The 131,194-nt window shown below is 42.5% G+C and overlaps 1 protein-coding gene, 2 long non-coding RNA genes and 2 pseudogenes across 3 annotated transcripts; 2 read left to right on the top strand and 3 right to left on the bottom strand.

Annotated features, from left to right (window-relative positions):
* Positions 1–15,108: 15,108 nt before the first annotated feature.
* CCND2 (cyclin D2) lies at positions 15,109–40,522 on the bottom strand. The gene is made up of 5 exons (XM_016150142.2): positions 40,047–40,522; positions 38,087–38,302; positions 35,363–35,522; positions 26,108–26,256; positions 15,109–16,729 (listed from the first exon to the last, which is right to left on the bottom strand). Exons 1-5 carry the CDS (start codon positions 40,239–40,241, stop codon positions 16,580–16,582), a joined length of 870 nt encoding a protein of 289 aa, XP_016005628.1. The 5' UTR covers positions 40,242–40,522; the 3' UTR covers positions 15,109–16,579.
* LOC107513451 lies at positions 38,856–68,117 on the top strand. Its single transcript, XR_004955586.1, has 3 exons — positions 38,856–39,279; positions 58,234–58,417; positions 64,424–68,117. It is a non-coding gene; the product is annotated as an uncharacterized LOC107513451 (long non-coding RNA).
* Positions 51,502–51,620, bottom strand: LOC118614600 (annotated as a pseudogene).
* On the bottom strand, positions 55,519–55,636 carry LOC118614237 (annotated as a pseudogene).
* A 56,691-nt stretch (positions 68,118–124,808) lies between the features above and the next one.
* Positions 124,809–126,085, top strand: LOC118613779. The gene is made up of 2 exons (XR_004955849.1): positions 124,809–124,972; positions 125,796–126,085. It is a non-coding gene; the product is annotated as an uncharacterized LOC118613779 (long non-coding RNA).
* Positions 126,086–131,194: the final 5,109 nt, after the last annotated feature.

Raw genomic sequence — 131,194 nt, 5'->3', positions numbered from 1 at the left:
ATTAGGGTAGAAGAGTCATTCAGAGGGCTCTAGTGGAGCCCTGATTACCACAGGAGTACACTGCTTGTACATAGTAAATGCTCCATATATATGTTCTGAATGATTGAATGAATAAACCAGTCCAACAGATTCTCCTGGAAATTTGACCTAGAAAAAAGAAAATAAAGTAGTTAGCTGTAAGGACTAAAGCAGAAAGAAATCCTAGAGAAAAACCACAACATAGAGCTATGAGGGAGCATGTAGACTGAAGCAATGAAGAAACAGAAACCACAAATAATACAAGCTTGAGAACAGATTTGTAGATAAGGACTGGCAAAGGTAATGGAAAAATGTATAGACACACAGGAGCAGATCCAAGTGAGTAATGCAGAGACCACCTGATCCCTAGTCCCTTAAGATGCCATAGCACCAGATATCTTGTAGGTTCTAGTTTTTACAATAAAACTTTCGATTTAAGGGGTCTGAGTGAATTTCTAAAGCCTAATTAAAAACAGCCTTCTACTTTGTCTTATTTGGTACAATAACTGTAAGTTATGAGCTATTTCATGACTCATGTAGGGATGTATTTCATAACTCATAAGGCATGTAGAGGTTAACTAATTTCCCATCTCTCAAGATCTCAGAACTGAGTTTGACCCCAGGTGAGTATGCTCCAAGTAGTATCAAAACTACAACAATGAGGGTAAATACTGGCTCCATTTCATTATTTCCCTGGCTCCTATCAAAATGTTTGAAACAAAATTTGTTAAATGAATGAATAAAGAATTTCTCTTTTGATCAATTTGTCAAATGAATCAGACATCTAAAACTAGCTGATAAAATGGGAGATGGTTGCTTTAGGAGAAATTTAGGAAATTATAAAATATGAATATTCATTTTAAAAATTATCCAAGAAATATGTATAAAAACAATGTCATTATAAACTTTAAAAATCTGGAGAAGGTTAAAAATCTTTAAATAAAGGTTGTTGATCTTTGAAAGAGTGAACATTATCCTGGATTTTTCACAATGGTTCAGGAATTGTCATTCAATTTATAAAATGAACAGGGAATTGGTTTAAACTTTGTTTGGATAGCAGCTAGAAGTTACCACTGATATACTTTTGTTGACAAGCTATCAAATCACATCTGCCCTTTTTAAAAATGAAAAACAGTGCTTCGTTGTGGTACTTCATATGATGAAAATCTGAATTACTCAGGATAGGCCAAATTACGCTGAGGTAACAAGTTAACCCTGAAATTTCTGTGACTTAACCATTAATTTTTGTTTCTCATGCTACATGTCTGACATGGATCAAAAGGAGGCTTGATATAGTCACTTAGGACTAGGGTTGACAGACACATTGACATCAACACAGGGATTCATAAATTACTAGGGCAGATGTTGAGAATGACTGAGTGTCTTGAATGAGTTCTTAGATGCTTTCTCTATTCATTGTTCAGAGCTACTTATATGGCCCTTTCTAACTGCAAAAGTGATGGGAAATGTGGAGGAATGCATGAGTGTTCAATGAGTAGATGACGCCATAAGCACTGTGCGTGTTGGAGTATCCCAAGTTTCTGCCCTTGGCCCACTTCTCTTCTCAATTATGCAGTCTCCTAGGTGATCTCATCCACCGTGTAGATCTTATTTATATCTCCTGCCTATAATTTTCCCTGATCTCTTCATTTATTTATTCAGCTACCTACTCAGTATCTTCACTTGGATCTCTAGCGAGCATCTCAGTGTAACTTTGTCTACACACACACTTTGATTTTTACCTCCAAAGACTTCTTACTCCTCTTCAAGTCTTTCTTATCTCAGTAAATGGTGAAATCATCTACTATTTTGCTCATGTAATCTTTGATCTTTCACCTTAACCTAATGCTCCTCATCAAATTCATGACAAATTTTTGTAGGCTCAATAATTCAGTGAGTGCTGGACTTTTACTCATGTTTTCAAATAAATATTTAATTACAATCTTCACTGAAGATGAGCCAAGTGTGATAATACCTGATTTACTTGGAATGCAGGACTAGGGAGGAAAGTGGGGGTTGACATCAGTTCTCCAGGCATTTAAATACTTTCAACAATAGCATTAAGAATTAAATTAATTATGTTAGACCAAATGCTGGCCTATTGGTTAATTAGAGTCAGTGAATTTCTATTCTTGTTATAATTTTTTTAACTGAGGGTTTTCTTCTTATTCTCGTCATAAGACTAAGTTATAGACTTAAATCTTCAGGACTTCAAAGATCTTTAAAGATATACATCTTTGAAATGTGTGGAGACTTCTTTTGTGAACTAGTCTATGTCATTTTGTATAAATGCTTCATGTGTGAGTGGGAAGAATGTGATTCACTCATTATTGGTTGCAGAGTTCAATATATGTCTGAATCCAAGCTCATTTATTGTGCTTTTCAAATCTTCATAAATAAATAAATAAGTGAATACATCTAAAATCTCTTTAAAAAGTTTATGTGGGCTCTATCACCAAATTATGTCTTGAGTCCACTACTCTTCCTATGACCTTACTACAATCTATGCTAAGCCTCCATCATCTCTTGTCTGGATGACTGTGAGAGCCTGTTAACACAATTCATACCTTATAAACTATCCCCTACTCAGCTGCCAAAGTGATGTCTCCATGATCATATCACTTGCTGGAAAATTCTCTAATGATTCTTATTGCAACTAGAATAAGTCTCAACTCTTTATGCAACTCCTACAAGGCCTAATTGACTTGGCCCCTCTCTAGGTCTCTGGTACTATTTCCCTTTTCACATCCTCTCTTCACCAAGCCACAATGCTTCTTTCTGTTCCTAGACATATCATGATCATTCCTATCTCAAAGACTTTGAATTTTCTGTTCCTTCTGTTTACAAAGCTCTTCCTAAGATATTTGGCATGGTGATCTCCTGCTCAGCCTTCAGATCTTAACTCAAAAGTCACTTCCTTAGGAGGCCTTTCCTCAAGCAAAATAGCCTGCACAGTCAGTATCATCCTATATTATAGTACTTGGATCTTAAATTATATCATTTATTTACTGTTTTTACAGGTTCATTGCCTATTTCTCTTTGCAAAAATGTAAGTTCCTTCAGTGCCTAGAATAGTGCCAGAAACATTGTAAGAGCCCAATCAATATTTGCCATCATTAGAAATCATGTTCCTAAATAATATTTAATTATATAATAGCATTCCCCCAATATGTGTTAAATGAAAAAAATTAAAAATAAGATAGAAACCTATTCATTATGAGACTGATTTTATAAGAAAAAAAATACATACATTGGAAAAAAAGACAAGAAGAAACGTCATTCGCATCAACAGTTTCTCTAGATAATATTTATAATGTTTACAATACTTGTGCTGTATTATTACTAAAGGGTTTTTTCTAGTGATATATGCATATAATTAAGCAAAATGTCTTTCACAAAGAAAACTATCCAGAGGGTGGATAGGGGAGAATGTATATACCGTTCAATGTATGTGGCCACTTATATATTCTAAGGCAAGCCAACTTACTATTATTACTATTTAGTAGAGTACAACTCTGAATAGTCAAAACAAACCTTAGTTGATGGGTATGTGTGTTCTTGGTATTTGTTTACTTATAATTATGTCATTTTATGATTCAAAGATAAAGCTCTAAAAGCCTCGCAAGAATAGAAACAAAAAGATTTTAAGTTTAAGACTAAAGATGGACAGACAAAACTGACATCAGATGTTAGTATAAGCTGAGAATCTTTGGGACCAACTGAGAATTGTGGTTTTGAAATTACCCAAGTTATTTCTAACACCACTACTTTGTTTTTTTCTTCTATTGCTTTTAAGTTGGATATTGTAGTGGTTTATGCAAATTTAATAAAAGAGAAAGTCTCGGACTTTTATTGGCAGGGATTTTCTTGCACCACCCACTGTCATAATTGATTACATGCTGTACCCTGACGGAGGAACAGAATTTCTTGGCTAACAGAAAATCACAAATACATGGTAAACCATCTGTTTTGTCCAGCGACTGAGAAATAATAATGTGACCAGTGATCCAAGCAAGAAGGGGCTGCCAGTCCAACTGTGCCCAGTCCTGCATCAGCTCGATGTCTGAAGGTGGAGGGAGATTTGTTTTGGCAGCCATGCTGCCAACATCTGACATCTGTCGCCCATAGTTCCCCATTATTGCTAGTTCCAAAAAATTATATCTGCCAGTCAAACAGCTTTTCTGCTGATGGACAGTCGAAGGATGCCTTCTCGGCCTGACATGCTTCTGGGAAACTCCCCTTTATTTGAATACATGCATCCACTAATCCCTTTTCATGCCTTGCCTTTTAGCCTGTCACTTAATGGGAAAAAGATCCCTCCCCAAGCCCAAGTTCATTGCTCTTTGGAAGAATGGCCAAAGCACAAAGGGGATACTAGGAAAGTTGTAAATGCTTATGGTTTTTCTCTCATGGGATCAAGAGTAGTCTCCATTGGGATCCACAAGAAAACAATATCACCCCACCCCCAAACCTGCCTATTGGGAAAGTTAACATTTGCATATATAACTCCTTTAAAAATAATTAACATGGTACTTGATGTGTGTGAGTGTATTCTTGTTGAAACTTCCTATGTATTAGGCACTTCACATAGACTACCTCATTTAATCCTCTTAATAATGCAGCGAAGTTTTGTATTTTACAAAAGAACAAGCAGAGGCTCAGAGCTCTTATAGCAAGTAGGTGGCAGCTCTGGGATTCAAACCCGGATCTTCTTACTTAAGTGAAACTCTCCCTGTCAGATATTTATGACAACTGGTATATAATATATAAATGTCTGATAGAGTCAACAATACTCCAGGCAAATAGCAAGCACTGGGGGGTATTTCTTGGGAAGGCCAATGCTCTTGCTTTTGCCACAACCCTGACAGGCATGCTAAGAAAATGAGAAGACCTTTAGAGCCCTAAAATGCTGATCCTCTGGCCTTGGATCCTAGAATGATTTAGAGTATACAGCAAGTAAGGTGGTAGGAAATGCTGCATTGGTGCTTCCAGTCTTTTCATTTTGATTTTACAGAGACATATGGAAAATATAGTCGAATGATTGCTTTTAAAATATCTGAGGCATCGAGACTTTCCAGGATAGTATTGACCGAGATGTCCAGAGGCTCAGTGAACTGAACCGTGGAAATCTGAGTCAGCCAAGAGTTCTCTAACCACTTTAATGCTGGGCTATCCTAAACTAGGAGTGGCATGAGCCCTTGCATAACCTCAGGATACTGCATTTGCTGCTAGACCATATTTTTAAAAATAATAATCAGTGTTCTTCTTCTGGTATTTTTTCCCTGCATTTTTGCCCCTGGAGGTGGCGAAACCCCAGAAAAGTGACTGTGCAGCTTTTTAGATAGCGCCTTGGATCATCTTTTGGCTCCACCCCCCAGCATGGTGTGGGAACAGCAGAATATGTCTTTTACATCCAAGAGATTAAAAATGTCAAGTCAACAGTTACCGTGTTTGCATTAAAAAAAAAAAAAAGTTCAGAATGTGCAACCTATGTGGGTGATTTCCGTAAGCTATACCCCAGATGCTATCTATAAGCATTCTGTCTTAGCTCAGGCTGCAATAACAAAATACCATAGACTGGAGAACTTAAACAACAAACATTTATTTCTCAACAGTTATGGAGGCTGGAGGTAATGATCAGGTTGCCAGCACAGTCACGTTCTGGTTAGACTTCTCCTCTGGGTTGCAAATTGCCAACTTCTGCTTGCATCTTCACATGACAGAAAGAATGTGAGCTAGCTCTTGGACTTCTTAGAAGGACGTTAAGCCCATTCATGAGGGGTTTACTCTCATAACCTAATCACCTCCCAAAGGCCCCATTTCCAAATAATATTCTATTGGGATTAAATTTCAACATATGAATTTCCGGCGGCACAAACGTTCAGTCCATAACATATTCTAATTGAGAATGTACAGTCTAAGGATGGTCCACTGGTGTGCTAAACAGGAGAACCATAGTCCACAAGAACTTGTGTTATCTGTATCCTGATTAATAATACATGCTTTACTAATTAGCATCTGAATTTCGGAAATGAGATTTTTTGGTGAAAACAGCATTCTGTCAACTATCATGATGCAAGTTAGAAATGGGCCTCACTGAAATTGAGACAGGTGTATTGGCTTACTTTGACATTGTAAAGACACTCCTCACCTCTGAAGAGACATGAAGAATCTAGGGAGACTAGCCCACAGCCTCAGGGTCCTGCTGAACCTCTCTCTTTAACAGCTCTCTGTCCAGTCACAGGATCAGGAGGCTTTCTGGTTGCTTGTTTCTGACTCTAAAAGTAAGAGACATCTACTTTTGAAATATTTGCCTAGAGGAGTGACTCTTTCATGCAAGGTGGTGGTTGGGACAGAGCCCTGGGGTGTCACAGCATTAGGGGACAGAAGGAGTGAACCGTTTAGGGCCTGCGGTTGGTCTGCTAAAAGTCTGTATGGATGTTTTGCAAATTTTAGTCTCAGCTTTCCTTTCATTATAAGTTGATAGCAAAGTTGTAAAGGAGTGGCCAACACTCACCCACTTTACATTTTTTAGTCACTACAAATATAGACGAAAAGAATTTAAGAATTTACTTACATTAGTATGCAAAAGTTTGTTGATCCTGAAGGGGTTCTGCAGGCTTGAACTGGAAGCCCATCCCAATCCCTCCATCTCACCCTGAGTGCCGCCGAGGCAAACCCACACTAGAACGCAAACCTAGGAGCAGGGGGAACTATGAATGGCCCCACAAGCAGATACTTCCAGTCAAAATGAACTTTAGAGGAAAAGATTTACATTCCAGTACATGTGATTCTGGGCTGAAAAATCAATGTAGCTACACATTTTTAAGCCACATGTCTTCATAGAAACCTGAACAGAATTACTGTGAATAATAACCAAGAAGTAAGGCAAAAATGCCGCGAAAGAAAATCTTACTTCCAGACTATAAATGCACTAAACAACTTTAGATTATGAGGCTTTTCTTTCTTTTAGGACTTTGTCTAATCTGAAGATGACATTCCATCTTCCGATGATTTCAACAGCAGTATCATCATCCAATTCACGCCACCTTGGCTGAACGTCTCACTCCGTTCAATTCTTGGTAAACAAAATACAAATAAATCGAACATCCCTGTTTGGTGGAAGATGTGTGATATTTGAAGCCACCTCTGGGTTCCAGTCCCAGCCTGACCCCTTACTGCGAGCTGCATGACCCTCAATTTACTCAGCTACAAAATGAGGTATCAAATTTAATAATGCTTGTGAAACGCTCTTTTAACATACAAAATGTACTTAGCTAATTAAAAATTCTCCCTCATCTCAGTGCCTAAATTGGCAGTACTGAGTAGCTGAAAGATTGGTATGTGTCTATAAAATTAACTTTAAAAAGACTGAATCAGGTGCCTTTAGCCTCGATGACAGATAACATTCATCAAGCTCTGGCTCTGTCTAAGTATTGTGGAAGCACTAAAATGAATGAGCCCAGGAGATAGTTACTACTTAACCCCATTTCACAGATAAAGAAACCTGGTCACTGAAAGGCCAGTAAGGTGCCTAGGATTCCAGAGCAGGCAGTCTCCTGAAGCCCTTGGTTTTTTTACCACCAGATAAAGTAGTAGTTTGCCCTGTGATTTCTTGTATGTTTCTGCCATTAGTCATTGAGATCAAAGAGTGCCTTGAAAGCACAGGCCAAAGAAACATTTATTGAACAAGGTATCTGGTACAAAGTGCCCAGCATGTAACCAAGCCTTCCTGTTGAATGAACGAACAGAGCCCAGAAGCCCCACTTGGGGAAGATGTTGAAAAGTCGTTGTTATTGTCTGAGGGGATGATTGATGCATAGCCATGGGATTTGTACATTTTTCAATAGATTAAAAAATCTCACAAATTTGTCTTATGGGCTCATTAAGGTGCCGTAAGAACTAAAAGTGACTGCAAAAACAAATGAACAGACAGCAGAGAAAAAACCTGATCTTTAACCCAGCCCACCTGGTGATCTCAGTGTGGGCTGACAACAAGGTCTAAAAGGAATTTCAAAAAGCTGGCCCAGGCCCCGTTTATCTGATAACTAAAAACTCATAAAGAGATAAAGGAGATTACAAAGCCTAATGGGGAATGCAGGGCTAGAAAAGTGAATGGTTGGAAATGTAAAAGCACTCACTAGAGCACAAACAAAAGACCTAGCATTTCTAAGTCTACTCCATGACTTCCACTTTCGGAAGGGGCATTGTTGTCTCAAATTTGAGATTTTTATTTGGGCTACAAAAGTGAAGGGAGGGTCTCAGGCCTTTGTGCTCCACCCAGGGCTTGCAGGAATCCTATTTCATAGCCAGAGAGGTAAGACAGACACATCTTAGGCTGCAGAGCTACAAACTCAGAGGACAGGCAAGCAAGGTCATTGAGTAAAGCAGGTTTGGTGGGTGTTGAGGAGTGGTGGGGAGCAGAAAAGAGGGCCAGAATGTCCTCAGCTGCAGCCCCTACTGCCTCTTGAACTTGTTGCGAGCATGCAGATTTCCCAAGTAGTTAAAATCCTGAAAGCTATCACTGTAGCAAGAAATTCCAAGGCAATTTAAATCATGGTGGAAGTCAAACTAAATACATCTGCAGGCTGGATTTGGTCTGTAAGTAAGCTGCTGGTTTGCCATCTTCGCATTAGACACTAAAAAGAATCGAAAGAAGTCATGAATCGCACTAGCTACTCCCAGATGGAGTCAGAAAGTGCTAGTACCGAGGAGGAAGCAGGTGAGAGCGAACTGCTGGTCCTGCTGGTCTGCTGGTCTGCTGGAGAGGTGTTCTCTTCTGGGCAACCCTACACCTGGCTGGCTGCAGTTTTCTTCTGTCATTCCCGTCTGTGGCATTGGTGCCACCTGGTGGACTTCTCAGGGAGCGCCCTACGTTTAGACCATGATGATTGAGTCCTACAAAGGCCAGAGGTAGTGGGGGACCAGGGCAGCAAAAGCCAGAGCCAAAGCAAATCACCGCAAATGAAATGGAAGCTGTGTTTGGATAAACATAAACTCAGAGCTGAGGTGGGATACCGAGGTAGGGTCAGAGGGAAATCAGTGGGGCTCTTGCTGTTTTCTTAGTGGGCTCACTCTTGCCTGGCTGAGCCTGCAGTGAGAGCTGATGGATTCTGCCCCTCTATTGTAGGGGAGGCCCCCAAATCCCAGAGCCTGACGAGGGGAAATATGGAAGTCATGATTGACGTCATCGTCTTGAAACTGTCAGCCTTATTTCTTGAAGCCTCAGGAGAAATTAGGCAGGCAGGAATCCCAAATCAACGCTTGTGGCTGAGTCTATCCTCTTTCATGGTTCCATGAGGACAACATCTGTGTTTATAGTGTTTAAAATCCATTATATCATGTGTGCTCGTCAAGCTATTTGAATATTTTCTCTTCATTTTAAAGATCACTTCCCAGCTTTTTATTTTGGGGAAAGGTCAAACTTTGTGTCTACTATTTACAAGCTATACTGCACCTCACCAAGAGTGTTTTCCTAAATCTCACTTACTTGAGGAAACCTGACTCGGCTCCTCAGAAACCACGCCCTCCCACACTTCAGCATCAATGTGCTCTGCAGGCATCGGCAATTGCCTTTATTCTTCTAGGTACTCTTGTGGGCTTGTGCGTTGTGTCTTCCCATGGACAGTTTCTTAAACCATGGGTTTTGTTTTCTCTGCTTTTCCTTGAAGGTCCGATGCAGGCCCTGTACACATGAGTTGGCTATGGACACTCAGCTTTTTTTTCCTTGACACGTGAATCTTCATGCCCATAGTCACAAGCATTTTTGCTCTTTTATTGCTATAAGAGCAGGGGAGAAATAATCTGGCGTAATAGTCAGCTTTGAACACTTGTTTCATGACAGTATGTTGAGAATATTACGAAGCCAAATGGAACATTTTAGTTTGGTGTTACCTCTGTGTACTGAATGAAAGTTCCAGATCTCTGAAAAATGGTTGGAAATACAAAAGCACTCACTAGAGCACAAACAAAAGACCTAGCATTTCTAAGTCTTTACTCCATGACTTCCACTTTTGGAAGGGGCGTTGTTGTCTCAAATTTGAGATTTTCCAATTTTAAGATCAAATGGGTCTGAAAGAGCATGGAAAGGGGCCATTAGATGTCAATAGTAGCCGCTGTGTGGAATACATGCTTTGTCTTCTCCCTTCCCACCCTTAAACATCCATAGCTCTCAATGAGAAATGTCCCTGGCGTTACCAGATGGCGCTTGGAAGGAGTGGAGTTGTAGTGTTAAGAGAGAGCCCCAATTTTGCAAGGCAAGCAGATAGGGCAGGGGAGGGGAGTGGGAGGGATCTAGCTGTACTTTGGATTGTACAGAGGGTGGGTGATGGGTGAGAGTGGCAACCAGAGACCTGGGATACTCCCCAGAGGCCCAGCAGACTCCAGGAGGAAGAAAGCCAAGGAAAAAGGTATCTCTGCTTATCTGTCACAACAGGGATGTCAGTGTGGGATGGAGACAAAGGGGAATTTCTAGAGTCCTTGCAGGACTAAAAATCCCATTAGGCAGAGTTAGTTACTTGAGATTAAAAGGGAATGTCTTAATCTGGACATTTCAAATGAGCAGCATTAATCTTACTGCTGACAACTCAGGTCATAATTCAACTGGAAAACAGCCTTCAGTGACTTTGAAAGAGAACTAGAGAGAAAATACATTTTTATAGTAACACTACAATGGCTATTAAGCCACTGCCTTCTGCATTACCCATCACTTGCAGAAAGGATGCTGGTCTCAGGAACTGAGGTCCAGAAACAGCTGGGACCAGGGCCTGGCAATTCACTTAAGTATTCACTCTCCCACCCCTTTCCCAGGCTCTGCCTCACCATTCCTCCACCAAGAGCAGTTGTGTCCCGGTCCTCATTGGTCCCACAGAGTCAGGGATCCAGAGGGATAGAGAGCCAGGAATCTGATGGGATCCAGGAAAGCTGCGGAGTTCGGGCACTTAGAGACCACCTCCCACAGAATGTGGAGATGGCACTGAGGGCTTCTGGCATCTCCCAGGAGATGCTCACTCACAGCCAAGAGCGAGTAGCTGGCAATAATCAAGGGCCAGAATCTGAGGCCTCGTCATGAGAGCAGTGACTTAACCTATCATCTAAAGGTGGGCTAAGGCTTCTAGTTTGTAAGACTGCTGCATAGGGGACTCAAAAGGGAAAAAGTGTCAGCTATTTGTGTTGCCGTAACATGGATGCACAGGTAGATTACCTTCCAGGTTAGGATTTGTATTTTATACCATTACCGATTATTGCCAACAGACTTCTGACATGAGAAAGATGTATTCCATTCTGAGGGCTTCTGGTCTATAAATAAGTCAAAACAGCCAGAGAATTTAGGTCAAGGTGAGTTTATTGTCCAAATAGCACAACCTAATTGCATCCAAACCATTTTCAATTCCATCTTTAAGCTAGTCAGAATAACAGGTTATACTTCAGATCACTTAACACTGAACAGATAGGCCCTCTTAAAAGGCAGCTGACTATCCCATGTCACCATCATAACCAATACAACATTTTCCATACTTCCCAAAAACCTTTCATTTATACTGATCATGCTACTTTAGCACTTGCTAGCATCCCGACCAAATAAACACCCACACCTCTTATAGAGTATATTGTGAGAGAATTACATTGACTTGATATGGCATCACACTCGTTTAAAGCAAAAAAAAAAAAAAATTATAATAATAAAAGAAGTCCAAGACAAGAAACTGTAACTGAGAGAGATCTGAGGTACATGGTACAAGAGTAATGAACATAATGGAAAAAATCCAATGGCCCGGTGATTTGCTGAGGATTTAAGAGTTGGCCAGCAATAAGAATTAAATCCATTAAAAAAAAAAACTTTTTTTTTTTTTTTTTTTTTTTTTTTTTAGGACAGGAGCCTGTCAGAATATATTGGATACTGTAATGGCTACAGTCAGTAAGGCACTTTTTTCCCCAAAGTAGGCTGCAGGCAAAGAATAAATGTTGCAGCATGCATGGATACATTTGCTGATGGCTTCTTGAAACCTGAGCCAAGAATCATGTCTGATAGCCCAGCCATGTCTAAAAGCAGAGACACACAAATATAGGAGAATAATTTTGTCTGAAACGGCTCTTCTGGGTTTAGAATCCAGAATCATGAAAAGCCATGTGGTGTGAGGAAGTCATAAACATCCTCTTGAGTCTTCCTGCCCTATTTTGTACAAATGGGCAGCATGAGCAGCTCTTGAAAACTGCTCCAAGCCCACACCAGTGGAAGCCTGCACTCACTCATTCTACAGCTAGAGTTTGTTGGCTTAAGGGGACTTCACTGTCTCAGCATTAATTTCCCTTTTAAAGCTATTCTCAGGGTTAGACTGTCTCGAAGATAAACAAAAAGGAATCCTTTTGGCTTAGGAGCCAATTGGCCTACTCAGACTTCCTCCCCATTCCTACCGCCCATTCCCACACTACCAATATCTTCTTGAACTAGAAAATCATTATTTACATGACATAAGGTGCAAGTCTTTCTTCTCCCAGCCCTGCCCCCAGTGGCCCATGGAGAGAAAATCCCCCTGCCCTCTTTGAGAAAAGTCATCGGTCCTGCCTAATGTTCTTAACCTGTCTGTCTCAGAACTCCCAGAGCAGTGTGGAGAGACCCTAAGGCATCTGGATCTCAGGAGAGCTACAGCTCCGCTCATTGAAGAGAAGCCCACCCTGCTAGCAAAAGGATGCTGTGTGATGCAGTCAGGTCTGTTTCCTCCTCCAGCCTCATCACTTAAGCGCCTGCCAGTCTTTGAGCTATGAGTGCCCGACTTGGCTGAGAAGACAGAACAGAGCCTCTTGTACGAAACAGAGACCAAAGGGGACCTGGCTGTAAGACATGCTGAGCTCTTCAAGGGGACTGGGGCAGGTCCAGAACAAAGCCTCCTGTAAAGATCAGCCCCTTCTCTGAGGAGCTGTCCCATCAGCACATGGAAGATATTCTGCTATGGGATCTGTCCCCTGCTTTTACCTCCAAGCTTCTTGGCTGTCATGAACCCGCATGGAATTGAATTATGCTTAGCATATATTTTTGGCATACTAGGATTCTCCCCTCTAGGATCTGGCCAAAATAGGGGAAGGAAATTTGTCAGGCTTGGGGAACAACTTAGCCCCCACTGATGGAGAAAAACAAAAACAAACACAGAAGAGACTTAAAAAAAAAAAAAGGTAGAAAAAGACAGGAATAGGTGTGGAACCCCTTTAGTAGGTGAGAGAAAAAAATTCACAGGGAGAACTGACTCCTCTGGGACAGAATCCCCTACCAAGGAAACCAAGCTCTAAGGAGAAGGTATTAGTCTCTTAAGCAATCCAGAGTTCCTTCTTATATGGAGAAAACAGGCAGAAAAATCCAGACAACCTAGCACCTTCCCCACCAGCAACCCCACACCTCCCACCACACCAGGCCCCGAGGATAGGAAGGAGAAAAGGCTAGTGGCACCTGGAGCGCTAGGAAATGTGGAAAGTTAGACTGCAGGGAGAGTCTGTCGGCCTGTTCCCTTCCTTGACGGGTTCTCTCTTTTGCTGCTGCTCTTTGAGCTTAAGGACTGGTCACTATGGAATGAGTTTGTATTTCATTTTGTCTGTAGGCTCCGAGACAACCCCCACCCACCCACCCACCACCCCCCCCCCCGCCGCCAAACTCCAGGGACAATGCTGTCTTCCATTCTATGGAACGCCTCAGGGCCCAGAAGAGTGTCCTGTGCAAAGTGAGCACTTGATAAAATACCACCCGCTTACCTTTCCTCTCCAAAACTTCAGAATTCACCACCTACTACCCCACCAGAAACTCCCTAGAATTTAGGGTCACGTTAACTCGCCAAGTCCTGAACCTTCTCTAAACACCCTGCAAGAGACCGACTCATCTGGATTTGCATCTATGTAAAGAAGCAGCCTTGCCACCTCCCTTCAACTACCATCCATTAATCATCTGATCTATTTTACCAATCACGCCAATTCAATGCGATTTAAACCTAAAAACCATTTAGTGTCGCTCAGCAAAGGACCTGGCCTTGCACAGCACTTGCTGCCAGTCAGACAGGTGAGGGAAGGAACCTCCACAACACTGAAGGCTGCAGATTCAGACCAAAAAACCTCTGAGATTATCCTGAACTGGGGATGCCTATGTCAGGGAAGGGGAAAGACAGAGGGTAAAGGTCCTTCAAGATGAGAGGACCCCAAGTGACGAAAGCCCTGCTTTAGAAAGGGCTGCAAGACGAGGGTCTCCAAGTAGCCTGTTGGAATTCTTTAGTCTGTCTCCTGATACCTAAGTGCAAATTATGACTTCCTTGTATACTGTGTAAATGTCTATGCTGAACATGTGCCTTGGGCGGAGGGGAAATCCCTTGGTTCAATTGTATTTTTTCCATCATGATGAGGATACCGGAGTCAAAATGGGAGCCTGATGACCTTCACAACTAACAAGGTCCCTAGGTGTGAAACCCTGGGCCAAACCCACCCCACCTTCCACCTGAGGGCACGCGGCCTCTTCCCCGCTGTCTCCTTTCCCCACATTCATGGGCTCCCGAGCATAAACTGTATGATTGTGAGGTATTATGAAAACAAAAATGTGAATTATTCTTTTGTAGCTATTGATTTTATCCAGTAAACGTGAGGTAAAGAGTACTCTGTCTTTGAAGAATGTGATCAGAGGGGAAAAACCCAAAAAGAAAAAAAAATCAATCATGAATATGCTACCAGAGGAAAACAAACTATGGAAAGGCTTTTCCAGTATGAAGAACTCATATGTCAACCACCTACTTCGGGACTTGGTATTTAAGCAGTAAAATAATATATTATAAAAATGTTTATAAAATAGCAGCACACTCTGTGAAAAACATTACAGCTAGGTACTGTTAACGTGAATAAGGATGAATGATCTTAGCTTCTTAGCAGCGCAAAAAAAAAAATAATAAAAAAACTGAACACAATAAAAGGAAAAATAAGAGACCCTTTGATTTTTCTCCATCTTCAACCCTCAAACTATGAAACAAGGCAGAATATGTGTATAAAATTCTTCCAATAGCCCTGTTCTGATTTTTCTTTTTCACTTAAAAAGGCAAATATTTTAACAAATAGCTTCATTACCTGTCAATTATAATTGTGCAAAAAAAAAAAAAAAAAGTTGTTGCTCCAACCTCTTTGTTAACTGCATGTGTCTAAGAAGTGGAGAGGAAAAAAATTCAAGTACACTGAATACAACTTTGCAATGAAATTAACAAAACGGAAAAGGGAACAAAATGCCACACTGATGTTCGGCTGTCTGTCTTTGCACCAGCAATAACTTTTCTTTCCATGTCCAAAGGAGAAGTATATAGGTGGGAATTAAGGTCCTTCTATGCCATCGAAATGATAACAGATATCTGTTTTTAGGCTTTTCTGAGGAATGTCGTGATGGGAATGTCAGCTGAAAAGGGTTTCTCTTGAGTCCTCACAGGGACACCAGAACTATGTACCAGAGTATGTCAGATACCAAAAGTGAATAGTACCTGGCCTGAGTGTATGTGGGGAAGGGGCACCAGAGAAAAAGGGAGGAGTCTATTCAGCATGATTTGCATAAACCATCCCATCTACCCCTCGGGAACAATTTTTCAAAGTGCTTTTCGAATGGAATGGTTTATAACAATGCTAAACTGTGGACCAGACATGCCAATCAGCACCAAAAATTAGTTGTCTCCTAATAAGGGATGCCAAGGTCACATTATTCTCTTTAATACAGTAAGAGAAAAGATTCCATTCCAGATCCCACCCTTGGTCTCCATCTGCCTCTGTTTCATATGAGTTTGGTAATGGCCTGGAGCTAGATTGCCCCTTTAGATAAAAACGTGGTGGTGTCTACAATGAACCATGTTTGGAAGAAGAAGCAAGATATCAAAAAACATGGATCCCAGGATCCAATCACCTGCGTCCAACTGGAAAATAAAACATCTTTTTTAGGTAGCAGCTACTGTAGACAGCAAGAGTTCATAATGAGAAATCCAGCAACAGGTGGCTGATTTAATAATAGGTGGTTGAGAGCAAAGGTGCTTCTATATCCAAAATGGTTCAGTCATGTTGAGAGCTTGCTCTGTACTCCCTCCCCATCATGTCCCTCCTTATTTCTAATTCCTTCTTGAGTTCATTGCTTTGCAATCTAATCATGCCATAAATAGCATACACAGTTCCTTGAAATTATCCTAAAGGGGGTGTATATATGCTAGTTAACATGAATAAAAAGTCTCCTCTAATTTGTTCCCATATTGCAGGCGTACATTTTCTCTAGCTACTCTGCAGGTATTTCTGTAAGCATTTTACTATTACTTTTAACATAATCAAATAATAACTGTCCGCATACACAAGGGATTCCCTCCTGTTGTACTTTGAATAAGCACCAAATGCTTTTAATCATTCTGTTTTTATAGGACCTTTGTCTCTCATTTCTAAAAGACCTTCCAATATGAGCTAGGTGGGGGCAGAATTTTTTTTTTAAGTTTTATCCTAAAACATAAAGAACGAAACACAACCATAAAGAAGGAGAGAGCAGATTTGAACATGTCTCTCCCATTCGGCCTGACTGACATCCTCACAGGTCAATATCCCGCACATCTGTAGGGGTGCTGGCTTGGTCCAGTTCATCCTCCGACTTGGATCCATCCCCCTGGTCCTGACGGAACTGCTGCAGGCTATTGAGCAGCACCACCTCAATCTGCTCCTGGCAGGCTTTGAGGCAATCCTAGAAGGAGAATGGTCCAGACCAGAGAGAACTGTTAGCAACATCAACAGGGCAAGGAGCATTTTACGAAGAAAACACACACAGTTCAAGCCTCGCATAATTCCATGCTAGTTTTCCAGTAGAAATAAATGCGAAGGAAAGGAGATGTGTTCTTAAGTGTCACAGAACCTCACTACTCCAAGTCCATGCTCCAGCGTCGTCACCTGGGAACTTGTTAGAAATGTAGAAGGGCGATTCGTAAACACCGGAGCATCTGAGAAGCACTGGCATAGATTATGAGCCACGGATGGACATGCAGTGCCTAGTAATCTAGGGGCCATAAGATGCTTTCTGCTTGGGGAAGTTGGGAGGTGACAGAGAAAAGGGGAAGGCCAGTACTAGACAGTGCTATAGTACTAGACAAACAGCACCTGAACCATAATTAAGAAAGAAGAGAGCGGACTTAACTATACTGACCATCACATGAACTATATAAATGCTTGAAAACAAAAACAATCTGTTTTTCTGCTTAGTCATCATTCCCTTAACTCTCACAACGCAGAATGTTTACAAAATTCTTGACACTTGAGGTGTCTAATTTGGGTTTAAGAAAGAAGTTGCGGTATTGCCCTGATATTAGTCTATGTTTGGTAGAGAAAATTCAGAATGTGTTTGCCCCAGGCAGAAGCTTCAGTTAGCTGGTGGACCTGGAATGCAGTGGCAAGTCATGGTGTCTGTCACTAAGGAGAGACTATGGTTCCCATTAGGAAATTGCTCTTAGTGGATGTTTTCCAACCTCTCTCCACTGCAAGGCTGGTTTTCTGCACTCTCTTCAGCAGCATATATATATGGAAAATAAGTGAAATGGAATCTGCCTGGGTCTTTCCACGGGTTAATATATGCTTCCCATTTGTTTCACTGTGCAATTTTCCCTGCCCAGAGGTTACTGTTTGCCAAGCGCAAAAGCATTATCTTTACTTTCCAAAGAACTAAAATAGAATTGGAATTAACCCCTCAAGAACGCCAAAATTTTCCTTTCCCCCATCTCGTCCACTCCACATTTCAAACTATAGCTTTCCATTGAAATTAAACTAGGAACAACAGCAGACATATGCTGAGGGGAGAGAGGAAATCTCGCCCAGTATGTAAAAATGAAAAGAGCAAGGGTGGGTATTCGCTGTCCTCCCACCACACTTAGGGCAGCAGCTAAGTTATTTAACTTCTCTGGTCTCAGTTTCTGCACTTGTAAAATAAAGATAATGAAATGCTCATAGAGTAAAGACTGACTGAGATAATATGTATGAAGTGCTATACGTGTCAGTTCAATAATTTTTGATTATTACTTATGGATAACAATAAATCACTCCAAGAATCGGAAAGAATTCTCTAGACGTCTTCAAGGCGAGGTACGCATAAGCATATGCTCAAGATTGGTGAAGGGGTATTGTGTGACTGGCACTGGGGATTGAATGCTGAACGAGAGAGACATAATCCAGCCGCAGAGGTCCTTGTGCCACCTTGAACAAGGGACTGGCAACCAAGGACCCATGGACAATTCTCAACTTTCCCGTGGCTTCTCCTGGTCATACTATCTACACTGTCTGACCCTACACTAAGTAATGGTTAGGAAGCCGATGGGTCTCTCCCGCCTTCCTGCCTCCTTGCTTAGGTCTTCCCTGTGCCCCACCTCCAAGGCCATACTACAGCACCGGTGCTTCTAGGTCACTCACCACTTGCCAAAGGTCTAGGTGGTGAAGGATAAAGGAATAATGTTTCTAAGGGCACCTGCATTGTAGTAGAAGATATTTAAAAACATTAAAGCCTTAGAATCTAAAAAAAAAAAAAAATTAAAAGTCAAAGCTAAGGTTAAGGCAAGTCCTGCATCAGAGCTGGACAGTAAGTCCAACTCCATCAGTTTTCCTTCTAAAGCTGAGATAGCTTGTTCTCTACTTGAGCCCCAAATGAAGGAGCTGCTTTGCTCTTAGGGGCCATGTAGTCAGCATTATATCCATTTTCAAATGCTAGAATCCTCCATGAGAAGTGAGAGGAGCAAAGCACCCTCCCTTAGTCCCCTCCATTCCTCACTGAGAAATGTGAGCCACGGAACAGAAGTTAATATTGTCTTTCTCTTTCTCTCTTTTTTAAAGCAGAGAATGAGTTGAATATGGGCAGTTACTGTGTGATGCCACCTCCCTGCAGAGGTACTTCAAGAGCTTGAAGGGTATGTTTACGATTTTGTTTCTAGGAGGCAGGGGAAATGAATTAGAACCTTTCCAAACCACAGACAGTAACTGTGGCCTCCACGGAAGGCAAATCCTACCCAAAGCACATGGCAAGAAAGAGCTTTTGTAACGTAAAAAGGATGGCAGAATTCTCAGCTGATTGAGGGACCACGTGTACACGTGCGCACACATGTGTGTTGGGTGTATGGACATAAGCATAAGCATTAGAGTCCAGAAGAAATGCCTGTTAGGTGTCAGCAATGAGCTCTCTCTAAAGAGGGCTTGACATGGCACTGCCTCTCGGTGAGGACTTCCTGCCGTGACGTTCGTGTGGAACACCTTGTCCCCTAACAAGAAACCTAGTGCCTCCCAACCAATCCTGTCCAGCTGTCCTTCCTCAGAGGCCCTGTCTTGCCCCCATGGAAAGATAATCAGGTCAGCACATACCTTACCCCAATAATATGACCATCACCACGTCAGCCACACCAGCATCCTTGAGATACATGGTGTTCCAATGAGAAGACAGGGCTCCAGAAATATAAAAAACTTGATTTTAGGCCATGTAGAGTCTTTTGGGTCGCCAATGTCCCTACTTTTCCTGGTATTAGCTTTTCCTTCTGGCAGCCTGAGATCTTAAAGAAACATTTCTGAGAATCCTACAGGGAAGGCTAGGACATTTGGCAGTCACTTCTACTGGATTTTCAGAGCCATAGGACTTCAACTTATCACATACATTCAGTGTCATATTGATGTAAGTCCCGCCAAGAACATGTAAACAGGTTTTTCTGAATAAAATGAAGGAAGATTTCACACAAAATATATACTCTTCCCTTTTCTTCAGCCCCATTTCAGTCTCAATCTAAATCATGACTGATTCTAGCCCATTCTTGATCTTTGATCATTTTACCTGAAGAGAAAAATGACAAAAGCAGTTATCCCGGAAATGAGTGACCCTGAGCACTATTCCCTGCCCTCCTCTAGGCTCCCCTACGAGCAGGAAGCTAACCGCTCTGGAAAGCTCTCAGGGGTCTCTGCCTGACCCTCCTTCAGGGTCCACCTCTTCACAACTTGGCCATTATCAGCTCGAGTTGCAACTACACAAATCTCTTGATCTCGCTAGATGAGAAGCTTAAGGGCAAAAGCCTGTCTTGTATATAAATGATGTCCAACATTTTACTCTCTGATGGAGAGAGACCAGCATTCCTCCCTGCTTGAGACAGAGTTCACTCCCTGCGCTTCCAAAGAGGATGTGACTTTCCTGTGAGCTGGTGGAAATGAAGGAAGAGGAGAATGAGGGGTGGTGCCATGGCCTGCAGCCATCATGCCAACTCCACGCAGTCCCCCACTTCCGACCTGAGGAGCTCCCAATTCTCCCAAAAGCAGCACAAGAGTGCCTGGGACCGGAGTGTGGGGACGTGACCTGGAGGGAAGAGGAGCGCGCCCTGCCTCCAATCCAGCAAAGCTTGTGTTAGCAGGTCAAGCTGAGAGAGGGAACAGAAAGCAAGGCCAGCTGAAGAGCCTGACTGGGAAAGGAGGCAAAGCTGGAGAACCGTGAATAAAGTATGCCCAAAGGGAAGAATTATAAGACAACATCATAGATTATTGCAGAATCTGAGAATTTGGGGGTCTGGAGGGCTTCTGGAGCTCAAACAGCCAAGTGCCCTCATTTTACAGCTAGAAACTGAAGCCTGGCTTGCCCCTCAGTTATATCTAGTGAAAAGCTAAGAATGGCCCTAAAAAAAGGCAAGCCTCCAATTTCAGAACTCTTTTCCCTAGGCACCTCTTTTTTATCTAGCTCCAAGTAAAGACACGTAGGTCCAAGAAATCTCCAAGGAAAGGAGACATAACCCAAGTGGCTGGAAAAAACTGAGTGCCTCCAGCGAAAAGCTGCTACGTGCATGTAAAGCGAAGCGGCTCTAGGACCTTTGCTTTCCGGCAGCCTCCGAAAGCACCAGCCATTCTGTTACGATGCCCCAAATTAAGCTGATTAAAAGGAGAGCCATAATGCTCGTCTGTCAGCCTGGACAGGTGGCACTCCACAGCGCTGGAGGTCGGGCAAGCCTCCAACTTCGATGATGATAGGCCCCCTCCCTCGCCCACGCCCCCAGCCTCGGAACCCTGACAGCAGTGTTTGTGATCTCCAGCTCGTTACACGGGCCTCCGACTTCCTCTGCTCGCTGGCTCGAGCTCCGCGCCCTGCACCCTCCTCTGCCTCCATGAATGGGCTGACGGAACTCCTACCATTAGCCCTCAGTGTAACTGCATCACTCCATTGTCACCACACACGCACTGCACTCAACAGGGAGACAAAGGGCTGAATGAGCCCCAGACCCGCAGCCAACTCAGGCAGAGACAACTTAGGAAACTATCTCATTCTTCCTTTCTTCACAGGCTGTTTGGCTTATTTCCTTGCATACCAAATGAGGCCCACAGAAAAAATAAGGCAAGAGAGGGAAGCATCAGCCTTCAATTCTATTCGTTCTACCTCCCCACCCCCAGCCTCCCTTCCTGCAACTCTTCACAAGGTTCTTGACCACAGACCCTGTAAAGTCCACAAAGGACAGTCTCAGTAAGATTGGCCTTTAGGATGAGGTGTGCTGTGAGGGGTCCGTGCTTCTAGCTAAGGAGGACCAAGATACAATGCCAGGGAATCTATGAATAATGTAGTCAACATCGAGACTTCTCTTACTTCACTGCTGTTTCTTAATAGTTCGCTAGCAATCAGGATCTGAACGTGCAGAGCTGACCCTAAGGAAGGGATATTTCGAAATCTTCTCTGGGTGATATTTTAGAATGTGACAGAGAGTTTTGATGTGACCTGGGTAGACGAGGAGAAATATAATGACCAAATGACTACATTCTATGTCTGTTCTCTTAAGTGTCTTCCAATAACCTCACAACATCTTTATGGCCTATGAGCCTCAATGCTACTTTTTGATTAGTGAATTAGTAAAATCGCGTCATGTGAAAATAAAGTGACCTGCTCTAAGATAAAGTCAGGTAAAACTCTGAGGGCCTTGACATATAATTAACGTTAAATATGTAGCTTTTCGAAAAGACCTGGAGAAACCAAAGGATTAGAAACACACTTGAACCCATCTGCCCACCCTTTGTCCTCCATCCCTTCCTTCCTCCTTCCCTCCCCCGTCTTCAGCATCATTCCACAATGACTCTGCCAGGGGCTCTGAAGAAAGAGCTGAGGAAACTTGGGTCCTGTTCAAGAGGTTCTATAGACAAGTGAACAGTGAGATAAACGCTGGCACATGGCACGAGCAGAGTGCCCAGGGGACGGAAGAGGAACCCCAGTTCTGCCTGGGGAAAGGTTCACTGGGGAACCAGGACAGCCGATCCCTCCTCTCCAGCTTACCCTTGGCAACGGAAACCCGGTAGAGGTTCCCCCAAAAGCCAGAGCTGCCTCTCTGGCTGGCGTCTGTTTTTAGCAACACTTATGAGTGGAAGGAAAAAGTACTTAAAATATACCACCCTCTGAGACTTTTATTCCCTGTAAAACTGTCAGGCTTCTCACTCAGCTTTCTCTTTGGAATGAAGCGTTCCGGTTTATTTTGGCAACCAGAGGGAGCAACAAAGACCAACTTTCTCAGAGATGCATGGCTCCCTCCTATCAAAGCTATCTGCCGCTGGCCAGGGAAGCAGAAAAAGTCATCCGGCTGTCTCAAACCAATCAAGGGGACCCTGTTTCAAGAGTCTGATCCCTGACCATCACTGCATAGTGAACACCATAAGCTTAAAGAGCCCGCAAATAACAAGGAGCGTGGGGCAGGCAGGGCTGCAGGACTCCTGATTCCCATTCAGAGTACTAGAGCCGGGGAGGGGGAGAGGGGCAAAATGCAGTCCTGTGTGCCTGCCTTCCCCATGGAAATGCTCAACGCAAACCTATGGGCATTTCGCAGCGTGGCCTGAGGACAGTACGTATATGTGTATGTGTGCATACATATGTTTCATTGTGACAGAAGATGCATAACATAAAATTTACCTTCTTGATCGTTTCTTACTTTTTAGTTTCATTTTTTTTTTTATTTTGTTAATGCCTACAGCACTTGGTGGTCTCCCATCTGAGTACAACCAGGCCTGACCCTGCTTAGCTTCCGAGATCAGATGAGATCGGGCACATCCAGGGTGGCATGGCTGTAGACTCTTTCTTGATTTTTTTTAAGTATACAATGGCGCCAAGTATATTTAATTCATCATGCCACCATCGCCACTCTTCTACCTCTGGAATTTTTTCATCAGCCCAAACTGAAAGGCCATACTCATTTGAACAATAACTCCCCATGCCCCCCACTCCCTAGGCCCTGGTACCTTCCATTCCACTTTCTGTCTCTATGCATTTGAGTATTCTAGGTACCACATGTTAAGTGGAATTCTATATTTGTCGTTTTGTATCCGGCATATTTCACTTAGCATGTTTTTCAGGCTCATCCATGTTATAGCATGTATCAGAACTCCACTTCTTAAGGTTGAATAACATTCCACTGCACGTACCTACCTCATTTGGCTTCACCATTCCAAGGACATTCTCTAGCATCAACTTTACTCTGCTGGGAGGCCTCCATTTTGTTACGCCTGGTAAGCACCTCCCTGAAGTGATTTCCTGCTGCATTTATGGTTCCTAACGCATTATTTAGCATTCATTCGTTTATGATCTTCAGTTACTAGGGTTTTATGTAGTTTATTCTTGATTCTTCATACAGTTGCTAAATTCCTTACAAGGCAGAAAACCCCTATTTTATTTTCCATGCACTACCCACCCACCTCAACTCCCACCACAGAGCTTTGAGTCCATGCCTTGCTCATCTCTTACATTCGTTTGTAATGCAACAGTCTGCAATAAGTGGGCCTTCAACAAATACTTCTAGAAATGAATGTAGAGTAACTGCTTGAAAGTCACCATTTCTTGACTCATGAAATGGTAAACAGAGCTCAGGAAGCAAAACTCACTTCCGTCCAAAAGCTAATGCATTCTAAATTCTAATCCTTACATTTTCCTTTACTCTTTGAGCTTCAGCTCTTCGGAGAACATAGGCTGATGATCAATGGGAAGACATTTAGCAACGGGAAGTCAGGCACACGCACATAGCCAGGCCCAGTGCTGCTCAAGGCTTTCCACTAAGAACATTCCTAGTGAGAGAGTGAGCAAGCCTCTGGGGCCCAAAGGTAGGCCTGGAACTTACTGAGATCTCAAACCACTATCTGAAAAAGTGGTATGAATTTTATATTCTACTGTGTTCATGCTTGGTGTTTAATACTAAAATGTTTAACCCTGGACCCACCAGTGAGAAAGAGGCATATCTATGCATCTCCAGTTTAATGGCTGGGATTTAGAGGAGAACTCTGAGCTGGTTTTGTATCCGTTTAACACAGTCTGACAAGTGACTTGAATGGACCAGCTACATAGTATCTAAAAAGAGCAAGCAGTCAATGATATGAGAGGTCGGTTTGTAGTCTTGCTGTGCCAAGAGCCTTGGTGGTATCCTAGGAGTGACCTCCGTTCATTTGAAATCAATAAGGGGTGACAAACAGATATGGAAGAAGGCTGGAGACTGACCCAGTGGGGCAATCAGCCAGTCAGAGTGGGTCTATAAATGTCTGAAAGAGGTTACAATGCCTGGGGCTCAAACTCTCCTCACTGACATTTTTGTCTCTGGGGTGGAGGAAGGGGTTTGTCTTAAGCTGACTGGGAGTCCATGTTGCAAGGCAGTCTTAATAGGATATACTCAGAAAAGGAAGGAAATATATCTTTTCTATAAATGTTAAGTTCTGTCCAAGATCTACCTCTAGAAGATTCAAAAAGCATTCTTCACCTGAAGCTGCACTGGAGGGGTCTCTTCAGTCTGTATGTTTGGAAACCATGTTTTAGAAGCCTATGTTTTAGAGCCAGCACGTTAACATAACAGCAGACATAAACCTGTTTCAGAGGAGGACCCGGTTTGTTCCATCATACCCTTCAACACTTCCCTGCACCATTTCCTGCAGACAGTCATAAATGCCAAGGCAAGGTGGGTGGGTGAGAAAGGCAGGAAGCTGCAGCCTTAGGCTCTCTGAGGTTCAACCTTCTGCTCAGCGTCAGGGGTGGAGGCATTAGCCACAGGCTTGTCAACCACATTATCCCTTAACTCAATATATTCCCACGGCAGGGCATTCAGAATCCCCCTGGAACACCCAGAGGGGCCATCATGAAGTTCCCCTGCATTCCTGAGCCTCTCCATGGTGACTCACGAAGGCCTCAGTGCTGACACCCCTTTCTCAAGTTGCCTTTAAACCAAAGGGCTTTTTCAAACAAAAAGATCCCACAACTGCAGCAAGGGTGGAGTGCAAAGTTCCCAGACCGGGCCTTAGAGCTTCCAGGTTCTAGTCCCAGCTCTGCCTCTGCTGCCGCTGCTGCCCCCTCCCCCGGGCTGGCTCCCTCAGCCCTCTGCACCTTTCCTTGACCTCTCAGAACCACCCTGGCTCAGACCTTCTAAGGACTGCAATTTCCTACCAGCTAAATGAGAGCCTCACTTGACCCTGGTCTGTCTCAAATCCTTTCTTCTAAGGAGCTTCAAATTCTGGCAACCAGAATTACAGCCTCTGGGCCTTCCACAGGGCACTCGGCATGGAAAAATCTACAGCTAATAATAGTTCCTTGAATTTGTGTGGCACTTTATTCTTTTCTAAGTGCTTATTAATTCATTACCACACTGAACAAAAGGAACATGAGGGACAGGCAGGTTTGAACAGTTTGTCACGGCTGGACCTATTCTCAAGGTAGGGTGCCTCTCGGTGTCTCCACTCCCTCCCTCTGTGCCTTCCAGCTTCAGTGTGATAAGACATGAAGGCTCGAGGCTCTGGAGGAGAGGCAGCCTAACGTGTACAGAAATGGAAATGAAAAGATACTACAGACCCAGCGAGAAGCCCACGTCGTACAGGAAAGTTATCTACCAGCCTTCCCCTCCCCACTTTTATCTGCTTGCTAAGTTTTCTCTATTTTATGGCACGCAGGCTTTTGAAAGCTTAGGAGGAAGCCTCACCTGCTGGATTTTGTGCCACCTCGATGTTGATCTTAGAAAACAGAAACCGACAACAAAAATACCTCTGACACATCATCAAACCAATGGTCTCTCCTGGAGCTGAGAAAAGAGATGTCTGGTGTTTAACCAAGAGGCTGGCCGCCACCTACCACATCTGTGTTAGTGATCTTGGCCAGCAGTTCCACCAGGGCATCACTAGTGAGAGAGCTCACATCCTCATCCTGCTGGAGCCCACAGATGGCAGCTCCCACGCTTCCAGTTGCAATCATCGATGGTGGGTACATGGCGAACTTAAAGTCTGCGAAAACAAGAGGAAGAAGGTCAGGGCACAGGAAGGACTGGGATCCAGTCTGAAGATACCCAGAAATAAGATGGCAATGGGTCAGCTGCACTAGTGGCCCTGACTCTACAGGAACAACCAGCTCTGAGTCTTTTTTTCATAGGACACCCTTTCTTTAAAAATGAAGAGACTGAGGCAGAGAAGGTACAGTGCACACCGTGAATTCACAGAGAACTCAGGTCCTCAAACCCTCAGTCCCACAATCCTATGAGGGGTTTTTGGCTCTGGTGGGGCAGAATGGTGAAATGAGACAGAGTCCCCTCTGGGGTTGATGACAAAAGCAGAGTGGGTTTTAGACCAGTACAGATAGCCCTTGTGCCAGCCAAGTGAGAAAAGCCGAGGGTTCTAGATGTTGGAAGGAGAGATAAGTACAAGCTGGTAAAATGTTATGAAAATGATAACCCTGATGTGACCTTGCCATGTTTTCTGGACAGGGAGCAAGGACTACTATGGCCTCAAACAACACAAGACAAATTTTATTTTAATAAAGGTAATGAAGTGAGACAGGCAGCTATGGAGGGGATGGGGTGATGAAGGCCAAGTTTCAAACAATCCCCAACTTCTAGCCCCATGCCGAGGACCATTTGGGCACCTGGAGAACACACAGGAATCTAGCCAAGAGCCCAAGGTCAGCCACTGCACCCTAATCAGATGGATGAGTTGGTTTAGATTTTATGGCTCTTGGGCCTGAAAAAAAAAAAAAATCCCATTTTCTTGCTGGAAAGAAATAGTGGTTTGCTAGGGAGAATAAAAAAGCGTAAAATGAGGGTAAATGTGAGGGGCCCAAACTCCCTCCACTTGTACTTCTCCAAGAGCAAATACAGAGGATGTCTCTGTGCACTAGAGGGCTCTGCTGGGAGCCCGGGCACCTCGGTTTCCTCTGAGCACTCCCCCAAAGGGGCTGGGCGGCCAAGATCAGCCATTGCTCTGTCCATCAGGGGGACATAAGGACACCCACACCTCACTCTTGCTAACAGTTACCACCTACCGACATGTACAGTACCTTCCACGTTATATCCATTTTAATCCATACATCAGCCATATACGGGACATACAGTTATTACCCTAACGTGTGGAGAAGAAACCTGAGACTTCTGAGCCTTCCCTGACTTGTGTCGCTATGTTACAGAGGTTACAGCTTCATCACCCACCCTAACAGTCCTGGGGCGTGCTACCTCTGGTGTTAGCATTATTCTAGTAAATCTGCCATACGTACAAGTGGAAGGAGAGGTACAAGGGGGAGACATGGGATGTATTCCAACTTATAGCATAAACATCAGGCCGAACCTACAAAAACAGTTCAACCTATTATTTCCCCTTCTTCCTATACAACGCCTTATTAGAACATAGTCCACGGAAACACTTATCAGGGACCCCACTGTCCAGCATCAAGTCAGTGGTGTTGGAAACACCGCCGAATCACTGACCCACGCACCTACTCACTCCCATCTCAGCTGAATCCCATGAACAGAGCAGGCCTGGCCGTCTGACGGTCTGTTTGTCTCCTTGGTTCATTCCATTTCTACCAGTTGAGGGACATGTATTATGTTCTGCCCAAAGCCTGCTGTCCACTAACTCCTCCAGTGCCTTCTCCATCCCCATGGACAGTGACAAAGCTAGCCTCCTTGCCTCTTGCTCTGCTGTAGGTCTCTTCCACAGGGGGTCACAGGAGTGTTTCCCTGCCCAATAACCTCATTAGCTTCCCTCTGTGACATTCATAATGCAGAGGAGGCAGCCAGCCCCTGGCCCTGGGCCCGCCAGGCCTGGGTGGGGAGCATCTGGCAGGGAAGGGCAGGAGGGTACCGCTGGCTTCCCTTCCCTCTGCCCAGACCTCAGACCAGGAAGCACACCGCACACATGCCTATCTTCGTCGTCCCACTGCGTGTAAAACCAACTCCTATTTTTAGGAAATTAATTAACTTCTGGAAGTTAGTGGGTACATATGGGTGGTCCTGTGGTATACAGAGGTAGGCACTAGAGTTGTCCAGAGGATTATACGTCCCTTCTTGTTTTGACTGGAAAACCCTGAGGGGAGTGTTCCTAGGACACTGTTTCCTGTCCCCCAGAATTGGGGAGCACTGCGTGCATAAACATGGCTGCCTCTCGGCACCTCAGAGTAGCACCAACTGGGCAGAGTGCTCCCGTGGCGAGGATCAGCCATTGCACCGCTCCTCTGCCACTCTGTATGGCAGCAGACTAGTGGCCTCCTCTGGAACCCTGAGCAACTGCCCAGCTCTGCTTAGTCAGGCAGGAGGCAAGCTCATCACCAAAATGCCAGGTCCAGACTGTGGGACTTTGGGCAAGATACCTCCTCCCTCTGAGCACCTGCAATCCTATTTGTCTAATAAGGGGTAGGGTTAGAGCAGCCTATTTCTAACTTCCAGTTGCAACTCATTGATGGGTCACGACCAACATTTTGTGGTGTTTAATGGAACAGAACAGGATAGAAAGTATCAGGAAGTACTGCATGTAGTAAGAGTAAATATCATTTTGAGAAACTTTTGTATCAGTTTGGTGTACCTGTATGTGTGTATCCTGAGTCGTGATATAAAATGTATTTCTTCACGGTTGAGGTAAAAAAAAATTAAAGACATTAGGTTGGCTAATCTCCCAGGTGCCGTCCAGCTCTAATTTGCTTTTAATCAAGGATCTGGAAGAAGACTGACTCCCAAGGAGAAAAAAAAAAAAAAAAAAAAACCAAGGAATTGACAATAGAATACAGCACGGCTTCCATCAGCCAGCAGAGTCACAGTTCATCTCTGCCCAGAGAGCATTGCTCCTTTCACATGGTACCAGGGGCTACTCAGGACAACTGCAGAGACACCTCCTTCTCTGCCGGTCAGGGAAACAGAGGAGAGAAACACTAGAATGAAACATCTGAAGGGCGGTGTCCTTGCACTAGATCTAGTCAGCCAACCCCCACACTTACTCATGGAAAGTTCCACCCAACCTATGCCGCCATTCCTGGAAACCTTAAAACTTCGGCGATGTAACTGGATTGAGAAAAGCCGACCACATCCACTGGGATGAGGGAGAGCAGAAAACCATGCATGGATACTCTAATCAATATCACAACTTTTCACAAATATGTAAATACATGTATACACATGCAGAGGGATGAACTGGGAGGATACCCAGAAAAGGTGCATAAATTTTCTACTGTTAGATGGGGGAAATAAAATTTTGTAAATTTTCTTTTAATACTATTTTTACTTTAGTAAATAAAAAATGAGTGAAACTCTCTCAGAAATTTGAGTCTCTTGGTCAAAAAGTGCCAAGAAGCTGTATCTTAGTACAGAAGGCACACTCAGGGTGAGGTTCTGTCCTCACCCTCGGTTGCCCACATGGAAAGGTAAGACGTTTTAACTTCCTAAGACCCCATCCTTCTCCTGAAGCAGGGTGAGAAGCAATTAACTGGCCAGTGATCCAATCTGATCAAGTTATTATGACATGTTCCTCCCTGTTTTAGACAACATGGATGGCTCCCTCAAGATGTGAAACACAGTAACGCGGCTTAACATGGTACACTCTGAATAGCTAGGCACAAACTACATGGGTAACTTCTAAAGAAACTTCTCAAAGAAAGGAAATGCTCGAGTGGATCAGAGCAGTGAAGGAGATATTTAGGAGGGCTCCTCAAGATGGGTAGGATTTGAATAGTAAGGCCAAGAAGCTCTAAGCCTCAGAAGGTGGAGGACGTGGAGCTGATGTCCCCCCACCTACAGCTGTGTGAAGATGCGCATGTTCCTGACCTCTCTCTACCCGTTTTCTGCCCTGCAAATAAGGATGATAATCATACCTACCTCATGAGGTTGTTCTGAAGATTAAGTAAAATAATCCAAGAGAAAGCAGTGCCTGGCCCAGGGTAAGCAACCTGTCAGCTGCCACCACCACCACCATCCTCACCAACACTGCTACCACTGGGAAATCCTGTGGAATTGCGACTCTGATTGCTGGAGAGTCTGCTCAGCAGGGGCAAGGAGAAAGGGGCCCAGTGTCCCCGGGCAGCAGGCTGGTGCCGAGAGCAGGCTGAGAGTGCTGAGGCCAGAGCGCAAGAGTGCTCTCTGTCACCTGGAGAATATTTCACTACCGGTTGTGGACGTGTCTCAGAAATGACCTCATCAAGTCCCTTAAGCTTCCTTCTGGTTTGTCAAGAGTGGCAGAAACTGAGGTCCCACAGAGGAACAGAAAGAGGTCATAAACATAAATTGAATGAAAGACAGATGGTGGCAATCCTCTTCCCAGTGTTGCCCACATTCAGGTGTGGTTTACCCAAAGCTAAGGAATAATGCCCATTCACTAGAAGCCTCTGGCATGACCTCCTGCTCCTGGCTAGGTGGTGGGGGCAAGGGGCACACTTGAGGGGGGTTATCTTGCTCTACGATGAGCAGAGGCAGCTCTGGGGCTGTCTGTCTACTCATCTATGTAGTAGTGATGGTGAAGTATTAATAATAATTTTAAAAAATCTAAAATTTATCTATTTCAAAACACTGTCTTTTCTAGATGAATCAATGAAATCTTGAAATGCTAAGTGACTTTTTAATGTTTAATGCTAAGCCTGGGGTTAAGACTGAAGCTTTGGGACTCTGGAGCCAGTGCTCTTTATAACTTACCAGGAGGCGAATACTCTCCAGGGCCATTTCCCACACCCCACTGAGGAATACAGGGCCCTCTTTCCTATCAGAAGCGGAAGAAAAGCCCCCGAACAGCCCTGGCTCAGAGATCGAAGAGATGGGTGCTAGTTCCAGCCACGGTCCCAGCAAGCTGTGTGCCCTGCACAAGCCGCCTTGCTTCTCAGGGACACCACGGCACTTCCTTGGGCCCCACTGGGCTCCCTTGTCTGGGCAATGGCAGTGAGAAATGCTCCATATTCATCAGCTTTGTATCTGCACTTCTTGGTAAGACTTCACTGAAGAAAGAGATCTGAGCTACACAGGTCTAAAACTACAGACTCTGTAGCCCTGCAGGTTCAGTTTAGCAGATGGTGGGGCTCTGGTGGCCCGAGGCCTTTAAGGACAAGAGCGCTTGCGTTGCTTCTATTCACCACTAGGGTTAGACAGACACTTGTCCTGAGGCTGGAGAAGCAGAATGTCCCAATGGGGTACTTTCCAGTTTCTCCCCCTTCTCCAACCTGCAGTCAGGTGGAAGTTTAAAAGGCCAGAACCCAGGGTGCTCATTGGCCAACGAAGGAGTCTGAGGCCGCGGCACACACCTGCCACCCCCAGAATAGGTTCAGCACACCCTGTCCTTGTGGCTCAGGACTGCCATGACAGACTAATGTCATTTTAACTCGAAAGGCCTGGGAGGAAGGAGGTGGGAGGTAGCTAGAGAAAGGCAAGCAGCCTACTCCTCATTCATCTTACAGGCAGATGGGAAGTGAGACGGCCCGTCACACTGCTTGTCCCCACAGGCACACTTAACAGAAGAACTGAGACTCCGGGTTCTTCCCGGTTCAACACACCACTTCCCCTCGGCCCCATGACCTCTGAGCTGTGGAGGGAGCTAGAGACTCACAGACAGAAAAGTGGTTTCAATTCTTCCTTCCTGGAAACCTCCCCTTCTGGATCAAGGGCCAAGCCACCTACCCTATCTGGGCCTCCACCGTTTTGCTGTAATTATTATACCTGGTGATAGAAAGTCATGAGACCCCTTTCCATAAAGCCAGGAGGGCTGGGGCCGGAAGCGGGGCTCTCCTGTGCGCGGTGCCAACAGCTAAGGGCAGCATCTTGAGGTGGAGCTTCTAGGCAAAAAGAGCTTGGAAATGTGGGGTGCCATGGGTAAGGAGGTGAAGTACCTGCTCCCTCACCCCCACCCAAAGTTCAAACTCGATGCCATCGGCTCTTCTAGACTAACTGGAATCATCCGCTGAGCATGGTATGCGTCAAACACCAAAGTGAGACACTGAGTAATCTCAAATGGTCTACTTGTCTCATTTGCAGACCTGAGGTGGGCTCTGCCAGGGGAGGTACAACCAGGGGCATGGTGAGGCTCAGCTCTGCTGCCCCAGGATCGAAGCGCTAGGAAAAGGAATGCTGGTGGCTATGAATACCTCACCTTCACCCCAACTGACCAGGGCAGCTCAGAAAGGAACACCAGGCACTTTCAGGCATTCTCTCTTACAGACGCCAAGTTGGGCTGAGCAGGGAAGGGAAAGAGGACGCCTCTCTGTCTTGCCACCATCTTACCTTCCAGCCCTGAAAAGTGAGGTTGCCCTTCTTTCAGGCCCCTCTGTGCTCTCCAACTCTCTGCCTTCCCCTTTCACACACACATATGCTCTCCACAGACTGCACAGCCGCTGCCAGCTCTTTCACAACCAGCTTTTCCTAAAGACAAGCCACACGGCCTGAGGACTGGCTACCACCCCCTCTGGAACCCTGTGGGCCTCCAGACCTTGGCTGCAGGGGCTTCTTCAGCTCCAGCACAGAAGATCCAGGATTGGAGGGAGAGAGAGCTGTGTCGTGTAAGGAACAGGCTGGAGGGACTTGGTGTCACCTACCTGTGGTTCTGTGACCTCGTGCTTGCGACTTGCCGGACAGTCTTAGGCACTCATCCATGGTCCCAAAATATGGAATCTCATCTAACTGGAGGGGGTTTCCTCCAAGAAAGGGAGCCCACAGCTTTTACACTGACAGGCCGACTGCGTAAACATCCACGCAGTGGGGATTCTTTATGATACGACGCTCACACCAATTCAAGGGCAGATCAGGGAAAGAAATGTGTCACAAGACAGGCACATCCTTTCTAGACCCAGGACACTTCTAAGAACCTCCTTCTGCTGTGACCAGTCCACACCTGAGGCTTAGTACTTGGCGCATGGTTTTTATTTGGTGAGAAGCAATTCTTCCTCCTATCCGTCCCCACTCCCTGCCAGAAGCCAGCTCAAGTCTCCCAAAAGGCAGTCTTTATGACTTCCTCTGCCCACCCCCCACCCCAGACCTCTGTCCTCAGTTCCTTAATTCCAGGCTCCCACTTTGGCCCCAAAGTTGGCAGCCGCCCCAAGGATCTGGGCAAGAAGACCAGAAGTGGGGGATGGAATCCCCAATATTAGGGACTGATCCTTTACAGAATCTGAAGAACTGCCCATGACTGCCTAATTCCACCCACCAGCCCTACCCCATTCGCAGATCAGAGAGGAAGAATGGGTGGACAGATCCCAAAAGATGTGGCCGTCAAGAGACAAAGTCAAAGCAGGACTCTGGTTATCAACAGCTGGGCAATGGGGGAGCTTGGGAGAGGGTCAGCTGTCCTAGGGCCAAAGAAAAAAGGACTGGTTGACTCCCTCCCCTCCACAGTAAATCATGACAAGGGAGGGGAAACGGACAGCAGGGCCTGGGAGACAAAATGACAGGTCAATTGAGACCTGACCTCTAGGGCCCAGGCCAGACAGACAGCAGGAGATGGGAGGAAGCAAAAGAATGGCTACTGTGAAAGACAGCAAGGATCCACAGGGGCTGTGAAGAATGGCCCCCAGGGCTGCAAGAAGGGCAGCTAACTCGCCCACAAAGGGGCATAGGGCATGCACACACAAATCGAGGTCGGTCTGGACCTGGAAGGGAAGGACTAAAGAAAACCAGTGAGAAGAATCTCGAGCCCTGAAACCAAATGTGGGTGGCATGGAATCCTCCATTCAAACCAGCGAAGGCAGAGCACAGAGGTCCTGCAGGAATTGGATGAGGGTAGCTGGAAAAGTAACCATATCCATCTCCGTTGGAATGCTTAAAATTGGAGATAGTGGCATTTTCAGTGTTAGTACCGCAGTACTATACATTTCTTGGTTTATGAAGTACTTCCTTGTATATCCTCTTTCAGATACTCCTTTTTCCTAACCACCCTGAAAAGGCTGTAGGATTGATTCAATGGGCATGTTTTGCACATGAAGAAACTGAGGTTCAGAGAGGTTAAGCAGCCTGTCCAAGGTTGCCCAATGCTAAGTAGCAAAGCCTGACCTTTTGACTGTAAGCACCAAACATATACACTATAGCACATTATAAGATCATCAGTACATACTCACAAATAACATGTAACAAGTTATTGACAGACTTAACCCCCAGTTCCACCTATGGAAGTCATACTTTGCATACTGAGCTGAACTCCCTGCCCCATTTACTCCCCTCCCCCACCCCACAAAAGGTCTGTCAGATCTTTACCTAACATTTCTGAGTGTGAAAATATGAACTCCTAACATCTCTCCCTGGAGGATTAAGGTTCCAGGTTCTTTCCCATGGCCACTACCTCTGAGAAGATAGAAAGTGGTCAAGGTTCAGTTTAATGAAGACAGTATTAAACCACACTGCCCTTAGTTCATTTGGAAAACCCAGAGCGAATGGGCCAATAAGAACTATATCAATTGCGGGATCCACACAGTGAGTAGAAAGGTGTTAATGGGAAAAAGCCAGTTGCCACTGCTCTGTTAAAGCTGCGACAGAAGTCAAAACAGCAGAACTTGGAGGGCATTAGAATCTAGCACTCAGAAAGTGAGTCCTTGCTGAAAAGCAAACCAGGGTCACTCCCCCACCCAGCAGAGAGAACAGCTAGGAGGCAATAAATGCCCTAAAGTGAAAAATTCCTTTGGCCTCCCTCAGCGCTTATCACAGCAGGCGGCATATTTATCCTGACAGTGCTCCTTTCACCTGTGTTCGCCCCCACCCCCCAAATTTCCTCTTGGGCTTACCTCCAAGCCATCCTTTTCCTCAAAAGATTAAAGATTTAAACACAACCAGAGAGCGGTGCATATAATCTTCAAAGAGCACTTTAGCATCATAAAGAATACTTAAACAGGCACTACTTTTTTCCCCTTACACACCTGTCCTCATAAACCATTTATGAGTTTAGCAGAGAAAGAATATGCCAGCTCAGATAAAGAAAATACAGCCCAGGAATGAAACCTTGGACTCTAGCTTACTCAGGGCCACTCCTCCCTTAAACCCCAGTCTGCCTAGTGTCCCAGTCTGCCTCCCCTTGCCCACCCCACAAAGGGCTTCCGGGGCTCTTCAGCTCCCACCCTCACCCCTACCCCCACCCCCACCCCCACTCCCACCCCCACCCCGCTCCAGCCTGCTCCTACCAGTGGCACACAGAGCAATGAAGGTCTGCGCATGCTTGCGGATCAAAGGCAACTTCTCATTGGGCTGCGGCAGCTTGCGCAGGATGTGCTCGATGAAGTCGTGAGGGGTGACAGCAGCCAGGTTCCACTTCAACTTCCCCAGCACCACCAGCTCCCACTCCTGATGGGGAAGGGAGAAGAGTATAAAACCCACGGGTTGATCTGGTGTTGAAGGGACTGGGGGATGGGAGGGGTGGGATTCAGACCAGTTTTAATGATGCTCATTAGGACGCCGGTAGATTGTAAGGCGGCCCATTTGTCAAAGTGCCCCTAAAGCTTTGAAGTTGCTGACGTCTCTTATGCTTCAAATGTCAGGCTCCACTGAAAATAATGAGAGCCCAGGTAGCAGTTGCCAAGATTCTATTTTTTTCTATTTCTTTTCCTCTCCAGCTCCCCCACCCCCAACCAACCCTGACTTCCATGCAATGGTATTACCCGCCCACCCAGTAAGTTGAACCTACAGTAAGATACTGCCAAGGTCATTGTGGCCCTTTGGGAGGAATTTATTGTATATGTCTCCATCACTAGTTAATAGTCTTTTTAATCCTCGTGGAAAAATGATGCACACAGATAATGCTCAAAATTAGGTTCCTTGTCCTAAATCCTTGGCAACCAATTAGCTTGCTTGTAGTAGGTGCCAAAAAGTACCATTTTTCTTTCTGCTGTTAAAACTCTCTCCTAGACACATAAAGCAGAAATCTTGGGGCAATGGTACTCCACCACAGAGCACCCTTTCACCTAAAAATTTCACAGGCCTTTGCCAACACCAGGAAGGTCATTGGCAACCCCACTGCACAGCATTAGTGAGGTAATCTGGGGAAAGGTAAAGGTGCTTCCCCAGGGTCACAGATCCCTTAGTAAAAAGGCAGGGAGGAGTAGGGGAATCAATATAACCCCATCTTCTCTTTAGGGACTTTCACTAGCAGCCCAAAAAGAAAAAAAACCTTGCTTCTCTCCCTTATTGAGATACTTCTGGGGAATCGTGTCCAAAGGGAAACAAGCTCAAGGGGGGGGGGGGCGCTTAAATATGCGTAATCTGAGGAAAAATGGGCCTATCGCATGATCACCTTCAGAAGCATGAGGCACATCCCAGTTCGTCAGTGTGCCATTCCCTAAACACACTGACTCTTTTCCACTTGCTAGGGTGGCAGCCGGAGCCCCAGCCTTCCTCCTACGCCACTGACTGTATGGTCTGAGCTAATTAGCTTCCCTGGGCCTCAGCTTTCTCACTTGCAAAACGGGAGGACTCCTCAAGACCCCAACTTCTAGGGCCAAGAGATGGAGAATGGAACATAAACTAGCCTGGCTGGTCCTGGAAAAACCAGGGTGTCCCAGAAGAACGTCTCAGTCGCCCATCACATTGCAACAAATGAACCACATGAAGATTCATTTTCCTGGTCTCCCATGAGAAATACTGACTGGTTGCCAATTCCAACAATTTTTAAAAATAAGTTTAAAGACTGCCTTGGCTTTTTACAGCGGGTTGGAGCAACAAAACAAAACAAAACAAAAAATCCCTGATAGACTACTAAACTTGTGTCTCCTAAGATGTCTTGAAATTCCAGCCCTTCCCTCTCACAGGGGAATGTGAGTATAAACCACTTGTACCATTATTAAAGGAAGCAGATCTCCCAGAAGAAAGCACCTTTCTGGGCCTCTCAAAGCAAACCAGAAGCAGCTGAAATCTGGCAGCGGTTCAAAGGTGAAGTCATTCATGCCCCTCTACATTCTAGGCAATTCCTCCCCCCATCCTTGCACATGTCTGCCACTAGATGGCAGCACAGCTCCAGAAAGGGAAGGCCTCTCACAAAAAGCAGTCTAGCAGCCAATCAGCTCTGCAGACTTTGCCCAGGCCTTGCCAGTAAGGAGGGGGAAAGGGTGTTTAAGAGGGGTCCCCTTTTCTAAACATTGCAAAGAAAGGTGTGCAGATCACTGAAGGTGCGCCTCCGAGCCGCTCTACCATTCCACTGCTGCAATATGGACGTCTTAAGTGTGAAGCTGCAGGGGAAAAGAGTTAGATCGGGTGGGAAAAAGGTCTGCTGGCAGAAAATCAGTCAAGACGGGACCCCTGTGGTTGTAGAGAGGTCACAGCCCCAATGAAGGGAGGAACCCATGCCTCAGATTCCTCCAATGAGGGCCACATTTTGACTTTGCTCAAAAGTCAGTGAGCTGATATTTAGTGAACAGCTACTAAGTGTAGGTATCATGAGACTTTAGACACAGAACATATTACCTTTGAACTCCGGGTTCTTAGGGGACACACCACAACACATTCCTATCATGTGAGAAGTGGAACTACTGTCTCAGAATTCAGTGATTGAAAATTTGGAATTTTATTAAAATATTATCATAGTGTTCTGTGTGTGCCTCCCTAACATTCACTCACACACAGGCAGGCACTCACGCACACCCAACTGCAAATAAATTTCACCAATACAAATTTCCTTGAAGATCTTATTCATGGATGTAGCCTCAGTGCTTCTTAGCAGTGTTCCACGCGCGCACACAGTAGGAACACAAAAGATCTCATTTTAAGAGGTATCTTCCACAAGTTATGAAAATTCCAGTGGTGGGCAATTTTGCCTCCTAAGAATTTGTTTGGAGCAGTGAGTAGAAGCATAAGAGTCCAGGAGAGAGCTTGAAGAGGGACAAGATGAAAGGAAGGGAGAAAGGGACAGTCGTTACCAGCAGCTCCTGAGGCTTGATGGAGTTGTCGGTGTAAATGCACAACTTTTCGGCCGTCAGCGGGATGGTCTCCTTGAGTTTGGAGGCCAGGAACATGCAGACAGCACCCAGGAGCTGCAGGTGGGTCTTAGGAGTGGGAACCCCAGCCAAGAAGCGGTCCAGGTAATTCATGGCCAAAGGGAAGACCTCCTCTTCACACTTCTGTTCTTCACAGACCTAAAATGTGGGGAAGGGTGGTGGGGGGTGGGGTGGGGAGGGGTTTGAAAATACTATCAGGAAAAGAGAAAAAAAATAAAAAAGCATAATCTATGGAAATAAAAATATTTATTTATTTTTTGCGCGGAGTAGAATACGTGATAAGAAGAGGAAAGTGGGGTAAATATAAATAGCTCATCGATACTGGGGTATTCATTCCCCCAGGAGCCTAAAAAGAAAAAAAGGTGAATTAAAGATCCAAAACGGGGAGGCAAAGAAATGCGCAGTAGCCGCCCGCAGCTCGACGCCGCTCCCTTTGGCTACTCACTCCTTCGCTCGCTCTAACTCACTCACTCTTTTTTGGATTTCGTCATCTTTTCAAAAAATCAATAAAAATATTCTGGAGGCTCCGAGGGTCTCTTTCTTGGTCCCATTCGAACCCTCAGACCCTGCTCTATCAATCCCGACAATTGAAAAAAATATCCAGGGTGGTCTCCGCGGCCCAGGCGCCGTTATTGGGGGGGTGGGTGGGGAGAGGTGGGGAAGGGAGGGGGAGGGCGCAGAGGAAGGGCGCCGTAGTCGCGGCGGCTGGAGTCGGAGCGAGGGGGGACGGTTTCAAAAAATAATTAAAAATCGAGGAAATATCCTAGAAAAGCCCTTTTGGCGTGAAAACCCCAAAGAGGATCCAGGCTTCCCGAAACGGAGTTTTCGGGTGCCGGAAAGGTCTGTATCTCGACCCTTGGGGCTCTGGATCCCGAGGGGAAACTTGGAGGGGTGAGCGCAGCGGCGGGAGTGTCCGGCTGCGGCCCACAAGGGCAGAAACTAGGGGACGTGGTGACGAGCTGGGGGGAAGAGGAGGACCGGGGAGCCGCCGGAGAGAGGCGCAGGAACTCTGATCTCCCCTTTAGGGGTACCCCGATATCCCCCCTACACACACCTCCTCCCCCACTTCCCACCCCACCCAAATCTCCGCACCGAAGATACAGGAAAGCCAAACTGTAAGTAACCATTGTGAAGTGGGGGTTGGGGGAAAGAGCGCTATTAGAAAAGGGGTGGCCGGGATAACGGGGTGCGAGGGGGAGCGGGCGACGTTTTCCAGGCTTTCCAACCAGAGTTTGCAAAGCAACATGGCGAAACCACGGCAGGTCCAGAGCTGTGCATACGTGGGCACACGGCTTGCTCTCGGCAGAGACTCGGAGCAAGGGGGAAAAAGTGGTTCTTTTGGGTTCCCCTAAAACACACGTTCCTTCAATGTGACTTCCGGGGCTCCTGAATTCCCCGTTTTTCTCCTCCTCCCTCCTCCTTCTTCCTCCCCCTCCCCCCTCAAGTGCCAACGCGGAGTCGCGACCACATGCGGGGACCTGAGACTAGGAGGAATTTGCTCTGGCCTTTTGGGGGGCTGCTTTTTATTTTGGGGCCCCAGTTTTACTGTCCTGTTCCCTTCTTCACTGCACCGAAAGCAGCCGCGGTTTCGCGAAGAACAGGGCGGGATGGGGGGGTAGGAAGAAGAGGCAGCCACATGCGGGCACACGCGCGCGGGATGCCCCCACCCCCGCCCCAGGAGAGCCTCGTTTCTCCCAGATTTTCCTCCTCCCTCTTCTCTCCCTCCCCCAGTTAATCTTGCATCCTGCAAGGAACAGAAAAGAAGCCACGCGTCTCGCCAAAGGGAGGCGGGCGCGGAGGGTGTTCTCTCCCAGTTTCAGGGTCCCTGCGAGAGTAGGGGCGAAAATGAGGGTGGGGACAGACAGTCTGTCTGCAGACCTACCTCCAGCATCCAGGTGGCCACCATCCTGCGCATGTAGGGCTGGATGTCCTTCTGCACGCATTTGAAGTAGGAGCACTGGGGAAGGTAGCGCTCCTCGATGGTGAGCAAGTTCTGCAAAATGCGGTCGTCGTAGAGCAGGTTGGCGTCCGGCACGGCCCTGCGGACTCGATCCATCTCGCAGCACAGCAGCTCCATGGCCAGGCGGGTGCCCACTCGGTCCCCTGTTCTCTCCGGAATGGAAAAGTTTTTTGGACGGGGGAGGGGAAAGGGTTCCCCTTACCTCCTTCCTTTGGCTAAGTGGGGTTTTCGGGGGAAAGTTAGAGGCAGAGAGAGGAGCTGGGGAAGAAGAGAGGAGAAGGATGGGCAATGGGAGAGGAGAGCCTCGGGGGCCGCTGGCTCTGCCTGCCCTCCCCTCCAAATTTGTCTCGCTCTCCCCAGCTCACTCTCCTCTTCTGCTCTCCGAAGCAGTGACGCAAACTGGCTAGGCAGTTCTCCTCCCTCTCGCCTCGCTCCCCTCTCTGGTTCCTCCTCCCCTTTCCTCCCCTCCCGTCCCTCCCCTCCTTTCAATCTCTCCCTCCCTCCCTCCCTCCTTTCTCTTCTTGTTATTAAGGAGAACAGCAGCTGGCCCAACCTAACTTCAAACGCGGTCCCCCGCACCCCCCCCCACCCCTCTCCTTAGCTCTCCGAGGCCCTCTCCCTCCACCCGGCTCTGCATGCCAGGGGCCCTGGATAGGGGAACCCACAAAAAGCCGATTCCTATGTATTCCTTCTAATTTCGCACCCTGTAATGTATCATGCCAAAATACGACATTCCAATTTCGGCTTCTTCAAAACTCATCCTATCATTCCTGCCCATGTATTGAATGTAGATCCAGGACTCACGGGTAGATTGCTTGAAGATGGGGTGGGCTCAGACAATTTAGAAATAGACCCCTTAAGTGAAAAATGAGGGCGATTTTAGAAAATTGCAACCTCGCATATCCAGAGATAAAGGTTATGTCCCTGAAAGTTATGTTCCCGATCATTCCGAACCTGTTTCAAAAGCCCAAATAAAGGGACCAGAGCAACGTCCCCCCTGCACAACCCCTCTCCGTGTGTGGCGTGAGAGGAGAGGAAAGGAGGATGTTCGGAGGGAGGGGGCGGCTTCTCCGACGTGGTAGAATGTGACCCTACGCAGAAACTCTCCTGTTCTTGGGGGTGCCTCGGGCGCCATTGAGAGGCACGCCGAGGCGCCCAGGGCTGCGGCAGGCCGGGGGCAGGGCTGCAAAGTGGTTCCTCCGCGGCCAGCAGCCACGCAGGAAAAACCCGCTTCCTCGCCCCTGCATCTGCTGACAAGCCGCGCGAGGTGTCTGCGCCGAGCGTGGCCACACTGATACAGCTTTCTAGGAAATAGCCGGGGAGGGGGAAGGGAGGGGAGGGGGGCGAAGGAGGGATTAGGTTTGCCCCCCCTTCTGCGCAAACACCACCCCTTTCTTTCCTTGGAGGCCCCTAACTTCCACCCCTGGTCTTCGCCTGCATCCTCGCCGATCCCTCTGGATTCATGCCTCGCTTGCCAGCCCAGGCTTTCACCCCGGGAGTGGGGCTGCAGTGGAGACGCTGCCCGCGCAGTCGGCTATGACACGTGCTCAAACGCATCCTTGGTTCAAGGCTGCATTCACAGGGGATATGGTAGCGCTTCCTCACCTCCGTCCTCCCGCCTCCCTCCCCCCCCCCACCACCGTCTTTCAATATTATTTCACTTTGAGAGGAAGGGTAGTGAGCCCAGCGCCCAGCGTGTTGGCCGAGCTGGCACGTGCAGCGAGCATGGCGTGGGTCTGGGCTCTGGACATACCAAGATCCTTCCAGCGCCTCCCTCACCGAAAAAAGGGGCCCGAACCGGGGGGTGGAGAGCAAGCGAGGTGTGTGTGTGGGGGGGGGGCTGAGTGAGCTGCTCACGCGGTTCCCTGAAAGGAGGGGGGAGGTGGAATAGAGAAGGCAGGGAGTGAGTAAACCAGAGGTGCTAGCGATTAACTCAGGCCCCCGGGCCAGCCCCTTCAAACGAGGGTGGGGTTGGAGGGGTTGGTGGGGGGGAGAGGATATAGCTTTAAAAGGATAAGAGTTTGGGGCGCCGTCTCCCCTCCCTCTATTTGCATAGCCAATGGCTCTGGGGCTCCTGCTACTGCGCGCTGATTGTTACCGGGCAGATTACTTTTTTTTCTTTTCTATTTTTTTTTTCTTTTTCTTTCTCTCTGTCTGTCTGTCTCTCTCTCTCTCTCTCTCTCTTTTTTTTTTTTTTTTTGTGGGACGAGTTCCCCACTACATCAAAAGGAAGCCTAGGCAGGGCGGAGGGAGAGCGGGGACCGGCGGGCGAGGCTGGGGAGCAGCCGGGCGCCTCCGACCTTATCAATAGCCGCGGGAATTAGTGTCCAATGTGCTGTATAGAAAGGGGAGGGTAGGGGCAGGCGAGGAAGGCATCTAATTGCTGTGGAAGCCATTAGCTTTCAGGAAGAAAAAAAGCTCACTGAAAAACCCAAGTTGCAAACTCAAAGTGAAACACTCGGCGATGACAAACTCAAAGTGATGAGACTCGGGCTGAGTACAGTGTTCCTCGGAACAGAGTCGGTCCCTAACAATCACCTATTGATTTTACTCACTTGGACTTCCCGACTCAAGCTTTTGAATCACTCCGGGTAAATACATTAACTTACATTTTTAGACCCCCATAAAGGAATCACTCCAACTTCGCCTCAGCCACCTTTGAGTGGATCAAAGAAAACTGCACGCGGGGAGGGGGTGGGGGGAAAGGGGGAGGATGAGAGGTATTTTTAAAGTATAAATCTACCCCGACAGGCAAGGACAGAAGCCGGAGAGGGCTTCCAATCCCTTGACACCACTTGATAACTAACCAGGCGCAGTCCTCCCTCTACCTCCCTGCGGGGAAAGTATCCCCCGCCCAGGGTCTCCGGTAGAAGGAAAGGGGGCGGGGAAGAGGCGGGTGGTCGTCCTCTGGGCCTTGTTAACCCAGGGGAGAAAGCCTGGGTGGCGAATCCTGAGGTCTGGCCGTCTCGCCCCTTCCCTGCACCCCTCCTCTGGCTTTGCAGGGAAATTCGGGCGGGGAGCAGGACGGGGGCAGAGATGCTTGCGAAGGGGAGGGGCGTCGGCGGATGCCCAGGTCTCGAGTGACCCAGACCCGCAAGTTCGGACGCTTCCCGCGTGGCAGGCTCGCCAATGCAAGTTCCCCCATCCACTTCCCCTTCCTATTACGGACCGCTCCCGAACTTCAATTTCGTGACGAATCCGTCCCCCTGTTATGTTTCAGTCTCCAACACGTGGGGTGGGGCGCGAGAGGGTGCGGAGGTTGGCAAGAATGTCTCTGGGAGGCTTGGACTGCAAACTGAGTTTTCCCTTTTGGTCGCTACCCCGACCATGTGTTAAAACCTTAATTTTGCTGGGTAAAAAGCACTCCGCTTAGCATGCGGGGAAACGCACGTTGCCTTCTAGGCAAAAGTGCGCGTTTTCTTTGACTGTAGACTTAGGTTTAGAGAAAAACCAAGAGTCGGTGTTTTCTGGCTTTAAAGTCAAAACTGGTCACTGGTGTGGGGGGGGCAGGGGAGAGAAAAATAGAGAATGTTGATTCTTCCTCATCCCTTATTCACCCTTCAAGGAAAAGAAATATCCTGTCCTTGTGGAATCAGTGATAAACTTGAGCGAACGCAAGTTTTATTGGATTTTTATTCCCTCCCTTGCTGGTTCCCCACCCCCTTCTCCTCGAGTTTTTGAGTTTCGGTTGGAAAGTGTACAAAACCCTGTAGGTGCAGGGTGCAGCCGGGTGTTGGGTGTTTATAGGCACATTTTTGCAGGAACTGGCAATCCTAAGCACACATTCTCCTAAGTTCATCTAGCAGATGCCCACCAACCAGGTGATCCCGCCGTCGGCTCTAAGCCTCGGAGCCGCACGAGTTCGAGCCCCGCTGCCTCCGCGTCCCGGCACTCACGCCAGGTTGGGGGAGGGGGAGTGGGTGCAGGCTCAGGAATGGGGGCTATGCCCTCCCCCTAACTCCCCCAAAGAGTAGAATTGTGTGTGTTTCTCCACTGAGCGATGAATGGCCAGACAACCGAAAACCCGACGGCTACTTAAAAGTAGATGGTGAAGTGTCCCAGTTTTTGGCTCCGAGCTCCCGGAATACCGGGAAGGAACGGCAGGAGGTACAGCAAGAGGAATGGGGAGGAGGACAATGGGGAGGGAGTAAGAGCAAACTAGAAAAATGTGCGAAAGGAAGAGGGAAAGGTCGGCAACTGGAGAACATAAGGGGAGGTGGGCGGGTAGGAGCAAGATGACGGCAATCTCCACGAAGCTCGGGCAGTGCGATTCCAGGTGTGAATACGCTTCCGGGGCCCTCTCGCCGCCCCCCCCCCCCGCGCGTCATGTCCCCGGGACGCTGGGGATCCAGAGGGGGGCACAGTCGGGCCCGGCCTGAGCAAACTGCCCTTGCGGAGCGCTGCAGCTTGCACCGGGGCTGCGTGCCTGGGGCAGCAGATGCGATAGGCGTGGGTTAGGAAGAATTGCGCCTGCCGTCTGTTCGCCCACCTAGCATCTTATGCCCCTCCCTTGGAAAAAAAATAAAAAGTAAAAAGACCCGAACTTCCCCCTCTTCCTGTCTGATTCAGCTGCAGGACACGCCTCACACGGCCGAAAATAGCTCTGGAAATGCATTAGCTTTATAAAAGTTAATTTTCCAATGCAATTTGGGGCGGGGGGCGTCTGGCTCGCGGCGCCGGCGGGGCCCTGCCTCCTAGGAGAAAAAGGAATGAGCCTTCTCGGTCCCTCGCCCTCCCCCAGGCGCCCCTGGAGGGGGCCGCTGGGCGGCGGAATCGCGCCTCCGCTCGGGGAGCCACCACGCGGCTTTTTCGCGGAATTTTGACGTCATCCACACGTGGGGGAAGGGGCTGGGAGAGCGAGAGGAAGCGGCGGGGGAGGGGGCCGGCGGGCGGGGAGCGGCGCAGGGCGGTGGCCGCGTGTCCGGCCCCGCGCGGTGGGCGCACGAGCTGCGGCCACGGCGGTACCGCTGGCCCCGCGGGCTTGCGGCTGGAGGAGGATGTGCTCACTCGCCCAGGAGTTAGAGTGGCGACCCTGCCCCCGCCCCGCACCCCTCGCCCCCTCTGTCTTCCACCCCTAAAGAGGTTGTTTTTTTTTTTTGTTTTTTGTTTTTTGCTTTGAAATCGTGAGCAGGTCTTGACTCCGGAAAAGGCTTATTTCTTTGGGTTGTGGTCCAGTTCCGCTCGTTAGGGACGTTGGCCTGAATATCGCGATTGTAGGTCGCGACGCCGCGTCCTTTAGCTTTCTCCTGCCTCTCTCCAGTGAGGGAGACGTGAATGTGTTTTTCTGTTCCTCGGGTCACGAGTTCTGCATTTACTTTTACATCGGGAGTGTTTCACGCGCGACCCATTCCTCCCTGCTCCCCGCCCCCATTCACTATTTAAATACCAGCCGGATTGGTTGATACTATGATAATTAATGTAAGCTCTATCTTCCGAAGATGGATGTGAGCAAAATTGAACCAACTTTGTTGTGTTAGGAGCAAATTCGTCTAGAAGTAATGCTTGTCAAAAGAGTTCCACAAATAGATGGGCAGAAGTGCAGGGCGACTTCCTTTCCCCTCGCTGGATCCCCTGATACCCTGTGCTGTCCGCACTCATGGAGAACCTTCTGGACTGCAGGGCTGAAAACTGTAACTTTAGAGTGAGCCCACGCACCTTCATTTTCCCTAAAGATGCTCAAAGCCTTTTTAATCTTTTAGTCTGTGAGACGATGGCTGAAATATGTCATTTCTAAACCCACGGTGACAATTCTGAGATTATATTGAAATTTACGAGGAGCTTCAGTGAGTGTGGGAGAAAAAAAGTATTATGTGAATTGGCTTTTACCTCAATGAAGTAGAGAAACTGTTGCAAGAATCAGAAGCAGAAAGCTAGGAACTTCTTTGAAAATGGATTTGAGGTGGGATTTTGTTGTTTCAAATGTAAAGGAGAAGCTTTCTGTTTGAATCAGATACCAAGTGTGGAACTGTTTCTTTTTAAGATGACAGTTTGGTTATGAGCAGTATTTTCTCTCTTCGTTTTAACACAGTCTCTCTATTTTTAACTTATCTATTTCTTTTTCGTTTAATGGTTACTGATCTGACCCAAGTGTCTTTGTTTTGTTTCTTCTGAAAAAAAAAAGTTAAAATTAATAAAAATGTCAATATTTGATGTGGTTTCTTAGCCAGAATGAACTTGAAGAGTGCTTGCTTTCGGTGCCTGATTTGATGGACACTTGGTTTGTATGTACAAAGGTAGAAAAATAGGATAAATTATTGGAAAAGAAATAGGGAAGGAGCTAAAAGAAGTGTTTAAAAAACCAAAAAGACAAATGTTCTTTAAATTTTGCTCCATCTTAATTTCAGGCATTTAAGTTGTGGGAGGTTAAGTTAAGCAGTTTGTAGATCTAAATTCTTAGTAAAATGTCAAGACTACCCCCACCAGAATTTTTTTTGAGCAATAGTCATTTTTATTTGTTTTCTAAACACTTTAATTTTGTCAAAGTTCAAACATTCATTTTCTTAAAAATGACCTCTTTTTCAGTAAGATTGCATAGTCTTTTGATTTCATGGTTTTATTTAGCTGTGTGTCAGTTACAACCAAATTGAAGAAAATATTTCTAATAAATATTCCTCATTTCATATTTTATTTCTCATTTCATATTTCAATTTCTAAAGACAAGGATTACTAGCATCTGTTAGTACAATTTATAACAATTCTAGAACATGCTGAATTTATAGTCCCCAAACTTTTAAAAACTAATTAATAAGAACCAGAGAAAAATTGTTTTCTTGTTGAGGATTTTTTTTTTCTCACAGAAAATATCAGGAGTCAGTTTGAAATTTTTTCTAAAATTATTTTCTCAGTAGTCTTTTGTTGGCATTAAAAGGAATGAGTTTTGAAATTTGAAACAGGTTGTTTTTAAAGTTTTATAATCTTTGAAATGTGCACCTCTGGAGAGGGATGTTCTTTCTATTTTAAGATTGACCTGAAAGCAAGCATTTTGTCTAAGTATGCTAGACAATCAAAGCTAGGTTGGATTTAGACTCTTAAAGAGAAATGCATTTGTTCTTTGCTCAGCCTAAAGTAAGGGCATCTGCTCTTACATGAACTTGAAACAAAGTGTGCACCTATGCATTTTGTAAACAATTTAGAAAAGCACAAATCCAAAGCAGATGAAATTAGAGCAAAAAAATTCTAATTTATTTCTGCTGTTAGCCATCACAAATCACAATTTCATTGTTGTCCCATCAGCTATAAACCAAATAATTTTCTTTGTGATGTATAGAGAAGTAAGTTCCTTCAAGTCTATTTAGTAATGATGGTGATGAGGATGATGATATTCCTCGGTGTCTTCCTTTCAATGAATGTGTGTGAGCCTTCACTTAGTTTTTCTTTAAAAATTGTCATCAAATGGTAAAAAAAATTACGGATGCTAAAGTTAGGTTTTTATCCTGGGAAACAACCCAGAAGCACTCAATTTTGCGCTTTTGAAAATAAAAAACTCACCAAAATTTAGTATAATTATTGCTTAGCTGAAGAAAAAACACAGGATTAAGAAAGAACAAGAAAATTTTTTTGCCTAACTTTTAAATTCTTTTCCTTCATCATGCCCACGTATGTTTCCATATTTGAGAGCAGCTAGTCAGTACATCAGGCAAATGCAAACCCAGGACCAAAACTCTCTCCTAGTGTCAAGATGTTCTGAAGCAAATGGTTCGGGTTAGTGTACATAAGGTTTCAGATGAAACGTCTTCCATCTGGCATCCTGTGAACACTCATTTTTTCAGGAACGTGAAACATTATTTTTAAAAAACTTTTGAGTGAGGGGACTCTAGATCATGGATTAGATGTGTGCAGGCCGTTTTTTGTGTGGGTCTTCCTGAAATCGTTTAAACTCAGGAAATTTAGTTATATCAAGCACATGTGATCTCTACTGTGTGATTCCAATTAATTGGTAAACAGCAAGTTTTTCTAACCCCTATTCTGAATATATATTCTTCTAATATTTCCCTTTTTAAATAAAATTGCGTATCTAATGTAAAATTTCCCTGACACAATATTGAATAAGACTTAAATTTACTTACCTTTCTACAAGAAAAGTTCATATAATTACTCTTTGTAGTGTAATTACCAGCAATTTTGTGTCATCTAGCAAGTGATTTAAGTAAGTCGGTAATGGAACTCCAGTGAAATTTGCTACACTTGGGATGAAAACCATACTTACCTCAAGAAATCAAAGTCTGACCTTCTGTTTAGACACTTAAGACTTCACCTAGGCTGCCTGTAAGTTTCACTGAGTAGAAATCTTTCAGATTTAGGAAAGCCTTGTTCTCTACCATAGATTGGATGCAGTCTTGTTTGGAAACGGGAATAGCCTGGAGAACCTCATGACATTTTGGCAAGTCAGAGAATATGCCTTTTGTGTCTGGGAGTCTGCAATTGAAATTCTATATAGTATTCATTAAGGTTATTCATGCTGAGTGACCACGTATGTGTTAAACTGATAGCATCACAGGTCTGCACAAATACATCAGAGCATGCTGGGGGCACACTTCAGGTTTGTAAGGTAGAAATTAAATGATTTTGATGGAGTTGTCAAAGATGCTGAGATCATGTGCCTTGGAATTGCCTTTGGCTTTTGTGATGTATTTATTCATTTATGTGTGAAAAACTGAGTCCTTACCATGTGCCAAACAATGTGCTAGGTGTTGAGAATGTAGTGGACATATAGTTAGGTACTCAATGAATATGTCGAAAGGCAGGAAGGAAAAATAGTTGCATAATACAGTCCCTGTCTCCAAGAAGCACATTGTCTAGTGATTAAGCATGGGAAACAATTAATATACCATAAGTGAATGCTTTTAAAAAATAAATTAAAAAAAAAAAAAACAAGGAACAAAGGCCATAGAATGAGATGCCCAATATTTTATCCATCTTACACAACCTCTGTTAAAACAGGGACGTGGAAATTTACCTTCTCTTTAAAATTCAGTCTAAGCAGGTAATTGTTACTTAAATTGCACAGTATTTTTTTTACGTTCTTAAATTATGTTCTTAACTTGTTAATAATCTATTAGAACTACTAATTGGTTGGATATCTGGGTCACATGTTTGGGATTTAGCTATTAGTTCTTTTAAAGTAGCCAAAGATAGAGCAGCTTCTTGATCCATCATTCTGAGAGCATTTCTTTCTTTGAGTAGCTATATTTCCCAGAGCATCTGTTTTTTGTCTGAATGAACCCACCCTGAATCTGACAGGGTATTGATTAGTGCTTCACTCCTTTGGTTGGAGAAGCTGATGTCAGAGAAGCTCATTTCCATTCCTGGGTCACCTACACATTGACAGAGCAGAATATAGACCTCTGATTATGAGCTGAGAAGTCTTAAAGCTGAGCAGAAAGTATTGTCCTTGTCATTGGCATCACATTGGTGAAATGGCATTAGGCTGGAAGTTAGAATACTCACATTCTGGTTTCCAGTCTGTTATCAACCAGCACTGTGATAGCTTAAATGTCTCCATTTCTGAAGTTCCTAATCTACAAAATTAGCTAGGTGTTGTAAATGACATTAAATTCCCTTTCAGCTCTAGATTTGTAAAGTTCCAATGGGTTTATCATCATCATCATCATCATCATCATCATCATCATCATCAAAATAGGAGTCGTATCTTATAGTGCCTTTTATATATTTTATGTTTTACATAATGATTCTTAAATTATGGATTTAGGTATGTTCTCATTCTAGGTATCTGGGAGATATTAACTCATTATGGACTGAAACCTTGTAAGTTCATTTCCTCTGTTGGTGGGCACTTGATGCCTGTTGTCGGCTGATGGAGACTGCTGTTTTCCTTATCCTATCACAAAAGAATAGGATGGCAGTCTTCAAAAATACTTGGAATGTAAAAACATATGGAATATAGCACTGTTCCTGGGTGCTTAAGGCAATCCCAGCACATAGGTTAAGCTAACCCAATGTTTATTCCTACGACTCAAACACAGCCCCCATTAGAGCACATACAGGTTTGAATGAACCTTAATTGGCAGATCCTTCTTTAAGTGACTAAGTAACAGCTCAGAGCCATTGTGGGACTCTAAATGAGGCTCATTTTGAGCTCTATGGAACTCATGGAGCATTAGGTGGCTTTTTTGGTGAAAAGGGAGTAAAGCAGATTTCCAGAGTTTCACCTTTAAATAAGACATCCCTCCTTGCTTTCTGACATGTCCTAATAACTAGGAACAAGCAAGTAATGGTTTCTGTTGTGCCCTACTTTTCTTCCTCACGTTTCACTGCTTTGAACATGTGAGAAACTTCATGCATCAGGATTCTTTGTACTCCAAGAAAATCCACTTAGATATAAGTTATTTACCTTACAAATATATGTGTTTGTAGACATGTTTCTTTCTATAAGAGTGACTACTGAGAAAGAGAAAATTGTTGTAGTAATTAATAAATAATTACATTTGGGATTGGTTCTGGACAGTGTTCTATACAATTTTTTAAAATGCATAGTGTATGGTGTCCTGGAGAGAGCCCTGGACTTAGGATTGGGGGAGGTGGGTTCTAGTCCCCACTATGCCACACGCTGTGTAACCTGGGAGAAGACTTGTATGAGAGTACAATATTTTAGCGTTGAAAGGGTCTCCCAACCCACTCCCCTGTCTATCACAGAAGAACCCCTTTTAAACATCCCAGACAGATAAGAGGATGCCGTTACTCAAACATTTCTACTAATAAAGAACTTGTGTCCTGTAAGGTAACCCTATTGTTTATCAATTGTAAGTTTATATGTTGTTTTCTTAGGTTAAAGGATGCTTTATTAACATCTAAGCTTAGTAACACTGGTGTCTACTTAATGATGGTGGGCCCGAGCCAGATCCTTTGTCTTAGACTCAGAGGACCTTCCCAAGAACCATGTGCTGTTAAGATCCTGAAAGACAGATGGTCAAATAACTTATTGAACATCACTCAGCTAGTAGGGGTCCCAAACTTTCTGCTTCCTGGTAATTTCTTCCCACAAATGCTGTCTCTGGCCACTGAAATAAAGCAGAATTAGCCATCTCCCTCACTTATGCAGATATTCGAGGATCCCATCCCCTTTATTGTCCTCCCGGCTGGACTATCCTTTCTCTTTGGCTACTCCATTGGAAACTAGCCCCTCACTAGTAGGCTGTCCTCCTCTGGATCCTGACTAATTCACTGATACCCATCTTAGAGTGTGGTCTTCTTCTCTTCCTCCTCCTCCTCCTCCTCCTCCTCCTCCTCCTCCTCCTCCTCCTCTCCCTTCTCCTTTCCCACTTCTCCTTTCTTTCTTCTTTCTTTTCTTCTTTCTCCTTTCTCCTTTCTTCTTCCTCCTCCTCCTCCTTCTCCTCCTCCTCTTCTTTTTTTTTTTAAACACCTATAGCACCTGGTCTTCTTAAGTGGTCTCGCATCCAAGTACTAACCAAGCCCAACCCTGTTTAGCTTCCAAGATCAGATGGGATTGGGCTTGTTCAGGGTGGCACGGCCATAGACTGGTATCCTTCTTAATGAGAAAGCAACGTGGAGCAACTTCACGACCTGCAGACAATCAAGGTCATTACAGCAAAACACACTAGGCCCATGGGCTGCCATTTGACTCCCCTTAACCCATTTTCCTGGAGCAAGCATCCCCCAGTACCTTTAAGGATGTACTTGCCTAGATAGGAAAAAAAATGGTTATTCTATCTTCTGGAGTCTTCTTTTATGTATAAAACCCTAACTTACATTCCATTTTCTCATTTTATAAATTGAGTGAATTAAATTTATAAGTTAGATTAATTAAACTATGAATGATCTTACTTCATCTGTGTACTGGGGCCCCAAGAAACAAAATTAGTGTCTCTAATAAAACATTAGGAAGAAACATATTTCTGCTCATATAATGAACTTCTTCTGCAATCCATCCCAACATGGTAAGAGCTACCTTCAGTGATCAAGTAAAGGACCATGGTTAATTCATTAGGGATGTTATGAGGGGATTGATGAGTCATTTCTTTTCTCTGAGCCTTGGTTTCCTCACCTGTAAGATAGGAATAATATTTACCTAGCAGAGTGGTTGTAAGGAGCAAAGGTTTGTAGTGGGCTTAGCACAGTGCCCTAGCATATATAGTAAGCACTGAAAGCCAAGTGGAGTTTATTTTTATTTTTGAACTCTATTCTTTTCTCTCAGAATGAGTTCAGCTCTAGGACTTGATGGAATTATTAATGTATTTCATATACTTTATGAAAGTATTGACATTTCTGTGCCAGATCTCAACTGTGGGATGTCCTTACCCACTGTTTACCACCGCCATGGGTCAGTTACTTAGTGGCTGCTGGCTTAATCTCAGACCAGTTCATTCTAAACTCCAAATTACCTTGTCCTCAGAGAGACATATACTGTAAGAGGCAATATGAGTAGAAGGAACAAGGGAAAACCCATTTACCCAGTTCCAGAAGTGGAAGAAACATTACACATTGAATCCATTGTCTACCAAAGTGAGGTAGTTGGTACATGGAGGAATATTTTGTATTTTAATGGCTTGAGCTTTCTTTTAATGAGTATTAGAAAAAAATGTAACATAACAAACATAATTTTACAAATATAATGTATTTGTTTTAAAAAGGAATCCTTTTTTAAATAAGTTGGGGAAGTGATATATAGATATGGTTTTTAAACATCAGGAAGGTTGTATGCAAATAATTAAGATTTGGGAAGTAAACTCCATTTCTTCCTGTAAAAACTAAAGGGCAGCAGCTCACGCGTACCTGCAATCACACGGCCTGGCAGGGGCAGTGCTGGAATGAAAACAGTATTCCTTCACTCCTGAAACTAAAGAAGTCAAGACCAGGCATGGGTTCTTTTCGTTTACATTGTATCATTACATTTTTCCCATTCGTCCTGTTGCTGTTTTTCTGTCAATATTATATTCTGTTTCACAAATATGTTCTATTCACTAAATGGCTTTAGCTACTACTTATTGCTCATTTCTGTTTTAATGATTTTCCCTAAATTGGACTTTTAGACTGGGTGCCCTGCTTTTTACCAGACTACCACTGCCTATAACTTGCCTATCCAAATATGTTTTCCTTTTGTCCCATCACCTTTCCAAACTTCTGTGCCTTTCTAAAAGGCAGAGAAATGTCCTTATTTGACTTAATTAGCAGTTCTCTGGAAAGGCTCCATTCTCAGGGCTTGTCATTATTTGACCTGACTCAGAGCTTGCTCTCTGAGAACAGTCCTATCTCCAGCATGTTTGTCCAAAACAATCATCAGCAATTGTTTAACATTTCAACTGCATGAGATGGCAAAATTGGGATTAACAAAAGGCTATCTAAAAATATTAAGATGAAACATTGTGAAATGTGCTGTCCATAAGAGCTTTAAAAAGCTACAACATATTTTTGGGAATTTAGAAGGTCACATGCATGTGCACGTGCCCAGGAAAGATCTGAGAATGCCCTACTTACTCACTGCTACTGTACCTTGAGCCCCTATGCAAACAGAAAGTGATAGTCAAGGCAGAGTTGTAAACTGCCTACCAGATTGCTAAAGGCATACACATGTATGCACGCGTTCATAGAATCCCCTGGCAAAAGTTAGGAAGTGTATTGGTTGAAGGCATTTAAGGAAATCTCTGTCTAATCATTAGCTGACCATGAAACAAACTTCACAGAGACTTCAGTGGTTGCACATGACCAAGAATGAAGACTTTATGGAATTAGTACATAAAAGTCATTTTGTAAACAAACAGCAACAACACAGTAATAACAAACCTGGCAGTGTATAGGGGGACCTGATTTGAAGAATTAGTACCTTATATTATTTAAGATGTTGAGTTTTCAATAAAACTATGAAACATATAAATATGAAAGTATGGCCTATACATAGGGAAAAAAAGTGACCAACAGAAACATTCCTGAGGCAGCCCAGATATTACAGATAAAGTCTTACTAAACAAAGACTTTAAATCAGTTATTTAAAATACAAAGATGTTCAAAACACTAAAGGAAATCATGTCTAAATAATTAAAGTATAAGAAATAGAGAATATCAATAAAGAGACAAATTATTTAAAAGATCCAAATATAAATTCTGGAGTAGAAAAGTATAACTAAAATGAAAAATTCACTGGAGTGGGAGGAGTCTCAATAGCAGATTTGAATTAGCAGAAGAAAGAATCAACTAACTTTAAGATAAATCAATTGAGATTATCCAGTCTGAGAGACAGAAAGAAAAAAGAGTGAAGAAAAATGAACAGTCTTGGAGACCTGTAGAACAGCATCAAACATAGCAACATACACATAATGGGAATCTCAGAGGGAGAGGAGAGAGAGCAAGAGGCAGAAAGAATATTTGAAGAAGTAATGGCTGAAAGCTTTCCAAATTTATTTTAGTACATTAATCTACACATTCAAGAAACTCAACAAACTCAAGGTAGAATAAACTCAAGGACAGTCACACCTATACACATCATAGGCAAACTTTCAGAAGACAAAGAATCTTGAGAACAGCAAGAAAAAAGGCAAACTCATCATGTATAAAGAATCTTCAATAAGTTTAATAAGTTAGCTGACTTCTCATCAGAAACCATGGAGATCAGAAGGCAGTGGTCAAAGGCTGAAAGAGAAAGACTGTCAACTAAGAATTCTGTATCTGTCAAAGTTATTTTTCAGAAATGAAGGAGCAATTCAGACATTTTCAAATAAAAACAGTTTGTTGCTAGCAGACCTTCTCTGTAAAAAAAATACTAAAGGAAGTTCTTATTGTTTAAATGAAAGGACATGGGACAGTAATTCAAATCCACACAAATAAATAAAAAGCACTGATAAATGTAACTACATAGGTAAATATAAAAGACAATATAGATGTCGTTTTTTGATAACAATTTTCTTCTAATTTAAAAGCCAACAACATAAATTATTAATTATAAAACTGTGTCGATAGACTTATAATGCATAAAGAAGTAATTTGTATGACAATAATAGCACAAACAGTGCTGTACAGGAGAACAGTGCTGTAGTGGACTAAAATTTTATACATTATTGAAATTAATTTGTTAATAATCCAGACTAGATTGTTTTAAGTTAAGATATTAATCGTAATCTCCAAGACTCCCACTAAGAAAATAAGATTTTTTTTTTTAAAAAAGGAAATGAAACAAGAGAATTTAAATAGCACACTAGATGATACTATTTAACACAAAGGCAAATATTAATGAAAAAAATTTAAAAGACATAATACATAGAAAAAACAAATAGCGAAATCACAGATGTGAATCCTACCTTATCCGCAATATATTAAATATTAATAGACTAAACACTACAAAGAGAAGTGATTGGCAGATAGATTTTTAAAACATTATTCAACTATATCTGTCTATAAGAGACAAACTTTATTCATTGTTTTTTAACACCTACAGCACCTGGTCTTCCTAGGTGCTCTCCCATTCAAGTACTAACCAGGCCAGACCCTGCTTAGCTTCCAAGATCAGAGGAGATCGGGCTCTTTCAGGTGGCATGGCTATAGACAAGAGACAAACTTTAGATTCAAAGACACAAATAAGTTTAAAGTAAAAGGATGAAAAATATATATCACACAATTACTAACTAAAGAGAGCTAAAGTAGCTATACTAATACCATACAAAATAGACTTTAAGACAAAAATTGTTACTAGGGTGAAAAAGAACACTTTTTAATCATCAAAGAGTCAATTCATCTGGAAGACAGTTATAAACATATCTATATCTAATAAAAGAGCCCCCAATATGCATGAAAAAAAAATGTTTTGTGTTGAACAGAAACCTACCTCTGTCACTTTTATTCCTTGGTCATATTTCTGCCAACTAGAGCCTCACACAAAGTAAGTCTAACCGCTGTGTGAATAGAGTGTTTTTCAGATATTTGAAGCCAACTCTCATGTTTTCTCGCTTTCGATTTTTTTACGTGACCTTTGCCCTATAAAATTTTTCCTAGAATTCAATTATGTTTTCCTATAAAGAAACCTACTGTGATGTTAAGAGCAGAAGCTACTTTCATAGAATTTCAGGGTTGGAATGAAACAGATTGCTTTTTCCAAATCTCTAATTGTATAAATGAGTAAACGGGGGCCCACGCTGGTTAGATGATTGAACTGGTTAATGGCAGACCACCATCCATAATTTTGGTTTCCAAATGCCTTGTTTAGTGCTTATTCCAACATTTTTATTCTATCACAGTTTCCCCTACTTTGGGTACTAAGGAGAGTTGCTGACTATGGGTGAGAGAGAAACTAAATAACTCTTCTTTCTTCCTCCTTTCAGTGGTGTTTGGCATTCTCCTTCTCAAATTTGCCATAGAAGAAAAAAGCTAAGAGGGAAAAAAGCTACTCTGGGCATTAAAATGTTTTTTGTTCACTAACCAACTTCTGAGAACTTAGGTGAATAAGTCACTTCAAAAAATAATAAGAACTACAATCTGCTGAGCACCTACTATTTTCCAGGCACTGTGCTAGACACTTTACCTACAAGCCTCTCTATATAATGTGTCAAATGTGCCTCTATATCAAATGTGTTCTTTCTTATCTGTAAATAAGCAGGTTGTACTATATGTTGTCCACTGTCCCATCTAGCTGTAGAATTGGGTGATTGTAAGGAGCTATCTTTTTATTATTATTATTATTTTAAAATTTCTTATGCCTACAGCACCTGGTTTTCCTTGGTGGTCTCCCATCTAAGTACTAACCAGGCCCGACCCTGCTTAACTTCTGAGAGCAGATGGGATCAGGCTTGTTCCGTGGAGCATGGAGCTGTCTTTATTAAGATATTCTTATAGTTCCCAAGGCTTCATCTTTATCCGCTTCTTTCCTACTTCCTAGCTGGTAGTGGTACGGATGCTATAGAATTGCTCTAGACTTGTCGATACACTGAGGCCATGGGTTGTGGGCTTCCTGCTTTCTACCTTCCTTCCCAAAGGACCTTACATTTTTCATAGGATTTGGCTTGACTCTTCCTGGTCTGTTTCAGGGTTTCCAGGTTTGCGTTCTCTGCCATATTCTCTCTTTACCATCTCCCCGTGGGCTTTGATTCACTCTGATGGCTTCTTATTTCACCTGTGGGCTCAGCGAAGTCAAATAACTTGGAAAAGATCACTCAGCTTATATGTAAGTGGCAGACTTGGTAGCTATCTGACCCCACTGCCTTCGTTTCTGCTGTAACGTGATTCCTGTGTCTGAAAGTTCACTAGATCTAATTTTTCCATACTTGCTTAAGACCTACCACAAGCCCTGCTTTCTCCATCATCACATCAGCCTGGCCAAGTTTTCTTCCCTCTCAATGTATCCAGCAAGTATCATCTGTAGTATACATCAAGAAGTACCCTCCCACCCCCCCACCCCCCCATTTAGGACTGATGTTGTGGGAGACTATGGTTTAGTGGTTATGAATGAAGGGTCTAGAGTCAGAGAGCCAAAGTATGAATCTGACTCTAATACATATTAGCTGTGCAACCTTGGGAAAATTACTTGACCTCTCTGGATCTCAATTCTCTCAACTACAAACTAGAGATGCTAGCAGCACTTACCTCTTAGGGCTGTTGTGAGGATAAATGTGTAAAGGCAAGTGGAACAGCGCCTGGTACATGAAAGAAACACTCAATAAATTGACTCCATTGCCATCTCTAGGGGTAAGCCCTGACTGGCCCAACCTGATCAACTTAATTCCATTCATCTTTCCAGAGTGACTGAGTTAGAGATATAGGTACATGAATTTGACTAGTCCAGAAGGACTTTCAGGACTGAAGTTCGATGATATGGTCTTAGATGTGAAGCCTGGAATTGCTAGAGCCATTTTTTTTTTTTTTTTTTTTTTTTTTTACTAGCAGGAAGCCAGAGTGAGAACAAAGCTGACATATGTAGTAAGGCAGAGCTGAGAAAATCAAAGAGGACTAGAACCAGAAGGCTGATCAAGTATCTCTTGAAGTTCCCTCAACTTCTGGAATTGTCCATGGCTGAGCTAATTTTAAAAATATAGTATTTAAGCTACTTTGTTGGGTTTTTTTTTTTCATTTGCAGCTGAAAATATACTAATCAATACTATATATTATTATTATTATTATTACTTTCCCATGTATTTCAATCTTTCGTCATTAGATTGTAATGTCCTTTGGAAAAGGACAGTACTAACGTACCGAGCTCCATGTTGCCATGCCACCTGTTCCTGTCACACAGCAGGTTCTCATTCACCTGCTTTTCAGGCCATGATATTCATTTCTTCCTGGGATCTACGGACTTTGAGCATCTTTGAGGAAGGAAGAGAAGGTGGCCAGAGTGCCAGGTAAGGTGGTCTTATGCTGCTTCTTCACCTTCTTACTGTGCTATAATAATAGGAAAGTAAAATGCTTCATTGATTAGGTAATCCTTCTTGAGCACTAGGCACTGTACATGCAGAATTATCTTTTTTTCCTCTCAGTTACCTATGGCTACAATTATTATCCTCTGAGTTATAGATGAGAAACTGATGCTTAGAAAGATTATTTAAGTTGTGTAAGTTGCACTGTTGCTACATATCATAATTCAGAATCTTGAACTCAAATTATTGTATCACCATCTTTAAATTCTCACTGCACTTTACAGAAAATAAAAATAGAACTCTTAAACAATGCATTATGGATGAGGCTTACATGGAAAAGATGATGTAAAACTCTATCAGACCCATGCTAAAAAATAGGCTTGGGACCAATGTTGAGAAATTGATAAATAAATGTATGTTAACTTCAAAGAAGTATTTAAAGTATGTATGATTGGTTTAATGATTTCTCACTATCCAACATTTTCAGATAACCCACCGCCTTCTCATCACATCAGAGAGAGCTTTACTTTGGGGCTTTTTTCTTTTTTTGGAATAAGAGTTTAAAAACCTGAACAGGATCATGTCAAACATACTGTTCTGTAACTTGATTTTTTTCAGTTAACACTAATCTCTAGGAGTCTTTTTATCTCAGCACACATAGATCTATTTCATTCATTGTAAGTGCAGGATGTTTTTTCTTTTTCTCTTTTTCTTTTACTTTCTTTCTTTCTTTCTTTCTTTCTTTCTTTCTTTCTTTCTTTCTTTCTTTCTTTCCTTCCTTTTCTTTCTTTCTTTTTTTGCCAATCAAACCACAAGTTTATTTTGGGTCTTTAAGAATTCAAATTGATTTTTTAACCTTTTTTTTTTATTAAAAATCATGGGGGTGAGAAGACTGTTCTTCAGTAAAATTATATATCATAATTTAACCACTTCCTATAATTAATAGGCATTTGGATACCTTTCCTCACCAATTTTTTTGCTTTTATAAATACTGTTCCATCAAGCATCATTGTATTTTGCTCCCCTGTGCATTCGAATGTGCAGAGGAAGAGAAAAATATTGAGGTCTTGATTCTATAAATTAAGTGGTCCAAGATAGAAAATTAACATTTTGAAGTCCCTGTCTTCAACAACCTTATGGTCTATAGGGGAACGGACATATGCACACATAGCTTTCACTTTAATATAAGAGGGAGGAAGAAAGGAGTCACCTCAATGTTTTGGGAGTGCAGGAAGAGGGAGACTGAGGGATTGAGACTGAGAAGTCTGCATGGAGGATGTAGGTGGCACTTGAGTCCGAGGTTGAAGAATGGGAAGGCTCCGATGCTTGGTCTGCTCATCTTTCTACCATTGCCTGGCAACGTGCTAGTTATTCAGGTGGATTAAGTCAGCCCATTTGGTTGGATGAGTAGTAACAGAGGTAGAAAGGAAGGGTGCTCTGGGCAAAGGAGACAAAGCCTACAAACAAAAGTGGAAAGCGCCCAGTCTGCTCAGAGGTCCAGGAGCTGGTGGTGTGGCTGGAGTATCTGGAGTATTGGTTGCCTCAAGGGAGCAGGGAAGGAGGAGAGAGGCGGAGAGATGCCAGGGGCATGGACTAAAAAGCACCCAGGAAGGATTCAGATTTGCGTGGAAAAGAATTTTTCTTCAGGGTGTGTGATCAAGTTTCGGCACAGAATTTAAGAACAGAGGAGATAGCTCTCTGATTGAGATGATATGAGCAAAGTAGATAGATTCATGTTCTTTATAAGTGATCCAGTAGCCCCCCAGGTTTTACTGAATCGGTTCCTATTGCAGTCTCTATGCTTCACTTTTGGGGGTTGTTTATGCCTTGAATCCAAGGGAAATAGTTATGTGGAAGAAAAACTACAAAGTTTTAGGGGAAAAAAATAACCTACTTTTAGTTGCCACAGTGTCTACATCCATAAAAATTCTTTTCATGCCCCATGAATTTCAACATGTAGTTTATCTTGTTTGTTCCATAAAACATCAGATGCGACTTTAATGGCTTAACCCCAAAAAGATAACTTGACAGACATCAAACATTCAGCAGCATTCCAAATAACCTTTCGCTGGAGCCTGCCTTCTACGGGGCCATGTGGATGTCAGCCTCACACAGCTTGAGTCACGCTGACATAGTTGGCATGCCTGGATTGCAGTGGAATCTCAGGGGTACCAATCACAGGCCAGAGGGAAACCATTGGTTGGAAGAAACAATGCAAGTGTTCACATCTCTGAAGAAGGAGGGGTGTTCATGGTGACGGGAATGACAATTGCAGCCAGAGGAGGACGCTGACCCCAAAGCAGGATGGGCACATGTCAGTGATGCTGAGCCACTGAGCAGGAGCATTCCAGGGCTCAGGCCATGGCCACACCCTTCTCCAGAAAAATTAATCAGATACTAGGTTTTCCCAAAAACTACTTCCCTAACAGAATGCCCTGCTCTTTTCAGGAGTTTGAGAAATCCAGGGTTGGTAATAGTGACCGAAATTTGTTAAGCACTAAAACCTACCAGATGCTGTCCTAGGTGTCTTACAAAGAATTCTTTCAATGCTCACAACTCCATGGTGAGGTAATTTTCACAATCCCCATTTTATGAAGGAAGAAATTGAGTCCAGGAAGGAGTCAGAAACTTACCTGAATCCCACGGCCAACCAGTGGCAGAAATGGGACTTGAACTGCTGTCTTTCAAAAGCCAAAGCCTGGGCTCCTGACCACTGCATTCAAAGTCATGTGGCTGATTCATACTAACTGTGCCACCCACAGCAGCCCCCCTCCCAGATGGTGGAACTCTGTGGGTGAGCAAGTAGAGAAAAATTCTATGAGATTCTTTTTACTCTCCTGGTTTCCTGGGGGTCGGGTAGACATGTTTAAACATGGTATTTATTCAGCTCTGATTTACCTCAGTGATTGTGCTGTGCAAGACTCCTGGCTAGGCATGGTGAGGGAAAGCAAGCCTGTCCCCCATTCTCTGGAGGGGCTGCGGACTGCAGGCAGTGTTGCAGCTGCCTGCATTTGGGAGGCTGGTTTGCAGGTCTTAGATCTCTAATGCATTTAGTCATTACTTTGCAAGCCAGATTTTTTCTACCGTTCTCCTTCCTTCCTTCCTTCCTTCCTTCCTTCCTTCCTTCCTTCCTTCCTTCCTTCTTTCTTTCTTTCTTTCTTTCTTTCTTTCTTTTTTCTTTCTTCTTTCTTTCTTCTCTTTCTTTCCTTTCTTCCCTTCCTGTCCTTCCTTTCTGTCTTTCAAAATTTTTTTTATGCAAACCTTTTTCTGATTTACTATAAGTATGGTGCTAAATCATTAACAGGAAACTGTGAGCTTGGGGCATCTCTTTGATCCTCCCACAATTGAATGAAGTAGGTACTGTTTCTATTTCCATTTCAAGAAGATGAAGATTGAAGCTCAGAGAGGTTAAGTGGTATCTCCTGTGTCCGTGTCCTGCCCTTTTAACCATGATGACAGTGACAACATAATACTACTGATGCCCTCATTCTGTACTACACTGTCTACACTGTCTCAAATACTTCTTTTACAGTAACTCATTCGGTCCTCAGAACAGCGTTGTGATAGGATAACTGTTATTCCTGTTTAACAGATGCCTATGCTGAGGCACAGGAAAAGTTATATAATTTGCCTAAGTTCTCGCAGCTGGGAAGTGCAGAGCTGGGATTATATAATCTTTTACTGCTTATATTTTGTGATAAAATAGGAAGACCTTTTTCAGTTTGGGTCTTATTTTTCACTTGAAACCTCCTGTGATGGCCCAGAGTGGGATGCCAGGGTACTGAGAAGGGAGTCTGAGCTGAGCTAGGAAAGGGTGCCAGTGACCACGTCCCTGCAGCCCTGGAGATGGAGGGAGGTGGAGAGGGTGATGAGACGGCAGCCACAAGCCTGGGCTTTGGCCAGGGAAGGCCTCAAAGCCTGCTCGTGGGTTGGCACCCGCATGCTGGGCAGCATACGAAGACGAGTCGCGGCTTCTATGAGACCAGCAGAACATGGTCCTTGGGAGAGAGAAAGCCAGAGGGAAGGGCTGGCATGGCCTCAGGCTTCAGATCTGAGAAGGGCTGTTCTGTGGGATAGGGGGTGTAGGCAGCAGCTCTCCCAAGAGCCAGGCAAGAAAAAGTAGGTTTCTGTTTGGGCAGCAACAAGGGATTTCAGGGAGAAGGAGGGACACACATTCCCAACAGCGTCCAGTGTTCAGCCCACAGAGAGGTGGCCATGGGCCTGTGCCTCTAGAGAGAAGAGACAGGCCATCCTTAAGCTGACCTCTTTATCATCTCTGCCCCCTAACCTTCTGAAACCCTATCCATCTTTAAAGCCCTGGCTCCAGTGCCACCTCCTTCGCGCAGCCCTTTCTGACCTACCATCCCCACATACCCATAGAACTCACAGTTCTATTCAGGGAACAGAAAGCCTAGGTACTCTGAGGTCCAAGCCAGTCCATGTTCATTCAGCGTAGGGGACCCCAGTGGACTGAGGCTCAGACCAGTCACTCGGGTGATATTAGCCTCAGACACTCTGAAAGCCAGCCCAGTCGGTCCCTGGAACTCTCCCCATAATAACCCCATTCTGCCATTCATTTGGTCTTGGATGCTGGATGTCTTGCCAGCTGTCTGGGTATGGTGTCTCTCGGCGTTAGCAGATTCTTGCATGAATACATCTCTCAGATGCTCAGATAACACTTACTGAGCACTTACTGTGTAACAAGCACTATTGTAACTGCTGTTCTGGGATTATCTCATTTAATCCTCCCAACGACCCTGCAAATCCATGTTGTTATTATCAACATGTCACAGAGAAGGAAAGAGAGGCAGCTAAGGAGCAAGATGAGACTTGAACACAAATGTCGAAACCCCAGGCATCAAAGCGGGGGACAAGTCAGAGATAAACTAATAAATACTGGCTTATTGAATGTCCGAAGATGTTTATGGTCTGTGTTTTCAATGATCAGTGAGCTGGGGTGCTTTCAAGAGGACAAAATAGTATTGAATTCTTGCCAGACAGAATCGTGTACTTCTTAGAAGTGAGATTTGTAGGCAGTGTCCTATAAAATTTTATTCCAAGACTTTAGGGTAGTTGTGAATTTAAAAAAATGGATAGATAGATAGATAGATAGATAGATAGATAGATAGATAGATATAGCTTTCATCCCTGTTCCTGACACAGTTCCTAAATCCTTTGGAATTTTTTGGATGATAGAAGTGCTAGGAGGGTCTTTTTTTGTAATGAGGCCACTCTTGGTGGGCCCCTAGAAAGTCTGAGGATTGAGGCTGGTGACCAGAAAGACCACAACATGATTAAAGAGATGGAACTGTGAGCTCCACCCCCAGCCTCTGGGGAGGGGTGAGAGGCCGGGGAGTGAGTTAATAACCAGTGGCCAATGATGTAATGGACCATGCCTGCCTGGGAGGGTACATGCCACTCCACAGGGACAGAAGCGCCTGCACTCAGGATCCTTCCAGACCTCATTCTATGTACCTCTTCATCTGTTAATTTCTATCTTTTCTAATATCCTTTAAAATAAACTGGTGATAGTAAGTAAACTGTTCCTGAGTTCTGTGAGCCACCCTAACAAATTATCAGACCTGAGGAGGGTGTTGTGAGAACCGCTGAATTTTTAGCTAGTCAGTCAGGAGTATAGGTGACAACATGGGGCTTGTGGGTGGCATCCAAAGTGGGGATGGCCTCGGGGCCTGAGCCTTTAACCTGTGGGGCTTTGTTAATTCCACGTAGTTAGTGTCAGAGTTGAGTTGAATTGTAGGACACGCAGTTGGTACCCAGAGAGTTGGAGAATTGGTTGGTGTGGAGAAAAAGTCCATACATTTGGTGTCGGAAGTGAGTAAACAGCTCATAGTAGAAAAGAGAAACATGAGAAATAGGTGGGAATGAGGGGTTCGGGGCACCAACCCGTTTCACTAAAACCTAGATTAATTGACTTGGCCGATCAGAAACACTTCGTTAACTGCTCTGCTTTCTTCTGTCTTCTACTTGTAGGAGACTATAAGGTTAAAACTGACTCTTACAAGGATCAATGTTGAAAATGTACCTTCCAGAAGATGCCATGGCATCAGTCTAGGCTCGACTTGATGTCTGCTCTCTCTGTCTACATCTCCAGTCCTGGACAGTAAGACTTGATGCCCAGTGGTGATCTCAAGCCAGAAGAAACCCTGACTCAGATCACCAAGAAGGTGGTGTCCATTTCTTTGTGCTTGCTAAGAAGGGAAAGTAGACTCATGTTTGTGAGAGATTCCTTTGTATAGAGAATTGAAACATAGAGGATTTTTTTCAAGTTAACATTCAGCTCATAAAAAGTGGACTTTGGAAAAACATCTCCAAACTCTGTATGTTTTCATCAATTAACCTTTTACTATCACAAAGAAGCCACAAATAAATTGGGGAAGAAGGTATAGACTTCACCAAAAGATTTGTTGCCAAAGCGAGATGCTCTCTCACAGTGCTCCTTTAAATCGAGAGCACGTCTGGTACATTTTAAATGGTTTCATTCACTTGAGAGTGAGATTTATATATTCCATTCAGAAAATAGGCAAAGCATACTTGATTTTGAAGTCCTTAAAAATCATATGCGAAGACTGAGAAAAGCATTCGAGTCTCACCTCCTTTACAGGGAGGAAACAGCAGCCTGGAGAAACTTGGTCACTTCACAAGGCTTTATCTGTGGCGAGCTGTCCAGTTTCCAGCTTTCTCTCACAACCGTGCATCTCCTTGTATCTGAAATATCTGACTCTACCTGGTCCTCAGCTGCCATCACAGATAGTTAATCATTGATCCCCCTCTTGGATTTTTTTGTATTATTTTTTCCTTTTATTATGGAAAATGTTCAAACATAAAGGCAGAGGATATAATATAAATAGTTCCCATGTGCTCCTCACTCAGCTTCTACAATTATTAACATATGGCCAATCTTCTTTTATCTATACCTATCCCTAGTTCCCCCCTACACAGATGATTTTAAAGTAAATCCAAACATCATGTAACTTCCTCTATAAATACTCCATGTGGAACCATGTAAGAATCCTCATATGTATTTAATATGATTATCACGACTAACAAAAATTAATAATTCCTTAATATCATCAAATTTCTCTGAGTGTCTGCTTCTCTGTCTCTCTCTCACAATTGATTTGTTAGAATCACAATCCAAACAAAGTGGGAGATCTGGTCTGGTATCAGCTAGAATGACAAGCTGATCATTCAAAGTTCTTGCATTAGAATGTTAGCTGACTGGGGAAATAACACTGCGAAGAAGGGTACTTTATAATAATCATAGATCACATTTATGTACAACTTTATGATTCATATGATTCTTTGACCCACAACATTCATGTCAGATAGGGTACACAGGTATAACTTGCCTCAGATAGAGGAAAGTGAGGCCTAGAAGTGTTACAGGATCCAATGAGTGGTCAAGCTAAGACAACCCCAGGGTCCTTTTTATTGCCACAAAATATCATTATAACCCCCCCTCATTACAGTCATAGCTTTTACTTCTGTGGGGGCTCAATAGGTTCCCAGCCTTTTCTGAACACTTTTGTGTAGTAGCTCACATAACTCCAAAGCAACTCTGTGAGGTAGGTTCCTTTACTCTCATTTTGCCGATGAGGAAACCCAGAAATGAGGATGTTGAAACGTTTTTCTCGGTCATCCAGCACCATCATTTAAATCCAGGTCTTTCTGATTCCAGAGCGCATGCTCATAACTTCTATAATATACCAGTGTCTAAGTCCAGGTAGCTATAATTTTCAGTGTTGAAAATTTACCTTGATTGACTTATCTTTTTTCCCTTTTAAATATGAAATGAAATTACATTTAACAATTTCTACTCTTCAGACATTTCGTAAACGTGGATGTGGTTTCTCCCCCTATTCAGACCGCTCATAAACATCGACGCGATTATCCTTTATATGAATTCATGAAGTTCGGTACAGATCCCGACTAAATAATTAAGAGCTGCAAATAAATCGTAGACTCCGGACCTGTCTGCCCCAACCTCACACAGCCAATGGCTAGCGTCACACAGTCCCCGGCTTGGCCTGGCCCTGCTCAGTCTGTCTTGTGCTTTCAGGAGCAATCAAAGCCCTTTTAGAAAATATTTCCTGGTCTTCTGTGGCCTTGGGTGGACAGAGTTTTCCACTAGACTTTTTTTTCCCAGCCACACTGGCCCTTAAGAAGATATTACTCAGGGCTCCACACCTACTTCAAACATTTTTAAGGGCCCTGGTGGGGCCTCCTGCTCGATTGCCAGGAACCCTACAGAGAGGAGGAGCCCAGCTCTGGGGCTTGCCTTGGTCACAGTGTTTACTGAGAGCTCGGAGGCCCACTGTCAGTGTGGTGATGCTTTTTCTCACACTTCCCGAACAGCATATTCTTGTTAGGCAGCTGTTGCTCGGGAGGCCGTCCTCCTGCCCCCGGTCGCTTTTCCCATGTTTGTAACCCTGGTGGGATTTCCCCCCTTCCTTGTTTTAAGGGCTTTCTCCCTAAGTCTCTCTGTCGCGGAACAGCTGTGCTCTGATATTAGATAGAATGTTTTCTGTGCTCACCACAAGTTTATGAACAAAAGGGTTTTAAGAACCCTGATAAATGAACAAGGTCTCTGGGAAGATGAAATGTTACCAACATTTCAAACAATCACAATCCTTGTGCATCTTGGAGACTTTGCCCTTTCACAGCCGTGCAGGGCGGGTAGTTGGTCGTGGAGCCTTGGCGACTGGGATTTTTTTTTTTCAGCCTCCCTATCGACATGACATGGGAAAGTTGGTCAGAAGATGGCCTTCGCTGGCATCAACGCCCCAGCTTGCTTTCCCATGGGCTGTTTGTCCTGGGGTGAGGCGCCTTTGGAGAGTTTCGGGGAGTTTGACGGGCAGGAGAGGCCAAGGAGGGCTTTCTGGTTCCTGTTATCTTCCAGGTGGTGTTGAGGTCCTCTTCTCATCTGAAAGTGCCGGTAGCCACCGCTGAGTCCGTGCTACCTGTTTGCAGGTACAATGCTGAGCACTAGTGCCCTGTGCCATCCGTGGAGCAATCCTGTGAAGTCTGCATTACTACTCCTAACTTTCAAATGAGGAGACTGGGGCTTAAGGAGGTTAAGCGGCTGGCCCAAAGTCATAACGAGCAAGTGGGTAGAACTATTTTTAAACCCAAATTTTGGGGAATCTAAAGCCTCTACTTTCTTTGGTAAAAATGACACTCCTGAGTGTCTGGTGAGGGATGACTAGACAGGGAACTCCTAGGAGGTTCTGCGTCCTACTTGTATGTGGGAACTTATTCTAATGGGAGGCCCTCTCCTTTCTTTAAACTCTTCTTACTTCCACCCTGCTCTCACCCGCACCCCCTGCGGTGTGCGCTGTGGTCCTTCACTCCCCACTTAAAGTCATCCAGACCCCTGGCTTCCATTCACTCATGGCCCCGGTCCACCATCTCAACCCAGACATTCACTTCACAGCCCCGGCTTCTTCCTGATCCCGCCTTACATGGGAACAGAAAGGTCAAAGCTTGAAGTAAAATGACAGATGGAAAGAAAAGCCTCTCCTGGCCTTTGGAGCTCCGTGAAATCCTTCATTACGGGATTTCCCTTGTCAGGGCTGCAAGGAGAAGCCTGAAGGCTTATGGCAAAAATCTATAACACATAAAGGCACTGTACACACAGGCTTTGCTCATCACAGCGGAAACATCTGACAAGCAGCCCCAAGGAGGGAAGGGCGGTAGGGGGATGGGAGGAGGAGGGAGGAAAGGAGAGGAAAGGAGAGGGGGAAATAACCAGCAGCCGTGATTTCATTTCCTGCCTGTTGGCACCATGCCTGCTCTTCTCCACAGAGAGCAGAAGAAGAGGCCTTTTAAAAACGCAGCAGGAATGGTTGAGGCTAGACCCAAGGAAGCACATCAAAACCACAAGATCCTAGATACCTAGGAAAAGATCGTTAAGGCATCTCCAGGCCCGGAAATGTTTAACACTAGGATTCAGACTCATCACTGGGGGGCAGGGGGCGGCGGTAGGGATGGGCCAGCACAGAAGCAGAGGCTTGGATCCAGTGATTTTGGTCCTGCGGATTTAGGTGTGAGTAGTCACAGGTTGCCCTTGGAGGCATTCTCTTCTCAAGCCAGACTGGGGTCAAGTCAGTAAGTCCACACAAGAGACTGCCCAGAGGTCGGCATGTATGAGCTAGCTCCAGAAATTCTTGCCTGCAGCCCATACACATGGTGTACACCTTTTCCTCTTCTGCCCCCATGCTTCCCAATCTTTTCTAATTTCCTTTCCCCTTTGAAATTTCCTGTTACCCCTATGGAAAAGCACAAAGTCATAAAGAAAAAGACTTGCCCAGAACACAGTTGATCACAAAGCGCGTGTTTCCAGAAGGTCTAGGTGGGGCTTCATTCTTCGGCGGAGAAGGGAAGGCAGATGTGGTGAGGCTGCCCATGTGCTTCCTACATGGGGTACCTCTAGGTTCTTATATGCAAAGGGATATAAGAAAAGTGCAGAGACCTCTGGGGATATGTTGTGCCACCTGAAGAGTGTGTGGGTGGCGATACGGCATGAGGAAGGTTCCTCAGGTTCCATGCCAATTAACTAGTCGTGGGAACTTGGGCAAGTCATTTCACTCCCTCTGGGCTCTGTTCTTCCTTTGGCCAAAGGGATTAATCCTAATTATACTGCTTGCTTTACAGAGAAATCATGAAGATTGAGTCAAATGAAATAAAATTTGGAAAGTTCTTTGAAAGGTTAAAAGCGACATTTAAGTGTGATTGTTGTTATTCCGGATTTCAGGAAGTAGAGGAATAGGAACCACCCATAGCGTACCCCACCCTCTTCTTCCAGAATTTGCCAAGCCTCTATAGTGGCGGTGACCATACCCTGCCAGAAGCCGTGGGAGGGGAGGGGCTCCTGAAGCCAACAGCCATCGGAAATGTGGCCAGCCGAAACCACCCGGCCTCCCTCCTTGCCTGGCCTTCTCCAAACCCCAGAAAAGTCAGAGTTTCTGTGGAAACTTAAGCTGTGCCTGCTGGACCAGACTGCATTGGGGGTGGGGGCCGCACGCTGCCAAATGGCGGGCATGGAGGGGAAGCGACAGCTGGAGGGTATCAAACTGGAGGGAGTCAAAAGCCTTCTCCTGCCAGCCTGTGCTAGGCTTGGGGACTGCCGCCTGCAATCAGATAGGCCAAGTGTGGGTGGCTCTGGCAGGGCGAGGCTTGGGGAGCCTGTGTGTGGGATGCTGGAGAGGTACGGGGCCAGCAGGCAGAGCCTGATGGTGCACACCGCCCGTTGAAACCAGAGGGGATATTGGGTCCAGCCTGGCAGGCCCTAGCTGGCTCTTTCGCCAGTGAAGGAGGCTTCTTGCTTAGCTAGAATCAAGTGAAAGACAGTGAACTCACCTGCTGCACCTGGTGTACAAAGACCCCTATATTCCTTCCCAGCACTCCTACTCCTTCCTCCCCAACACACGGCCCCTAACACCACACACACGCACTCACGTGTGCGCGCGCGCACACGCGCACACACACACACACACACACACACACACACAGTTCCAGCCTCTGGAGAGCACCCAAATAGAGACGGCTTTCCATTTTGCTCCCGTGGGCACATATGTGTGCCTGCTCTTTCTCAGTTATCCCATCTGCCTGGCCACCTAGCTGAGCAGGATGGCTCTCAGTTCTGAGACTGGTAGCATGGAGTTGACAGAAAAGTCTGCGTGAAGCATGACTGCTGCCACTCAGTGCTCTGGACTTTCAAGGTCAGCCCCTCCAGAGGCAGTTGTAGCCTCCTAGACACTCAGTAGCAGTTGTTGTAGCCTGGCCCCTGATGCCACCTGGCCTCTCATACAGGAGTTCATGTACCGTATTGCAGGACATGACATTTTAAAACTAATTGAAATAGCACATAACATGGTTTTAAAAACTAAACTGTACAGTTATTCATACATGAGGCTATTGAACCAATGTCATTGGCTCCGTGGCCCAAGGAATCCCTAATATTTGTTTCTTCTCCCACCCCCGTCCCTAGTGCCACCCATAGTCTTGGTGACTTTGCCTCTTTGAGACTCAGCTTTTCATTTTGGAAAGGAGGGGGGATGGGCTAGGTTTTCCTCCAGAAAGAAAACTCAGTAATAATGAGTATTCATTGTATGCTTACTCTGTACCCTCCATTTCCCCCCTTTAATCCATACCAAAACGAACAAACAAAAAACGTAACAAAGAAAACTGTATAATTGTAGTTGGTAAAGGCTTCTCCCTCAGTTTCCCTTTTCTATCCCTCACCTCATTTAAATTTCACCAAATGACTGTTGATTTTGCCTCCAAGCCCACCGAATCTCTTGACTTGATCCTTTCACTGGAGTCCCCACAACTGCAAACAGTGGTTCAGCCCCTCACCCTTGTCTCCCGGGAATACCGAAACAGTCAAAGGATGCCAGCTTTGACTGCTCTGACCTCCACCCAAATGGTTCTTTCTGAGACCCACGTTCATCCAGCCCGAAACCCCACAACCTTCCAGACAAAGCCTGGCCCACTTGGTGAAGCCTGCGAAGCCCACTGTGAGACGTTATGCAGGGGCTACCGCTTCTGTGCCACCCACTAAGCAGCAGCTGTTTGTTCTTGGTAGTACAGTAGCTCCCTTTATCCACGGTTTTGCTTTCTACTGTTTCAGTTACCTGCGATCAACCTAGGTTCAAAAATATTAAATGGAAAATTCCAAAAGTAAACAATTTATAACTTTTAAATCATTCTGTGTAGTATAAAATCTCTCACTGTCCTGCTCCATTACGCCCAGGACATGGATCATCCCTTTGGCCAGTGTCTCCAATGCTGTAGATGCTCTGCACCCACTAATCACTAAGTGTCCATCTCTCTTGGTTATCAGATTGACCATCATGGCCGTGTTTGACTAACCCTTATTTTACTTAATAATGGCTCCAAAGTGCAAGAGTAGTGATACTGCACATTCAGATATACCAAAGAGAATCCACAAAGTATATACTTTAAGTGAAAAGGTGACCATTTCAACTTCATAAGGAAAGAAAAGAAATTGTATCTGAGGTTGCTGAGATCAACGGTAAGACCAAATCTTCTATTTGCGAAATTGTGAAGAAGAAAAAAGGAATTCATGCTAGTTTTGATGTCACACCTCAAACTGCAAAGGTTACAGCCACTGTGCATGACAAGTGCTTAGTTAACATGGAAAAGACATTAAATTTATGGGTGGAAGACACGACATCATAATGTCTTGATGATCCTCCTTCTGATGTATAGTTAGAAGGTCAGTGGTGGCCTAATGCTATGTCACAATGCCTATGTCACTCACCTCACCTCATTTTATCACAAAGGCATTGTATCATCTCATATCATCATAAAAAGAAGGGTGAGTACAGTGCAATAAGATATTTTGAGAGAGAGATCACATTCCCATAACTTTTATTACTGTACTTTGTTATAATTGTTCTATATTATTATTATTTATTATTGTTTATCTCTTACCATGCCTAATTTATAAATTAAACTTTATTATAGGTATGCATAGGAAAAGCCTAGTATATATAGGGTTCTGCACTATCTGTGGTTTCAAGCATCCACTGGGGATCTTTGAACATATGCTCCATGGAAAAGAGGGGACTATTGTTGTGTTATTTTGCCCTTTTTGCAGATGCAAAGTCTGAGGCTCATAGAGATAAAGAAATCTGCTCTTATAGCTGGTCAGCGATGGAGTCATGAGTGGGATCCAAGTCTTGTTGACTCAAAGCGCATGCCCTTTCTTTCATTCCACACTGTCTCTTTCTCCAGCCACTTTGCCTACTACTTTTCTTACCTTCTCATGAACCTTGATGGTGCTATGATGTTTAAAGCCTCAGGTTTTTTTAATAGACTATTCTGTCTGGCTAGCGTAATACATGCCCGCCCAGGACACTCTTATTCATGCTCTAGATTCTTGCTCAAGCATTGCATCCTCTGTGAAATCTTCCCAGACCACCTTAAACAGCTTGAGACAGTTGTTCCCTCCTGCAGTTAACACTGTCTTTTTCATTCTGCTATATTACTCGATCTATCGTAGCATACAGTCTTTACCGAATGACTTGTCTGTCTCCTCTATGGATCTGTGAGTATTTTGGGTAGGGTCCATGTTTTATTTGTCATTGATTCCCTAAACCCAGTTCCAGTACCTGGACCTAACATGTGTTAGACAGTTTTTCGAAGTGCTAAGTACTTTACTTAGATATCTTATTTAACTTTCCTAATAACCCTATTGGTATTATTTTCTCCCTTCCTGATGAGAAAATTGAGAGGGAGGGAGCAATGGCAGCTCCAGAATTTTGGTCAATTTAATTTATAATCAGGTTGCAGGGGTACCAAGAGATTTGTCCTGAAGCTAGATTTTGGTATGCGCTGTTTTCACTTGACACATTGTGTGTTTTGGGGGTGTCTATGGCAATTATGAGGACTAAAGCCTTCCCTTGGGACCACTTCTACAGGGACGCTAAGTCATTTGCCCAAGATCACATAGCTGGAAAGTAGCAGAGTCAGGACTTGAACCACGGACGGTTGCTGCAGAACACCTGAGATGGCTGCTGGCAGGTTAGTTAGCAGTCATTAGACAATGAGCCATTAACATGGAGTTTACAAGAAGAAACCCAAAGGACTCAATTTTTTCTAGCTTATGGGCTAATAGGGGAAATAAGTCATTAAAATGTATAGGACACATACAAACAGATACACCCAGCAATTGGCCAGAAGTTTCTACTTAGAGTTGAAAAGTTGTTGGGTGAAGGGAGCTGGTTAAGTAGGTGGGTTTCTGGTAAAAGGGAACATGAGTTTTGATAAAGAGGAGGAAATGGGCTGCCATATTAAGCTGCAGCTTACCTACCGTGTGAGTTCCAGTATCCTCATCTACATAAAGTGGGGGTTAGACTCAGTAGTCTCAAAGTGATGCTCTATGACTCGGACTTTCTTTTCAAAGTAGAGATAAGATTGAACATATTCAGCACTCAGACTCTTCATTTCCTGTGACTTATAAAAAACTTCTCAGAGAACAGCCTCTCAGACATTTCCATGCACATTGTCTCTTTTGAGACCTGTCTGTGGCCAGGTCTCATTAAGAATCACCTTTCCCCAATCTTTGTCCAGGGAATGCATGAATTTTAACATTCAATAGAGAAAGAAAAGTCAGATGCAGGGGAAGAAAAAAAATAAAGTTCTTCAAAGCGAATTAGTTTGAGGTTCCTTATGATTTTGAACCTTATGAACCAATTCTTCCTTAGAATAGTATGGATGATCCCATAATTTTATCTGGGAGAGTGGGTGAACTGACAGATGATAGAGGAAAAGCTGGTTGTATTTCATGGGAAGGTGAGCTGGCCCTCCTCAGGGAAGCATGGAGAGCTTAATTCCAGCTGTTTTCTTTCTCTTGCCCAGAGTCAGAACTTGTGCATTGCACAGGGTGGTGGGGAGTTCGGTTGCTTCCCAGAAGCCAGCCCCCCGCCCCCACTCTTTGGAGAGTAAGAGAGAGATGAATTTAATGAATCTGGTTCCAAGCCCAAGGGTCAGAGCTGCATCGGGGCGAAGGTTACCAGCACTTGGAGTCTAGGGGAGTAGCAGCTGCCTGGGAAAGCCATGGAGCTGCCAAGCGCCTTTATCCAAGGATCCCAGCAGCATTTGGAGGGAAAAGGCACAGAGGGCATGGGGGAGGGGTGGCATGGAGGATGCTGGGAAAAGGCTACTGATCTGATGGGAACTAGCTCTGCTGAAGCCCTGGGCTAGTGAATTTCCGAGGCTACTGGGTGTTTGTCTGGAGACCTTCTGAGGAGATAAGAGGTAAACAGGTGATGACTATGGACTGTGCCCCTGAACGCTGCTTGATAAAATGGCTGACCTGACAAGAATCCTCATGGCCTTCTACTGTATAGATCCTGCCATAGAGAAAACAGTGCTAAACATTCATTTAACAAATCATTAGTTTATGCCAAGCAGAGATGGTTTACAAAGAATACTAACTTTATATGTTTCATTCTGAGTTAAAAATAAAATTTCTGGTAGTAAGTTTGGCGATCATCTTGACAAGGGTATTGAAAAAAGAGTCCAAAAAAGGGAAGACCCTCCTGCCCATGGTTTCTTCCTCCTCCTGTCACTGCTGTCTCCTTCTCTTCTTCCTAGAGGCAAGGAAAGCAAAACAATGGGATATGAGAGGAGAAGGGAGCAGAAAAAGGAGCTGGATGGGTTCACAATCACATCCAGACTTGCTCCCTCTTCTCTTCTGGATCCACTGAGCCTCCTGGGAATCCAAAACCCAGTGCTCCTGCCCATTTTGGGATCTGCATGACCTTTCCCAAGGACTGGGCCAGCCAGTTTCTCCTAGCCCAGGCTTCTCCTCCTGCTATCAGACAGGCTAATTCATATGATCCCTGGTTGATCTCATGGTTCCCAAGATCCAAAACTACTTCCTCTCACACTAATGGTGTCACTCAGCTTAAGGAAGTATGGTCCGTTTGGGATGTTCTGCTTCAGAGTATGGACAAATATGAAAGCTCTGCTCTTCCAATTAGAGGACACGCTACTGACCTCTCTCCCCACCCTCAGTGCAGGAGCTACCAAGAGTCTCTCCTGGGTTCAGTGCTAAAGATGAGGGTGAGAGAAACCAAAAACAAAGGTGCCAGCATCCATGCTCTGCACAGCCAGATGCAGAAGTATGTCAAACGAACTGTAATACTAGAAAGAAAATGTGGCTCTGAGAGTATAGGGGATGGGACATTTTCATCAAATCCCAACAAGTGACCAGGAGAACAAGAAGTTTAGAGGAGGTGGGATTTGATTTAGATTTTGGAGAATAGCAGAGTTTGGGTAGAGAGAGAAGGGGGCAGGGGTGGTACTACCAGGAATAGGAATATTTGAGCAAAGTTTGGGAACAAGAAATGTTGGGCGTAAGGAATGTTAAATATTAAATTTGACTAAACCATCCATGTTTGGAAGAAGTATGTGATTAGAATTAGGATTTAAGTGAGTGTGAAAGATGTTGAAGATACAGGATTTTCTAGCCAAAGTATGGAGGACCCTAATTTGACTCTCAAGACTTTTGGATTTTATTCTCTAAGCACTATGGATCCATTAAGGGTTATGGATTTGAACAAAACTTTCTGTACTTATTTGTACCTTCTCATCTACAAAGAGACTGCCAGGACCCCAAAATTCAGCTTGGTCAAGGTTAACCAGCCCAGATAAGCAATGACCTTGTGACTACAAATGTCTGCATTAGCCTGATGCTCTAATTAGCCTCGTTGAGGAGCAGAAGTGGACATACTTGGGATAGAGTAGCAAGAAGGTGGGCAGAACCAAAAAGTGGCCTGAACTTCTGCTTCACCAGACTGAGGTCCACAAGCAATTTGGTGATATGGTGTACAGAAAAGAACAGTAGGACCCAAGGCTCAGGATACCCAGGATCTTATTGGTTCTGTCAGAAATGAGGTAAGTATAGGTAGACAAACAACTCGTTCAACGTACATTTATTGAACACATATTTGCAGACGAGGCACTGAGCAAGACATGGAAATCCAAAAATACCAGTCCTCTCCCCATACCCAGGGATGCTCATTAGTTAGATATCTAAACAGATTGTTTCAATATCATTTCATAAGCATCCTTACATCCCTTCCACCCATGACTGTTTGTGATCTCCTTGGTCTGTGCCTTTGTTTCTACAAGCCAGACCTACATTATGGCCAGGGTACCAGGACATTGGGCATAGCTCCCTGGGCTCACTTCTCTCCAAATGAGAAAAAAATGCAGGTGACTTCAGGTGCCCTGTTTCCTGAACTCTTTCAATCCACAGACATCTTCCCCTGCACAGCCAAATACAACCTGGTTCTTGCTCCTCACTGGGAATCAGAATTGTAACAGAAGGTCAATAAGGGGTGTGCCGTGTACACAGAGGGTGCATTCCATATAGATGACAGAAAAGGCCTTGATTCTCATGATAGCTCTTATCTCCTCATCTGTCCTGAAAGGGGAAGTCTTGCTGCGAATTTTCTCCAAGATTATGGCTGCCCTCCAGATACATGGGCTCCCAAGGGTCAAGGAAACTCCCATTGTTTTAATGAGGAGCCAGGACACACAGAGCCCAGCAGAACAGTCAGTGCCTTGGGCTCAAAAAAAATACAGACATGCTCTGCAACAAGGAAAGTACCCAAGACTCGGTACATCTACCACCACTTTCCTGACCCAGCCTTGCTCTGTGCTGTTTCCCAGTGCACAGGCCTGATACAAACCAGATCCTCCCTCGCCATCCTGCCCCCACGTCAGCTCTCCTTTCGCTTACTCCTGGGGTCTGCACACCTTGGAAATGCCAGAACCCTTTTTCCATCAGTGCCTGTCTTTCCCAAGAAAACCCGACTTCCAAGGACATTTCTGGAGTCATCCTTGGTGATGCCTGTTCCTCCACTTCTCAGTGCTTCTTCCTCAGTACTTGGGCTCTTTGAGTCCCTTCACCTGGTGTCCCTTCTCAGTACCTCATTCCTGTGCTCTGTGACTAGCGATTTGGTCATGTGGTATACTGGTGGTGATCATCTGAAGCAATGGTCTCCCTTCGGTACACACACACACACACACACACACACACACACACACACGGTGTGCAAGATGCATAGGATTAGGGAAAAAATGGTAAATTATTTATTTAAGACATATCATTGTAAAGCAGGGTTTTAACAAAAAAAAAATGTATTAAGATTGATTCATTAATTGTGACTAATCTACCATACTAAATTAAGATGTTAATAATAGGGGAAACTGAGTGTGGGGTATACACAAACTCTCTAATCTATCTTTACAAATTCTCTATAAATCTAAACTTTTTGTAAAATATAAAATTTATTTTAAAAATGTCATCCTTTTCATAGTCCATATTGTACATGTTTTATGATGTACACCATGTTTTCATAGAAGTACAACATGGTTAAAATAGAGATTCAGCTGCACAACAGCAGGACTCCAACTAGATAGAAGTGTCTACAGGCAGATAGCCCGGGACGATAAAAAGTCTCTGCTCTGTCAGCCTGTGCAGGAACCCAGGCCCCTCCTCTCTTGTTGCCTCATCATGGCTAGATCTTAAATCTTACTCCATGGAGACCAAGATGGCTTGCTCTCAAGTCCATGCTCTAGGGTAGGGAGCACAGGGACAGCATCAGGGAAGTGAGGGAGACGGGGCAGGTTCCAGAACTTACATATCACTTCCCCTCAAAACCCATTGACCAGAACTTAATGCAAATGGTTACACCTAGATGTTTGGTCATGGAAAATATAATCTTTGTTTTGGATGTGTATCCAGCTAAATTTTCAAGTCTTAATACTGTAGAAGAATGGAAAAGGGATAATGGGAAGCAGCTAGCATTCTTTGCCAAAGTCAACAATTTTATTTAATGTGCAACTTAGAAATAGGTAGATATGCATATACTGAGGGTACTGCTCAACTATTTTTTCAACTGATAGGGGCAATTAAATCAAAAAAGTTTAGGCTGCCAGTTTACGACGCTAGTGAGGAAACAGGTTTCATTTCTGGCCCAGACTTTTTGAACCTTGACCGGCAATTTTACTCCAAGGTGCACTCAAGTGCAGGAACATGCATAAGTTTCTCTGCTGATGGGTACCAGACACCCAGAACCTCTTCTCTTTAGGCTCTGCGTTCTAGTTCTCCTGGACCAGTTCACATCTCCTTGTATGCAAGAAGCCTATCTGTTTTCCTCTGAGGACCCTCACTTCAGTCAGGGAGGACTAGAAAGCAAGGAAGAGGGGCAAGAAAGGACAAGGACAGCGTCTGAAAGAGAGATGGGCAGACGGAGAAAGAAACAATGCCAGATAAAGAAGGAGAAAGGGAGATAAACAGAAAGAGAGTGACTGGACATTGGGCCTCGAGCCCAGAAGGGAAGGCTGCGGAGGTGGAGAGGGGCCAAGCAGAGGGGAGGTCTGCAGAGTGAGCCCAGCCCAAAAGGAAGTGGACATTTATCTGAGGGCTTGTGAAGTCACTTTACCCGCTGAAGGTGGTAACAGCGAGCAGTGCACAGGCTGACCTAGAAGTGCTGCTCCTAGCCAATATCTGGGAAGTTACCCAGCCTCCTTCGCCAAGGTTGTTTAGCCCTCGAGGTTGTCTGAGGAGGGAAGAGAGGAAGGACTCTTTTGTAGGTGGAAAGAGAGGATCCGATCACTTCTCCACTTTCCCTGTGCCTGCCCTCCACACACACATGAGGCAGATGTTGTGCAGGCCTTGTGGGTTTTTTTGTTTTTGTACAGGTGATTTTCCTTCTGGGTCTTTGTTCATGTCTTCCACGAATGCCCTGAATACTTCCATCCTGGTGCTTAGGAGAACAGAGCTTCAAGCCAAGTGGAATGGGAACAATTAAGTGCCAGAGATGATTTCTACCTGTGGATACTGGAGATGACTCCATGAAGGAGGTACCAGTCTTGAAGGACAGGAAGAGAGTTGGGATGAGGAGGAAAAACATCCATGGCAGGGGGATCCCTGTGATCAAAGGCAGGAAGCACAGAGTATACTAAAGGGGCAAGGAGGAAGGAAGAAGGAGGGAGAACAGTACCAGGAAGCTGGGGCTGTTCCCTGTACTGGTAACAAGAATGCAACAAAGTGACTTCCCTCAAGTTACAACTGATAAACAAAACTCAATGTTTCATGTTCTGTCTGCAGAAGATAGTGTCAGGACCAGGTGTCAGCACTCATGGTCTGACAATGGGCAGCATTCTGTAAGCCTCACTGCCTCACTGTCCCAGAAGCCCTGGGCGGGTGGCTTTCATATCTGCAGAGGGATGCTTCTTTCCCACCCGAAAAGTCAGATCTTCCCAAGTCCTGGACAATGGGGTCATCCCAGCCACCATGGAGTAGTTGGTGACTGGGAACAGAACTGTCAAGCAAGCAATTGATTATGCAGGTAGTCAGTCAACCAACAAATAATTATTTCCTTTCCCTTCCCACTGGCTTCTGCACTACTCTATTGTTCCAGAACAAATGCAGCTTTACTTCTGTACACAACTCCATTCCAATCCATGTATTTTTTGTTAAATCTCTCTTTCCATGAACTTGTAAGACACAGTGTTCTAATTCTCTCCCTGCCCCTGATGGCACTCTTTCTCTGTCTCCTTCGCTCTTCCCTTTTCTTCTCTGACTTCCTATTATTGGCTTTCGTTACTGCTTTTTAGCTCCCTGCACCCTCCATTGATTTTTATATTCTCATGGCTTCAATGGTCACCTCTGTCATGTAAATATTTATCTGCATAGACGGTGTGTTGGTCGAAATACTTCCAGTAGCAAGCAACACAACTTGACTCAACTGGCTCAAATAAGGAGGACAGTAATTATCACGTAGCAGGGAGTCTTGAGGTCGTTTCTGAGGTTGGATCATTTGATGGTATCATCATTATATGATATCATCAGAGACCCAGTTTCTTGTCATCTTTCTGCTCTGCCATCCTTAGTATGTCAGATTAGGCCCTCAGGCTCATCCCGTCATGGTCACAAAAGGGCTGCAGCAGCTTCAGGCAATGCCTCCTCTCCTCACAGAAGCACATCTAGAGGCAGGCACAGGGAAGATTTTTTTTCATCTCTTTTTTAAAAAGGAGATAAATCCTAGAATGTTCTAGAATCCTTTTTGCAGGCATTCTCTCTCATTTCATTGTCCACGGTTATATTATATTCCAAATCTTAAACACTGGAAAGGCAAATGGAATTACCTATGATTGTATTGAGGTAATCAAAATCCATAATGTGAGGGTCTGAGGCTGAACTAGGGTCCACCCTTTGCTGAAAATATAACCACTCTACATGTGGACAAAAGTGAGGTACAGTTAGTTAGGATGAAGGGGGAATGGTTGTTGGATAATCAACAGTGTCTGCCACAGATGGTGGCCAGAACTTTGTCTCCAACCCAGATGTTTCTCCTAACTCTAGTCCTGTGTTTTTGACTACCTTCTGACGTTTCATTTAGATGTTTTAAAGACACCTCAAATTTAACATACCTTCCCAAAAACACCTTCCTCTCTTGATCTCTGCATTTGTAATGATTCCACCACTCTCATAGTCTTCCAGGCTGGATATTTCCTCCTGGTTTTTGCCCTCTCTCCTTTCTTCATCCCCATATCAGTCATCAATAAGAATACCAGTGCAGTTGAGAGTAGAAGGGCAGATTTGGTCTTTGGGAAGGCCCAAGACAACCAGGGATGACAAATAATTTGTATCTTACAAACCTACATCAATTAATTAATAACAGCTACCTGGAGCCTTGTGTGAGACAGAATCTCAGGAACGTCTGGGCTCTGGGAGAAAGAGTGTCTTGATTCATTGGCAAGTCTGTCATGAACACTGAGAAGTAACTGATGAAATGCATGCTATGTGTTTGCTATCCCTGTGCTGGGGTCGATTTGCAGAAGGTGAAGTCACCAACATTGTGGGAACAATAACAGCAATAATAAGATGAGTATTAGTGAACATCTATTGAACACAAACTATAGGCCAGGCAGTGTGATGGGGAACGTACATGGATTGTCTCATCTGACAATTTCAGTAATGCTGAGAGATAAGCACTGTTATTACTCCCATTGGAGTAAATGAGACTTAATTAAATTACTTGCCCAAGATTATGCAGCTAGCAAGTGGAAGAGGCAGGAGTTAGTCTGGCTCATCAGACTCCGTAGCCCTTGCTTACTGAATAATGGAGGCGCTAGACCAGCATCTTCATTTCCCCTCGCTTGCTCTCAAACTTAAAATGTGCACACAAACCACCTCTGGCTCTTGTTAAAATGCAGATTCTGATTGAGTACATCAGGGGTGGGGCCTGAGATTCTGCATTTCTAATAAACTCCAGGGGAATGCTGATGCTGGTGATCCACGGACCACATTTGAGTTGTGAGACCCTGGAAGGGAGGCCACATCAGTGCCGGCTATTTGTCTGCTTCCCTTACCTCCTGGAAACATGGCCTGTCTATGTTTCCTCGTCCACTTTGCAGTGAGATGCCCTCACTGAATGCAGACAGAAAGATATGTGCCGTTTACAGGCTTGAAATCCTCATTCCACTCTACTCTTCTCCTATGAAATCCTCACTCCTCTCTCCCCTTCTCCACTTTAGCAGCTGCATGTAGACACCCAGGCATCCTTGAGAGCCACAATGAAGATGACAGAGCCTGTGCAAGTTTGGGTCTCTGAATGATGTTGTGATATAGCTTCTCACCTTCAAGTCCAGGTGGACTTTAAGTGCGTGATAAACTACTCATCATGTGCTACTGAGATTTGGGGGCTCTCTGCTATATTGCCTACTGTTATCTTAACTAATAATACATTACCCCATTTTTCAGATGAGAAAACTGAGGTCACAAATAGTAAAGTGGTTTTTTTTTCTAGGAACACAAACTAGTTAAAGAAAAAGATGGATCTAGAATCCAAGTCCTCCAACTCTTTCTGTCTGCCACCCCCTGAACCTCAGTGAAGACTCACCTCATATTCTTCGAAAGCTTTCTCACCTTGCCTGCTCCCTACCCTTCCTCTTTGTCTTCTAAGGCTGAGGATGGGGCAGAGAGTGGGACAGCAGAAGAGGCAGGTAGAGTGGAGAGACCTAGCTGTAAGAAGGTGCCACCTTGGGAATGTTTATGATGTAGGCCAGGCTTCTGGCAGCCAAAGATTCCTGTGATTGTTTTCTCGTAGCTTCTAGGACTGAACCCTACAACAGGATTTTCTGGCATTCAGATCAATGCCAGATATTTCTCAGAATGAAGGCTAGTATCCCAGATTCGATGGGATTTGGTAGAGGGTCTTCAACCTGAGGCTGGAGAGTGAGCTTCAAGGATTGCCTAAAAATAGAGCTGAAGGACTCCTGCTACTATGTCAGCCAGTGGTCAGCACCAGAGGATTGGGGGTGGAGGGGAGGGTTTGCCATCAACTCTTTATTGTCTTTGGGACAGACAGGGCCACCAGAGAGTCTTCATATCCCCAAAGAATCCTCAAAGGTACTGTTACCCCTGTTGCTGTTATTTCCATGTTCCAACCTTTAATAGCATCTGACCTCAGTTAAATTTTTCTGCTTTGTATATCATGTTTCACCCCGTGGAGAATTAGAAGAAAAAGGAAATTGTCAAAGAGGGGCTTGAGAGTGAGTAACATTAGAATGTCAACTCCTTGAAGAGAGGAACTTTGTGTATTTTGTTCAATGATTTATTCCTAGTACCTGGCACGTAGTAGGCCTCAGTATAATTTTTAAATGAGTGAATGAATTTATGAACCTAAACCGCCAACAGGTAGGGATTGTACGACTTAATTTGTTCATAGGTACGTTCTGGCCAAATTGTGAAGTAGTGAGGACTCGTCTTCAAAACCATTCTGGTTCTTCAAAGCTTCTCCCTTTTCCTGTGACCCTTCTGCTTCTCTTGAGATTCTTGTCTCATTGATAGAGTTGCACAGGCCTATCTTTTGTACTTTTGCTATATGCAATGATGTAACTAGCACTTGACGGAAGTCAGAGTCCTGGCTTCTGGCTTGGTGTCCAATTTGCTTTGTGGGCTTAGACAAGTCACTTAATTTTGCTGGACATTCAGCTACAATGTTCTCTAAGATTCCCATAAGTGAGAATCTTCTAAGAACTGTTCCAAGGGGAGGATTTAATATTAATCATTCACTTGTTACCACATTTTGCCCCTGAATGCCTTCCCAGATGTATTTAAAACTTCATTACTAATAGGAAAGTGAAAGGATCCTATTTCTAGTAAAAACAGATTCACTTCTAAGACCAAGGACAAGACACCAATTATATTTAACATATTTCTGGAAGTTCTAGCCAGAGTATTTAGGCCAGGAAAAGAAATAAAAGGTACCCATATTGGAAAGGAAAAAGTAAGATGATCTCTGTTTGCAGATGACATGCAGAAAACCCTAAACAGTCCATGAAAAAAAAAAATGTTAAACCGAAGAAACAAATTCAGCAAAGTTGTAGGATTTAATGTAATTTCTATCAAAACCCCAATGATTTTTTTATAGGAAAAAAAACATTCTAAAATTCATATGGAATCTCAAAGAACCCTGAATAGCCAAAACAGTCTTGAAAAAGAACATAGTCGAAGGACTTGTACTTCTTGATTTCAAAACTTACTACAAAGCTATAGTCATCAAAACAGTGCAGTACTGACATAAAGACAGACATATAGCCCAATGGAACAGAATAGAAAGCTCAGAAATACGCCTTCAAATATATGATCAGATGATTTTTTGACAAGAGAGCCAAGACCATTCAATGGGGAAAAGATAGTCTTTTCAACAACTGATGCTTGAAAACTGGATATCCACATCCAAAAGAATGAAGTTAGAACATTACCTTGCACCATATTAGAAAAAAATTAACTCAAAAGGATCAAAGATCTAAATATAAGAGTTAAAACTATAAAGCTCTTAGAAGAAAACAATGGGGGAAAGTTTCATGACATTGGATTTGGCAGTGGTTTCTTGGTTATGACACCAAAAACACAAGCAACAAAAGAAAAAATAGATAAATTGAATATCACCAAAATTGAAAATGTCTGTGCATCAAACAAAGCACACTCTCAAGGAGTAAAGAGAAAACCTAGAGGATGCGAAGAAATATTCATCAATAATATAACTGATAAGGGATTAATGTCCAGATATATTTTTTAAAAAACTCCTAAAATTCAACAACAAAAAACAACCCAATTAAAAAAATGTGAAAAGGACTTAATTAGACATTTCTCTAAAGAAGATAGACAAATTGCCAATAAGCACATCAAAAGATGCTCAACATCACTAGTCATTAGGTAAATGAAAGCCACAATAAGATATCACTTCATATCCATTAAGATGATTATTATTTTAAAAATGGAAAATAACAAATGACGGCAAACCCATTGAAACATTTATACATTTCTGGTGGGATGTAAAATGGTCTAGCTGCTATGGAAAACCATTTAGTAGTCCCTCAAAAAACTAAGCATAAAGTTACCATATGACCAAGCAATTCCACTTCTAGTTATATACCTAAAGGAACTGATACATCATATACTGGTACATAACATGGAAATAACATATACTGGTGCATCAATGTTCCTAACAGCATTATTCACAATAGCCGAAAGCTGAAATCAACTCAAGTCTACATCAACAGAGAATACATAACCAAAGTGTGGTATGTACATACGAGGGATTAATATTCAGCCATAAAAAGGAATGAAGTTCTAACACATGCCACAACATGAATGAACTTTGAAGACATTATGATAAGTGAAATAATCTGGGCACAAAGGACAAATATTATATGACTTCACTTATATGAGGTACCTAGGGTAGTCAAATTCACGGAGATAGAAAATAGATTAGAAGCGACAAGGGGTCGAGGGGGAAGAAGATTTATTGTTTATTTGTTTGTTAATTTATTATGAGAATTTATTATTTAATGTAGGTAGAATTCCTATTTGGGGTAATAAAACAGTTTTGGCAATAGATAGTGATGATGGTTGCCTAACATTGTGAATGTAATTAATGTCACTAAACTATACACTTAAAAATGGTTAAAATGTATATTTTACTATAATGGAAAAAATGAGAGAGAGAGAGAGAGAGAGAGAGAGAGAGAGAGAGAGAGAGAGAGAGAGAGAGAGAGAGTGTGTTATCAGTGGCGAATGACTAGAGGGCCCCTGAATCAGTGCCATTTTTTTCTTTAGCCAAGCTTGCTTTGTACAGGGTACCCTCAGATGACCTGACACTTGACAAATGTTCTCTGGCCATCATACTTGGGGACAATAGGGAAGAAGGAGGGAGAAAGAAAGATCTCAACCAACATCTGACTGGCTGATCCCTGCTCAGAGAAGTGCTTGTAGTTAGGACATAGGAGCCCTAAAGGGTAGATTTTTGTCTTTGAACCCTGTTAATTTAATCCTTTGGCTTCTGGGGTTGCGCACTTAGCCATCTCTGCTCCTTCTACAAAGCAACTGTGAAACGAGGGGCTCAGACCAGACTTAAAGAAGCCCCATAAGGTTTCAAGACCATCAAGTCCCTGGAAAGCCCCTCTGTCCCTGAATCACTAGATGAATTCACATCCTGTGGTCTTCTGTGGTTACAGTTGCTTTAATATTCAAATAATATGGATTGAGTGTTCATCCCAGTACCATAGGATGCCCAGAGTCTTTCCCAGAGCCCTCTCTAATCTTTCCGAGGATTCTGCTTGGGGGTTTATGTTCTCATGATCATATTTGCCTTCTAATTCTTGCCCTAATGAAATTCTTGACTCTCGCTTACATTTTGCTCCCAACTCCCTACCCTCACCCTAGGGCAGCTGTTCTTTTTCATCCTTCTCTTGTCTGGAGTTCAGAATACAGCTCATTCTCCTTCCCCAGAGCAACATTCACACAAAGCTATTGTGTTTAACAGACTTTCCCAAGGATTAGCTGGCTGGGTGGTGCAGGGCAGGAAAAAAATGACATATTGAAGGTCAGACACCACTGTTTCTATCTAGAAATCCATTGGCCCTTCCCTGACACAGAACATTTTTCAGTGGCTATGCCCCCACTTAGTTCCACCACCCTTCCAGGTTGCTGGGGGTTCCTTCTCAGGAAATCCTTACACCATCTCTTCTCTTCCAGGGTCCCAACTCTGTATAACCTCAAAATGTCTGTTAAGTGGCTCACAAAGCAATTTTGTCTTTAACTTTCGCATCATACTAAGCTCTGAGATTTCTCCTTGCATATCTAAAAATCCCTTTGAAGAGTTTCTTCAAATCCCAGAGAGTCCACCATCAGGTACACACACACACACACACACACACACACACACACACACTCCAAGAGAAACTCTGAAATTACAGGTTTTGGTTTTGTTTTTGTTTTCATTTGGGCTAGATCAAATCTTGGAAAGGCAGGGCTCACTCATCCATAAAACAGAGTCAATTCCAAAGGCTGTGGAGTTTTCCTCTTCCCATCATACATCTTTCCTTGGGTTTTAGTTAAACTGGAGATGGGGAAATCTCTGCCTAGCTGGAGACTGTAAGAGTTCCCACAGGTGACAGGAGTTGTCAGCGTTCTGTATACAGAGGTGCTTGGTGCTAGAGACAAGCAGGCGTACAATCCTGGGCCCGAGTCACCGTGTAAGTTAAGCAAAAGTGCCCAGAGGTGACGCCTGATGAAATCAAGGTCTGGATATAGAGGCTGTTTGATTGTGGTTGAGCAGATTAGGGAGAAAAAGAAGTTCATCTAGACTAGAAGGTTCTAGAGAGAGAGATGACGTCACTGCTAATTTTGGGAGAAGTGGAGCTAGGAAAGGCCAGTTTCACACTATTTGAGTAATTAAGACATGGCGGCAGTGCCACAGGATGGACACATTGACTAGTGGAATAGAATAAAGAATACAGAAACAGATCTGTACATATTTGGAAATTTGAAATGTGACCAACCAAGGCAGCATGGCTGATCGAGGAGTTAAAGAATATATTTTTTAAAAAAGAAAATCCATATAAGTCAATAAGAAAAGCATAAACAACTCAGTAGAAAAATGGATAAGAGACATGGACAGGCATTCTTAGAAGAGGAAACAAACTTGGCTAATAAACAAAGAGATATTCAAAGTCATTAGTGATCAGAGAAATGCATTCATTTAATTAAAAAATTAAAAAGTCTGACCAAACCAACTGTTGGAGAGGATGTAGGTCCACACATCTCTCATTGCTTATGAGTGTGTAAATTGTTTCAACCGCATTGGAAATCTTCATATAATTCCTAGTTACATAAACTTTTCGCACACACACACACACACAAACCAAAAGACATTTCATGGCAACATTGTGCGCAATAGCAATAATAAGAGAATAGATTAAAAGATGAATATTTTGCACAATGGAGTATTACATAGTGTTCGAAACTAATGAACAATGGTGACACACAACACAGATAAAGCGTAGTGGTATCATATTCAATGCAACAGTAAACCCTAAAATATAACCTACGACATATTGCCTATTTCACAGGAATGCTGTGGGGAATCCAAGCAGGTTACCACAGAGAAAAGTTTCCAGCTCAGAGCCTAGTGCATGGCAATAGGTTTTCAGGACAAATAGAATCTGATATCTGAATTTCCAGGAACGGGGCAGGACCATCCACTGGGACAGCTCTCTATGCCATGTGGGCATACTCCCTGCTCCTCCTTCACCAGCTCCTTCCTTCCTGGCAGCCCCCAGTCTCCCTGTGTCTCCCCTTCTCCACATCATGGGCATTTGGCTTTGTGTTTTGGGGGTAATGTTCCTTGGTCCTTTGAAATGAGTTTTGGGGTGAAATTAAGGAAACCTACTTTGAGCTCAAAGCGAGTCTGGTTCTCAAGCATGGGGGTCGGAGAGTGGTTAAGGAGTGGTTAAGCTCCTTGTGACCTCTGGATTTCCTTTTCTTCATCTTCTAAACAAACTTTTATAACTCATTTTGGGACAACCGTGCATGTTTATTTAAAGTGGGATAAAGATACTGGGGATTGAGAGGACCACTCAGTGCCATCTATCCCCATCAGCATCTCTCCTCCAGTTACATCCTCATCTGCAAAATGTGGATAACTATACCCACCTGACAAGGTCTTTGTGAGGACTTGAGACTGTGCATAGTGCCCAACACACACTAGGCCCTTGATAAGTGATTTAAATGGTGTTTGTGTGTTAAGGAGCCATATGTAGTGCTGGACACTATACATAGTGGGACTGACACTATCTCTTCGTTTCTTAGTTTTTCCCTATGGGTGACATAGCACAAGTGACCTCACTTCCACATGGCAACTCTTTAATATGGGAAGACAATTAGGTATCCCAGAGATGTTTTTTTCCAGGCTAAGTAACTTGGGTCGTCAGCTGTTCCTCCTATGAGCTAGTCCTCTCTAATGCTGTCTATATCCCTTTAGGATAAGTCCAAGTTTGTCATTAACCCTTTTAAAATAGAACTAAATAAACTTAATTCTGTGCTTTATTAGCAAGATCAACGGAGAAGCCACTACGTTTTATTACAAACCCAATGGAAGTAAATACCAGTTACACCAAATGACCTATTCCAGAAAAGTGCAGTAAGATTTCTAGAGATAGAAGATTAAACAAACACGAGAGATAGAGAGAGAGAGAGACCTCTGGGATTGTAGAATGTTCTATTTCTTGACCTAGGCTAGGGCTCCATGAGTTATTTGTTTTTTAATAATTCATTAATCTGAGCATTTAAATATTTTTTGAGATCTAATTTTCAATCTTTATTGAGACACAATTCCCATGTAATACAATTTACCTATTTAAAGTGTACAATTCAATGGTTTTTAGTCTAGTCATAGATATATACAATCATCACCACGGTTAATTTAGAAACTTCTCATCACTTCAGAAAGTGTACACTTTAGCTATCATCCTCCTATAGCCCCGTTATCCTCAGCCCTAATCAATCACTAATCTACTTTCTGTTTCTATAGATTTGCCTATTATAGACATTTTGTATAAATTGAAACATGTAATATGTGGTCTTTTGTGACTGACTTCTTTCATTTAGTATAATATTTTCAAGGCTCACTCATGTTGTGGCATATATCGATACTTCACCCCATTGTTAGTGGCCAAATAATATCTTGTTGTATAGATATAACACTTTTGTTCCTCTAGTCATTAAAATGATAACATTTTAATGATAACATTTAAAGTGATGAATATTTGGGTTGTTTGCATCTTATGGCTGTTATGAATAACAACGCTACAAATATTCACATACAAGTTTTTGTGTAGACATGTTTCCATTTCTCCTGAGTAAATACCTAGAAGTGAAATTGCTGGGTCATACGATAACTCTATGGTTGACAGTTTGAGGAAACTGCCAGACTTGTTTTCTAAAGCGGCTACACCATTTTACATTACATGAGATTTTTCATTTTTCTGCATCTTTGCCAAAACTCGTTGTTATCTGAATTTTTAATTATAGGCATCCTAGCAGGTGAGAAGTGATATCTCATTGTGGTTTCGTTTTGCATTTCCCAGATGGCTAATGATGTTGAATATTGTGATATATGTACTTTCTTAATATACATCTTAATTAAATAAAAACAATGTTTTAAAAAAGCCCTCAGTTCTTGATTATTGATACCCATAACAGTTGGTCAGCACTAACAGTACAGAAACCAGAACTTCTGGATGCTGGAGATTCTGCATCTCCCAGGTTGGGTTCTCCTCCAGAGGTTAGCGAGCTTTTTTGATTCCAAGCCAGAGTGGAGCTGCTATCCTTCCCAGCCAGGAATTTCCCCTGGATTTAACACAGGAGTGCTGAGTATACTGTGTGCAGGTATGTATTTTTTTCTCCACACACTCAGGCTAAACTCAGGTTGTGGAATGGAGGGGAAGGCTATTATATTCAGATGTGGGTCAGCTCTCTGGAAGATCGTGTGTGACATGCGATATTTTTGACCCCTTTGAGTCTTCGTCTCTTCATCAAGGCACAGAGTCCAGGGCAAGACTGATGTGCTTGATTCAGACATAGGGCCTGAGAAGAGAATCATCTTTGGATCAAGTGAAAGTACACCTTATCAACATATGTTACTTGCCCCATTTTCCATATGGGGCACCTGAGGCTTAGGGCACTAAAACAATTTACCCAAATTTCAAAGTAACTTAGACTACAAGAAGCCTTACCTCCCAGTTCACCCTCTTTGGAGGGTGGAGTGAAAGCTGAGTGCCTTGGAGTTACCACCAAAGTGCAGTTAACTGTACTTGGAAGGGAACCTGACAGCTTGGTCCTAATAGCCCAGGTTTAGCTCTGGTGCCAGCTGTTGCCATCCATGCTTCTAGTCACTTTGTCATCCTTTTCCTCTGGTGATCTATGGGCTGGATTTTTTCATCTCCTCCTATCAGATGCACCATCTTGACTTTTCTATGTTTGTTCAGGCACTAGGTACCTCTGTTGCTTCAGAGGTTAAGGCAAGTGTGTTGGTTGGGTTCTCCAGGAAGCACATATTGAGGTGGAGTTAGAAGTACAAAAGGTTTTTCGGGGGAGTAAGACTTATGAGAGAGAAGGGGAGGAAGCAAAATTAAGCAGGGAGACCCATAAGGTAGTGGAGAGCACAGACAGCCCCTGCCCCAGGAGTCCTGAGAAGTAGAGAAATCGCTAGGTCTCTGTACTAATACCTTGTTCCCACCTGCCCTCTCCAAGAAAATTGACATCGACCCTCAGGGAGCTAAAAGATGGAACCTTTCAACTAGCTAGTCATACCCATCAAGTCCTTTCTTAAAAGGGGATGTAAGTAGCACATGACCTCATTTTCCAGTGCCCCAGACAAAGCCATATATCCTTATAGGAATCAGTTATTGACTGGCAGCTCAGGGAATCACCTGAAATTCCAGAACCATGGAGTACAGACATCACTATAAACTAAAGAGCAGGTTCATTTTTATTTCCCTGTCTCCCTCTTCTTTTTCTTTTTCTTTCTTTCTTTCTTTTATTTTTTTGTTATTTTTTTGCAGCTCATCTCAGGAGTGGTTTGTCACCAATCTGGGAGGACTCTGAAAAGTCTTTGGGCCTCAGTACACAGGACTTAGTTGAGTTGTTCCAATGTTCTTCATGCTGTTATTCCTGAATGAATTTAGATCTCTGATAATGGTCATAGTCATTATTGTTATCATATAGTCATCATCTTCTTCAACATAATCATCTTTCTCAGCATCCAACAGCATCCTTAAAATACCAAATTCTCTGCAATGCTAGATTGAACTATACCACAGTGAAAAAGAAAGATTCCAGTTTGCCCCATCCTCTTGAAACTTTTTATATTTGGGGCAACCATAGGCTAAGCCAAATAGAGAATAAACACAGTGACCTTTTGGGTTCTACGATCCAGGGTTTCCAACTTTCCCTCTATAAAATGGGAATTACTATGGTCGTCCCACTCTTAACCCTAGAGGGCCAAAGAGACCTGAATGAGATAATGGAGGTAAAAACCTTTGAGCACCTCATACCAAAATTATCAGAGCATCTTTTGCCTAAGGCTCTTGAGACTTCTTAAAAGCACCATCGTATTTTCATCACATAAAAATTACCCAAGAGAGATCTCCTCATTATCAGCACTTGGTGGAAATCTCGCCTTCATCTTCACATTCCCTTTTGATCACAGAGTCTTGTTTGTCCAAAAAGACCACAAAGGGCAACTTTCTGCTGGTTTATCTGTAGAGGAGTCTCAGGCAGAAGGCAAAGCACCAGAGTATCTTGTTAGCCTCTTTCCCTCTGTTGGGGTCCAGGGGGTGGTTCACAAGTGTTGTCCTCAGCATCCTGGTCTCCTTGGTGTGGTTACTCTGTTTGCCAAGCTAACTTTTATTTCCTTTTACTTCCTACAGCAGACCCATGAAAAGAACTTTTCCCATGGTTCAAATTCATTCAACACACATGTTATGTGACAGAGTATGTCCAAGGTTCTGAGGGAACAGGGGAGGCAGGAGAAGTCAAAGCCTGTTAAAGCAGGAAGGGACCTCCCTTCACCTCCTCATTTATAGGTGAGGTGGACACTGTGAGCAGGTGCCTAGCAAGCCAAACACAGTTCCCCTGATTTAAGTATCCTGGTTCTCACTTTTGAGATGTAGTATGAGGTGGAGAGAACTTGGGCTTTAGGGCTAACTGAATCTAGCTCTGCCACTTACTGTCTGACCTTGGGCAAGCGACTTAACCACTAAGAGCCTCGATTTCCTCACCTATAAATTAGAGATAATAATTCCCACCCTGCACGGTTGCTATGATTAGAGATAGTATATGAGGAGAGGCTGGATCATAATGCTCAATGAATGGTGGTTATTATAATCATTAGATTTTCTGCTATGAATTTAACAGGTGGCTATTGAACATGTACTCTTCATCCATTCATTTGTCCAAACATCTATTCATCCATAAAACATTTATGAACTCAAAATTGTGTTGAGCTCAATGAAGATCCTACAAAGAAGTAGAAAGCAAGATCCCTGAGTTCAAAAACTCAAACTTGAGTTGAAAACAATAAACTACGGAGGAGTGAAATTATAAAATGGGAACCAACATACCTTCTCGATTGTGTTGTGAGAGAGAAATGGGCTAAGTCTGCAAGCTCAGCATTTGGCCAAGGTAGACTCATTAAAGGGTAGCCAGCCCAGAGTTGTATCTTACATGGGAACAAAGGTAGATTCCATCAATCTACTATGAAGCTATGAAGCGTGAGCTTTAAAGGCCTTCGCTAAGATGGACTTCTTCCAAGGCTCTATACCTAATTTTAGCTTTCTTTCCTATTTAGGACCTCTCAAATTGTATTAGCTTCGAGGTCCACAAAACTGGGATGATCATTTGTGATGGACTGTGTTTTAAAGTATGATGATTAAAATAGAAATCTATAAGCACATGTCTCAGATCTCATTCTCTCAGTGTCAGGAGTACAAAGGTGAGGTAAAGGAACAGGATACCTTGATATCTGAAAGAAATGTGTGAATCAAGGATGCTTAAAAGTGGAGCAAGGATTGGAAAATTAGAAACTGCATGGAGTGAGAGAAAAGATGCAGTGGGGACTGAGGAAGGATATGCAGGTGAGAAAGTATACTTTAAGCAAAATACCCATACCATTTTGCTTTACATGTTCATAGATAATGTATAATGTATAATGTATAATGTATAATGTATAATGTATAATGTGGTGGAATGGTGTTAGGAGCCACACTGATCTGGGCTCTACTTATATGAGCACCATGACTTTGGACAGATCAAGTAACCTGTCAGAATTTCAGTTTCCTTTGTAAAATCATAATAATACTAATACCCATCTCACAAGTAATATTGCATGAAATTAGGGAGATATTTTTTTCGTGAAAGTGCTTTGTAAACCATAAAGAGTTCTATTTATTAAGCAGTTCCAATTCATTTTACTCATATTTCAGAAAGGATTTTCTTATTCACTGACATGATAATAGTGGAAAGCGCCCTTGTAAGGGTAGGGGGAGATAACAACCCAGAGCTCTCTGTGTAAAATATGTGGCTTATTACATGAATCTGAGCAATTTTCTTAAATTCTAAGCCTCAGTTTCTCCATCTAAGGCATGGGAGCAATTATACCCTCTCCTCTGCGCAGTTTTTAAAAACCAGTTAAGTAATATTTTGATCAGACTGATCTTTTAGTTCCTTGGGAGGAAATGAATAAAATATTTCAATTCACTCTCCTTATTCTAACCTTTATTAAAATATGGAAAGGAGAATTTCTTAAGACTTTGAGTAACAGGGAAGAACACAGAGCCACAGGCCCCATGTGAGCTAATAGTGATACAAACGGTGGTAATAGGAGAGAAGCTGGGTGGCAGTCATAGGACAGTTGCTACCTTTGACCGAATTCAGCGTGCTCCCACTGTTTAACACATAGTTCTGCAACAGTCTCATAGCAGGCCTGTATGCTTGGTATTATGGTTTACACTGTACAGATGAGGACTCAGGATATTTGAGTCACTTCTCAAAGTTCCTACCTCTAGTAATGGGAGAGCTGAATTTCAAATCCAGGTCAATGCTGGAGCCTACTTTTTCTGGTGTCCTGGGTTGATTTTCAGCTCCTTGTGCCCAGGATGAGGAGGACTAAACCTGTGTTCTACGGCAAGTCAAAAGCCCTATTACAGGTAAAATTGCATGTGACTAAGCCTCTCGTAGACTCCAGTACATTGTGAAATTCATAATTATTAATTTTATATCAAGGAGAAAGTGTCCACCCATGCTCTTACAGAGAGGAAGTTGGATTTGATGTCTGATGATCCCAAATAAGAGGCTACCTTTATTATGTGTTATGGCCGTTTCTGTAAACCAGTCTCTTCAAAGGTCTCATGAAGGAGGCTACCATGGTCACAGGCATGTCATATAATGAAATTGGACTGAAATCTCCATAATGTCAGAGAGTGGTTCAAAGACAAAGACAACAATCAATTTTGGAGCATATTCTACCTGTGATGTTTGACATCCCATAGACAGTTTGACATCCCATAGACACTGTCTAAGGAAATGACAGGACCAGCATCTTCTCAGCATCATACTGCTGAGGAATGACACAGATGGGAGGACCCCTCACCACCGAAACACACCTAGTAGCACTGGCCATCCCCCACTCCACCCTCTACCCTTAAGGCAGTGTCTCTTCTCCATCCCAGGCTCAGACCAGTCAGTTCACAGATCTCCATTAAGTGAGTAACAAACAGTAAGATATAAGCCTGCCCTTCTGTTTAATTCCAGAGCTAAAGTAACATGTTCAAACATCCTGTTATTGTTATTACCCATGATAATAAGAGGAATAATGAGCAAGAATTGCTTTTATTAAGTAAATCAGGAAATAGCACCTTGCAGCATGTTCCAGCGACACGTCAGGAGGCTCTCTAAATACCTGGATGGTGCTGGAACGTGTGCAGCCCTCCATTATGAGGGAGTTTCTCTGCAATTACTGGTCTCTTGACAGCAAGTTAGAACTCATCTTGTAAATATATAATAACATAAACGGACTTTCTGTTTATCAGCTACTACACTATAACTGTGTTTCCCATCTATAAAACTCCCTTTTAATAGGTGTATTTTGGAAACGGTATCATAACTGAAGCCATTTAAAGACCAAGATATATAACAGTCATCTTTTGCTATTTTTCTCAATTTTGGAATTAATAGAGAAATCTTAGCTTCCTTAGCCCTATAATCTTCTCCAATTTCAAGTGCAGTACTTCGAATATACAAAAGACACAATAGAGGTGCCCTATAAGTGTTTTTTGAATGGATGAATCATGACAGATATTTCACAGGTCATTTCCATCAGCCTCTCGCTTCCTAATGGGATACATCCTAGAAGGGTAGCAATGATAATATAGGAGGGCATATAGCTTGAGAACAAAATATGTCCACCATTTGAATTCAGTGTTTGGTTGAGTGGTTGGTACACACAGTCCTTGGTGAATCTAGTGTATTTGACACTTGGAACAATCATTTTTACAACTCTCCCCTCTATACTTCAAAATTATTTTCCACAATAATCATGTAATAGCCATTTTATTGATTCATTTTTTGGTTTTAAATGAATATTTATCAAGATAAATAATATTAAATATGTCATCCAAATTTAGGAAAATATTTCATATATAAACCAAAATGAACTGTTATCAAGCAAAATATTATACCTTGCATTTGAAACTCTGTTCCACTATTTTAGATTTTAAACACAAATAAAGTCCTCGTATAAAATAACAGAATTGAAGTAACTCAAATTCTGTTTCTTCATCTTTACACTCAATGTACTTGCTGTCACTGTTTTCAGCACCACCAAGAAATTCTGCAATTCTCAGTGGACACAAATCTAATTCAATTCTGACACTCTCTACCTGGAGATAGCATCATATTCCACAAGCTAAGGGCTCAGTCCCACAACACTGCTCCTCTTCAGATGCCAATCGAAAGTCTAGGTAGTTACCTGTGCTTCTGAATTACCAGCTGTAATTCAGAGGTTCCCATGATCCCCTCCTTGGGTTCAATTAATTTGCTAAGATGACTCACAGAACTCAGAAAAACTGTTTACTTACTAGATTATTGGTTTAGTACAAAGAATATTAAAGAATAAATTAAAAAGCCAAATAAAGAGGTACAGAGGGTGAGATTCGGAAAGATCCTGACCACAGGAACTTCTGTCCCCATGGAGCGTGGGGTTCACCATCCTCCTGCTATATGGATGCGCTCTGGTTCACCTTATCCTTTTGGGTTTTTACGGACGCTCCATTACAGACATGATTGATTAAATAATTGACCACTGCAATTGATTCAACCTCTAGCCCCACTCAACCACGGTTCCTTTCCCCAGAAATTGAAGGAGGGGAACCGAAAGATCCAACCCTCTAATCCTGGTTGGTCTCCCTGGCAAGCAGCCCCCACCCTTAGGGGTTTTCTAAAAGTCACCTCATTAACATAAACTCATTTGTTGTTAAAAGAATTTACTACATGGATAACAAGACACCCATTTCTCCTTTATGACTCTGAAGCAACTTCAGGAACTGAGGACAAAAGCCAAATGTCATAACAAAAGATGCTCCCATTGTTCTGATTGCTTAGGAAATTCCGAGAGTTTGGGGAGAGGTGAGCTGGGAACCCTGAATGAAGATAAAAATATATATTTATTATAAATCAAAATATCACGTCATTTATTTCAAGTCTATTGTTTAAGTGCAAGAAAATGTAACAGCACAGGGAGTGAAGATGTGGACTATGTCTGGAAGAGAGCTCCAACCATTCCAGACCAGTAAGCCACTAGGAACATACTGGGGAAACAGAGGCCTTTCCCTGAGTCCTTGGGGGTGGGGTGCATGGGTGGGGGTAGGAGGACAAGACTATATAACTGGCAGTTCTCCAAATTAACTGCCATGTACAATACAATGTTTACTAAATATAAGTAATGGAAATGTGCTCATTTGAAGTATATATGTGTATGTCTGTGTGTGTGATGTGTGTGCATAATTAAACTCAAAATTAATCACAGCAACTGTTAAAACTTAGACCAATACAAGGTTTTGGGGGGTAGGAGCATGTTATCACTTTTATTTAGAACTACAGCCTCATGGTGATAATAAAATCAACTGACTTCAGTTTCCTTAATGTTTTTAAGTTCTCTACTGAAAATGCCCCTCCCACCTTCACCTCCACCCTTTGTCTCAATGCAAGCAGTTGATCACTTGGAAAGCTCATCCTAAAGGGGCTAGAGAGGATAGGCATGATCTAGTCACATGGCTTAACCACAGAGGGAAGGATGACCTCAGGACAACAGGGCCTGTGCCTCTCACCTTGCTCTTCTTGTCCAGGGAGCTGACATCTGAGTCTTTGTGCATGAGGGGCTGGAGGGAGGGGTTGAGATAGTGATGAGGAAAAGGAATGTTGATTAAACTCTCTGAAATTTTAGGATATAACTAACTCAGTTTGAGAGTCTTTTCCAACAAAGTATTACCCAAAAGTAATTGGAGTTGTTTCCCACCCCTCCTCTTCCCCATTGAATACTATGTGGCTGAGGGTCCTGCTGTACCCAGCATAAGGTGACCTCGAGAGCAAAGAGCTGCAGAGCCCAGGTAGCGGCTGACCACAGCAGTGACTCCACGGGCACTCCCACTGAAGCACTGGTTACATCCATAATTATATCAAGTACAATTTCTGTGGCCTTGCCATTAAATGAGAACTTTCACTGATGCTACCTCATTTTGATTCGCCAATAACTCCAGAAAGTAAATATCACTGTTAGTCCTATTTCGAAATGTGGAAACTCATCCAGAAGAATGATCAACTCTCCCAAGATCATAGATCAAAGACTTGAACCCTGTTGTTTTTAAGCTTTCATTTTTTTTTTTTTTTGAGTGACTTGTAGCCTTGAGCAAGGTGGGCAAAGAAGAAAGCATCAAGTGTGCACTAAAAATTCTGATATTACACAACTTGTGAATATGTAACTCTAGATGCCAGAAGTGAAAAACTCAGACCTCTTTTTATTTTTATTTTTTAAATTGAGGTACCACTTCATAAAGTGAAGTGCATAAATCATCAGTGTATGGCAGGGGACAACCAGCATTTAACCCCCACCCAAATCAAGATGTAAAACATTTCCATCCCCTTAGCAGACTCCCTCATCTCCTCCCAGCAGAATGCACCCTCCCAGGGATAACCACTGTTTCTGATTTCATCACAAGAGATTAATTTAAGATCCCCCATCCCTCCTTTTTTTTTTTTTTTTTTTTTTTGGCATTTAGAATACCAAACAACTTATCAAACTGATATTTTTCATAAATTTTTTTGTAATTAACTGAGCAAAAGTGACTGACTCCACCTCAGAAACTTTGTCCTTGCCACCACTCCTGAAATGAGCTTTCCCCAGATAGCCACCTGCTTTGCTCCCCCAACTCCACCTCCATCAGGTCTTTACTTAAATACTTCCTCTCAGTGAGGTGAGTAGAGTATTTAACATTGCAACCCAACTCTGGCATTCCATATTTTAACCCTGCTCTATTTTCCTCCACAGCACTTACCACAGTCAGATATAGTCTACATGTTCCTTAACTGTTTATTTTCTACCACTGCCCCTGCACAAGAGCACGAGCTCCTTCAAGACAAAGCCATTGGGCTGTTCTGTTTGCTTCTATATCTAAGTTCGCTCCAACAGTAGTATCTAACACTTATCTGCTCAGTGAATATTTGTTTTTATCAGTAGAGCAATCCCTCCAAAAAGTCAAACAAATGCCTCAGAACTTAATTGGAACATTTATGTCTAGTTCGGGAAATTAAAAATAACATAGCATACATGTTATTGGGAATTACAAGCTTATTCTTCAATAAGTTATTGTGACTCACAAACTTGAGGAAGGAAACTAAAGGAGAGCTCAAGGTCTTCAGAATCAGAAGGAATTCTGGCTCTGCCATTTCCTAACTAGATAAACACTCCTTCTCTCTAATTACAGTCCATGTCATAGGGCTAAGGTAAGAGTTAGGAGTTCTGTAGCCAAATGCCTTTAAGATATACCCGCCAATGGAAATTTCCCACAAAAATGTTGGGTGTTAAGAAGACACAGTCATATTTCTTGAAGATTCTCTCCAGAGTCCTTCCAGCCATGTGACAATTTACTCTTCTCAACCTTGCAATGAGGCTCTTTTACTCCATGTTCAGCAGCATGATCAGATGGCCTGTGAGGTTTTTCTTCCAAGACGAATAAGAGTTGGAGCAGGAAGGAGCAGGACAGAACCCTTCTGGCCAGCTGCTAGAGCCGGATGCCTAAAATTCCGTTGTAGCTTTACCCTTACTCTGACTTTTTCTCTCTTAGTCTGCAGGGCTGCCTGGGGGAGGTTATCAGTCATTTATACTTCAATGTGAATGAGTTTTTAGCTCCTTTCATAAGAGAAAGTGAATTGAGAGAGAGGGAGAAAAAAAGAATGAGAAGTAACTGAGGAAAAGATTCTGACCACAAAGGAAAAGGCTGTTGAAAGAGGAACTCTTGAGCTAAAAGCAAGCCAGCACTCTTTCTTACAGGTCTAGTTCTGAGTCTAGGGGTAGAAGGCTTGGCTCTGGCTGAATACGCAGCCCTCTCTGTGACCGCTCAATATTTTTAATTTTTTGTTTGTTCAGAAGAGTTTGCTGTCCACTGCCAATGATTTACTGATATTTTTCCATATTCAACGTTTATCAGGGACTGAAGGCTCCAAGATAAGTCCGGAAGCTAAAGAAACTGTGTTCACAAATTGATGCCATATGTAAACAACAACAACAAAAATAAACAAATAAAACAAAGGATGAAGGACATACTCTGATCTAGGTTTGTACTTTGTGTGGATCTGATTGCTGCTACTGAAACTTTTTCCTTGTAAGGGATTAGATTTCAATGGAAACTAAAGAAGGTTTTTTTCTTTTTTCATTCATAGCTTTTAACAATTACTGCATGTTATACACAATGCAATTAAGTGCAATATAGTAAATATTTTGACCAGTAATTAATGGTCTTATTCAATTAACTATTTACTGAGTGTTTGGTCTGTGTTAAACATAAGGCAGGAAGGTACATCAGTGAGTAAGACAGACAAGGCCCCCACTCTCCTGGAGTTTACATTCCTGAGGGTGGGGAGGGAGACAGAGAGCAAACAAGTAAAAATAAATGAGAAAATTCTAGATAATGATACATACCATAAAGAAAATAAAGAGTACTACTGTGTGAGAGAGTGCTGTGTGTATTGAGGGCGTGTGATAAGATGGTCAGGAAAACTCTTTCTGAGGATATGACATTTGATCTCAGACCTGAATTATGAGAATGGTGCAGATGTGTGCATACTGGGGAAATGGCACGTACAAAGGCCCTGAAACAGGAAGAAGCTTGATTGGTGTCTTAAGGACTTGAAGGTCAGTGTATTTAGAACATAGAGAGGGAGGTGGGAAGAAGCAGATGAGGTCAGAGAGATGGGTTAAACATTAAGACCTTGTTGGCTGTGGAAAGAAATATTAAAGACAATGAGATGACATTAGGGGGTTTCAGGGCAGAAGAATGACATTATTTTACTATTTCATTGAAAATGTCTCAATCTCACAATGAGATTGGGTAGAAAATATGCTCCAGTTTACTGTTTCTTTTTTGTTTTGCAGTTGTTAAATATCTATTGAATGAATGAGCATATGAACAAATAAATGAATGAGTTAATAAATGAATGAATCACTTGAATGAGTAAGGACATTGACCTCTAGCTAGAGTTAGAAGAGGCAGCTATACCACTTACTGGCTGTGTGACCTTGAGCAACTGATGTAATCCTTCTGAATCTCAATTTTTTCATCATAGAATGGGATAATACCTTCCTGAACTGCCCCCATAAGCTCTGGTGAGGATCAAATGAGAAATATAAAAAATGTGTATATAAAAATTGATGGGTGATGATGGAGATGATAACGATAAGTTTCCAGTTGTATTAAGCCATTGATTTTAACTTCAAAGCCTTTGATACTTACGATTCTGTTTGGAGTTTATTGTACATCTTAGCCTGTACTCCTGTCAGTTGGATAGTTTACTCCCTCTACATAAAGTAGTGCTGCCTTTATTTATTCTTTAATCCTCAAGAGAGAACCCCCAGCTCCTGTACATAATAAAAATCCCTTGTCCTTGCCTTGGCACCAAACACTTAAGAACATGCTTTCAGAGATGTTATCTTATTCCATGCTGACAACTCTGTAAAGGAGGCAGGTCAGGTGCGATCTCCCCAGTTAGAACTTGCATCTACCCCACCTTTTTTTCATGAGACTCATGTCCATTCTCTGCTGTATCTTTCCAGATGAAAAAGATCTAAAGGTTTCCATTTGTCTGCCTAAGGAGACTCTTCCTAGCTAGGGTGATAGGCGTATATTTCCTGGCAAAGAGATTCTGTAACTCTTCATAATTACTGCAGTGTTTAACAACTTCTCAGGCAGCCCTTCTCTCTAGTCTAAATTCCTCTGGCTATAACTGTATCCCTTGTCCTCAGGTTCTGTCTTTAGATACCCTCTGGAACAGCACTTGCAGATTGTCAGAGTAAGAAGGAGTCTTGGAGATCAGCAGATCTATCTTCTTGTTTTACAGACAGGGAACCTGAGGCTTGGCAGGACATGGCCTCTGAGTGGCAAACTCATAATTAGGACTGGCCTCCTGAGCCTGATCAAATGTTCATGGCACTGTTGTACACAGATATACACCACTCACTTCCCAAGCTAACAGGATCAGTGTCTAAGGATATGGCAAGCTTTTAACACCAATAGTATGGTATATCAGAACTGTTTTTGCTGGAGAACTGTGAGATAATCCTTCCAGATTTCAGCTAGTGGAGTCCTACAGAATGTGAAAACAAGAAAGAAGCCACATGAAGCATAAGTTGTTGGCTGGCATTCTTGGGGTTGGGTAGCCTGCTTCCCAGGGATATGGTATGGTGCTGTGGAAAAGGAAGTCCCTGGAGTCAGACAGACCCAATGCAAAGCTCTATTCCCTCCCTTACAAACTGTAAGGCCCCAATCCGAGCCTCAGTATTCCCATCTGTGAAACAGGTTTAAGAATCGTGGGATATTCTTGGGCTCCGCTCTTTTCTGTAATTTGAATTGCACCTCTCCAGCTTCCAACCAGGGTTGGGTTTTGGAGTAGATAGACCCAGAAAACCAGAAGGAAAAGAAAGGAATCTTAGCATCCTAGTCATCACAAACCAGACTTCACTGAGTTATTTTCAATGAATCGGGTACCTCAAATTACATTACCTTTGAAATCCAGAAAGGCAGGAAAATCAAGGGAGAACATGCTAGTGGCAAAATACTTTTCGAGTTCTGCCAGCTCAAACTTTTGAAGAAAGTAAATTCATGAGAGATGCTTCACTGGACCTGGAGCCTGGCTGGCTTCCTCACCCACCGCAGAAGTGTGGCTGGCCAGCAGGCACGCTGTAGGAGAGCCCAGGACTGCGTCTACCACCAACTCTGTTATACCCACAGCTACCCAGAGCCAAGATGTGCTGGGGGAGAGGGGTCACACTGCACAAGACGATTTGCAACTTAATTCATTTAAATCTGCAGATGACAAATGCTCTGGTTTCTAGAAGTTCACTGATCAGTTGACATGTGCTTACATCCCTGATCAAGGGATACAGAATATTAAAGCCTTGGAATTTTTAAGTTTTTTTTCTTCTTCCTGGTGGACTTACCTTCAGCTGCTTTCTCCAAGGTCATATTAAAATGAATTTGCATTCCCTGAACACTCATTCATTTTGTGAAGCGTGGGATGAGGATAGTTAGTGGACCAAGAGGCCAGTGCTGAGGGCAGAAAGGAACACTTACCCCCGATCTGGTGAGCTGCCCACCCTCTGACCTAGGCTTGACCATTAACTTCTTTGTGCTCTGGGTTCTTGGTGTGAGCAGGAAGAAATTCGGAAGGGGGCACCTATGCTGCTTTGCATGGCTCTGTCTTGGTTGTCATCCATTTTCCTTTGTTAATGAATGAACATATAGGATGAGAGACATACATTTTTCCCTACGAGGTTGTCTAACCAGGCCCCAGGCTCTACTGGGATATACAGGTCTTTGTGAAGTGACTTAGAATCTGCATTTTTTTTTTTTTTTTTTTTTGCCTACCTTAGTTCTTCACCACTTTGTGTGTTGAATTTTTTGAGTTGCTGGTGCTCACCGAGGTATGTAGCTCTCACATTTTCCCACCCATGATTCACATAAACATTATGGGGGGAAGAGGGGGAGGGGAGAGAGAATGTCTGAGGATATTGAGAGAAAACATCCACACTCATGGGGGTTGAAGTCACATGGGAAGCAGCTCCATCCCCCACAGACCAGCTTTTGGGTATGTTTTGCCTGGGGGCTAAATTAAAGTTTTTGATTTTGCTATAACAAAAGCAATGCCTCCTTCTTAAGGAAGGACTAAAGGCTATTTAAGGCAGCCCAGTGCATGCTAGGGTGAGGGTTTTGTAAACAACCCAGAGTCAGAAACGACAGGAGGTGATGGATAACTGCATTAGGTTCCGAGTGAAATCTTCACCCCTCTCTTCCCTAACCTACCCCCTCCTCCTCTTCTGTGCATCCCAGGTTCTACACTGGCACCAGCCCATGTGTGCCCCTCCAGTGATTCAAGGGGTATGAAATGGTGGGAGAGTCCTTATGGGAGATTTAACCCTAGGACCTTATTCACTAGAGGGATGAAGCATTGTGTAAACAATCTGTCCCATGCTAGCTCAGCCCCTGTTCTCTGTGCTCGGAAGTGCTAGCAGAACATCATCTGTAAAAGGGATGAAAAATCCCTTTTATTTTGGCCTGTTTCTTTTAAGCAGTTCCACCACTCTAAGGATACCTCCCTGTTAGAAATATTCCAAGTGCCCACTACTTTCTTGTGTCATTACCAAGATTTGGGCATTCTGAGAACAGCTAGGCAGGGAACACATCATCCATTTTTGTACTATTTCAGTTCTGGTTCTGAAAGATTTAAAGTAGAAGAGAAAAAAAATCATATAAAATGAGAGAAGATTAAAGTTCTCTAAGTGTTTTAAAAAAAAGAAAAAAAAGAAAGAAAGAAAGAAAGAGACAGACAGAGAGAGAGAGACAGAGAGAGAGAGAGAGGGAGAAAGAGAGAAAGTGAGAGAGAGAGAGAGTGAAAGGAAGAAGGAAAAAAGGAGAAAGAAAGAGAAAAAGAAAGAAAGAGAGAGAGAGAGAGAGGAAGAAAGAAAGAAAGAAAGAAAGAAAGAAAGAAAGAAAGAAAGAAAGAAAGAAAGAAAGAAAGAAAGAAAGAAAGAAAGAAAAAGAAAGAATCTTATTTCTCACTTGATTCAACCAGTCCAGGCAACAAGCAGTACCTCCAGTTGCCTTTTGACATCACTGCAACATAATGACTTTGCAGACAGTCTCTTGGGACCAGGTTATTTTAAATAACGTTTTAATTTCTTTACCCCACCATGATAGAATTATGCGTCTGCATCTGAAGATCTTTTATGACATTATGTTCTCAGAATTAGCTGTGAATCAGGAATAAGTCTGCCCCAGAGCTGCTCCATTGACTTGATATTACAAAGTAAAAATCACATGTTTAATAATGCATATCTGAGTTGTACTGTTTTACAAAACTTTGAGACTAACAACCTTTCAAACCAAAGAAAAAAGTGTAAAATATCACTTTAGGCAAATAGAGTAATCTTCAGAAGAATATCGATGGCAGTGTTCTGAATTTTGTCTTTGTCCCCTTACCACAGCTTCCCACACCTCACCCGACCCCTACGAAATGTTCACTCTGGCAAATAGTTGCTTGCCTACTGGTCCAGAAAATGGTGCAACATAAGCTGGAAAGCAAAATGTACATTTCATTTGACTCCCAAAGCAGAAAGGACAGGGCTGACCCATGTTCATGGGGACAAGCACCTTCTGAAAAGTTGAAAGGTAATGTGGTAGTAGAAAACAAAGACTTTGGAATCAGTCGGAACTGAGTTCAGATCCTATCTCTACTATTTAAAAAGTAGCGTGCCTTTAGGCAAATGATTTACTCTTTAAATGCTATCTTTGCTAGTTTGTTGTAAGGATTAAAGATAATATATGTGATGGCCCTAGAATATATGACATACTAAATAAATGATCATTATAGCAATCTTGTCTGTAGTCATTTGCAATACATTCCTCAATAGGTTGTTATTACACAGGTGTTATTAATTCATTCATTTAGACAATCAATCAATAAATGTTCAATGAATATTGACTTATGAAAACAGTTAATGAACAATAATAAGAGTAATAAATAATTATGCCAGGATCCCTTACCTTTGAATTTCAGATGAAAACAGTAAACTAGACATAGGCTAAACAGCAGTCATCCGATTCCTCCCGCAGGGGTCTGAACTGCATCCTGCTGGAAGTGAGGGTGGAGTGAGGGGCAAAGGAGGCACTGGCTTTCCTCTCTGGACAATGATCAGGTCAGCACCTCCAGTTGCCAGTTATTTGTTTCAGTTATGTATTCTGTGCACTGAAATAGAGTCTAAGTGTCTTAAGAGCAGGAACTATGGAGTCACTATTTACAATTTAGTGGCCACTGACTGCCTGGAAAAAACTGCTTTGTCTGTGAGCATAGCTGGCTAAACAAGCCCAGAGCCTGAGGTGCAGCTGAATTTGGATCTGGCTATCAAGTCAGATTCTACATTAGAGAATTGATGGGGATGAAAATTGTGGGTTGCAAGGAAACGGCCAAAGGGAAGATAGACACTTTTGTCTTCCAGTTTGTTTGTTTGTTTGTTTTTAACATCCTTAGAGAGAAGAGGGCAGAGAGTGGGGAAGGAGTCCCAGCTCTCACTGGGGGCCTTGTATACTCTGGCCCTCTGCCCATCCTGAGTGGTTTAATGTGAAGGGCGGGTCCCAACGTCCAGGCCTCACTCTGCCTGTAACTTGCCATGTGCTCTGGGAGAAGCATCTCATCTTCCCGAGCCTCAGCTCCCTGTTATGTAAGACAAAGGGGTTGACAAGGTCATTGCTGAAGCTTGTTACAGGGCAAACATTCTATGGCTTACTTCCCATGGTTCATGTCTGTGAAAAGTATAGTTTTGGAGGGTTACTGATTGACATTTTCTACTATAGATTCCAGTATTCCAGAGGCTTCTGAACAATGCCTGCCTCTCAGAAGACTTAATCTGCCACTTTGAAGTCAAGGCTTGGACATTAATGAAGTAACAAGGTCAGGAACTGATGGGCCTCTAGCCTCTCATGTTGGACTGCTCAGTTAGTACACAGTGGGCCAATGATGAAGGAACCCTCCAGGGAGGAGTTAGTCTCCTGCCTAAACACATTATGTTCCGGGGCCATCGATGTTCTATCTCTGCAGGCAGATTCCAGGGAAGCCAGGGTTCACTTCTTGTCCCTGGTTCTTCCCATTTGTCTCTAGAAATTAGTTCTTGCCTTACTCTCTACCTCTACAAAGTCACTACAAAGGCTCACTCACTATGGCTCCATCTACAAATCTTTGAAGCCCCAAGATGACTGACTTGCAGGCAGTGTCGGGTCAAGGAAGATGGTGATTTCTCCAGCCAGGTTGATGATATTAGCTAGCTATGCAGCGCCAGGAGGAGAGGGAGGACTGGTATGAAAGGGAGAAAGGGAGGAAGGTCTGGTTTGGCAGAGGGATAGGCTGCATGCGCAACAGGTCCCATCCATTGCTGTTGCCTATGGGTGATAGAAATTCTTCTACATGTGACTTTCACTCATAGTTAAGGAGAAATAGATTAGAAGAGAAGGGATTAAAATAAAGTAGGACTCAAACTAGGTTTGAATTTCCTTTCTGTCACACGCTGGCTGGTAAAAATTTCTTCGCTCACTCAACCTCAAGTCCTTCCTCTGCAAGATGGAGACCATGGTAGTGACCTCATTATGTTGCTATGAAAATAAAAATAGATACTATATATGCAACACTTAGCCCAGCACTAACACTTAGAAGTGCTGGGAAAATGTTATTAAATTGTTTTACAAACTGTAGTGGGAAGCTAGCTACCCAAAGGCGGGGTGTGAGGGGGGTGAGGGAGGTGGGGTGGAGGAGGGTGGGGGAAGTGGGGGAAGGACCCCTCCCCAAGCCTCACTCCCCAGGCCCTTACCCACATGCTTGACATTCCAGCCTCTGGCCCTTTGGGAACCCCTGTTTAAATGCAGATTTTATCTGGTACTGTTTAATGGTATTCATTCAAGTTATTAGCACCTTAACTCTAATCAGATTAACCTCAGCTGAAAAAAGAGTCTGGGGCCAGGAAATGCGGAGGGGAAAAGGTCGTGTGTAGGAGTTTGCGCCACCCGGAGGTCCTTAACCCTTGGATGGCCTTGGAGGACTTAGAGGAGTGACTGCAAAGAGGCCTGTGAAGAGGTAGAGCACCACTGTGTGTGAACTGAGAGAATGAGAGAACTTGCGTGCGGATGGAGCCGTGGTCTCTTTAATGCACAGTGATGCTGATGAGGTGACCAACTAGTCATTCATTTACAAGCTTTAAGGAGTTTACAATGCCTGGGTCATTCTGTAATTTCTCAATCGAAAAATCTTAAAGTTTCAACTACTCTCCTGGGGACATGAGGAAGGCAGAGGGAGGAACTCAGGAGGGCAAATCTTCATTTCTTAATAAATATATATATATTTTTTAGAACAGTTTATAGGTTTACAGAAAAAGTGAGCAGAAAGTTCAGAGAAGTCCCTTATACATCCTCTCTCCTCCTCAGTTTCCCATTGGTATAATACATTGGTCATAATTGATGACCCAGAATTGTTACATTATCACATACCTAAGTCCATAGTTTACATTAGGGTTCACTGGTTGTGTTGTACATACTATAGGGTTTGCTTGACGCATAATATCATGAATCTACCTTTACAGTATCATACGAAATAGTTTCAAAGTCCCCTTGAGGTTAGCAGTCCTTACCATCACAAAGGTTGGGAAGCACAGTTTAGAGCTGGGCGTTGTTTGGGGGTAAGAATTTGTAGAGAGAGCCAAAGGTGAAGGTGGAGCCCCTGCGAAAAGACACAGCCCAGCCTGCGGGGGCACTTCCGGGGCTGGAGATAGGGCTGGTTCAGCATCCCTGGGATGTGATAAACAGTGTCTTGACTCCCACCAACCGCCCCCCCTTCTTTTTTCCTTCTTCTCTGCCTTTCTTTTGTTAATACTTTTCCCTTTTCAGATTTCAAATCTTTTGGTAGGTCTTTTACAAAAGATTTAGAGGACTTTTGTCGATAGTTATTAACCTTGACTGTATATTTGAATCATTTATGAAAACTAAAAAAAATCCAAAACCCTAGTTCCTGGGATCCATCTCGTGGTGAGGCCCAGGCATAGGTGTTGATTCGGAATCTCCCCAGGTGACCCTAAGTGCTGCAGGGTGGCCGGTCACTGTCCGAGGTCATGTTTCTATAGCAAGTCCAGATTCTCAGGGGTGCTCCTTTGAGGGGGGGGGGGTCCCACCACAGGCCAGGAAGAGATCACAAGTATCTCTATCATGCAAGTGGCTGTGGAGAGAGTATGTGACATTTTCACACATGTTCACAAAAAGACAGGTATAGGATGTTACGGGCAACATTGTTTGAAATACCGAAAAACTAGAAAACCTTAAATGAGCATTAATAGTACACGATCACATAAAAATGTCAGCTCTGTATTCTGAAGCACTATGGAACAGTTCAAATGAATGAAACTAACCCGGATACATTGACACACAGGACGATATTCAAAATATGCAGCCCTTGCTTGAGCATGTTAGCTGACCAGTCGGAACAGATGCCTGGCCAGCGGAGGCACAAGCTGGCCCTGTCGCTGGACTAGTACACCCAGGGTGAATTTCAGTTTTGCTGACACATGAAAAAAAAATCTCCAGGGTGTTGTTAAATGGAAAACACCAGTACTAGAACAGCATGAAGGGTGTGATTCCCTTTATGTAAATAAAAAACAAGCCCTAAAAATAGGTATAAAGATACATATTGGACAGTAAATATAGAGAAAAAGAGCCAGGAAGGAGGTGTGAGGCTGCATTATAGTTACCTCCTGAGGGTCTGGGGTGGGGATGGGGGGGTGGGCTGGGGATGGTGAAGGGGCTTTAACATTTTAGCTGATACCATTCTGCATTATCTGAAAAGAATTTTCGTGGTGAACACACTTTCATATACTATATGCATAATGAAAAAATAAATACATTTTTTATGAGAAGAAAAAAGTGCTTGTGGGCCCAAAGTTGTGGTCTAAAGTCCTGGTTTTGTTACTAGTTCACAAGGCTTCCTTGCCACATAACCTTTCTGCACCTCGGCTTCCTCACCCACGAAATTGGGATATGTAATTTCATACTCCGCAAAGTTGTAGTGCAGATGATCTCGTACTTGAAGAGGGGTGGAGAAGGCTGCCTACCTCTACCAGGTAAAAGTGGAAATAACTCACTTTTCACCAATTCCCACTGAGAATGAATGAAAATGATTAATATGAAATTGCATGTAAAATAAAAAGCTGTGTACCAGTGGGGGATTATTAATTGTCTATACCTCTAATTTCTAGTCAAGCCACTTCATTCTCAGTCATTTGTTCATTCATTTATTCATCCACTCACCAAATGTACACTAAGCAAGTGTTATGGATTGAATTGCGCCTAAACCCCAGGACCTCAGAAAATGACCTTATGTGTAAATTGGAGTCGTTGCCAATGTATTTGGTTAAAATGGAATCATGCTGGAGTAAGGCAGGCCCTTAATCCAGTGTCACTGGTGTCCTTATAGGAAGAAAAGAACAGACACACTGGGGGAGAAGGCCACATGACGACACAGAGGTTGTCGTGCCTGTGCTACAAGCCAACGAACGCCAAGGATCGCAGGCCACCACCAGACTCTTGGATGAGGCAAAGAAGGATTCTCTCCTAAAGACCCTGCTGACACCTTGATTTTGGACTTCTAGCTTCCAGAACTGTGACATAATAAACTTCTGTTACCTTAAGCTGTTTAAGTTGTATCGTTTTGTTGAGTCAGTCCTAGGAAACTAATATAGCAAATAACAAGGGGGTGGAAGAACATTTTTGAGTTTGGGAATCAGATTTGGATTTAAGCTCTGTGTCTAATGTACTGATTGTATGATCTCAGATACATTTTTTAATGTGTCTAAATCCTAGTGCTCTTATCTATAGAGACAGAGGTAACAATAGCACCTGTGTCACAGGATTATCTATAGTATTAAGTGAAATAATATATATGTAAAATACTTAGCACAGTCCTTGGCACATAAGAGACACTAAGTAAAATATTAGTTTCCCTTAAGCATTTACTTTATCTTAGCCCTGAGTTATGTGTGTGTGTGTGTGTGTGTGTGTGTGTTATAGGTGTTACAAAATTTAAAAGAGCACTATCTGTACCTTCGAAAAAAAGGCCAAGTAAATTTAATTGCTTGTCTTACCCTGAATTCTCCTTAGAGATGGTCAAATCCTCCTCTTGATTTATCGAGAGGGGAAGCCAGCATTTGCCAACATTTGTCTCATGTGCCAAGCACCTTGCATTGCAACCCTATGAGGTAGGGACTACTTTATCCTCGTTTCCACTCAATGTATGTCATTTGCACTAAAATCTAACCTGGATTCCGGACTCTTTGCAGATTTTCCCCCAATTCAGGTCTGTTCCAGACTGATGCACCATGTGCCTCCAGGGATGCTGGAGCAAACCAAGTGTTAATGTGTTCTTTCCATCTCAGGGTCTTTGCCTCTGCGCCCTCCTCATGCTTTTAAGAACCATCTTGACTACCATGTCAAATTTTAGTCTAACTTCTGTGTAGCAGCCGGGCCTACATAGGCTTTGCCCAGCTTCATCCATGTACCACTGGCAGCACCTCACTCAGCTGGCCTATGCCCCCTGTTTCCTGCCCCAGGGCCTGGGCTCCCTGGGGAATTCGCTCACACAAGCACAACTTGTGGGGCCACTCTCCAGTGATGGATTGATAAAGTGGAAGATAAACAGTTTATCCTTTTGTTCTCCAGAGCTGTGGTTCTGAGATGCTTTTCACAAGGTCCTCAGAGGATTCTTGTAGGATTGAGCGTCAGCCGCCTTAATGGTGGCCAGCTGGATAAGGCATTCTTGCATAGGCTTTCCCTCCTCTGTTTTCACTTCTTTGCTCCCTAGGATCATGTTTCCAAATAAACATTTGTCTGAGACTTTGCTTTTAAGAAAACCCCAAGAAGCATAGTGCAGTCACTTTTCAAGGTGCAAGTCAAATATCCAGAAATGGAAACCATCTTCTACCATTGCTATGACTCCAGTACACAGTACATACCTTCTAACACTGCAGAGACAAGTTCAGCTCCAGTCTGTTTGATGCCCTCAGGAAATTAGGTCTTTCTGCTTCTTCAACTCCCTACCACCTCCTGTACACTTTTGAATAGTATTCATCACAGTACTTTGTAATTGCTTTCACAGAGAGCTTTTCTACCAAAGTAGAAGCCCACTGAGGCAAGAGTCTGAATCTTATTTTTCTTTGATTCCTAGTGCCTAGTAGATTACCACCACTTCGAGGGTGCTCAAAAATGTATGTAAAATATGTTCCTTGGACCTCACTGATAGCAAATTATATAAGGACCCTCACTGATTGCAAATATGACCCTGCGGCACAGTGAAGGACTTGGGTTGTATTCTCAGTGACCTTGGCTCTGGTTCCCTGCTGAGGCCCCTGTCTTCCTCTGGCAGGGCGCTGGGTGTTCGTAAGCCCTCCTGGGTGATTGCTGATATTTTACTTCTACTCCACCACTTGGTGTCTTCTACTAGGAACTATATGGTCACTTCCATTTCTCTCTGCCTACCAGATATTACACCTTATGAGGAGAGCTCTCAAGAGCTTCTTTTTAAACTTGGTAGAAGATGCTGAGTGCTGCTAACTTATGTTACATGCCAAAGTATTTCTTCCTAAGAAGATGCTGTCTACGTAATGTAAAATGAAATGAATGTATCAATGTAATCCCAGATACGAACTAGTAAAAAACTACAAATCTGTCTTAAAACAGCATATGTAGAAATGGAAAATGTTCATTTTATAATATTAAAGGAAACAGTCAAAATCATATATGATGTGATCTTAACACACCCACCACTAGAAAAAAATTATAAGCTCAGGAAAAATAAAAAGACTGGAAGGTAATCACCAAATGTTAAATTATCTTTGGTGGTGAGATTATTATTTTTATTCCTTAGTATTTTTGTTTTCTACAAAGATTATTACTTTATTTTTTAAACAGAGTCTACATTTCTATGGTACACACAAGATAGATATTTAGTGAAAAGAAAGTCCACCCTTTCGTTTCCATTTCCTTTCTACCTGATTCCTTTCTTTAGAGGCAATCACAGTTACCAGCTTCTGATACACACACACATACTATATTATATACAAGCGATAGTATATTATATATGTTGTTCTATACCTTGCTTTGTTCATTTGATAATGTATCTTAGCACTTTTTCTCCATCAAGACAAAGAACTACTGCACACTTATTAATAAATAATGCATAGTATTCCATTATATGGATGTATCAAAATTTATACTGGTGATAAAGCATTTATATTATTTCCAACTTAAGTCATTGCTTTTTTGTTAAAACAATGAATGGTCCTGTCAGTAATTTTTCATCTGTGCAGGCATATTTGTAAGATAGATGCCTAGAGATGAAATTGTTATCTTAAAAGGTATGTAAATTTGTAATTTTGGTAGAGATTGGTAAATGTCACTGCATAGAAGATGTATTGATTTGTACTCTCATCACCAATATGTAAATGTCTGTTTTCCCACATTCTCTTTAGTACAGTAGATTACCAAACTTTAAAAGAAAATTTTTACCAAACTTACAGGTAAAAAGATGGTACTTTATTGTAGCTTAAATTTACATTTATCTTATTATAAGTGAGAGTATATATCTTTTCATATGTTCAAAAGCTATTTTTCCCCCCTATGAACTGTCTATTCCTATTCTTTGTCCACTTTCCATTAGATTATTGGGTTATCTCGTATTTTCTTTTAGTTCCTTATATATTAAGGAACATACCCTTGCCTATCATCTGAATTACAAATATTTTTCCCAGTTTGTTATCTATCTTTTAGTTTTATTTATGCTTTATTACTATTATTATTATTATTATTTGTTTGTTCATTTTACAGAATTGTAAAACGTTTTTACAGGTTCAAACTCATTACTCTTCTTTTATGCTCCTGGATTTGGTTATACTCTATCTCACATGAGATTATAAAATATTGCTTGTGTTTCCATCTAGGAATTTATTATTTCACGTAGATCTTTCATCTTCCAGTATCTTTTGGTGTCAGTTGTGAGGTAGGGCTCATTTTTATTTCATTTTATTTTTTAGCCATCCAGTTGAGCCAATATTATTTAATATGTAAAATTCACATATACTTAAATCTATTAATGAATTTTGTATTTCGTATTAGTGATCTTTGTTTCTATTCACATTGTTTTGATTTTTGAGGACTCAGAATAGGTTTTTATATATTGTAGTTTTAATCTTGCTTGTTACTCTAATTTTCGAAAACTTTCCTGGCTATTCTTGGTAACTTTTCCATATGAAATTTAGAACCAGCTAGTCAAGTTCCCAAAAAATACTCTTTTGGTATTTTTATTGGGATGACATTAAATTTACAGTTGAACTATCTTTGACAACTTTATGATGCTGGGAATCAAAGACATGGTGTGCCTTTGCATTGTTAAATCTTCTTTTGTGTCCTCCAGTAGCACTAAAAAATTAAATTATAGATCCTGCATGTTTCTTATTAAGTTTATTTTTAGGAATTTTATTTTTTTATCACTACTCTTAATAGGACCTTTTTCTTTCTTTATATTTTCTAACTGGCTATTTTTGTAGATGTGAGTGATGTTTGATTTTCAGATGTAAATGGAATTTATTGAATTCTATTTGAGTTTGTAATGTTTTTAATTGATTTTCTTTTTTTCAGGTATACTAGGGATTGGCAAACTATGACCATGGACTGTTTTTGTATAGCTGAGAACTAAGAATGGGTTTTTTGGTTTTTTTTTTTACATTTTAAAATAATTGTTTAAAAAACAAAAGAAAATAATGCAACTGTGACCATTTGCTACCTAGTCCTCTAATATAAAAGTTTGTTGACCTTTGGAGTATACAATAATATTATTTACACTTAATGATGATTGATCTCTACCTTCCAATTTTTACATATCTGATTTCTATTTCTTTTTAATTACATTATCTGGTGCCTGATAATAGTAGACATCCATGTCCTGTTCCTGAGTTTAATAGGTTCAGGAGGAAGTTCCTTTATTTCTAATTTTTAAGAATATAAGCAGATATTGAATTTTATCAAATGTTTTTATTTTTTTACTCTAAGATGACCATATTGTTTTCTCCTTTATTGTGTCAATGTGGCGATTTATGTCATTTTTCAAATGTTAATCTAACTCATCCATGATTTATTGTCCTTTTCAGATCTTGCTAAATTTGATTTGCTAATACTTTATGAGGATTTTTTTGAGTCTATGTTCTTGCGGGATATTGGTTTGAATTTTATGTTTTTGTAGTATCCTCGTTTGGTTTTAGTATCAGGACCATTTTGCCTTCATAAAATTAGTTCAGAAGCATTCCCTTTTTACCAAATAAAATGAAATAAGATTAACAACATTTTTTAAAATATATTTGGCAGAAATCACTTGAAATTTATTTGGACTTGGAGTTTTCTTTATGGTAAGATTTCTTTTTATAGATACTTCTTTAACAATCTAGACATATTCATATTTTTCATTTCTTCATGTGTCAGTTTCAGTAAATTGTATTTCTCAAAAAAAAAAAAAAATTGTCTACTTGGTATAGCCACTACGGAAAACAGTTTGGCAGTTCTTCAAAATATTAAAAATAGACCTACCTTATGACGCAGCAATTGAATTTCTGGCTATTTATTCAAAGAAAACCAAAACACTAATTCGTAAAGATTTATGCACCCATATGTTCACTGCAGTGCTATTTACAATAACCAAAATATGGAGACAACCTAAGCACCCACCAATAGATGATTGGATAAAGAAGTCATGTTACTTGTATACAACAGAATATTACTCAGCCATAAAAAAATGAAATCTTGCCATTTGCAAAGACATGGATAGACCTAGAGGATATTATGCTGAGTGAAATAAGTCAGAGAAAGACAAATGCCATATGATTTCACTTATATGGAAAACCTAAGGAACAAAAGAAATGAACAAACAAAATGAAAGCAGACTTACAGATACAGAGAACAAACTGGTGATTGCCAGAGGGGAGAGGAGTTGAGAGGCAGGGTCAAAAAGGTAAAGGGATGAAGAAGTACAAATTAGTAGTTACAGAATAGTCATGGGGATGTGGAACACAGCATAGAGAATATAGGCAATAATATTGTAATGGCTAGGTGTAGTGCCAGATGGGTACTAGAGTAATTAGGCGGATTACTTTATAAATTATATAAATGCCTAATCATTGTGCTGTATACTTAAAACTAATAATAATAATAATAATAAAATCTGTCTACTCATCTAAGTTGTTTTATTTACTGGCATGGATTTATCTGCATATCTTTCTATTTTATTTAATATCTATAGTTTGTAATAATGCCTCTTTTTCACTCCTGATACTGGTAATTCATCTTTTTTTTCTTCTTTTTTATTCAATCTTGCTATGACGTTCTCAGTTTTATTCATCTTTTGTCTATATGTATATGTTTTCTGATTCATTAATTTATGTCCTTACATGTATTATTTCCTTCTTTAAATTGCCTTTGCTTTATATTCCTTTATCTAGTTCCTTGAAATGGATATATTTAAAGTTATAAGTTTCTCTCTCTGTGCAGGTTTAGTCACATCCCCAATTTTTATATTTACATTATCATTCAAATTGAAATATTTTCTAATTCTTTTTATGATTTTTCTTTGATTCATGAGTTATTTAGAAGTGTATTGCTTTGTTTCCAAACATTTGAAGATTCTCTATTTATTTTCGTTGTTAAATTTTAGTTTATTCCCATTGAGATCTGAGATCATAAGCTGTATGATTTCAGCTATTTGGATTTCATTAATACTTACCTTGTAGCTCAGCATATAAGTCTGTTTCAGTGAATGTTCCATGCGCGCTTGGAACATTATTCTGAAGTTCAGTGTAGTGTTCTAGACATATCAATTAAGTCAAGTTCAAAAATACAAGTTCAACAATATCTTCTATAGCCTTACTGATTATTTTGTCTGTTTATTGTATTGATTACTCCTCCTCACCTTTAGTTCTGTCCATTTTTGCTTCATACATTTTGGAGCTCTGTTATTAAATGCATATATATTTTGGATTGTTAGGTCTACTCAATGAATTTATTTTTTTTTTATAGTTTGTTAATGTCCCTCCTTATCTCTGAGAATATTCCTCATCTTAAAGTCTAGTTTGGCAAGTGTTAATACAACCAAATCAGCTTTCTTATGATTAAATTTTGTATGATATATCTTTTTCATTTATTTATTTTCAACTTGTTTGTGTTCATATATTTAAGGTATGTCTCTTAAACATCCATAGTTGGGTTATGTTTTTAGTCTAGTTTGAAAACCTCTAAATTTTAATTAGCACTTTTCGGTCAAGTTATAATTATAATAACCACTGATATGAATGTATTTAAGTCTACTATCTTGCTATTTGTTTTTTCTCACATTTATTTTTTGTTCTTCCTCATTTTTGATTTATTATCAAATGTTTTTGTTATTTTATTTTATTTCCAGCCCTTTACTTTTAATCTTTTGTTTTTATGCTTTTGGTTTGTGTCTAGAAATAAGCACATTTTTTTATTTTTTTGAGTCAATTCTTACTCATTGTGATAATTAGTGTTGTCATTTACATTCATTGTAAGTATAAATATATTTTAATATTTTTTCTACTATCGTTTTTGTGTTTTCTACTTTCCCCAGAGCTATGTGTTTATTTTTCTTTACTTTCTTTTACATTCATATTTTTAAAATTGCATTTCTCCCTCAATTACTTTGGATGTTTTATACTATATTTAAGTTTTAGATGATTACTCTAGAAATTTGGATATTAATAGTTATAAAAGTCTGAGTTAAGTTTACATCTTTCTATATAAGTGCCTTGGAACACTTTACATCTTATATGTATATTAAGTCCATCTTACTAGAAGAATTACAGAAGGAACAAAAATAAAATAATGCCAAAAACAATAACATGAAGGATGAACTTTAAAAAAATTAATGAGAATAAAACAGAAAAGAAAGCTTTTAAGAATGTGAAAGGAAATGGCAGATATGGAAGAGAAGAACAGTCTGAAAATGCAGTTTCTTTAAATAAAAGAATGTTAAAAATGAAAGAGAAAAGTACCAAAAAGATCATAGATAAAAACACTTGTAAAAGACATATACGTACTGATTGTAATTGTGTTTCAGGAAAATGTTTGATAATAAACTATCAAATTTATATGGATCTCAGTAAAGTTACTAGAATCCTAGGATTAAGAATTTTTTAAATAAAAAAATAATGAAGATAATAATCTTGTGAGCATCCAAACAAAAATTCTAGTCATCTGTGAGGAGAATACTGTCAGTCTGGCTTGAGACTTCAACACAACATTCTCATGTTAGAAGAAAGTGATGCAAGATCTACAAAAGCTTAACGACAAGTGCCACACAAGAATTTTATACATGAAATCCTGTCATGTCATGTAAAGGCACTGACATATTTTTAAGCACATAGAAATTTTGGAAATATACCACTTTTGAAATCCTCTTGAATCTCTACTAGATTGACCATATTAAATTGGCATTTTTCTAGGGTAAAATGGTGATTTCATATGGCTTAACCTAATACTTGACAAAAGGGTAATGGAAAAGCGTGTTAAAAAGATTTAAATATAGAATGACAGTATGTGAATTATGGTTTCAGAACTGGATGTAAGTGCTATCAATTTGACAATATAGAAATAATGTAAGTAATAAAAATCTTGAGAAGGAGAAGGAGAAGGGAGAAGAGGTGAGAAGGAGTTTAATTGCATTTATTTCTTTATCCTTAAAGTGGGGAGAGAGAGGGCTGGAGTCAATAGAATATGTATAAAGCTAAGTATAAAATATGGATTGGCTAGCCCCAATCCGTTCACTATTCTGTTTTCTCTTCCCTTCCTTAGTAGAAGCTGGAAAGCTAAAATTCTAGCTATCCCAGCACACTTTGCAACTAGGATAAGCTGGATCACACTAATTATAACCAATGAGATGTAAGCACAAATATGCTTAGAGAGAATTTCTTTTCTGAATAAAATGACAAAGTCACAAAAGGAGAAGACTTTGGCCATTTTTCTTGCCTAGAGTCTGGATGAGATCCCGGAAGTACAACAGCCATTTACCCACAATGAAAACTAAAAGAAGGGAGGAACGTAGGACTTTGATGAAATTGTGGCACCTGTGAAACAGCCCTGGGCTGCCCTTCTTATTTCAACCCTGGTTCATCAGATTCTTGGTTGTTAAAACCAAAGCCATTCTTAACTGATCTAGATTTTGGTTTGCAGAGGTGAGGCACTTTACGTAACCAAGTCTAAAATGTAGAACTGGCAGAGGGGAGGATGCACACATTTAGCTTTAATGGCACAGGTCTGGAAGCAGACAAGCCTGTGTTTATATCCTGGCTCTATCACTTACTGGAATTGTGACCCTGGGCACATTACTGAAGCCAAGGCTTAGTTTCCTCTTAAATCTAGATAGTGAAAATGTTTATCTTGTAACATTATTTTGCACATTGAAAGAGAAATGCATGTATATAGCTTAGCAGAATGAATGGCACATAGTCATGCCAATTGGTTGTGACTCTTTACAAGCCTGATAACAACTGGGGCTACTCTGCTTTTTCTAAAATATGATAAAACCTGGTGTAAACTCCTATTGCACAGCCCCATGAAAATTCAGAGCCTACTTGAGGCAGGAAGACTTCCAAGGTGGCCCCAATGATCCCAATCTCTTGGCATTCATGCCCTGTATAACTCCCTTCCTTTGAGTCTGGCCGGAGCTAGTGACTTGCTTTTAATTGCTAGAATATAGCAAAATTAAAGGGATGTCCCTTCTATGATTAGGTTACAAAAGACTGTGACTTTTGTCTTGCTAGTAGACCCCACTGCTTTCATGGTTTGTGTGCATTGATGAAGCAAGTTACTGTGTTGGAGAAGCCCATTTGGCAAGGACCTGAGGGCAGCCTCTGACAAACAGTGGAGTGGAGCTGAATACTGGCAACAGTTGTGTGGTTTGGAGGACAGTTGCTCCAGCCCAGTTTGCAGGTGAGATCCCAGCCACAGTTAGCACCTCCATCACAGCCTATAAGAGACCAGGAGCTGGAAGCCTCAGCTAAGCCTTGCCAGGATACTGATCTGGTAATCCTCACCACAGAAATGGTGAGATAATAAAAATGGTCATTTTAAGCCACTGTGTTTTAGAGTAATTTGTTACATAATAGATGACTAATAAACTTCTCTAGAAACTTGATATTGGTTATATTTCTCTGTACCCTAACATTCTAGTGTCTGTGCCTCTTTACTATTTTCCACAAAAATATCCCATCAGATTCAAATATTTTGGAGTGGGGAATTTTTAATGAGGATTTCGTGCGGGGGGAAATTTTATCCTTTCTCTCCTTTCTCTTCATCTGCCCTGAGCAATAGATAATTTAAAAATTCTTCCTTTGACTTGTACCAAGTAGTTTTGCCCATTCTCAAGCACCTGCCATAAGATACAATTTCTTTCTTATGAGATATTCTGAAAAATTCATGTTTTTCTATCTCATTATATAGTAGTATTATTGTTGTTAGTGGATCAGAGCCAAACGAAAAGGAACCTTGGGCAAATAGGAGAATAGAAGGATGAGGTATGAGACAAAGCTCAAACACAGGGTAGATTCTGGTAAGGCTACAGAGAAACTTTCTTTTGTTACTCTAGCAAGAGATAGAGGGGCCAAGCTCTCTTTCCTGAAAGGCAATGAGCTGCAAGTTAATTCACTCATTTGTCTGAAATCTTTTAAGTATTGTCTCGGAGGCCAGAGAATGATGTGACCTTCTCAGCAGCTTCCCACCAGCCCTCTGAAGAACAAAGAATTAATCTCAATTCAAATGTGAAAGATCAACGAGAAAAAGTATCTTCTCTGGGTCACACAGCATGTAACATGCCTTGGTCCCAAGGTTGCCTGGCTCTTGTGCTATCCCTTAGCCCTTGCTGCCTGACTGGGTTTAGAAAAGGAGGCCAGAGGAGAATGTCTCCTTATTCTCTTTCTAATGTTAGCAAGAAGGGATAAATATCAGAATGAAGCCAAATCCTGGAAATGGGAGATTTGGGCATTGAAAAAAGGGAACAATATATCTGGGTACATGGCGGTGTCCTAGAGACTGAATGCAAGAGTGTAGAGTAAAATATAGGAGATTGGGACTAAAAGAAAGAGATGGGGGCCAAGTACTAAGGTAAGATGTTAGTACTAAAGATGTCATGGAAGTTATAAGTCAGTATAACTGTGCACTCAGGTGTATAAGAATTCAAGCATAGACCTCTCTTTTCATTTGGCATTTACCTCATCAGTGGCCCTCATGCCCTGGTGTTTTTGCCTTATATTCAGGTCAGTAAGTAAGTGGTAGGGCTGTGATTCTACTGAGGCCTCCTGACTCCAGTCCAAAGCATTTCCTACAAGGTGCAGGAAATGCTACATATCCTGTGGACCATCAGTTAGAACTCCAACTGCCCTTTGAAGGAGAGAAGAGGAATTACTAGAACACACAGAAAATCCCAAGTGTGGGAGGGAACTAGGACAACTCATTCACTTTCTCTCCAGATGTCCACAGAGATTATTCACTTCCCCTCAACTCTCAGAATGCTTCCACTTCCACCATTACTTTCTACTGATGATGCCAACTCTGACTTTAGAGGGAAAAAAAGAGAAGCCCTCAGATGGAACTCACTATAAACACAAAGCTCACAGCCTACTTGCATTCACTTTCCCTCTTCCATCCCAGGGTCTCTCAGGCCTAAAGTAATCTCTCCAGTTTGCTCATGAGTCTCTCTCTCCTGCCTTCTTAGCTACCTTGGGACTTGCTGATGATTTTTCTTCTATTATTTCTTCAACTTATTCTTCCCTCTCTAAAGATTTCTTAAGAAGATCACAATATATTCAACTCTCTCTTATATATAAAAACCTTTTCTTGATCCCACACCCTCCTCTGGTCTTATCTTTCTCTCTCCCTTCACAGCCAACATTTTTGAAAGAGCTGTTTAAACTCATTGTATTCTTTTTCTCAAGTTTTATTTACTCCTCAGTGCCCTGCAAGCTGGATTTCATTCCAATCACTCAGTAAAACTGTGGTCCCCAAGATCACCACTGAACTCTATGTCACTAATTCAACAGATACTTTCTAGTCATCTTATTTCATATCTCTGCAACATCTGGCATAGTTGACCATTTGCCTCTGGAAACACATCTCTCCCTAAATTCCATAAAACCACTCCAACACTTTACTGGTTTTCTTCCTTCTTTTCAGACTTTTCTTTGATCTGCTTGCAACGTCTTCATTTTTACTCACCCTTAGCATAGGCTCTGTCTCGGGTCCTGTTCTGCCTTCACTTACACTCTCTCCCATAGAGTTCTCAACTTCCCTTATGCCTTTATTATGACCTGCCAATAACTCCAAAATCTACCTTTTTGATACAAACGTCTTTCATTGAAATCCAATTGTCCACTAGAAATTTTCATTTGAAGGTATCTCTGGAACTTTCAATTTAACATGGTCAAAATGAAACTCATCTTTTCCCCAAAACTGCTCCTCGTTTTGTGTTTTTCTCTCTTGCTAAATGATAGAAAAGCTCACTCGGTTATCTAAGCCAGAAACCTGGACATCATTCTTGAATGTTCTTTTCCTCTCACCTTTCACAGTCAACAGAAAGTTCTGCGATTCAAATTTTGAAACTTCCCTTAACTGCATCCATTTTTGTCCTTCTCCAGTGCCACCCCCTCAGATCAGGCCACTATATTTCTTACCTGTTTTATCACAATAATTTTGTTTAACTGGTCTTCCTGGTTATTCTTTCCCATTGATTCTCTATATTGCAACCAGGCTGGTACTCCTAAAACATAAACCTGATCATATGTAAAATCCTTCACTTGCTTTTCATTGCCATTTGGTCTCCTTAATAAAGCCTTGCAGCTTTTTCTCTTGCTCTAGCCTCCACCTTTGCTCATTGCTAGCCATTTTATAGACATTCTAACCCAGTGCTCCCAAATAGGCTACCCATTGGACTATTAAAACCCACAGGTGTGTTTTATTTGGCACATACAGTATTTTTTTTTTAAAGCTGAGCCAACATTTAAAATCAGAGAATTTCTCATAAAAATACAGGTTTCCAGATTCTTTTGAAAAATTGGAATAAATGTTAACACACCTCCTGCCACCATTCTTGCATGGCCACAATACATTGGAGCTGAATACTAGTTGTCCCTTTAAACGAGGAAAGAATTCTCTAGTTTTCATAGTCTTCCACTCCTATTGCCTCTATGACAGTAAGGCTGAGAATTAAGTAGAAAAACATTGCTATCATGTTTATACTGTTTTTTTCTGCCTGCAATACTTTTACTCACTTCTCTTTGCCTGACCAGTTCCTTCTTTTCCTTGAGTCTCATTTTAATTATCACTTCTCCATGGAGATCTTCCTTGAGCCCTAGAATTCTCTTTACATGCTTCTATAACATAAAAGCAAAGAGTCTTTCCCATGCCAGGGACCTAGTGTCACCCAAAAGAACTGAGGAGATGGACTCTGAGGCAGTAAAAGGGACAATGAAAATACAGGATTGGACTACCTACCAGTATTTGTGACCATACTATGTCCCTTAGCAGAAGGCTGACATATCCAACCCTCATGATGTCACGGGCTTTCCTAGGCCAAGTTGAAAATGGCTTTCCAGGCCTTGATTTGGCCTGTGTTTCTGGGTGCTGTCTTTATGTTCTTTATGATGTAAAGAACCAAGTCACTTAGCTGTTTATGTGTGCCTAAAAAGTACAAGGGTACAGGGTGTTGTGTTAGGAATAGATGTGTAAATAAGTCATATATAGTTTTAATGTTGAGGAGAGTATATGATCCAGTGGGGAAAGTATGCGCAATGCAAATACCTAGAGTAAAAGTGTTAGAGCTATGATAAGAGTGTGTATGCAATGTATGATAGAAATACAGTTGCAGGAGTGATGATTTCTGCTCAAGAAATCTGGAAAAGTTATTGAGAGGAATGACTTATGAACTGAGTCTTGTAGTCTTGTGGGACAGGCAAACCCAGCACAATACAAAGCTTGGGGAAAAAGCCATAAAGAGAGATGGCATTAGTCCATCCTAATTCTATAGGTTTAATGGACTTACAGCAACAGAATTGCAAAATACACAAGGCAAAATCTGATAGAACAGAAAGAAGCTCTAGGCAGTTCCATAGTTATTTCTGGAGATTTCAATGCTCCCTTTTTACTGGTTGTTGCACTGGAGAAATCACTCAACATTTTGCAGACTTAGTTTGCTCATCTTTAAAGTGGAGTAGTGCTATTCTATGCTTACTTTTAGAGTTGCAGGAATTAAATAAATATGGAAGAACTTAGCAGATGTGAGATATATCAATTTCTTCTTATTTGAAATAAAATATTTTGGTCATCATAACATAGTAAACAAATGCATCAATAAATTCTTAAATGTTTACTTTCTGTCAGGCACTAGGTTAGATGCTGAGTTCTAGAGAGAGCCCAGACAACATTAACACCCTTGAGTAGCTTACAGTCTGGTAGAGAAGGCGGATACTGGTAATTACATGTTATAAATGTATATATTATATGTATGTATAATTATATATTATTTAATGTATACATTAATGTGTACATTTATATATTATAAATAATAATTTAATTTGAAAGCTTTAACTTAGAAGGACACACAGGGCACCAGGAATCACCAACACCTAGTGTTTCTTCCTTCTTTCACTTATTCAGCATACCCATCGTCATACTGGGTGCCAGGCTCATTCCAGGGCTGTACAAATGGTGAATGAGACTAGCGAGGTCTGTCCATCTGTGGAACTCAAATTCTTGGAGCCTGGATGGGAAGAGGTGACTGTAGTGCTCAGATAATAAGCAAGTAAGCAAATAAGTAAACAAGATCAAGTCAGACAATGTCAAACTCTTGGAAGGAAATAAACAGAGTAATATGGTAGTCCCTTGGAAGAGCAACTTTAGGTAGGGTGGCTGCAGAAGGCCCATTTGATAGAGACGGAGAGGGTAAGAATTTCACCAAGTGAATGGTGGCTACAGTGGTGGGCATGTATGTATGTACAGAAGACCGTTGGGGAGCATTCGACATGGGGGAACAGCAAGCTTGGACATAGGTATTATTTTTTATTAATTGGTGGTTGGGTGCCTAACTTGCAGGAAGCACATCTAGGACAGAGTAAAGCAGTCACTGCAGATTTCTTAGAGAGGAGATCACAGAGGCTCAGATGGGAACTGAAACTTGGAGTTCTGAGGAGGAGCAGGGAGGGAGCTGCACACTCAGCCGCTCAGGGACTGACCTCTCTGCCTGAGAGTACCCACCTAGCTCTGTGCTGTGGATTGGGAAATGATTTTGGAGAGACCTGGCCATTTCCCCGCTGCCCTTTCAGAGCCTCACTCCTTCCTCCATCTGCTCCTTGTCCGTTCCCCTGGAAGTGTACGCGAGTGCGTCACCCTTCCATGAGGTACTTGTTTTTAAACCAAGAATCCTGGAATATTGGTAACTCTGAAAATCCCAAAGGAATTACATTCCGATGTTTTCTCCTGGGGTAGGAGAAAAGAGAGGGGTACCGCAAAGAACCGCCATGCTGCCAGCCCCAGAACAGGCTGGGCTTCCATCTTCCCAGCAACTCTGGGAATCACAAGTCTCGTTCCTCCAGATGGCGGAGTGAGGAGGAAACGGAGGAGGAACGGCTTTCGCCTTCATTCATGCCTACTGATTATATTGGGGCTGGAGTGAGTTAGGGGTGTGTGTGGGGGGAGGGGTCTGAGTGCATGTGTGTCGCTCTGTGTATGGGATTCCAGTTTGGGGAATGTTTTACATAAAGTGGAAACCTAGCCAAGTCCATTTCCTACTCTGCCCCTTTCTCAGAAATACAGTGTCCATTCCTTCACGGCCAAGCCCTGGGGTTGTCCATTGCACCCCTTCTGGGTGGGGAGAGGGGCGCGGGGTGCCGGGAGCGGGGAGCCGGCCTGCGGGGAGCCCTGGGGCACCCCTAGTCTCAGATGCCTAGCAGATGAGGTCACATCCTTTCCCTCCCTGCTCCTCCACGGGATGAAAGGCGAGAGGAGACTGAAATGTATGCGGAGCGGAAAGGGCCAGGCTGGGTTGGGCCGGGGCTGGAATGACAGCATAGTGATGTGGGGCCCGGACCACCTTCAGCTCTCCCCAGGCGGACAGCAAGGCGACTGTCCTCCCCCTTCCGTCCCCCGCGCCCCCCGGAGCTAGGAGTGGGGAGGCAGAAGCGGGGAGGCAGCTCGGCTGGAGGGAGGAGGGGGTCTCAGGGAGGGCGGGGAGGGTGCGAGGCGGGAAGGTGGGGGACCTGGGAGGCGAAGCAAGTCAGGGCGAGGAGCGCGGAGGGGCGAGGGCCCGGTTCCGGCTCCAGCTCGTGCCCTGCAAAAAGCAGCTGCAATCATTGGTATCCGCTGGGAAAAATGATGACAAATGCGATGGCTATGGCGTGGCAGATGAAAACACTCTTTTGAAAAGGGTGCAAAAGTTAGGGAAAGGGAAAGAAACGGAGGGGAACTGGAAACGCTGTTCTGCTTCCTACCCTAGGTACTAACGGGGGACTTGAAGCCGGGAGTAGGGAAGTTTCTCAGCTCCAGACACACAGAAGAAAGCCCTGGGGAGGCGCTGCCTGCAGGAGGACTGCGGGACTGAGCGGGGCTTTTGCATCTTCCCCCTGCAATACTTTGGAACATAATTTTGAAAGTGACCCATTAAGCATCTTGAATTTCTTATCATGAATTTACATAGCTGTAAATAGTAGTAACTTTTGTCATATTGACATTAAAAAATATACCCAGTTACATTGCTTTAAAATGTGTTGAATAGAATCTAGCTACTTGATCTGGATCATCACTCATTGAAAAAATACATTTATAAGATCTTAAGAGTTGAAAGTTTTTACATGGTTCCTTTTTCTCCTTGAACCCCACAGAATTTTATCTAATCATGATTATTTTTATGGCTGAAATAAAAACAAAAATATTGATCATATTGTAATATTTCTCTGCCACAAAATTATGTATATAAATTGAAATAATTTTTTTCTGTGACTTCACACTATATACATATTTTCATAATTACTGAAAAAAGGGTAAAATTGTATTGGAAATGTATACCCTATTAGCCCTTGCATCCATGGATGAATATTACGTAAGTGAAGCAACATCAATTCCATTCTGATGTTTCATTTTTATGGACATTTTGTGCACATATAAGATAGATGACAAGAGTAGATGTTTTATTATGTCACTATCACTCAATTCTTTGACTATTTCCAAGTTATTTGCTCAAATATCATGTAGCGATGTATCATCAAAACTATTGTTTGTCAGTTGATGATTCATCAGCTGATAACTTATGTCCTTCAATTTTGTTGAAAACAAAGAATTAGAACCATTTGATTCACAAATGGATTTGTTACTCAGATAATAGTGTCATTCCTTTCAATTTCTGGGAATTCAACTAAGAAGGCTTTACCCAAATATATTAGACTACTAATTATTTGTATTACTCTTTCACTCAAAGGCAGCTTGTTTAACCAGATGGACTCAGAAAGCTTCAGGAAATAGAAATATTTGTTAATTTCAATATATCTTTCTCAATACATTTTTGTATTCAAATGCTTTTATTTTGTCATTTGCTTTAAATCTATTTTCCTCAGAACCTTGGTGGCACAGATTTATGTCTTTCAATTTGTGGAAAATATTTAATGGGTAGCCAACCAGCCAAATCAGGTAGCTTCTGTCTGAAAGAGCTTATCTTTTTTTTCTCAGTTCAAGAAAGTGGGTTAGTAGAAATGCTTTTGACAGCTTTGTCACTTCTGAATTCTAATTTTTGCATAGATAAAGATAGGAAGAAATGACCAGGAGACTTGCCAGGGGTTTGCTACCTGGATAAAACGGGGAGGCAGCACCTTCCACATTCCCCAGAGAGATGCTCCCGGCTTGGTTCTCACAGGAGTGTCCCTCGGAAGTTATGTAGCCTTTGGCAGCAGTGGGATGGAAGAGGTTATTCAATGAAAATTGCTATCATTCCAGTTCCATTCTACAATATATCTGAATTGAGAACATTCCATCATTGGCCCAAATGCCCCATTTTCAAAGCCAATTTCATCCTTAGCAGAAATATGTAAAACGAAAAGAGGGGCCTCATCCTGGTGCCTTGATTAGAAACTTAACTGACATCAGTTTTTCAAACTGTTCCCTTTTTTTGATGTCCCTGAGGTTTTAATGTGCAGGAGCAACACACGGTTGTGAGATTCCAGGATGGGTGAGAGGTGTGCCTTTATTTGTGAAATGCGAGAAGGGTAATGGAGGAAAGAGAGGTGGGAAAAGGGGCCTAGCCTGACACTTTGATTGATGACAGTCACCAACAGCCACAATGGATCAATTTTAGCAGTGCTCATATGAGGAAGTTGAGGATTTGGAGGCAGATTCCTTTGAAATTATCCACATTCATAAACCCTGCAGAAAGCCTATGTGGACCCTAAAGGACCAGCAGGCTAGAACGTTTGAATTCCACACTGACTACTCACTGCCTTTGCTACGCCCTTTCCTTTCTGTGTCTGGTGTTCCTCTTTATGAGGAGTGGTATGTGGGAGGCAAGAAACTGTGCTCCATCTCTCCCTCTCCCCACCCCGTTAGTCACTGAGGGCTGCTTGTTTTATCTCCAGTTTCTCAAATCCTTCCCCTCCTCTCCCTCTCTGCTACATTTGCTTTAGCTCAGAGTCTCATTATCTCTCACATGTGCCACATCATAACTTTCGAACTGAGCTCACTGTCTCCATCATATCCAACCTCCACACTGCTGTGGAGTGGTTTGGCTAAAATGAAAATCTGACCAGGAAGCTCCCTTGGATAAAGCCCTTTATGTCTCCCTATCACCCATAGGCCACAGTAAAAATTCTTCATTATGGAGTGCTGGGACTCTGCCTGTCTTTCTACTTTCTATAATGTGTCCCTTCAGTGGAAAGTGGAATTTCCTATGGTGACCGCCACATCTTAAAGTGACACATGCACTGAATAGCCCCAGTTTTAGACATGTAGAGTTGGTGGTTCCTCACACAACGTTATTTGGGGGATATGAGAAGATCTTCCTGCTCACTCTAGTTGACTAAAATTGCAACATTAAATCTTCATGGTTTTTTTTTTTTTTCAGGCCTTAGCATTATCAGTTACCTTCTTCTAAAATGTACACATCCCTGAGGAAGATAATACGTGCCTTCAGTAACGCCGTACTTAAGAGAGGGATCAGTTAAACTGTTTCCCAGACTTTTTTTTTTCTTGCCCAGAAAACTAGATGAGAGAAGTGGGATACAGTAAATATAGGGAAAAACAATTTTGAATGTGGCATGTTGTCTAGGATGGGTGGTCCAGACAGGGAGTGGGACGATATGGCTGGCAGCAAAAACACCCTTAGGGAAAGGTGATAGACCCCCAGGAGAGGCTTAGCCAGAGGTTACATTTACCTGCTGTTTATCACATCTGTTTTCAGGTCTGGTGACTTTGAAAATATTAAAAGTGGGAATTGTAGTCACAGGTAAGCCTTCCATACAGGAAATTGCTTCCAGCCTGTTCTTTGTCCTACAGATTGACAGTTAGAGTGTATAACCTCTCCACTGGTTTCTAGCAGGATTGGGGGCAGGCCAGGCAAGCAGCTAGGAGGGACAACATTCTGTAAGGTGTATTAAAACATCTATAACATATAACAAAACAGAATTATAAAAAAAAAAAAAACCAATAACATCTCTTAGGGACAGCAGTATATGTAGTCAGAATATTTTGACAAGCCACTTAGTGGATATTTGCGTAGGTAAAATCCCAAAATACATACTTGGTAACAAATAGTAGTCTCTAATCTGCCTTCGAGGAGGGTAGATGTTATGAACTACTCATTTTTTCCTGATTAGGGTTATGCAAGTATGGGACCAGTGCTGAATTACTCAGGGCGATGGACAGCATCTTTTTTCCTCCCAGTTTTATTGACGTATAATAGACATATAAATTGTGTAAGTTTAAGGTGTGCATCATGTTGACTTGATACACGTGTAGCCTGCACAATAATTACCACCATAGCATTAGCTAACACTTCTATCATGTTACATAATTACCGTTTCTTTTTTGTGGTAAAAACATTTAAGATGTACACGCTGTAACTTTCAAGTATGTCACACAGTATTATTCACTATTATCACGATGTTATACGTTAGATTCCCAGAACTTATTCATCTTGTAATTGGAAGTTCATACCCTTTGACCAGCATCTTCCCATATCCCCCACCCACCAGTTCCTGGTAACCACCACTCTGCTCTATTTCCATGAGCTTGGTTTTTTTAGATTCTACATAGTAGTGATATCGAACAGTATTTTTCTTTCTCTAATAGACAGAATCTTTGCTGCATTCCCCCAGAAAGCACCTAGCATTTCTAAACAAATGTTGAACATCTTTTAGATAAAATGTGATCTTATCTCTTCTTGGCTAAGAAGTAAGCTTTTTTGAGCATATCCTAGCCCCTGCTGTGGAGGTCTATAGCCTAGAGGAGTTATTCTCAGGCAGTTATTAGTATACTAATTTGGCATCATTTAAATTATGTGTCATCTAAAATGGCTTTATCAGTATTCGAGGCAGAATTTTGATATCCATCTATTTGAGTCCGATATTTAACTCTTAGTTCTGAATGAGTGCTCTGTAGCATAACAAATGGCTAGAACCTGATTGGTTTAAAACAACAGAAGTTTATTCTTTCCCAGTTCTGGAGGCCAGACATCTGAAATCACAATGTTGGCAGGGCCACACTCCCTCTGGATGCTTTGGGCAGAATCCTTTACTGCTTCCAGTTTTTGTTTTGTTTTGTTTTGTTTTTGTTTGTTTGTTTTTCCTGTTGGCTTCTGGTGTTCTTGGTTTGTGGCAGCATCACTCCAAGCTCTACCTTCATCTTCACATGGGCTTCTTCCCTGTGTCTTTTCCTCTGTGTCTGTGTTTCAAATCTCCCTCTCCTTTTTCTAAAAAGGACACCAGTCATTGGATTTAGGGCATACTGTAAAACTAGGAGGACCTCATCTCGAGATCCTTACTTATATCTACAAAGAATCTATTTCCAAGTAAGATTGTATTTATAGATATTGGGGGTTAATATCTATAATATTAATATCTTGGACATATCAATTAAGGGGACATTATTTAACCCACTATACTCCCCCAAACTTTAATATCTTGTTAAGTAGCAGAGAACACTGAAAAATAGGTGACTATCATTTGTGGAGCACATGACAAGAGTAGAAGGAAGATTTGGGTATGGCCAGGAGGCAAGACCTTCATCTTTTGCAGTTGGAACTCACAAAGCTTTGACTTTGGCAATTGGTAGTAGTGCTTACATGATGTCATGAAGCTTTTTTTGATGGCTGTGTGGTTGGCTGTTTAAAAAAAATTAACTTTTTATTTAAGCACATATATCATAGGTGTACGGTTTGATTAATTTTTACAAACTGAGCACTCTTACGTAACTACCACCTAGATCAAGAAATAGAACATTACCAGCACCCCATAAACCCCCACATGCCAGTTACTACCGCCAACTACCATCCTGACTTCCAATGGCATAAAGATTGTTTTTAATTGGGGAATCACTTCATAAATTACATAAAAGTCTAATCACTATGCTATATACCTGAAACTAATATAAAATAATATTGAATGTCAACTGTAATTGAAACAAATTCTTTGTTTGCTTTTGTAATTTATATAAATACAATCATACTGTATGAACTTCTCTGTGTCTGTCTTCTTTCACTCAACATTATGTTTATGAGACCATCCATATTGTCATTTATTGTTGCATATTATTCATTCTCATTGTTTTATAATACAATTAGCTTTTAACAGGTGTGGCTGGGCAGGTGACACTAGGTTTTAGTAAGCACAAGCCATGCAGGACACTCACCTTGGA

This window comes from Rousettus aegyptiacus, unplaced genomic scaffold (genome assembly GCF_014176215.1).
Source record: "Rousettus aegyptiacus isolate mRouAeg1 unplaced genomic scaffold, mRouAeg1.p scaffold_m13_p_2, whole genome shotgun sequence".
Taxonomy (NCBI): domain Eukaryota; kingdom Metazoa; phylum Chordata; class Mammalia; order Chiroptera; family Pteropodidae; genus Rousettus; species Rousettus aegyptiacus.
Note: the sequence above shows the minus strand (reverse complement) of the source record. Positions and strands in the feature narration are given on the sequence as shown.

Bases quoted from the DNA above. Each gene is read 5' to 3' on its own strand.
- CCND2 (XM_016150142.2), bottom strand. From the start codon at position 40,241: ATGGAGCTGCTGTGCTGCGAGATGGATCGAGTCCGCAGGGCCGTGCCG. The intron at 38,303-40,046 runs GTAGGTCTGCAG...CCCACATTTTAG, and splicing joins TGGCCACCTGGATGCTGGAG to GTCTGTGAAGAACAGAAGTG. The intron at 26,257-35,362 runs GTAGGAGCAGGC...TTGTTTTCGCAG, and splicing joins CATTGCTCTGTGTGCCACTG to ACTTTAAGTTCGCCATGTAC.